General features: G+C 36.5%; 8 protein-coding genes and 2 long non-coding RNA genes across 20 annotated transcripts; 6 read left to right on the forward strand and 4 right to left on the reverse strand.

Moving 5' to 3' along the window:
* Nucleotides 1-38371: 38371 nt before the first annotated feature.
* Nucleotides 38372-40409, reverse strand: LOC130467975 (uncharacterized). The gene is made up of 3 exons (XR_008928182.1): nt 39779-40409; nt 39343-39408; nt 38372-38642 (listed from the first exon to the last, which is right to left on the reverse strand). It is a non-coding gene; the product is annotated as an uncharacterized lncRNA (long non-coding RNA).
* Nucleotides 40410-46479: 6070 nt separating this feature from the next.
* LOC130467611 (pollen-specific leucine-rich repeat extensin-like protein 1) lies at nt 46480-49164 on the forward strand. The gene is made up of 2 exons (XM_056836167.1): nt 46480-46829; nt 48669-49164. The coding sequence occupies exons 1-2, from the start codon at nt 46480-46482 to the stop codon at nt 49162-49164; spliced, it is 846 nt and encodes a 281-aa protein (XP_056692145.1).
* A 10087-nt stretch (nt 49165-59251) lies between these two features.
* LOC110778014 (short chain aldehyde dehydrogenase 1) lies at nt 59252-62623 on the reverse strand. Its single transcript, XM_021982573.2, has 2 exons — nt 62472-62623; nt 59252-60272 (listed from the first exon to the last, which is right to left on the reverse strand). The coding sequence occupies exons 1-2, from the start codon at nt 62492-62494 to the stop codon at nt 59438-59440; spliced, it is 858 nt and encodes a 285-aa protein (XP_021838265.2). The 5' UTR covers nt 62495-62623; the 3' UTR covers nt 59252-59437.
* A 2614-nt stretch (nt 62624-65237) lies between these two features.
* On the forward strand, nt 65238-66363 carry LOC110778017 ((+)-borneol dehydrogenase 1-like). Its single transcript, XM_021982576.2, has 2 exons — nt 65238-65359; nt 65464-66363. Exons 1-2 carry the CDS (start codon nt 65325-65327, stop codon nt 66224-66226), a joined length of 798 nt encoding a protein of 265 aa, XP_021838268.2. The 5' UTR covers nt 65238-65324; the 3' UTR covers nt 66227-66363.
* Nucleotides 66364-68654: 2291 nt separating this feature from the next.
* On the forward strand, nt 68655-75993 carry LOC110778013 (IAA-amino acid hydrolase ILR1-like 3). The gene is made up of 5 exons (XM_021982572.2): nt 68655-69206; nt 73228-73353; nt 73444-73737; nt 73998-74126; nt 75322-75993. Exons 1-5 carry the CDS (start codon nt 68817-68819, stop codon nt 75706-75708), a joined length of 1326 nt encoding a protein of 441 aa, XP_021838264.1. The 5' UTR covers nt 68655-68816; the 3' UTR covers nt 75709-75993.
* Nucleotides 75994-76116: 123 nt separating this feature from the next.
* On the forward strand, nt 76117-78106 carry LOC110778016 (protein PLANT CADMIUM RESISTANCE 2-like). Of its 2 annotated transcripts, none has more exons than XM_056837217.1 (4): nt 76117-76804; nt 77027-77098; nt 77194-77406; nt 77705-78106. In XM_056837217.1, exons 1-4 carry the CDS (start codon nt 76465-76467, stop codon nt 77779-77781), a joined length of 702 nt encoding a protein of 233 aa, XP_056693195.1. In that variant the 5' UTR covers nt 76117-76464; the 3' UTR covers nt 77782-78106. The 2 variants fall into 2 exon arrangements, with proteins under 2 accessions (XP_056693195.1, XP_056693196.1); XM_056837218.1 differs by having other exon boundaries at nt 77027-77089.
* A 3-nt stretch (nt 78107-78109) lies between these two features.
* On the reverse strand, nt 78110-86443 carry LOC110778010 (splicing factor U2af small subunit A). 4 transcript variants are annotated; one of them, XM_056837216.1, is made up of 4 exons: nt 85360-86443; nt 83698-83958; nt 80363-81676; nt 78110-78496 (listed from the first exon to the last, which is right to left on the reverse strand). In XM_056837216.1, the coding sequence occupies exon 1, from the start codon at nt 86242-86244 to the stop codon at nt 85432-85434; it is 813 nt and encodes a 270-aa protein (XP_056693194.1). In that variant the 5' UTR covers nt 86245-86443; the 3' UTR covers nt 78110-78496; nt 80363-81676; nt 83698-83958; nt 85360-85431. The 4 variants fall into 4 exon arrangements, with proteins under 4 accessions (XP_056693194.1, XP_021838262.1, XP_056693193.1 ...); XM_021982570.2 differs by lacking the exon at nt 80363-81676; XM_056837215.1 differs by having other exon boundaries at nt 78110-80524.
* Nucleotides 86444-86610: 167 nt separating this feature from the next.
* LOC110778011 (uncharacterized) lies at nt 86611-91895 on the forward strand. Of its 7 annotated transcripts, none has more exons than XR_002530649.2 (9): nt 86611-87114; nt 87407-87471; nt 87837-87907; nt 88518-89060; nt 89490-89553; nt 89812-89875; nt 89982-91209; nt 91309-91521; nt 91633-91895. It is a non-coding gene; the product is annotated as an uncharacterized lncRNA (long non-coding RNA). The 7 variants fall into 7 exon arrangements; XR_008928184.1 differs by having other exon boundaries at nt 88518-88686; nt 88843-89060; nt 89982-91521; XR_002530645.2 differs by having other exon boundaries at nt 87407-87478; nt 89982-91521.
* A 23826-nt stretch (nt 91896-115721) lies between these two features.
* LOC110777397 (IAA-amino acid hydrolase ILR1) lies at nt 115722-120317 on the forward strand. Its single transcript, XM_021982002.2, has 5 exons — nt 115722-116447; nt 117926-118051; nt 118136-118450; nt 119402-119530; nt 119653-120317. Exons 1-5 carry the CDS (start codon nt 116082-116084, stop codon nt 120034-120036), a joined length of 1320 nt encoding a protein of 439 aa, XP_021837694.2. The 5' UTR covers nt 115722-116081; the 3' UTR covers nt 120037-120317.
* A 5269-nt stretch (nt 120318-125586) lies between these two features.
* Nucleotides 125587-129716, reverse strand: LOC110777396 (uncharacterized protein At5g41620). The gene is made up of 3 exons (XM_021982001.2): nt 128535-129716; nt 127936-128028; nt 125587-127445 (listed from the first exon to the last, which is right to left on the reverse strand). Exons 1-3 carry the CDS (start codon nt 129027-129029, stop codon nt 126132-126134), a joined length of 1902 nt encoding a protein of 633 aa, XP_021837693.2. The 5' UTR covers nt 129030-129716; the 3' UTR covers nt 125587-126131.
* Between the last annotated feature and the right edge of the window lie 5086 nt (nt 129717-134802).

Below are 134802 nucleotides of genomic sequence, written 5' to 3' on the forward strand. Positions count from 1 at the left end.
CACGATCTAGCTAAAGGTTTCATATCTAGCTAAAATATTAATTACGTCAATTAAAAGTCGATTTTGACATATATATATTTCTAAATTTAATTTCAATTATATATATGTTTCTTAATTAATAATTATATATATATATATATATATATATATATATATATATATATATAATTGAAATTAAATTTAGAAATATATATATATATGTCAAAATTGACTTTTAATCGACGTAATTAATATTTTATTTTATTATATCATATATCATTTTCCTATTTCTAATCTATAGTGTTGAGTCTGTTAGTACTTTAGTCAAATCTTATTTAAATAGCAGTCAAAAAAATTTATACTTATATATTAAAAAACGTTTATAAGATCTGAACCCCGGACCTGAATTTAAACAATAAAGTTTTTACCACTACAACATGATATATTACATGTTATCATTGTAAAAAAAATCTAACTAAATGTGAATGTTATTAATGTAGTAACACGAGACATCGTCCGGGCCCTAAATCTAATATATATATATATATATATATATATATATATGTATATATATATATATATATATATATATATATAAAAGCGTTGACAAATAAATTTATATGCCACGTGGCACTCTGACTAATCTCTCTCTAATGTTCCACGTTATATACAAGACCCGAACACGTAAACTCTAATTTGTAAACCAAATAGTTTACCGCCAATCTAGGTCAAATAATTTGTAATCCTTACATAACAAATTAAATATGATATAATTTATTTCATAAATGATAATTAAAAAATCTTGAATTTATTTCGAATTGTTATTCATGTATTAACGCGGTACATCGCCCTCACACAAATACAAGTTATACAATTAAAATGTGTAGGTATTGTCATATTAATCATTATAATGTAGGTCATGAAATGTATGATACGGTCGGGAATTGAGGATAGTTGAAAGAGACTATAAGATCATGTGCATTCTTGACTTTCGGTCAAGTGAAAAAAAATTTCTCTCTCATCCTTCTCCTTCTTCCACCTCATATTCTACTAACTTGATATACCACTTACTTAAATCTCTCATTTTTCTTCTACAATATTGACTCAAGGTCATTAATTTCTCTTACCTACTTTTTTACTTTTACATAGACTACACTTTAAATTCATCTACAAACACAATTATTAATTTTAACAAACAAATAAATATGAAATTAAATTAATATTACATATAAATAAAAATGTAATGTATAACCTTAAACATACATATATAGCACAATGAAATAAAATTTATACATAACTGACTATTAATTTATAATTGTTATCATGCAAAATAAATAAATAAAAATAACATGAAATATTGATTCCATGCATGCATACAGTACATGGAGAAAAATACGAATGAATTAATATTTGCATACATACAACAAATATAAGCCTAAAATTCTGTATGCAAACGGCTAATATTATGTAAGTGGCAGCTTCATGCGGTCCCATATTCAATTTTAAGGAACTTGACCTTGGGTGACATATGCGACCCGGGTCAAGTTAATAAAATTTTGACCCTTGTACATTGTTAACATTGTAGTCATTTTGTCCTGTCAATAATCACTTGACCCAAGCTCCATGTCAAGGTTGTGTGTGCTCTAAAAGTCAGTCAGATAAGAGACGGATTAAAACATTATTGCTCCCTTCGTCTCGGAATATTCGCACCGCTTTCCTTATAAAATCGTCCCGGATTACTCGCACCGTTTCATAAATGGCAAACTTTATTAATATTATATTTATCCATGGACCCACCTATATCACTACTCCCTAAAAAAACATTAAAAAGTGAGTCATTTTTCACTACCTCTTTAAAAGTTGTGATATTTCTCACTATATATATCTAAAAAAAAAACTCCATTATCAATTACTGAGTGCCCATTATTGGGGTCTAAGTTTTGCAATAAATTACCAATTGGGACCTCACTTTTTTTTGGTCAATAATTGGGACCTAAGGTTAGATTTTTGGTAGTTTAACTCACCTTTAACTTAAGGTTGACTATTTAAACTAATAAAATAAATCAAAAATAAATTATAAGAGTTATGACTTAATAAGTAGTATTAGTTGCCAATTTTTTTAGGGGTTTTATTGGGTTTATTTTGTTCGTCTTTAGATTTGAGTTAATTGGTACTTGTTAATTTTGTGATTTTTTGTTCCCCTCAAAAAAAAAGTGATTTTTTGTCAGATTATTGATTGAATTGGTTAATTGTGATTTTGTATGATATTAATGCTGCTAAATTTTATTGTTTTCGTGTTGATTTAGATCGATTTGTTATTGTTTGATTTTTTTATTTTTTATATATTTTTTATGTTTACTTCGTGATGTTTATACCTTAATCACTTTAAGGAGAGCAAAATTTTTGCATACTTTATAAATTGATTGAAAGTAAAATGAGGTTCGACCATTGTTTCAAATGAAGATGCCTTTTAAAGGGGTGACATACAGTGAGAAGTATGATAGATTGATACAGACTACGAAGTATTTTTAGGATGTAACTCGTATACTCATTACGGGATGGGCTATGCTAAATAGGTCACTTGAACTGACTAAATATGACTTGTTTATGACCCGAACAGACTGATTTCATTAAGTTTGGGCCGGAGCCGCCCTTGACATGGCCCATTTTATAGCTCTATGTTAAAACATTCAAGGGAACATTTTGGTTTTGTTGGTTTCGAAGTAAAATTATGTAAATATTAGAAATTAGTTACTTAACATTTTTTTTATCAATTTATCGTTGAACTGTGAACTATAAATCTATAATGGGCGAACTTCATTAATAAAGAAAATAGAAATTAATGTGGTGTTGGTAGTTTCCGATGATGTTTGTTCAAGAGGGGGATATTGGAGGTGTAGAATAACAATTAATTAATTAAATTAGTTTTGTATTTTTGCAAAAATAAAATGTTATAATTATATTTCTTAACCCAAGGACTTAACATTTTTTAACCGCTATAGTTAACTTTGGCTAAAAAAGTAAGATGAGGTCCCAATTATTGACCAAAAAAAAAGTGAGGTCCCAAGTGGTGATTTTTTGTAAAACTTGGACCCCAATCATGGGGTTAACTCTCAACTACTTCGTACTTCATTCGTCTCTATTTATTCTTTACGTTTTTCTTTTTAGGTGTCCCAAAATGTTATTTATATTTGTCAAATTTGCCAAAAACAACCTTTTATAACCATTTTTTTGCAAAAAACAACCTTTTATAAAAAAAATTGCAAAAACAGACCTAAAACTAAAAAATAATTTGCAAAAGACAGCCTTTTCCCATTTTCAGGCGTTGACCTCAAATTTTCCGGCTTGACTCTCACGTGCAGGGCACGTGCCTTCGTTTTTCATTAAGTGCACCCTTTTCCCTCCCTTTTCTTGGCATATAAATGGGGAAGACTTAAAACTGAGACAACCTTTCAATATCTCTGTCGCCATTAATGTAGCTCCACCATCAATGAAGCTTCATTGAATGCGGTAAGTCATCCTCATTCAAACGTCACCTCACTCAACTACTTAAATCAAAAGGTCTTGTGCGCACAAGGTGTACAATAAATTTATTGTACACCAAGATAACTTTAACCCTTTTTTTTTGTAATTTTAGCCTAGTTTTGATTAACTTTTATATTAGTAAAAAGAAAATTGATGATAAATATTTTAAAGGGTTAAATTATTAGTTATTTTGAAGAAATAAGTTTTACTAAAATGAAAAAATTTATCACTGAAAAATAGATAACTTTTACATATATATGCTTAACTTTTGAGCATTTTGAGTTAAATTTTACCGATGTACAATATTTATTGTACACCCATTGTAAATAAGAATTTGTGTACTTACATTGAAGTGTATTTTTTTTCATTTTTGGGTTAAATTTTCAAGCCACGAACTTCCTTCCCAGGTTTTCATGAGTCCACGCGGTCCTCTTTGCTATAGGAAAACCACATCCACACCTAACTTGATTCAAATGAGCCATGGTCCTGCAATTCCCTCAACAAAACCGAATCAATTCAGAAATTTGGGGCAAAAAACCCTAACTTTCCTACATTGAAATTAGGCAAAATTAATGAACAAAACTTACCAAAAATTAGTGGTAGAGTCTCGAAAATCACTTAGTATAGCAGTAAACTATCAATTTCAATCAAATGATAAAGCAAGGAGAGGAAAAAATTTTGGGGGGATGATGAAGAACAGAGAGAAGGGAGGGAAAGTGTAATTTTTGGGTTTTATTTTGTAAGTGAGAAAAAGGGAGGGAAGTGGGTGCAAGAAGTAAAAACGTGAAAGTCAAGCCGGAAAATTTGAGGTCAACGCCTGAAAATGGGAAAAGGTTATCTTTTGCAAATTATTTTTAGTTTTAGGTCTGTTTTTGCAAAAAAAAATTATAAAAGGTTGTTTTTTGCAAAAAAAAATGGTTATAAAAGGTTGTTTTTGGCAAATTTTCCTTTATATTTCCTTTTATATGATCACATAAATGCTTTAATATTCTATCAAAATTTGTGTCCAATGATTAATTTAACCAATTAAATTCATTGGGTTGTTTAATTCCTCACACTTTTCCATTGGGACATTAAACTTTCTCATTTTCCCAATATCAGAATTTTGGTAAAAATGAAAACACTATAAATAAACGTAATTTGTCTTGTTTAAATTAAAAAAAAAATAGAGAAAAATCATGTACATTAATTAGTCTTAAAAACGTGTGCAAACACCAAACATACAGAACAAAAAGAGACGGAGGGAGTACCATCTAACTAAATAACAAGTCAATTACATTGCATTAATGTGTCAGTCAAACTGATTCGAGTATTTCTGGACGGAAAGAGTATTTCTTAATATGCTATAAAATCATGCGGTTAATCAGTGTTGTTATTATTGTTTAACCGATGCTTAATGTTTTTACTTTCAATAGTTCTCATATTGAGCCAATTCTGATCACACCAAAAAAAATAAAAAATATAGCCAATTCTGTCTATCATTTAGTGTCCGTAAACCAGGATAAATATTTTGTTATACATGCCGATTAGTGATTATAGTGGTAATTTCTCAACAATTATAAAGACTATTTAGTTGAAGTCAAATCGTACAAATAAAATTCAATTATTTACCTAAATTTTGGCTGTAAATTTGGTGGTTGAGACTTTTATGACATGACAGGGGAGGAAAGGGTCCTATTAACTTGTTGTGTGGTTATAACAACAGGTACATAAATAATCTGGGGTATCACTACGGTTGGTTTAAGTTTAATATAGCAAGAACTATATATGTGTATAACACTGGTGTGATACACGGTTTTTTCAAATTATAAGAATTTGATATTTTATTACATTAATTAATAATAAGAAAACTATACATTGGAAGTAGCTTCATTACTTTTATAAACGGTGGTAGGAACATAATCTAACATTATTCTTGTCATATCACCCTTTTATGGAGGAAGTCAAAATCCATAACGGTTATGTATTTGTAAAAACATAACAGCAAAAAACGTTAATGAAATGGTACATGTTTTAATCGGAATTGTACTCTGTTTTTAATGGAATGGTACTCTTTTTAACGAAATGGTACATATTTTTATCAAAATGGTACTCCGTTTAACGAAATGGTACTCTTTTTTTTTTAATGAAATGGTACTTTTTTAAAATAAATGGTACATTTTATTGACCAAATTGCCACTGTGATGTATTTTGAAACACCTCACAGAATGCCGCTACGACGCTCTCCCCTTTTATGTACTAACAAATTCTAACTCCCATAATTCATTCTACTCACTTTTAAGCCACACTAATAAACACGTATAAGAAAAACCCTACAGACTTTCTCTCCAAGCTTTCTCTCGGCGCATGTTAGGATAACGTGCACCGTAGCCATCATATCGCACGAAAATCTGGCTCAAAATCTCAGAGTAGCAAGCAAGGCAATGGCAAAGGGAAGCCTGGAGGACCATCATCGGATTCTCAAGCGCTTCGAACACGTTCTATTGATGAAGTTTTGGGAGCGGAGGCCCTGGATTTTGGGTTGGAAAATGAAGTTTTCACGCCAAACGAGGTTGCAACAGCTTCAAATACGATCTGAAATGCGCCATTCATTCAATGAATTTATGCAGGTGATTCATGGGTCGGCTACTCAGGTGAACTCTTGATCTAACATGGATATAGGTACGGTTTATGTACCCATTTAACAACAGTTTGATGAGATAGCTATGAATGATCATGATGCTGCAACTACTACTGATTTGATTTCTAAGCATGAGTCGATTAATTTGAGTCTTGTTCAGATTGAATTAGATGATATACAGGAGGAGGTAGATTTTTGGAATTTCTCTGTTGTGTGCTACATTGTTGGTGTTAATCCCCCAATCAATGTGATGGAGGGTTTTATTCGAAGAATTTGGAGGAATTTGAAGGTACGTAGATGATGTGGTTATGGTGAAAAAGGGGGTCTATCTGGTTAGGTTTTTGACAATGGATTCGAGAGATAAGGTTCTTGCTGGACAATATTTTTTCGATAGTAAGCCACTGATTCTGAAACCATGTAGTGTAGATTTGGACACGGAGAAGGAGGAGGTTAAAGTAGTGCCCGGTTGGATTCAACTGAAGTTGAATTTTAAGTATTGGGGAGAGAAATCTCTGTTTAAAATAGTGAGTCAGCTAGGGAAGCCTCTCAAGAGAGACTGCGCTACAACATGTAGAGATAAGATCCAGTTTGCTAGGGTTATGGTGGAATTTCCCATGGATCAATTGCTCCCTGAACATATCTCCTTTATGGATAAGCATGGTGAGTTGGTTTCGGTGGAGGTTCATTATGGATGGAGACCTACAATATGTGGAAAGTGTTAGATGGTAGGCCACCCGGAGGCAGAGTGCATGAAGGGTAAGCCTAAGAGGGTATGGGTTCAGAAACAATCAGTCCAGCCACTTGTTGCAACTGAACCAGTGATAGGTCATGAGGGCTTTCAGAGAACTCTTAGGCCAATTAGAGTTAGACTCTCTAATGGTCAACCAACTCATGTTGCTAATACTTTCCAGCTACTGGATGTAGTACACAGGAGCTTGGTGAGAATGGTACTGGAGTTAATCAAGATATTGCAGGGGAATACATGGGTGGATTATCTGGAAGGGGGGACCCTTCATGTAACACCCTAATAATTTCTTTCCTTTATAAAACTATTTTTCAACTTAGGCGGAGAATATTGCAGGGGAATATTTGTTGGTTGTTTTAGGCGGAGAATTCTTTTTAGGTGACTTTTGAAAGTGTTAAAGTGGCCTATCAGTTTGTGTAGACACCTACTTTTGTCCCCATTCCCGAAAGGGAAGGTTCGATGATGAGAACATAAATCTCCACTTGGCAATACATCTCCTGTAAAATAACGAATCTCAATCACCCTTTCATTTCAGCCAAAACTGCTATTTATAGAAACCTGCTAAAAATAGTAACTGCCGTAAGAAGTAGTTGTTAAAAGTGGCAAAGTCATAAAAGATAGAAATCTGTCAGAATTAGGTGTTGCACTCCAACATAAGTCCTAAAAGAGATAGAATTGGCAAAAGGAATTCTATTCCTACTATAATTCGGAAATAAGAGTTATGTATTAATTAAATTCCTAACGAACTTAGAGTTCGTAACAGGCCCAGACGCATTCCGTCATAAGTTAATACGCACTAAGAAACTCGGATAAATCTCAAAAGATCCGTGTTTAAGAGTCCAGATCTGACAAAAGGCTCGGCCCAGATCCTATTTTCAACGCCTGGGTCTGGGCGCCGAAATCTTCGGCGCCCAGCCTTGGGCGCTGAAAATACCTGGGGGCGTGTCGTCTCCGAATTCTTTTTGGATTCGTATTCTAAAAATCTATCTTTCCACAAACTCTTTCCCTATAAATACAGCCTAAAAACCGACGTGAACAACACACACAATTCCATAACCTGAGTATTGACTCTAGCCTTAAGCCTAGCCTCACGCTGCGAAATTGATCCGGCGTTCTGTCGCAATCGACCCAAAAGTTGAACAGAACGCATCCTGTCCCTTGTAGCTGATGAATTAAGCCTAAATACTGGAACACTGCTTAGAAACCCGAGATTCGTTAAATAAAAGGAGAAATAGCAAAGCCAAGTGGTTAGTTTTCTGAGAACCGTGACGCACCTCTCAAGGGTGCGTTGTAATGTGTCCCTCATATGATTTAATCGCTTTGATCACCCTTTTATAAAATTGTCAAACTATTAACTTGATTGATCTATCACGCCTAATAAGATAATACCTTGGACAATTGAATTATCATACTAGGTACCTTAAATCAACCTAAATAAGATAATCACGATCGACTTAGTATTATGTGTTGCATATTGCTAAAATCAATTCAGAATAGTTTAATAGTTTAAACGCATGTCCCTTCAATTATTTATGCTGAGCTAGTAAGGATAACCTGCCTCTAGAGTTATCGATGAGCACTCCTCTCGGTAGTTACAGTCCCCCGAACTCTCAATCTCTGCCCTGCGCGTGTACGTTGAGCGATCCCCACACCAGGGATCACAAGGGAACCTATGGCCGTCGTGGTCGAACATATTTGCACTCCCTTTATCGACTCCCATATTACTAGTCGATTGGGTGTAAACTCACAGGAAATCTAACTACACTTGATCTGACGACGTCACGCCCACGAGGGACGAGGTCATGCATTAGCCTCGTGCTTTTTCGACCCCCTCACAGTGGCGACTCCTCTGGGGAACGTTAATGAAATACTTGTGTAATACCCTGAATTTTTAAAATACGGTTTACTATGCTTAATAATTCTATTTAATTTAATGTCTATTATTAATCGTTTTAAATCTTAATTCCAGACGCTATTTTTTTTTTATAATCTTACTTAACTCGGAAATTTTAATATTTCAGTCGTAAAAATACTTCGATTTTTATAATTCAATTAGTTTTTTTTTTTTTTTTTTAAATTATAATTATTTCCGAATTATCTTTTAAAGCTTAATTAGGGAGTAAAAATTCTGAAATTTCTCTAGCAATTCACAATTTTCAAGATATCCTTATTCTCCTAAATAAGCCAAAGTTAGTTTGTCTCCTTCCTTCTTTCTTCTTCTGCTTCACGCAGCTTTTGCCATGGAAGTCAAACTTCCCTTTTACACTTGTCTCACACATTCTTACAATTGATCCACGTATCCTTGCCTAACTCCCTTAGTCACCAGAATTGCAGGTTTTTCTTCACATTTGTCATTCCAACCAATCTTAACTGAGTCAATGAACACCAATTCACACTAGAAATAGCTCTCAAAATAGGCAGAAAATGAGAAGAATCAAACTCAAAATCGTGAGTAACAATCAGTTTCAACCTCATTGAATTCCAACAAAACTAAACACAATTCAATTTCACTTCCTGCTTTTCTGTAATTTAAACCACCACCACCAACGACCACCGTCTGCCTACCACCACCGTGACCACCATCGATAACCACCTTCGACCACCACCAACACAGCAACCACCTTCGACCACCACACCTCCCTCACCCTCTCCCTTCCACCACACGCACCCCCTGCCCTCTCCCCTGCTTCCTCTTTCCCCTCCTTCGGCGCGCCACCAGCGTCGCAGCCACCACACCAGCCCACTCCCCTCGCCTGGTCAACTCATTTCCCCCACACTTCCCGGCGAGCTACACGACCACCAATCGAAACACCCTTCTCCAAAACTCCCCTGCTTCCCCTTCGTTTTCGCACTCCCTCCTCCTCTCTCACGCTGCACCACCGCCGCGAAACACCACCCACCTGCACCGGCGTGACCTTGTTGCGCCGCCCGGCCGTCCGTCGCTCCTTCTCCTCGCGGCTCTTCATCCCCTTCGTTGCTTCCCTGTTTCGGCCCCCCCTCCCCCTGTTCTTGACCCAGGAAACCGAAAGCAACAAAGCCAATCTCTAAATTTTGGAGCCTTGATTTGTTTTTCAAACCTAACTCCAAATTGGGCCACATTTCATTTGGGCCTTGGGTAAGACTAAATCTGAATTTTCAGATTTTTAATTTGTCAATACTTATGGTTTAATAATTTTTACAAAATATTTACTAATAAAAACTGTTTATTATTTTTCAGATTTTATTATCAACTTTATGAGAATAAAGATTCTAGTTTTATTTATCAAAATGGAATTTAAACATTATTTACATGAAAATTTATTTATAAAATATATATGTAATTCAATTCAAAATTCGATTAATAATAATATTTTCTTTAAATGTCGAAATTATATTTTATTAAAATTCGTTATTTATTTCATTACTTATAAAATTTATGATTTATAAAATATTAAATTTTATAATTATTTATCGATCTAGTACTAATTCAATTTTTAAAGAAATTGGACTCGGAGCTCAGGACGAACGAACCAACGAAAACCCTTAGCAAATCGCGGAAGTGAGGTAACGGCTATTGCTAGTACCCGCAATCCCCTTATAAAAGTATTATGAAATCATGACGTTATGATTGAATTTAAGAATTAAATGTTTCGATGTGTTTTATGGATTGTGGGATGAAACATGATTTGTTTGGATTGTTTATTATAATATGATTTGATTAAGTTTTCTCATAAAATTATGTTTATGAAATGCTTTGAAAGAAATGATATGTTTATTGATCCCAGGATCAAAATGATGTTTTATGAGCTAAATGAGTTATGTTATTTCGAATTGAAATACAAGCCAAGGCTTGGTAAAATTACATAAAACATGATAAAATGAAAGTGAAAGACCTGGTTTGTCTGGCGGTATATAAACTACCATCTTCCTATCTACCGGTCATGCATGCACCACGGACACCTGTCCACCCATGGATTACGAGCCCAGGCTCCCATGGTTTATGAGCCCAGGCTCAGGGCCCAGGCCCATGTTACAATGATGAGCCCAGGCTCAGAGCCCAGGCCCAGTGGAGAATTCCTTCACGGTTCGTACTTGCCGACAACTAGCATGTTAAATTGCAAAGTTTATGAATGAAGTGAATATGATATTTTATTAAATGTTTTACTTATTCTATTCTCCCTGTGTTATTAAATAAAATGAATTGAAATAAATTTACGCTGCTAGAATAGTTCGTTACTGAGTCTTTGGCTCACCGTTTTGTTTTCCGTTTTAGGTACTGCGGGGGACGATGGACACGAGTAGTGGCGAGGAGTTTCACTTTATTATCATCCACCTAGTTTATGCTTACAGTTTTAATAGTTTAATAGTTTTAATTAAAGACTCTTAGTAAATTATGTAGTTTCATTTTAATAATATTAAAGGATTATTATATATTTTGGAGTATCTAAAGGCTTATGATTGATGTTTGCCTTGTAATTTCCGAAAAGGAAGTTACGGCAGGTAATGTCCCGACCAATTAGGTTAATTCCGCTGCTAATTATGCTTTAATTATTGAATTAGAGGTCGGGGCGTTACAGTTTGGTATCAAGAGCAAAGGTTCTGGACCATAAGTGCTAAACCTTAAGGGTTTTGGCACGAATAGAATTCATTAGGCTTTAAGTGAAGAATTTTAAGGAATGAGTTAAAAAGAATGTTCTAAAATCTTGCTAAGTTAAAATGAATATGAGTGTGAGTGTAGGAACGGGATCAAAGGGTTTATTTTATTATTTCGCTTCAACCTGATAAGATATGTTATGCAGAATGTCGACCATTGATGCTATCAACGATGTTACCAACGGAGCTCGCAACGAGCATCATGTTCACGATGATAACGACATTACTCACGAGGAGTATGTCCATGTTAATGGCCATGAGGAAAGGATGGAACGATTGGAAAATGTGAGTGCAATGTTGGCCGAATTAGTCCATGATTCTCGGAAAAAGAAAGATGTTAGTGGGAACGAGAGCGCAACGATGTTCAAGAACTTTTCGTCGCTCAACCCACCATCCTATGATGGCAGGCCTGATCCAGTTGAGTTCGAGGATTGGATAAGTCGCATTGATCAGTTGTTTGAAACCCTGCAATGCCCTGAGAAATGGAGAGTTGATTTCGCAGTGTTTTACTTGACGGGTCAAGCAGGATTATGGTGGAAAGTTAACAAGGAACGAAAGAATGGGTCTGGATTTGGTTGGAACGAGCTACAAAAGTTAATGAGAGACAAGTTTTATCCACCATCCCTGAGGAAACAAAAATAAGATGAATTTCTACACTTGCAACAAGGAACAATGAGCGTGTTGGAATACGCAAATAAGTTCATGGAGTTGTCAAGGTTTGCACCAGACCTGGTGTCGACAGAGCAGTCTAGGATGAACCGTTTCGAGCGAGGTCTGCACCTTAAGTACCAGGATAGGTTGTCCACCCAGAGGTTTACTTCATACCAGGATATGGTTGATATCGCAGCTAATGTAGAGAGAGTGGTACTGCTTCGAGAAGCGAAGAATGTTGGGTATAAAAGGAGAAATGAAAACCAGAGTCAAGGAGGAGCAAAGAAGCCTAACCAACGCTATCAGGGAAACCAAAGGAGGAACGATGTTGGAAACAAAGGACAAGGTTATCGTGGAAACCAGAATAATATGGCGCAAGAATGTGCCAAATGTGGGAGAAGAGGCCACATCGAGAGTGAATGCCGTGTAGGATCGAACACTTGTTTTCGATGTGGGAGCCATGATCATTACATCAGAGATTGTCCGAAGCAGGTAACCCCAACCTCGAGAGGACCAGTTTCAACTAACAACGATCGTGGTCGGAACAACAACACAGGAGGTTCAAACCGCAACCCACCCCGACCACCGCCAGCTGGAAGAGTTTTGTGATGAGACAGGATGAGGCAGATGAGAATGATAATGTTATCACCGGTACTTTCTCTATCCATTCTTTAGCAGCCCATGTTCTTTTTGATTCTGGAGCTTCACATTCCTTTATTTCTCCATTGTTTGCAAAGTATTTAAATTTGAAACCATGTTGTGACTTTCATGCTATGTTTCCCTTCCAAGTGGAGAAATTGTGAAATGTAGGACCTTGTATAAGGATTGCCCTATCATAATAGAGAAAGTAGAGTTTCTAGCAGACTTAATAGTTTTTGACCTATCTGAATTTGATGTAATCTTGGGAATGAATTGGTTGACTAAGTACGAAGCTAACCTTAATTGTTCGAGGCAAAGTGTGACCCTTATAACGCCAGATGGAGATAGAGTTTCATTCCATAAGTTAGTAAGAAAACCAACGATTCAAATTGTCCATGCTTTGAGAGCACATAAAATGATTGAGAGTGGTTTATCTGGTTATCTGTGTAGTGTTATTGACTTAAATACCTCTGGACCTTCCATTACCGACATACCTGTTGTTTGTGAGTACCCACATGTTTTTCCAGAAGAAATACCTAGTATGCCCCCACCAAGAGAATTAGATTTCAGCATGGAATTAATTCCGGGATCCACCCCTATTTCTAAGGCACCATATAGAATGGCACCAGCTGAGTTACAAGAATTAAAGAAACAATTAGATGAGTTACTTGAAAAAGGATATATTCGACCTAGTGTTTCACCTTGGGGAGCCCCTGTCTTGTTTGTGAAGAAAAAGGACGGAACTATGAGGCTATGCATAGATTATCGAGAGTTAAACAAGATTACCATTAAGAATAAGTATCCCTTACCCCGTATTGATGATTTGTTTGACCAACTTCGAGGTGCAAAAGTGTTTTCTAAGATTGATTTGAGGTCAGGTTACCATCAACTTCGAATTAAACCCGAGGATATTCCAAAGACAGCCTTTAGAACTAGATATGGTCACTATGAGTTTGTTGTGATGCCTTTTGGATTAACCAATGCGCCAGCTGTATTTATGGATTTGATGAACCGTATTTTTTAAACCATACCTTGATAAGTTTGTAGTTGTTTTCATTGATGATATTTTGATATATTCTAAGAGTAATGAGGAACACGAAGAGCATCTGAGAAAAGTGTTAGATATGTTGATTGAAAACCAGTTATATGCTAAGTTGTCGAAATGTGAATTCTGGCTTAAGGAAATATCATTTTTAGGACATATTATCTCTGAGAAAGGTGTATCTGTTGATCCTGAGAAAATAAAAGCAATTGTAGAATGGCCTAGACCAACTAATGTACCCGAAGTACGGAGTTTTATGGGTTTAGCTGGATACTACCGAAGATTCGTTCAAGATTTTTCTAAGGTTGCCTTGCCCATAACCCGATTAGTTAGAAAGAATACCAAATTCGTGTGGAATGATGATTGTGAATGTGCATTTCAAGAACTTAAGAAACGTCTCACCACTGCCCCTATTCTTACCCTTCCATCTGGAACTGGCGGATTTGTAATCTATAGTGATGCCTCCAAGAATGGGTTAGGATGTGTCTTGATGCAAAACGGGAAAGTTATAGCTTATGCTTCACGCCAACTCAAAGTCCATGAACAAAACTACCCTACCCATGACCTTGAACTTGCAGCTGTTGTTTTCGCCCTTAAGATTTGGAGACATTATTTGTATGGAGTTTCGTGTCAAATTTTCACCGACCATAAGAGTCTTAAGTATATTTTCACCCAAAAAGAACTCAATATGAGGCAACGTAGGTGGTTAGAACTTCTTAAAGATTATGACCTTGATATTCAATACCATCCCGGAAAGGCTAACGTTGTTGCAGATGCATTAAGTCGGAAGTCTCACCTAAATTCTATCCTAACTTTTTCCCGAGTCAACCGAGATGATCTACAAAAGATGGAAATTGAGTTTATCAAAGGAAATGCTTGCTTGAATGTGTTGGTAATGAAGCCAACTTTGATTGATGAAATTAAGGAAGCGCAATATAAGGACTTGCAATTAGAAAGAATAAGGAGTGAAGTGGAAAATGGGAAGTCACCTGGTTTTGTCATTCAAGAGGATGGCACGTTAAGGTTTCAGGGAAGATTATGTGTGCCTAATGATGAGAAGTTGAAAAAGAGAATCTTAGAAGAAGCTCATAGTTCACCATACTCGATTCACCCTGGAGGAAATAAGATGTATAAGGATTTAAGGCAAATGTATTGGTGGAGCAACATGAAGCAAGAAGTGGCAGAGTATGTGGCTAAATGTTTGACATGTCAGAGAATCAAGATCGAGCATCAAAGACCAGCAGGTTTGTTGCAACCTCTGGATGTGCCAGAATGGAAATGGGATTCAGTTTCAATGGATTTTATCATAGGATTACCAAGATCAACCAAGGGAATGAATGCTATTTGGGTCATTGTTGATCGATTAACAAAGTCAGCGCATTTCTTAGCCATGAAGAACAATTCGAGTTTGGATCAACTTGCTGAACTATATGTGAACACTATTGTGCGATTTCATGGAGTGCCTAGTTCTATCGTTTCTGATCGTGATACGAGGTATCAATCAACCTATTGGAAAGAATTGCAGAAAGCTCTTGGGACGAAACTTAACTTCAGTACCGCATTTCACCCAACGACTGATGGACAAACAGAGCGTACCAATCAAATTGTCGAGGATATGTTGAGAGCATGTATTTTGGATTTTCAAGGAACCTGGGAGAAGTTTCTACCTATGGTTGAATTTTCATACAACAACAGTTATCAGGCCACTATTGGTATGGCACCTTACGAAGCACTTTATGGAAGGAAATGTCGTACACCATTATGTTGGAGTGATATCGATGAAGCACGTGTTATAGGACCAGAATTGATTCAAGAAACTACTGACAAGATTCGTTTAATCCAATCAAGAATGATGGCAGCACAAAGTAGGCAAAAGAGTTATGCCGACCAACGAAGAAGACCACTAGAGTTTGAGATTGGAGATCACGTATTCTTGAAAATTTCGCCAACAAAAGGAATAATGAGATTTGGTCAAACAGGAAAGTTGAGCCCAAGATACATCGGGCCATATGAGATATTAGAAAGAGTAGGTACAGTAGCATATCGACTAGCTTTACCAACCGACTTGGAAAAAGTGCATAATGTGTTCCACGTGTCGATGTTAAGAAAATATGTTCCTGATCCTAGCCATGTGATTACGCATGAACCCTTGTTATTGCGAAATGATTTGACTTACGAGGAGAAACCAATTGAAATCCTAGAACGAAGAGAGAAACGACTTAGAAGCAAAGTAATTCCAATGGTTAAAGTCTTGTGGGCCAATCACTTGACATCTGAAGCTACATGAGAAGTCGAAGTGCAAATGAGATCGAAATATCCCCAATTATTCGTTTAGAAACGATAAGATGTATGAATTCTAAAATATTATGATGTTATTCCTGCCAAGTTTATATAGCAAATAGGATGATTAAGTATGACATGTATAATTTCTAAGAATGGCAAGTTCAACTGAGCTCCAGTTTCGAGGACGAAACTTTTTCTAAGGGGGTGAGGATGTAATACCCTGAATTTTTAAAATACGGTTTACTATGCTTAATAATTCTATTTAATTTAATGTCTATTATTAATCGTTTTAAATCTTAATTCCAGACGCTATTTTTTTTTATAATCTTACTTAACTCGGAAATTTTAATATTTCAGTCGTAAAAATACTTCGATTTTTATAATTCAATTAGTTTTTTTTTTTTTTTTTAAATTATAATTATTTCCGAATTATCTTTTAAAGCTTAATTAGGGAGTAAAAATTCTGAAATTTCTCTAGCAATTCACAATTTTCAAGATATCCTTATTCTCCTAAATAAGCCAAAGTTAGTTTGTCTCCTTCCTTCTTTCTTCTTCTGCTTCACGCAGCTTTTGCCATGGAAGTCAAACTTCCCTTTTACACTTGTCTCACACATTCTTACAATTGATCCACGTATCCTTGCCTAACTCCCTTAGTCACCAGAATTGCAGGTTTTTCTTCACATTTGTCATTCCAACCAATCTTAACTGAGTCAATGAACACCAATTCACACTAGAAATAGCTCTCAAAATAGGCAGAAAATGAGAAGAATCAAACTCAAAATCGTGAGTAACAATCAGTTTCAACCTCATTGAATTCCAACAAAACTAAACACAATTCAATTTCACTTCCTGCTTTTCTGTAATTTAAACCACCACCACCAACGACCACCGTCTGCCTACCACCACCGTGACCACCATCGATAACCACCTTCGACCACCACCAACACAGCAACCACCTTCGACCACCACACCTCCCTCACCCTCTCCCTTCCACCACACGCACCCCCTGCCCTCTCCCCTGCTTCCTCTTTCCCCTCCTTCGGCGCGCCACCAGCGTCGCAGCCACCACACCAGCCCACTCCCCTCGCCTGGTCAACTCATTTCCCCCACACTTCCCGGCGAGCTACACGACCACCAATCGAAACACCCTTCTCCAAAACTCCCCTGCTTCCCCTTCGTTTTCGCACTCCCTCCTCCTCTCTCACGCTGCACCACCGCCGCGAAACACCACCCACCTGCACCGGCGTGACCTTGTTGCGCCGCCCGGCCGTCCGTCGCTCCTTCTCCTCGCGGCTCTTCATCCCCTTCGTTGCTTCCCTGTTTCGGCCCCCCCTCCCCCTGTTCTTGACCCAGGAAACCGAAAGCAACAAAGCCAATCTCTAAATTTTGGAGCCTTGATTTGTTTTTCAAACCTAACTCCAAATTGGGCCACATTTCATTTGGGCCTTGGGTAAGACTAAATCTGAATTTTCAGATTTTTAATTTGTCAATACTTATGGTTTAATAATTTTTACAAAATATTTACTAATAAAAACTGTTTATTATTTTTCAGATTTTATTATCAACTTTATGAGAATAAAGATTCTAGTTTTATTTATCAAAATGGAATTTAAACATTATTTACATGAAAATTTATTTATAAAATATATATGTAATTCAATTCAAAATTCGATTAATAATAATATTTTCTTTAAATGTCGAAATTATATTTTATTAAAATTCGTTATTTATTTCATTACTTATAAAATTTATGATTTATAAAATATTAAATTTTATAATTATTTATCGATCTAGTACTAATTCAATTTTTAAAGAAATTGGACTCGGAGCTCAGGACGAACGAACCAACGAAAACCCTTAGCAAATCGCGGAAGTGAGGTAACGGCTATTGCTAGTACCCGCAATCCCCTTATAAAAGTATTATGAAATCATGACGTTATGATTGAATTTAAGAATTAAATGTTTCGATGTGTTTTATGGATTGTGGGATGAAACATGATTTGTTTGGATTGTTTATTATAATATGATTTGATTAAGTTTTCTCATAAAATTATGTTTATGAAATGCTTTGAAAGAAATGATATGTTTATTGATCCCAGGATCAAAATGATGTTTTATGAGCTAAATGAGTTATGTTATTTCGAATTGAAATCCAAGCCAAGGCTTGGTAAAATTACATAAAACATGATAAAATGAAAGTGAAAGACCTGGTTTGTCTGGCGGTATATAAACTACCATCTTCCTATCTACCGGTCATGCATGCACCACGGACACCTGTCCACCCATGGATTACGAGCCCAGGCTCCCATGGTTTATGAGCCCAGGCTCAGGGCCCAGGCCCATGTTACGATGATGAGCCCAGGCTCAGGGCCCAGGCCCAGTGGAGAATTCCTTCACGGTTCGTACTTGCCGACAACTAGCATGTTAAATTGCAAAGTTTATGAATGAAGTGAATATGATATTTTATTAAATGTTTTACTTATTCTATTCTCCCTGTGTTATTAAATAAAATGAATTGAAATAAATTTACGCTGCTAGAATAGTTCGTTACTGAGTCTTTGGCTCACCGTTTTGTTTTCCGTTTTAGGTACTGCGGGGGACGATGGACACGAGTAGTGGCGAGGAGTTTCACTTTATTATCATCCACCTAGTTTATGCTTACAGTTTTAATAGTTTAATAGTTTTAATTAAAGACTCTTAGTAAATTATGTAGTTTCATTTTAATAATATTAAAGGATTATTATATATTTTGGAGTATCTAAAGGCTTATGATTGATGTTTGCCTTGTAATTTCCGAAAAGGAAGTTACGGCAGGTAATGTCCCGACCAATTAGGTTAATTCCGCTGCTAATTATGCTTTAATTATTGAATTAGAGGTCGGGGCGTTACAACTTGTGCTCGTTGGTAATCAAAATAGCCGAAGGGTGAAACGATCCTACTCCGCGTTTATTTCCTTATCAAGTTGGGACGACCTGAAAATCAGCATATTAATGTGAACGGACAGAACCGCATAACGAATCTCGGCTCCCTTGGCATGTTTCATCTCGGGAGTGGGGACTAAGGATACCCATCGCCAACCGGGGGGTGCATACGCTTCGAATGTTGTCCACTCGGCACTTTTCGCTAGTAGTACACCCGTCCCAAACCCAATCGCTCGCCCACTAAGGTCCCTCTCATTGGTGCATGCCCCCTTGGCTTACATCGTGATTGGCCTCTTGGGACGAAATTCGTCTGTTGAATGCACTACCTCGACCGGAGCATGTGTTGGATCTACGATAGAAGCGGTACCAAGCCGGCGCAAATATTACCCATAGAAGCCTATCATAAACTACGTGACATATTATTTTTGCTTCATGTTGTAATATTAGTTATGTGTAGCGAATTACGTGATTATGTTGTGATTGTGTGTGACAAATAACGCTAGAAAACCAACGACCCTAAAAATTGCCCAAACATTCATAAACACCAATTGGCCAAAGAGTTATACCTAAATACGTGTCCCACAGTCCCGGGCGATCGCCACAAAAATAAGCGACGCTCAGGACGACCTGTAACGGATCCCACGACGCTGCATAACGCGCAAAGAACGTTATTGGGCAAGCACGCAAAATTAAGTCGTATGTACGAAAAAAAATAGACGAACAGAATACGAGTACCAGTCAGGGACGCACTTTCAGCGCCTCTGGCTGGGCGCCAATTATTTCAACGCCCCTGTTGGGCGCTGAAGTTGCTGCTTGGCCTTTTGGCCAGGCACCGCAGCCTCGGTGCTCGCGCACAAAATATACGTAGCAATAAAAAATAATTCGTAACAAATTTGCTACGAGGACGTATGAAAAAGGCACTCAATTCTAAGAACGACTTATAAAATAAATAACTCCTTGTGTCGTCATTAGGCCTCCTATGACGACAATGTTCGGCACCAAAACCGAGCATGCTAATTAGAATGACCTTGAATGTCACATGGGAAAAGTATTCAAAAAATGATGTTCGAATAAAGTTTTCAAGGAAAAAATAACGTTCGAATAAAAAATAAATAAATCCGAGTCTAGACTAGGCTATGCCAAAGTACAATCTAAATCCTAAGTCTTAGTTGTCTTATACATAGAATCGGTCCTAATGTTTGGTGTCGTTCTACAAGTTAAAAGGTTAAACCATATTGAGTCTCCCTTCCTAACATTTAAATCAATAAGCACCCATATGTAATTGTCATCCCTTGCTAAGAATCTACGGCCTCAATACTCTCTCTCACCAATAAAAAGAATATATTATGTAATTCAAGTATTTGCAAAATGTAAACAGTCACATTCTGAAAATCATTCCTCCATAGTCGCACAACCCCCAAAGTGAACCTAAGGTGTCAATACCATTGGCAAAAGAAAAATTAATGGCCTCAAGGCTTATGATCACATTGGGTCACGACTATCATAGTCCTCTCGAGCCACTCGCTCCTTGAAGTACTCCTAAGTACGGACTAAAAGATTTTCCATGAATGCAACATGACGAACCATGAAAATACCCAAGTCGGCATGCCGTAAGGCTACCATTGGGGTAAAACAATACACACTAAGAGGGAAGCCGCACTAATGATTCAAGTCTTGCAAAAATGAAAATTCGATCTCCCCAACCAACTACCTTGCCAACATTAAGCAAAATGGCGCATGACAAATGAACACCCAAGGGTTAAAATCTAAAGTGTCAACCAACAAAAGTTATGGTCCAATTAGCCTAAGTCTGAGAGTCGCTTGGTCAAGTGTTATAGGCTTACGCCACGTCATTATTTTGAGTCTAGGCCACCTCCTTGTATTCATACACGGGTTATAATCAAAAAAATTAATGAAAGTTCGAGTCTAAATCACAACTTCCAATTAAATCCCGGAAACTGGAATCTGAAAAGAAGCAAAAAAATTATTTTCGATGTAATTCTTTCGTTAAATTTCAATAAAGTAAAAACAATATTTTGAATCTACGCTATTTGCACATTTTAAGAAATGACTAAATAAGCTTGCAAAGTAAGACAATTTAAAGGTCCAGCCTAGGCCTACTAAAGTTAAAGGTCCACTATAGGCCCACCAAACGAGGCTCACTCAGTCTCACCTCGTGACTCAAAGACCACAACCATCTACCTTTTAGCCCAAATAAAAAAAATTGAAGGATTTATGTTGGGGAGAAATCCCAAGCAAAAAAAAAAGAGAAAGAGAAAAGGGAGAGCGAAGAGAGCGAGCCATGAAATACTTAAAGAGAAAGAGAAAAGAGCGAGCCATAAAATACTTAGCTCGTACCCCCCAAAGTGCAAAGCTTACCCAAGTAAACGAAGGAAAAGAATTGAGTCAACCAATCCAAATCATACCACAAAAACTACATAAAGTTCTACAATCTTCTACCCTTTCCAATCCTCATGCTTGACTAATACCTATACAAATTATCCTATCTCATTCAACCCATCTTCCAAGCCGTCTTGAGTCACAAAAAAAAAAAAGACAAATGAAAAGTACATTATACGCTTAACGTAAAAAAAATGTAAATAATAAAAAAGAAACTTTGCAAAGCGCCTTTAAAGTTCGTCTAAAAAAAAGGAAGCATTTAGCGCACAAAAAAGATTCGCAAATATTTGACACAAAACGAAAAGGAGCAGCGCAAAAAGGCAGCCCAGAACACGTTTACAACGCCCAGGCCTGGGCGCCAAAAATAATAACGCCCAGCCCTGGGCGCCGTTCTTGCTTATCATTTTTCAACTCCCAATTCCTAAAAGTGTTCGTATATACATGCGGAAGAATAACGAACACTTGGGGGTAGAGGATCATATAAAATACGCAAAATACGCGCGCTCCAAAATTTTCGTACACTTATTTCACCCTATTTCAAACATTACGATTCCACTCGAACGTATTTGTTTAAAATCGGCATTCTAAGAAACCATTTTCTGGCTAAGAACTACGCAAGACCTGATTCCAAATTAAATCTATTTAAGGCGGATACGTAGGCAATCCATGATTCGGTCCAACCAATTTGCAAAAATGTTAGAGCCTACAGAACAACAAGAATAAAAATAGAGTCCCTTATTGAAATTTAATTCCTTGAAATCCAAGTCGAAAGAAAAAATTTAAGCCAAAGGAAGAATCCAAGTCAACAAGATGCCAAAATGAGCACACATCGAAAAATAATAAGGGCACGTATCCTTGCCAGAAGGAGTCCTCACACTCCTAGGCACTTAGCCAATACTCAAAAGATCGCTTTGCCTCAATGGAATGGGGGCTAGCGCGAGCGTCCATGACCTCTAAAATACTCGACTTGACCCTCCCTAAAGCAAAGTAACTCACTTAAGACCTTCTTTCACCACTAGACACAGTCATAATCGCCAACGAGTAGTAAAGGCAGTAAAGCTTGCAATAAAGAGGATTGTTCTACGGCATCGCCCCATCGTTCCTTCGAACTCAGGGCACCCGTTCATGGTAATTCAAATGCTTGCGAATCCCCTTTGAAAAAATCAGACATTGTCAATAGGACTTGGCAATTAACCAAGGCTCACCCTACTTAGACATATGACACGGGCATCTAAGATCGAAATCTGAAAGCATCATTAATGAGAAGACATAATAGCAACTGGGGGCTAAAAAATTGAAATGAAAGAGCTAGGGAAAGAACCAAGTATACCTTGACCTTTTGTGCAGACATACACCAAGTAAATACTAAGTCAATTTGAAAACGGTTTATATTCCCGTAAATCTGGAAAAGGCGGCCCTAAAAGCCCAAAGCATGTGCCACACGGGCACAAGTAATATCTTGACGCCTGCACCCTGGCCTCCAGCAAATCCTTAGACAGCATTCCGAAGATCGTAACAGTATTTTGATTCACTCATGTAATCCTGTACGAACCCTTCTATAAGTCAACTTACTTAGGACACCTCGGATTGTACACAGTAGGACTCGGATTTCAAATAATTTTCAAAGACTTCTTCGAACATAATAAAGTGTCGTTCGGTTTAAGCTAAGTATGCGTTTATCTCGATGTTGCAAGTGAGTCAAAAAGATTTCTAAATATGATTATGGGTAAAAGGCACCTAGCTTTTGGTCTAGGCACACTTCAACATGTGACTACCTTGACCATGGCAATACAATACGACATTTACAAGAGAAGTAGCAAATCACTACTCGAACGTACCTCGCACTAAACGGGTTTAAACTATTCATGATCCATGTCACATGAATGCATAAAAACGTACGCCAAGCATTATAGCACCAAGCCAATCCCGTAGCTATAATTGGGGGCTTGAGAAAAACACTCTAAAAATGCTCGAAATGACGATTTTATCACAAATTCTCGACGCTAATGCTATACACACGTCATAGGGGCACAATCCTAAGGTTTAATCGTGTAAAACGAACCTTAGAATGGCTACAACCCCTCCCAAATTCTAAGCACTACTTAGAATATATAAAGTCACCCCACTAACAAGGAAAACTGAAAATCGCGAGTCACCAAAACTCCGATCAAACTACTGCACATAACGCTCGCCCTACAAGCGCCCGTTACACAGTCTACGTCGTTCCAAAGCAAAAGCGAAAGAAAAATCAAGGATAAAAACAATAAAGAAACATCTATGAATCCTCGCATCGAACGAAGTAATAAGCCATGCACACCCACGCAGAAGGTGCTACACTTGTTCGAACACCTGAACGAGGCGCGATGAAATACTCCAATGCAAAAAAAAAATGATGATATATCCCAACACCTGGAGAAATGTTCTAAGACACGTTGTTAGGCCACACAAGCCTACGTCGCACCATAAGTTCAACCAGCCCACGGTACAAATCTAAAAAAAAGAGTAAGGCATATTGCACTAATGCAGGCACGATCAAGAGCATGTGTAAAAGAGGCAAAGATTACTCATCGCCCAAATTCAAAATGCAAGCCACACGACTTTTACATTAAGGATTAAAGGTAGCAAAACATTACCTACCACGGAAGGGATAGCTCGCACCTACACGAGCGGAACCCCAAGGCATCTTTCTCGAAAGAACCTACAAAAATCGTACGCCAAAACGAAGCATCCCAACATGCATACTTGGGGGCTCCAAGCTACGAAACGACCATAGCAAAATAAAAAAGGGGTCTCAAAGCAAATGTTTGAACGATCAAAAGGGCACGATGCTTAAGCCCATTTCATGAATGGGCCTGAACTTATAAAGCTTCTAAGAAAATTATTCAACATCAGTCATTGCTCAAAAAAAGAGTGATTCAAGCGAACTGATTAATGGACCGCACGCAACGGCCATTCTATGAACGCTCGTTCGCACATATATTCTAAGTATCGAACATTTACGAACACGTTCAAAGGAAAAATTATACGTTCAAAATAAAAACAAGAGCGATCAAAGTCTTATGCCTCAAAGTATGTTCCTCGGGCCATATGGACTCGCCCGAATATTGCAATAACTGTACGCCTTAAGAGCAATAGTTCCTTTGAATAATCACCCCAAAGCGACAAACACCGTAGTCCACCAATCGGCTACGGCTTCTTGAGAAATCATCAAGAGAGAGTCCTGCCTGGGACGCACTTTCGACGCCCAGGACCAGGCGCCAGATATTCCGACGCCCAGCCCTGGGCGCTGAAAATCAGCTCAACTCATTGTGATCTCTAAAATTTTACGTTCCAAAAATAAAGAAAAACAAAAGAGAAGAGAATACGTAGAATTTCCAAGTAAAAAAGAGGCCAATTGTGTCATCAAAAGACCAGCCCAAACAATATTTTCAACGCCCCACTTGGGCGTGAATTATTTCAACGCTCAGTCTTGGGCGCCGAAAATGAGCCCAGGCCCCAAAAAAGGCCCTGGCTTCTGTAGGGTCCTGCCGTATCCATTCGACTCGAAAATCGCCGATTTCTTTACTGAAAGTCGCACCTCACGGCTTTGTTAAGAGTAGCACACCACTACAAAGATCGCTCGCACTTACGAGCACGATCCCAAAACACGATCAAGGACATTACAAAATGTGTATCCCCAAGGAACCTCTTTGACAAGAAATGACCGTCAAGCACGAGTGCTTGGGGGCTCGAAAGAAAATATATATTTCAAAAGAGAGTATGCAAAATGAAAATAATATTCCCAGACCACGCTGTACGAAGTCCCGTGTTTGGATAATCTCAAAAGATAAAACTGGATTACGACCTCAAAACAAAGGTCGCCGTTGATACTTATACATAGTCCCCTAATCAAGGACCCGGGTAGTGGCAAAATTGAGTCGTAAAGACTAGCTCAAAACCATAAAAGATGATGACCACGAGACAATGGTCCGTCTAAGCACGTTGCCAACCCACATTCAGGTTGCAACTAAATCCGAGCATCCCTCGAAAGAAAATAAATTCTTCAAAAAACAAAAACAGGCTCGCCATCTTCAGCCGGCGGGGTCTGCGTCACTAACCGCGCAGGTCCTCAGTTTTCGAAAATGAAATCTTCAAAAACACAAAACAGGCTCGCCATCTTCACCCGACGGGGTCTACGTCACAAACCGCGTAGGTCCTTATTTTCAAAACATCAAAACAGATTCGTCCAGTTCTATGGGACGGGGCGTCCACCCTCAGCAGGACAGGCTCGCCCACCTTCAGCGGGCGGGGTCTGCGCCACTAACCGCGCAGGTCCTTAGTCGCTGCAGCGATAACTTTTCCTGGTTTATCTTTTTCCAAAAATAAAAAGATGGTTTATCTTTTTCCAAAAATCAAAGGATGGTTTATCTTTTTCCAAAAATCAAAAGATGGTTTCCCTTTTCCAAAAATCAAAGGATGGTTTTCCTTTTCCAAAAATCAAAGGACCGTTTCTCTTTTCAAAAATCAAAAATTGGTTTTCCGCTTTTCCAAAAAAGAGTGATGTGCTGGATTTTCCTTCGTTTTACGTCCTATAAAAACAAGGGGGTTTTCTCGTTTAGCTAACCCTGAAAATGAGAATCTTTAAAAACATTTTTACCTCGTGATCGGGCTTGGCCGGGCCTGGTTACACTTTATAGCTTTGATTTTGAAAACATCTGTAGATACTTCCAATGACACGTGAGGAATGTGTTAACACTCCAAGTGATGACCCTTAAGTCAAATGTTATCACTCGGGGGCTCGTGAGACCCTCGCAAAATAGGCCACATACACCATGGCTTGTATGACGCACTCCGTCTGATACTTTGACCATCGTCTTACTCCAAGACTCAGTCAAAGTGGGGGCTAACTGTAGACACCTACTTTTGTTCCCATTCCCGAAAGGGAAGGTTCGATGATGAGAACATAAATCTCCACTTGGCAACGCATCTCCTGTAAAATAACGAATCTCAATCACCCTTTCATTTCAGTCAAATCTGCTATTTACAGAAACCTGCTAAAAATAGTAACTGCCGTAAGAAGTAGTTGTTAAAAGTGGCAGAGTCATAAAAGATAGAAATCTGTCAGAATTAGGTGTTGCACTCCAACATAAGTCCTAAAAGAGATAGAATTGGCAAAAGGAACTCTATTCCTGCTATAATTCGGAAATAAGAGTTACGTATTAATTAAATTCCTAACGAACTTAGAGTTCGTAACGGGCCCAGACGCATTCCGTCATAAGTTAATACGCACTAAGAAACTCAGATAAATCTCAAAAGCTTCGTGATTAAGAGTCCAGATCTGACAAAAGGCTCGGCCCAGATCCTATTTTTAACGCCTGGGTCTGGGCGCCGAAATCTTCGGCGCCCAGCCCTGGGCGCTGAAAATACCTGGGGTCGTGTCGTCTCCGAATTCTTTTTGGATTCGTATTCTAAAAATCTATCTTTCCACAAACTCTTTCCCTATAAATACAGCCTAAAACCGACGTGAACAACACACACAATTCCATAACCTGACTATTGACTCTAGCCTTAAGCCTAGCCTCACGCTGCGAAATTGATCCGGCGTTCTATCGCAATCGACCCAAAAGTCGAACAGAACGCATCCTGTCCCTTGTAGCTGATGAATTAAGCCTAAATACTGGAACACTGCTTAGAAACCCGAGATTCGTTAAATAAAAGGAGAAATAGCAAAGCCAAGTGGTTAGTTTTCTGAGAACCCCTCAATCACGGACCCGATAGCAGCACTCTCCTTATTCTGCGCCATAGTATTGCTCCGATCGTTCCACTTCCGTGCCGGAGGAAATGGGATTACACATTCTCTCGGCCTCTGATTACAGTCGAACATTGCCCCTGGCTGGGCTCATATCAGCTCATTCAGCCGGAACTCACAGCCATTCTGGAGGAGCTGTTGATTTAGCCATTTGATCTCGAAAGATATGAAAGATCTCCCTCCAAACCGTGGCGCACCTCTCAAGGGTGCGTTGTAATGTGTCCCTCATATGATTTAATCGCTTTGATCACCCTTTTATAAAATTGTCAAACTATTAACTTGATTGATCTATCACGCCTAATAAGATAATACCTTGGACAATTGAATTATCATACTAGGTACCTTAATTCAACCTAAAATCAATTCAGAATAGTTTAATAGTTTAAACGCATGTCCCTTCAATTATTTATGCTGAGCTAGTAAGGATAGCCTGCCTCTGGAGTTATCGATGAGCACTCCTCTCGGTAGTTACAGTCCCCCGAACTCTCAATCTCTGCCCTGCGGGTGTACGTTGAGCGATCCCCACACCAGGGATCACAAGGGAACCTATGGTCGTCGTGGTCGAACATAATTGCACTCCCTTTATGTCACGATAACCGGGTTTTGTCAGTTTTTCTCATTGTCGTTAAAAACTGAATGGCGACTCCTATATTACTAGTCGATTGGGTGTAAACTCACAGGAAATCTAACTACACTTGATATGACGATGTCACGCCCACGAGGGACGAGGTCATGCATTAGCCTCGTGCTTTTTCGACCCCCTCACAGTTTGTTTACACAAGGTACGTACATACCTGTGTGCTTGGAGATGTGTGTTATTATTGAAACCATGTTGAATTTGTCGATGAACTTGGTTATGTTGGAATTTACATGTTTAATATTGTTGGATGAACATGTTGAACATATATTTCGTTATGAGAATTATAACATGTTAGTATGGATGATTGATGCAAACATGTTGGTTGGAAACACTAGATTATTATATATATATATATATATATAGAGAGAGAGAGAGAGAAAGGCTCCCGTAAGAACACTTCTTACGGTGAGAACACTTCTTACGGTAAGAACACTTTTTAAACCGTTGGATTGTTTCTAATCTGACCACCCAAAATAAATCGATTTTAACAAATCTGGACCTTTAAATATTTTAAAGGTTGGGATTAAAAACACTTTTTTTTTCTTCCAGATTTTTTTTTTCCACTCTCTCTCCCTTCAGTTCCTCTCTCTCACTTTCGAACACCATCAACATCTGATCGCCGCTGGTTGCCGCCGTTGTTCGCCGGTCGCCGGTCACCTCCCGCCGGTCGCCCATCGCCGGTCGTCGGTCACCTCCCGCCGGTCGCCCATCGCCGGTCGCCGCTCGTATCTCGCGGTTGTGGCGGCGGTTGTTCTCTCTCTCCCCTTTTCGAATACACATCCGGCCACCGCTCGTAGCCACCACCACCATCCAGCTCGACACCGCTCCGCCACTCTCTGATCTCCTCTCGCCGCCGATCTCTGATCTCCGTTCGCCGCCCGCTCTCTGATCTCCGCAATTCTAATCTCCGGTGGTGGCGTGTTTCTGGTGGCCGCGAAATCAACCAGAAATCCAGCAATTAAACTGGTTTCCGCCACCGCAACGGATTCCGCCACACTTGAACACCGGAGAATTTGTTCGAACAATCGATTTAGGTTTGATTTCTGGTTCTATTTCGAATTTGTTGGAATTTGTTCAATGGAGAAGTGTTGATTGAGGAATTGTTCGAATTTGTACAATGGAGAAGTGCTGTTCGAATTCGAATTTCTCCGCAATTTCAATCCGCCATTTCAATTGGTAATTTCAATCCAGCAATTCTCATTTCTCGATTTCTCAATTCAGAAATTATAATCGATTTCAATTGATTTCTCAATTCAAAAATTAAAATCGATTTCAATCATCTTGGAAATTATAATCGATTTCAATTCACAAGTTATGATTGATGTCTCTCAGTTTCTGCTTATACCGTATCATCTTGAAATGTTTGGGCTTTTGAGATCAGAGATGAAAACAGAGAAGTATATATATATAATCTGTGCGTACTGGTTTTCATGAATGATGGCATAAACTGTATAAACCTTGCAGATATATGTGCCTGGCGAGTTTTGTGAGACTGATCTGTATTCATAATATCTTGATGCGCTCTGGTGCTCATAGTAGTTGAATATTGAGATCCCTTTCTATTATCTTATAGTGTAGCTGCCTGGACAACAAATGATGCAAAAACTGAAAATGTACTTGTATCTTAAACTGTTAGAAAACACTAACCTCCTCCAAACTACCCTTGCACTTGTTGTGACCTTGAACGACCACATACATGTATCTCATGATATAATAACCTGAATCGTTACATGTATCTCATGACATAATAACCTTGAATAAATTTAGAACATATTTGAATAAGTTTAGAACATGGTTGAATAGATTTACAACATGCTTGAATAAATTTAGAACATGGTTGAATAAATTTATAACATGTTTAATAATTTTAGAACATGCTTGATTAATTTAGAACATGAGCTTGAAATTTTAGAACATGTATATATGTATATGTTTTGACTAGGTTCTCATGTTCTAAATTTAGAACGTTGTTGAATAAATTTAGAACATGCTTGAATAAATTTAGAGCATGGTTGAATAATGTTAGAACATGAGCTTAAAAATTTAGAACATGGTTGAATAAAACTAAAACATGCTTGAATAAATTTAGAAAATGGTTGAACAAATTTAGAACATGGTTGAATAAATTTAGAACATGGTTGAATAAATTTAGAACATGAGCTTGAAAGTTTAGAACATAGTTGAATAAATTTATATCATGGTTGAACAAATTTAGAACATGGTTGAATAATTTTAGAACACGCTTGAATCAATTTAGAACATGAGCTTGGAAATTTAGAACATGTATATATGTATATGTGTTGACTAGGTTCTCATGTTTTAAATTTAGATCATGTTTGAATAATTTTAGAACATGCTTGAATAATTTTAGAACATGGTTGAACAAATTTAGAACATGGTTGAATAAGTTTAGAACATGAGCTTGAAAATTTAGAACATGTATATATGTATATTTGTTGCCTAGGTTCATATGTTCTAAATTTAGAACATGGTTGAATAAATTTAGATCATGTTTGAATAAATTTAGCACATGGTTGAACAAATTTAGAACATCGTTGAATAAATTTAGAACATGTTTGAATAAATTTAGAACATGAGATTTAAAATTTAGAACATTGTTGAATGAAGTTAAAACATGCTTGAATAAATTTAGAACATGGTTGAATAAATTTAGAACATGAGCTTGAAAATTTAGAGCATGGTTGAATAAATTTAGAACATGGTTGAATAAATTTAGAACATGAGCTTGAAAATTTAGAACATGGTTGAACAAATTTAGATCATAGTTGAACAAATTTAGAACATGGAGAGTATAAAAGTGTTCTTACCGTAAGAAGTGTTCTTACATAAGGAGGTGTTCTTACCTGATCCCTCCCCTATATATATAACCTTGTTTAGTAAGTTGAAACCTTATACCCATATAGAGGGGTTGATCATTATTAAAGGAAATGTTGAATTAATTGGAATGAGTCTTGATTGATACCTTTGTGATCACTTACTTAATTCCAAGATAAAAACAGTGGTGACTAATTGTTGATTGTATGACTTATGTAATTGTTGAGTCATAACAGAGTTTAATCTGTAAATCATGTAAAGTGAAACTGAGTAGCAATAGCTTTAGACTGCGCACGTCTGAAGTGACGGACAATCAGGAGTTGGGGTCATGGGTCGCCTATGGCTTTTTATGGGGACGGATTGATCACCGGTTCTATTTTATTCAAAAGTTCCTCGATATCGCAGGTCATTGGGGTTACGGAGTCGCGCCCGTACCTCGTCTTCTTAATGAAGACTTCTAGTAGCAACTCGGTCCATTGACTATTTCAATTAAAATAATATTAATGATACAAAGGTCTAGATCGGTCAAATATAGTCTTCAAGTTAATATGTTTTTGTTATCCTTACTTATGTTTTGTTAGTATCATGTTAGGGTTGTTCGTTTAATAGAATCATGTTAGGATTATTATTGCTTTAGTATGTAGTTGTAATACCCCGAAATTTTAAACTCGATTAATTAAAATTAAAAATATTTATTAACTTGATTTCGTTTTAATTAAATTACGAATAATCGAATTTCGTTATTTTAATCGTTTTTACGATTTATTTTAAACGACGAATTTATAAACTGAAATTATTTATTTTTCGTTAACGATAATTTATTTATTTTTAAGGAATTACTTTAATTAAACATTTTTATTTCTGAAAATTAATTACAAATTCTGAATTTTTGCCAAATATTGTGAATTTATTAAATATAAAAAAAAATAAAGGGAGAAAATTTATTTTGCTTGCTCTCCACGTATAAACCAGGAAGTCAATACTTCCTTCCTTCCCTCAAATTCTGTCCAAGTTCACTCCTTGGAGCCCAAGGAATGCACCTTGTTCTTCACTCTTCTTGATTTTATAATCAGACAACAATTCCATTTTGTTTCTCAACCAAAATCAATTCACAAAACTGAGAAGCAATTCCCCCTTGTTCCTCCAATTGCTCGAACCACCACCAATAACAACAACCGCCACCAACCACCGTCTTCCACCCCTGTCCACCACCATTTTCACCACCATCCAACACCACCTAACCACCAAACACCACCACCTCACCGTATCCCCTCCCCTGCTCTCTCCTCCTTTCGCGACACCCCTGCCCCCTCCCTTGTTCCTGCTCCTTTCTCCAACTCGCCGCACCACCCCCATCGCACTCCACCACCGCCCACCATCACCAACCCACACACAAATCTCCGCCACCCCACAAACCCCGGTGCTCCGCCCAAAATCGCCCAGAACTCTCCCTCACAACCCCTCCCCTGCTTCCCCTTCATTTTCGCACTCCCTCCTCCTCTCGCCTGGACCACCGCCGTACAAACCACCACCACCGTCGCCTTCACCGGCGCATCATCTCTTCACTGAGCCGCCCAGCCAGCCGCCACCCTCTTCCTCCTTCTCTCCTCCCCTCGTGCTTCCCCTGTTTCTCTCGTCTCCCCTTCCCTTGTTTCTCTCGCCTCCCCTTCCCCAGTCGTGCCTCAACCCAAAACCACAACAAAATAAAATCAGATTCTTTGGCCTTGTTTTATTCTCCTCAAACCCATATTAAATTGGGCCAACTAACCATTTGGGCCTTTGGTAAGACTAATCTGAATTTTCAGATTTTAAATTTAGCAATATTTATGTTTTAATAGTTTTTATGATATAATTATTTACTAATAAATCGATTTTATTTTCAGGTTTAATTATCAAATATCGATTTTACTAAAATAAATTACTTAGCCTGAATTAACAAAAACGGAATTTTTAATATTATTTACATGAAAATCAATTATAAAATATATATGTATTTCGATTGAAAATTCGATTAATAATAACATTTTCGTTAAATTTCGAAAGTATAATTTTATTAAAAATTCGTTATTTATATTAAAACTCGTTATTTATAAAATTCATTACTTATAAAATTTATGATTTTATAAAATATTGATTTTAAATTATATTATCGATTTAACTAAAATAAGTTACTAAATGGATTTATCAAGGATAAAATTTAAATAAGATTTTCGTGTAAATTAATTAAGGAAAATATATATATTTCGATTGACATTTCAATTAATTATATTCTCCATTAAAATTGGCATTTAATTATATTTTCATTAAAACTATGCAATTATATATTTTTTTTAACATTATTATTAGAAAATTTGTTAATTATAAAGTTTCGAAATTATTAAGTTAAATTATTTATCAATTTGGTACTAATTCAATTATTTAATATTTTTAAAGAAATTGGACTCGGAGCTCAGGACGAACAAACCAACGAAAATCCTTAGCAAAGTCGTGGAAGTGAGGTAACGGCTATTGCTAGTACCCGCAATCCCCTTGTAAATGTATTATGAAATTATGACGTTATGATTGAATTTATGAATTAAATGTTTTGATGTGTTTTATGGATTGTGGGATGAAATATGATTTGATTAAATTGTTTCCTATAATATGATTTGATTGAGTTTTCTCATAAAATGATGTTTATGCAATGCTATGAAAGAATTGATGTTTTATGAATCCCAGGATCTAAATGATATTTCATGATCTAAAAAGAGTTATGTTATTTCAACTGAAATCCAAGCCAAGGCTTGGTAAAATTACAAACAACATGATAAATGAAAGTGAAAGACCTGGTTTGTCTGGCGGTATATAAACTACCATCTTCCTATCTACCGGTCATGCATGCACCACGGACACTTGTCCACCCATGGATCACGAGCCCAGGCTCCCATGGTTTATGAGCCCAGGCTCAGGGCCCAGGCCCATGTTACGATGATGAGCCCAGGCTCTTATGGGCCCAGGCCCAGTGGAGGATTCCTTCACGGTTCGTACTTGCCGACAACTAGCATGTTAAATTGCAAAGTTTATGAATGAATTAAATACGATGTTTTATTAAATGTTTTACCTATTCTATTCTCCCTGTGTTATTAAATAAAATGAATTGAAATGAATTTACGCTGCTAGAATAGTTCGTTACTGAGTCTTCGGCTCACCGTTTTTGTTTTCTGTTTTAGGTACTGATGGGGACGATGGACACGAGTAGTGGCGAGGAATTTCACTTTAATATCATCCACCTAGTTTATGCTTACAGTTTTAATAGTTTAATAGTTTAAGTAAAGACTCTTAGTAAGTTATGTACTTTCATTTTAATAATATTAAGGATTATATATATATATATATATATATATATATATATATATATATATATATATATATATATATATATATATATATTTTGGAGTATTTAATAGAATATGATTGATGGTTGCCTTGTAATTTCCAAAAAGGAAGTTACGGCAGGTAATGTCCCGACCAATTAGGTTAATTCCACTGCTAATTATGATTTAATAATTGAATTAGAGGTCGGGGCGTTACAGTTTGGTATCAAGAGAAAAGGTTCTGGACCATAAGTGCTAAACCTTACGGGTTTTCGCACGAATAGAATTCATTAGGCTTTAAGTAAAGAATTTTAAGGAATGAGTTAAAAAGAATTTTCTAAAATCCTGCTAAGTTAAAATGAATATGAGTGTGAGTGTAGGAACGGGATCAAAGGGTTTATTTTATATTATTATTTTGCTTCAATCTGATAGGATATGTTATGCAGAATGTTGACCATTGATGCTATCAACGATGTTACCAACGAAGCTCGCAACGAGCATCATGTTCACGACGATAACGACATTACTCACGAGGAGTATGTCAATGTTAATGGCCACGAGGAAAGGATGGAACGATTGGAAAATGTGAGTGCAATGTTGGCCGAATTAGTCCATGATTCTCGGAAAAAGAAAGATGTTAGTGGGAACGAGAGAGCAACGATGTTCAAGAACTTTTCGTCGCTCAACCCACCATCCCATGATGGCAAGCCCGATCCAGTTGAGTTCGAAGATTGGATAAGTCGCATTGATCAGTTGTTTGAAACCCTGCAATGCCCTGAGAAATGGAGAGTTGATTTCGCAGTGTTTTACATGACGGGTCAAGCAGGATTATGGTGGAAGGTTAACAAGGAACGAAAGAATGGGCCTGGATTTGGTTGGAACGAACTACAGAAGTTAATGAGAAACAAGTTTTATCCACCATCCTTGAGGAAACAAAAAGAAGATGAATTTCTACACTTGCAACAAGGAACAATGAGCGTGTTGGAATACGAAAATAATTTATGAAGTTGTCAAGGTTTGCACCAGACTTGATGTCGACAGAGCAGTCCAGGATGAACCGTTTCGAGTGAGGTCTGCACCTTAAGTACCAGGATAGGTTGTCCACTCAGAGGTTTACTTAATACCAGGATATGGTGGATATTGCAGCTAATGTAGAGCGAGTGGTACTGCTTTGAGAAGCGAAGAATATTGGGTATAAAAGGAGAAATGAAAACCAAAGTCAAGGAGGAGCAAAGAAGCCTAACCAAGGCTATCAGGGAAACCAAAGGAGGAACGATGTTGGAAACAAAGGACAAGGTTATCGTGGAAACCAGAATAATAGGGCACAAGAATGTGCCAAGTGTGGGAGAAGAGGCCACATCGAGAGTGAATGACGTGTAGGATCGAACACTTGTTTTCGATGTGGGAGCCATGATCATTACATCAGAGATTGTCCGAAGCAGGTAACTCCAACCACGAGAGGACCAGTTTCAACTAACAACGATCGTGGTCGGAACAACAACAACACAGGAGGTTCAAACCGCAACCCACCCCGACCACCGCCAGCTGGAAGAGTTTTTGTGATGAGACAGGATGAGGCAGATGAGAATGATAATGTTATCACCGGTACCTTCTCTATCCATTCTTTACCAGCCCATGTTCTTTTTTATTCTGGAGCTTCACATTCCTTTATTTCTCTATTGTTTGCAAAATATTTAAATTTGAAACCATGTTGTGACTTTCATGCTATGAGTGTTTCCCTTCCTAGTGGAAAAATTGTGAAATGTAGAACCATGTATAAGGATTGCCCTATTGTAATAGAGAAAGTTGAGTTTCGAGCAGACCTAATAGCTTTTGACCTATCTGAATTTGATGTAATCTTGGGAATGAATTGGTTGACTAAGTATGAAGCTAACCTAAATTGTTCGAGGCAAAGTGTGACCCTTATAACGCCAGATGGAGATAGAGTTTCATTCCATAAGTTAGTAAGAAAACCAACGATTCAAATTGTCCATGCTTTGAGAGCACGTAAAATGATTGAGAGTGGTTTATCTGGTTATCTGTGTAGTGTTATTGACTTAAATACCTCTGGACCTTCCATTACCGACATACCTGTTTTTTGTGAGTACCCCCATGTTTTTCCAGAAGAAATACCTAGTATGCCCCCACCAAGAGAATTAGATTTCAGCATTGAATTAATTCCAGGATCCACCCTTATTTCTAAGGCACCATATAGAATGGCACCAGCTGAGTTACAAGAATTAAAGAAACAATTAGATGAGTTACTTGAAAAAGGATATATTCGACCTAGTGTTTCACCTTGGGGAGCTCCTGTCTTGTTTGTGAAGAAAAAGGACGGAACTATGAGGCTATGCATAGATTATCGAGAGTTAAACAAGATTACTATTAAGAATAAGTATCCCTTACCCCGTATTGATGATTTGTTTGACCAACTTCGAGGTGCAAAAGTGTTTTCTAAGATTGATTTGAGGTCAGGTTACCATCAACTTCGAATTAAACCTGAGGATATTCCAAAGACAGCCTTTAGAACCAGATATGGTCACTATGAGTTTGTTGTGATGCCTTTTGGATTAACCAATGCGCCAGCTGTATTTATGGATTTGATGAACCGTATTTTTAAACCATACCTTGATAACTTTGTAGTTGTTTTCATTGATGATATTTTGGTATATTCTAAGAGTAATGAGGAACACGAGGAGCATCTGAGAAAAGTGTTAGATATGTTGATTGAAAACCAGTTGTATGCTAAGTTGTCGAAATGTGAATTCTGGCTTAAGGGAATATCATTTTTAGGACATATTATCTCTGAGAAAGGTGTATCTGTTGATCCTGAGAAAATAAAAGCAATTGTGGAATGGTCTAGACCAACTAATGTACCCGAAGTACGAAGTTTTATGGGTTTAGCTGGATACTATCGAAGATTTGTTCAAGATTTTTCTAAGGTTGCCTTACCCATAACCCGATTAGTTAGAAAGAATACCAAATTTGTGTGGAATGATGATTGTGAATGTGCATTTCAAGAATTTAAGAAACGTCTCACCACTGCCCCTATTCTTACCCTTCCATCTGGAACTGACGGATTTGTAATCTATAGTGATGCTTCTAAGAATGGGTTAGGATGTGTCTTAATGCAAAACAGAAAAGTTATAGCTTATGCTTCACGCCAACTCAAAGTCCATGAACAAAATTACCCTACCCATGACCTCGAACTTGCAGCTGTTGTTTTCGCCCTTAAGATTTGGAGACATTATTTGTATGGAGCTTCGTGTCAAATTTTCACCGACCATAAGAGTCTTAAATACATTTTCACCCAAAAAGAACTCAACATGAGGCAACGTAGGTGGTTAGAACTTCATAAAGATTATGACCTTGATATTCAATACCATCCCGGCAAGGCTAACGTTGTTGCAAACGCATTAAGTCGGAAGTCTCACTTAAATTCTATCCTAACTTTTTCCCGAGTCAACCGAGATGATCTACAAAATATGGAAATTGAGTTTATCAAAGGAGATGCTTGCTTGAATGTGTTGGTAATGAAGTGGTAATGAAGCCAACTTTGATTGATGAGATTAAGGAAGCGCAATGTAAGGACTCACAATTAGAAAGAATAAGGAGTGAAGTGGAAAATGGGAAGTCACCTGGTTTTGTCATTCAAGAGGATGGCACGTTAAGGTTTCAGGGAAGATTATGTGTGCCTAATGATGAGAAGTTGAAAAAGAGAATTTTAGAAGAAGCTCATAGTTCACCTTACTCGATTCACCCTGGAGGAAATAAGATGTATAAGGATTTAAGGCAAGTGTATTGGTGGAGCAACATGAAGCAAGAAGTGGCAGAGTACGTGGCTAAATGTTTGACATGTCAGAGAATCAAGATCGAGCATCAAAGACCAGCAGGTTTGTTGCAACCTCTGGATGTGCCAGAATGGAAATGGGATTCAGTTTCAATGGATTTTATCATAGGTTTAGGGTTTAGTTTCAATGGAAATGGGTCATTGTTGATCGATTAAAAAAGTCAGCGCATTTCTTAGCAATGAAGAGCAATTCGAGTTTAGATCAACTTGCTGAACTATATGTGAACACTATTGTGCGATTGCATGGAGTGCCTAGTTCGATTGTTTCTGATCGTGATACGAGATATCAATCAACCTATTGGAAAGGATTGCAGAAAGCTCTTGGGACGAAACTTAACTTCAGTACTGCATTTCATCCAACGACTAATGGACAAACATAACGCACTAACCAAATTGTTGAGGATATGTTGAGAGCATGTGTTTTGGATTTTCAAGGAACGTGGGAAAAGTTTCTGTGTAACGCCCCGACCTCTAATTCAAGTATTAAAGCATACTTAGCAGCGGAATTAACCTAATTCGGTCGGGTCGTTACACGCCGTAAATCCCTCTTGGGAATTACAAGGCAACAATCAATCATATTCCATTAGAACTCCCAAAATAACATAATAGTCCTCAAAATAAAAGTACATTATTTACTAAAGGTCTTTAATTAAACTATTAAAACATTAAGCATAAACTAAGTGAACATTATTATAGTAAATTCCTCGCCACTAATCGTTTCCATCGTTCCCCGCGGTACCTAAAACAGAAAACAAAACGGTGAGCCGAAGACTCGGTAACGACTATCCTAGCAGCGTAAATTCATTTCAATTCATTTTATTTAATAACACAGGGAGAATAGAATATAGTAAAACATTTTATAAAGTCCTTTATTGAATTCATTTATAGATTGAGGGTGCACATGCTAGCCGTGGCAAGTATGACATGGTGGAACGTCTTCCACGATGGACCGCTGTCCATAAAACATGGGGCCTTGGCCCGAAAAACATGAGAGCCTTGGCTCAATGGGCGGATGCCCCATGGGTACATGCATGACCGAGAATCGTAACCTGTGAACATATACTGCCCAACGGACTAGGAATTTCACTTTCATTTATCATGTTTCGTTTAATTTTACATTTTAGCCTTTTTACTTTAATTGAAATAACATAATTCCTTGTGATCAACATAAATCATCAATTCTTTCATGGTTTCTTATAAATACTATTTTATAAGAAATTCACTCAATCATAATATCATTTTATAAGAAAATCCAATCAATTATAATATAAGGAATAAATCCATCAAATCATATTATAATAAATAATTCAATAAAATCATATTTCATTTCCCGCAATGCATAAAACATGTCAAAACATTCAATTCATAAATAAATCATAACATTGTAATTTCATAAACGTATTTATAAGGGAACTTCGGGTACTAGCAATAGCCGTTACCTTAATTCCGCGACTTTGCTAAGGGATTTTCGTTGGTTCGTTCGTCCTGAGCTCCGAGTCCAATTTCTTTCAAAATAGTAAATCATTAAATTAGTATTAAATCGGTAAATAACTTTAAAATCAATATTTTATAAAATTATAAATTTTATATATATGAAGTTTAATAAAATATAATTTCGAGTTTTTAAAGAAAATATTATAATTAATCGAATTTTTAATCAAAATACATATATATATATATATATTTCATAACTCGATTTTTCATGTAAATAATATATAAATTTCATTTTGATACTAAATTCTTATTCTCGTAAAATTGGTAATAAAACCTGAGAAATAATACACAATTTTATTAGTAAATATGCATTTATAAAATTATTAAATCATAAATATTGATAAATTAGAATCTGAAAATTGGAAATTAGGCTCAACTCACCCAATAAGCCCAAATTGTAAAATGGCCCAATTACTTTGTGGGTTTTAAGGGAAGTAAATCAAAACCAAAATAGGTTTTGGTTTACTGGGAGCAAGGCACGAACAAAATAGGGGAGGGGGAGAAGGGACGCACGAGGAGGAGGAGAGGAGAGGAGGGAGGTGGCTGCCTGGGCTCGGTGGTTTGGCGCAGCGCCGGAGCTGAGGCGGCGATGGTGGTGGTTGACTGGTGGTGGCAGAACGGCGAGGGAGGCAGAGAAAGGCGCGAGAGGGCGGATGAGCAGGGGAGTTTTGTGGGGGTTTTTCGATCGGTTTTCGGGAAGGGAGAGGGCGGTTCGCCGGAGCTTTAGAGGCGGAGTGTGGTCGGCGAGAGGATGAAGGTGGTTGGGGTGGTGGTGCGTGGTGTGTTGTTGGTGCGGTGAGGCGGGGGAAGAGGGAGAAACAGAGGAGTGTGTCGAGAGGAGGGAGAGGGAAGGAGGTGGTGCGTGCGGCAGTTCTGGGGAGCGACGGTGGTTGGGGTGGTTGTATGGGGTGGGGTGGAGGTGGCAGTAGTGGTGGACGGTGATTGCAGTGGTGTTTGCGGTGGTGGTTCGAAGTTATAGAAACAAGGGGAAGTGAGGTTTGTTTGATGTTCAATTCTGATTTTTGGCTTGAGAAATTTGGGTTTCTGGTGGTTGGGTTTGTAAAGGAAAAAAAGGAAGAGTTCAATTTGAACTTTGCAAGTGAATGTAGATGGGATTGAGGGAAAAGAAGAAGGAAGGAAGAACTCATCTTCTTCTTCCTCTGGTTCACGTGGAGAGTAGGAAAAAAAACAAGTGAAAGTGAAATTTTGTTCTTAAGGGCATTTTGGTCATTTCACAAGATTAGGCCAAATTCTGAATTTGTTGCTATTTTTGGAAACTACTAAAAATGGAAATGTTTAGTTTAAAATAATTCTTAATGAAAATATCGTTAACGAAAAATAAATAAATTTTCGTTTATAAATTTATCGTTTAAAATAAATCGTAAAAACGTTTAAATTAACGGAATTCGATAATTCGTAATTATTTAAAACGAAATCAAGCTAATAAATATTTTTAATTTTAATAAATCAAGTTTAAAAATTTCGGGGTATTACATCCTTACCCCCTTAGAAAAAGTTTCGTCCTCGAAACTGGAGCTCAGTCGAACTAGCCATCCATAGAAATCATACAATTCGCACTTAATCATTCTATTTGTTGCACAAACATGATGAAATAACATTATAAAATAATCATTTAAATAACATATTAAAAATTCATACATCTTATCGCTTCTAAACGAATAGCTGGGGGTATTTCGATCTCATTTGCACTTCGACTTCCCAGGTGGCTTCAGATGTCAAGTGATTGGCCCACAAGACTTTAACCATTGGAATTACTTTGTTTCTAAGGCGTTTCTCTCTTCGTTCAAGAATTTCGATTGGTTTCTCCTCGTAAGTCAGATCGTTTCGCAACATCAAGGGTTCGTGAACAATCACATGGCTAGGATCAGGAACATATTTCCTTAACATGGATACGTGGAACACATTATGCACCTTTTCCAAGTCGGTCGGTAAGGCAAGTCGGTATGCTACTTCCCCTATTCTTTCTAATATCTCATATGGCCCGATGTACCTTGGGCTCAACTTCCCAGCCTGACCAAACCTCATTATTCCTTTTGTGGGTGAAATTTTCAAGAACACGTGATCACCAACTTCAAATTCTAACGGTCTTCTTCGTCGGTCTGCATAACTCTTTTGCCTACTTTGCGCTGCTTTCATTCTCGATTGGATTAAAAGAATCTTGTCGGTAGTTTCTTGAATCAATTCTGGTCCTATGACACGTGCTTCATCGATCTCACTCCAACATAATGGTGTTCGACATTTTCTTCCATAAAGAGCTTCGTACGGTGCCATACAAATGGTGGCCTGATAACTGTTGTTGTACGAAAATTCAACCATAGGTAGAAACTTCTCCCAGGTTCCTTGAAAATCCAGAATACAGGCTCTCAACATATCCTCAACAATTTGATTGGTACGTTCCGTTTGTCCATCAGTCGTTGGGTGAAATGCAGTACTAAAGTTAAGTTTTGTTCCAAGAGCTTTCTGCAATTCTTTCCAATAGGTTGATTGATACCTCGTATCACGATCAGAAACAATCGAACTAGGCACTCCATGCAATCGCACAATAGTGTTCACATACAGTTCAGCAAGTTGATCCAAACTTGAATTGTTCTTCATTGCTAAGAAATGTGCTGACTTTGTTAATCGATCAACAATGACCCAAATAGCATTCATTCCCTTGGTTGACCTTGGCAACCCTACGATAAAATCCATTGAAACTGAGTCCCATTTCCACTCTGGCACATCCAGAGGTTGCAGCAAACCTGCTGGTCTTTGATGCTCTATCTTAATTCTTTGACACGTCAAACATTTAGCCACATATTCTGCCACTTCTTGCTTCATGTTGCTCCACCAATACACTTGTCTCAAATCCTTATACATCTTATTTCCTCCAGGGTGGATCAAGTATGGCGAACTGTGAGCTTCCTCTAAGATTCTCTTTTTCAACTTTTCGTCGTTTGGTACGCATAATCTCCCTTGAAATCTCAACGTGCCATCTTCTTGCACTACAAAACCAGGTGACTTCCCATTTTGCACTTCGTTCCTTATTCTTTCTAATTGCAAGTCCTGACATTGTGCTTCCTTAATCTCATCAATCAAAGTTGGCTTCATTACCAACGTATATAAACATGCACTTCCTTTCTTAATGAACTCAATTTCCATCTTTTGCAAATCATCTTGGTTGGCTCGAGAAAAAGTTAGGATTGAGCTTAGGTGCGATTTTCGACTTAATGCGTCGGCAACCACGTTAGCCTTTCCGGGATGGTATTGAATATCAAGATCATAATCTTTAAGGAGTTCTAACCACCTACGTTGTCTCATGTTGAGTTCTTTTTGGGTGAAAATATACTTAAGGCTTTTATGGTCAGTGAAAATTTGACACGAAACTCCATACAAATAATGTCTCCAAATCTTAAGGGCGAAAACAACAGCTGCAAGTTCAAGGTCATGGGTAGGGTAGTTCTGTTCATGGACTTTGAGTTGGCGTGAAGCATAAGCTATGACTTTTCCATTTTGCATTAAGACACATCCTAACCCATTCTTAGAAGCATCACTATAAATAACAAATCCCTCAGTTCCAGATGGAAGGGTAAGAACAGGGGCAGTGGTAAGTCGTTTCTTAAGTTCTTGAAATGCACATTCACAATCATCATTCCACACAAATTTGGTATTCTTCCTAACTAATCGGGTTATGGGTAAGGCAACTTTAGAAAAGTCTTGAACGAACCTTCTATAGTATCCAGCTAAACCCATAAAACTCCTTACTTCAGGGACATTAGTTGGTCTAGGCCATTCCACAATTGCTTTTATTTTCTCAGGGTCAACAGATATACCTCTCTCAGAAATAATATGACCTAAAAATGAGATTTCCTTAAGCCAGAACTCACACTTTGATAACTTGGCATACAATTGGTTTTCAATCAATGTTTCTAACACTTTTCTCAAATGAACCTCATGTTCCTCATTACTCTCGGAATATACCAAAATATCATCAATAAAAACAACCACAAACTTATCAAGGTAGGGTTTAAAAATACGGTTCATTAAATCCATAAATACAGCTGGTGCATTGGTCAACCCAAAAGGCATGACAACAAACTCATAGTGACCATATCTAGTTCTAAAGGCTGTCTTTGGAATATCCTCAGGTTTAATTCGGAGTTGATGGTATCCAGACCTCAAATCAATTTTAGAAAATACTTTTGCACCTCGAAGCTGGTCAAACAAATCATCGATACGTGGTAAGGGATACTTATTCTTAATAGTGATCTTGTTTAATTCTCTATAGTCTATGCATAACCTCATAGTTCCATCCTTTTTCTTCACAAATAAAACAGGGGCTCCCCAAGGCGAAACACTAGGTCGAATATATCCTTTTTCAAGTAACTCATCTAATTGCTTCTTTAATTCTTGTAACTCAGCTGGTGCCATTCTATATGGTGCCTTAGAGATGGGGGTGGATCCTGGAATCAACTCAATGCTAAAGTTTAATTCTCTTGGTGGGGGCATACTAGGTATTTCTTCTGGAAAAACATGTGGGTACTCACAAACAACGGGTATGTCGGTAATGGAAGATCCAGAGGTATTTAGGTCAATAATACTACACATGAACTTATTTGCGTACTCTAGAACACTCATTGTTCCTTGTTGCAAGTGCAGAAATTCATCTTCCTTTTGCTTCCTTAATGATGGTGGATAAAACTTATCTCTCATTAACTTCTGGAGTTGATTCCAACCAAATCCCGGCACATTCTTTCGTTCCTTGTTTACTTTCCACCATAATCCTGCTTGGCCCGTTAAATAAAACACGGCAAAGTCAACTCTCCATTTCTCCGGGCATTGCAGGGTTTCAAACAACTGATCGATGCGACTTATCCAATCCTCGAATTCAACGAGATCGGGCTTGCCATCGTAGGATGGTGGGTTGAGCGTTGAAAAGCTCTTGAACATCGTTGCGCTCTCGTTCCCACTAACATCTTTCTTTTTCCGGGAATCTTGGACTAATTTGGCCAACATCGCACTCACATTTTCCAATCGCTCCATTCTTTCCTCATGGCCGTCGACATGGACATATTCCTTATGAATCGTGTCGTTATCATCATGAACATGGTGCTCGTTGTGAGCTCCGTTGGTAACATCATTGTTAGCTTCGATAGTCGACATTCTGCATGACATATCTTATCAGATTGAAGCGGATAATCAATAGAAAATAAGCCCTTTAACCCGTTCCTACACTCACACTCATGTTCATTTTAGCTTAACTTAATCATGATTTTTAGAAAATTCTTTCTACTTAATTCCTTAAAACTCTTTGCTTAAAGCCTAATGATCTAATTACGTGCCATAACCCGTGAGGTTTAGCACTAATGGTCCAGAACCTTCGCTCTGATACCAAACTGTAACGCCCCGACCTCTAATTCAAGTATTAAAGCATACTTAGCAGCGGAATTAACCTAATTCGGTCGGGTCGTTACACGCCGTAAATCCCTCTTGGGAATTACAAGGCAACAATCAATCATATTCCATTAGAACTCCCAAAATAACATAATAGTCCTCAAAATAAAAGTACATTATTTACTAAAGGTCTTTAATTAAACTATTAAAACATTATGCATAAACTAAGTGAACATTATTATAGTAAATTCCTCGCCACTAATCGTTTCCATCGTTCCCCGCGGTACCTAAAACAGAAAACAAAACGGTGAGCCGAAGACTCAGTAACGACTATCCTAGCAGCGTAAATTCATTTCAATTCATTTTATTTAATAACACAGGGAGAATAGAATATAGTAAAACATTTTATAAAGTCCTTTATTGAATTCATTTATAGATTGAGGGTGCACATGCTAGCCGTGGCAAGTATGACATGGTGGAACGTCTTCCACGATGGACCAATGTCCATAAACATGGGGCCTTGGCCCGAAAAACATGAGAGCCTTGGCTCAATGGGCGGATGCCCCGTGGGTAAATGCATGACCGAGAATCGTAACCTGTGAACATATACTGCCCAACGGACTAGGAATTTCACTTTCATTTATCATGTTTCGTTTAATTTTACATTTTAGCCTTTTTACTTTAATTGAAATAACATAATTCCTTGTGATCAACATAAATCATCAATTCTTTCATGGTTTCTTATAAATACTATTTTATAAGAAATTCACTCAATCATAATATCATTTTATAAGAAAATCCAATCAATTATAATATAAGGAATAAATCCATCAAATCATATTATAATAAATAATTCAATAAAATCATATTTTATTTCCCGCAATGCATAAAACATGTCAAAACATTCAATTCATAAATAAATCATAACATTGTAATTTCATAAACGTATTTATAAGGGAACTGCGGGTACTAGCAATAGCCGTTACCTTGATTCAGCGACTTTGCTAAGGGATTTTCGTTGGTTCGTTTGTCCTGAGCTCCGAGTCCAATTTCTTTCAAAATAGTAAATCATTAAATTAGTATTAAATCGGTAAATAATTTTAAAATCAATATTTTATAAAATTATAAATTTTATATATATGAAGTTTAATAAAATATAATTTCGAGTTTTTAAAGAAAATATTATAATTAATCGAATTTTTAATCAAAATACATATATATATATATATATATATATATATATATATATATATATATATATATATATATATATATATATATATATATATCTCATAACTCGATTTTTCATGTAAATAATATATAAATTTCATTTTGATACTAAATTCTTATTCTCGTAAAATTGGTAATAAAACCTGAGAAATAATACACAATTTTATTAGTAAATATGCATTTATAAAATTATTAAATCATAAATATTGATAAATTAGAATCTGAAAATTGGAAATTAGGCTCAACTCACCCAATAAGACCAAATTGTAAAATGGCCCAATTACTTTGTGGGTTTTAAGGGAAGTAAATCAAAACCAAAATAGGTTTTGGTTTACTGGGAGCAAGGCACGAACAAAACAGGGGAGGGGGAGAAGGGACGCACGAGGAGGAGGAGAGGAGAGGAGGGAGGTGGCTGCCTGGGCTCGGTGGTTTGGCGCAGCGCCGGAGGTAAGGCGGCGATGGTGGTGGTTGACTGGTGGTGGCAGAACGGCGAGGGAGGCAGAGAAAGGCGCGAGAGGGCAGATGAGCAGGGGAGTTTTGTGGGGGGTTTTTCGATCGGTTTTCGGGAAGGGAGAGGGCGGTTCGCCGGAGTTTTAGAGGCGGAGTGTGGTCGGCGAGAGGATGAAGGTGGTTGGGGTGGTGGTGCGTGGTGTGCTGTTGGTGCGGCGAGGCGGGAGAAGAGGGAGAAACAGAGGAGTGTGTCGAGAGGAGGGAGAGGGAAGGAGGTGGTGCGTGCGGCAGTTCTGGGGAGCGACGGTTGTTGGGGTGGTTGTATGGGGTGGGGTGGAGGTGGCAGTAGTGGTGGACGGTGATTGCAGTGGTGTTTGCGGTGGTGGTTCGAAGTTACAGAAACAAGGGGAAGTGAGGTTTGTTTGATGTTCAATTCTGATTTTTGGCTTGAGAAATTTGGGTTTCTGGTGGTTGGGTTTTTAAAGGAAAAAAAGGAAGAGTTCAATTTGAACTTTGCAAGTGAATGTAGATGGGATTGAGGGAAAAGAAGAAGGAAGGAAGAACTCATCTTCTTCTTCCTCTGGTTCACGTGGAGAGCAGGAAAAAAAAACAAGTGAAAGTGAAATTTTGTTCTTAAGGGTATTTTGGTCATTTCACAAGATTAGGCCAAATTCTGAAATTTGTTGCTATTTTTGGAAACTACTAAAAATGGAAATTTTTAGTTTAAAATAATTCTTAATGAAAATATCGTTAACGAAAAATAAATAAATTTTCGTTTATAAATTTATCGTTTAAAATAAATCGTAAAAACGTTTAAATTAACGGAATTCGATAATTCGTAATTATTTAAAACGAAATCAAGCTAATAAATATTTTTAATTTTAATAAATCAAGTTTAAAATTTTCGGGGTATTACATTCTGCCTATGGTTGAATTTTCGTACAACAACAGTTATCAGGCCACTATTGGTATGGCACCGTACGAAGCACTTTATGGAAGGAAATGTCGAACACCATTATGTTGGAGTGATATCGATGAGGCACGTATTATAGGACCAGAGTTGATTCAAGAAACTACTGACAAGATTCGTTTAATCCAATCAAGAATGATGGCAGCACAAAGTAGGCAAAAGAGTTATGCGGACCAACGCAGAAGACCACTAGAGTTTGAGGTTGGAGATCACGTGTTCTTGAAAATTTCGCCAACGAAAGGAATAATGAGATTTGGTCAAACAGGGAAGTTGAGCCCAAGATACATCGGGCCATATGAGATACTAGAAAGAGTAGGTGCAGTAGCATATCGACTAGCTTTACCAACCGACTTGGAAAAGGTGCATAATGTGTTCCACGTGTCGATGTTAAGAAAATATGTTCCTGATCCTAGCCATGTGATTACGCATGAACCCTTGTTATTGCGAAACGATTTGACTTACGAGGAGAAACCAATTGAAATTCTAGAACGAAGAGAGAAACGACTTAGAAGCAAAGTAATTCCAATGGTTAAAGTCTTGTGGGCCAATCACTTGACATCTGAAGCTACATGGGAAGTCGGAGCGCAAATGAGATCGAAATATCCCCAGTTATTCGTTTAGAAACGATAAGATGTATGAATTTTAATATGTGATTTGAATGATTATGTTATAATGATATTCCGCCATGTTTGTATAGCGAATAAAACGATTAAGTATGAATTATATGATTCTATGAATGGCTAGTTCGACTGAGCTCCAGTTTCGAGGACGAAACTTTTTCAAAGGGGGTAAGGATGTAATACCCCGAAATTTTAAACTCGATTTATTAAAATTAAAAATATTTATTAACTTGATTTCGTTTTAATTAAATTTCGAATAATCGAATTTCGTTATTTTAATCGTTTTTACGATTTATTTTAAACGACGAACTTATAAACTGAAATTATTTATTTTTCGTTAACGATAATTTATTTATTTTTAAGGAATTACTTTAATTAAACATTTTTATTTCTGAAAATTAATTACAAATTCTGAATTTTTGCCAAATATTGTAAATTTATTAAATATAAAAAAAATAAAAAAAAGGGAGAAAATTTATTTTGCTTGTTCTCCACGTATAAACCAGGAAGTCAATACTTCCTTCCTTCCCTCAAATTCTGTCCAAGTTCACTCCTTGGAGCCCAAGGAATGCACCTTGTTCTTCACTCTTCTTGATTTTATAATCAGACAACAATTCCATTTTGTTTCTCAACCAAAATCAATTAACAAAACTGAGAAGCAATTCCCCCTTGTTCCTCCAATTGCTCGAACCACCACCAATAACAACAACCGCCACCAACCACCGTCTGCCACCCCTGTCCACCACCATTTTCACCACCATCCAACACCACCTAACCACCAAACACCACCACCTCACCGTATCCCCTCCCCTGCTCTCTCCTCCTTTCGCGACGCCCCTGCCCCCTCCCCTGTTCCTGCTCCTTTCTCCAACTCGCCGCACCACCCCCATCGCACTCCACCACCGCCCACCATCACCAACCCACACACCAATCTCCGCCGCCCCACAAATCCCGGTGCTCCGCCCAAAATCGCCCAAAACTCTCCCTCACAACCCCTCCCCTGCTTCCCCTTCATTTTCGCACTCCCTCCTCCTCTCGCCTGGACCACCGCCGCACAAACCACCACCACCGTCGCCTTCACCGGCGCATCATCTGTTCACTGAGCCGCCCAGCCAGACGCCACCCTCTTCCTCCCTCTCTCCTCCCCTCGTGCTTCCCCTGTTTCTCTCGTCTCCCCTTCCCTTGTTTCTCTCGCCTCCCCTTCCCCAGTCGTGCCTCAACCCAAAACCACAACAAAATAAAATCAGATTCTTTGGTCTTGTTTTATTCTCCTCAAACCCATATTAAATTGGGCCAACTAACCATTTGGGCCTTTGGTAAGACTAATCTGAATTTTCAGATTTTAAATTTAGCAATATTTATGTTTTAATAGTTTTTATGATATAATTATTTACTAATAAAACGATTTTATTTTCAGGTTTAATTATCAAATATCGATTTTACTAAAATAAATTACTTAGCCTGAATTAACAAAAACGGAATTTTTAATATTATTTACATAAAAATCAATTATGAAATATATATGTATTTCGATTGAAAATTCGATTAATAATAACATTTTCGTTAAATTTTGAAAGTATAATTTTATTAAAAATTCGTTATTTATATTAAAACTCGTTATTTATAAAATTCATTACTTATAAAATTTATGATTTTATAAAATATTGATTTTAAATTATATTATCGATTTAACTAAAATAAGTTACTAAATGGATTTATCAAGGACAAAATTTAAATAAGATTTTCGTGTAAATTAATTAAGGAAAATATATATATTTCGATTGAAATTTCAATTAATTATATTCTTCATTAAAATTGGCGTTTAATTATATTTTCATTAAAACTATGAAATTATATATTTTTTTAACATTATTATTAGAAAATTTGTTAATTATAAAGTTTCGAAATTATTAAGTTAAATTATTTATCAATTTGGTACTAATTCAATTATTTAATATTTTTAAAGAAATTGGACTCGGAGCTCAGGACAAACGAACCAACGAAAATCCTTAGCAAAGTCGTGCAAGTGAGGTAACGGCTATTGCTAGTACCCGCAATCCCCTTGTAAATGTATTATGAAATTATGACGTTATGATTGAATTTATGAATTAAATGTTTTGATGTGTTTTATGGATTGTGGGATGAAATATGATTTGATTAAATTGTTTCTTATAATATGATTTGATTGAGTTTTCTCATAAAATGATGTTTATGCAATGCTATGAAAGAATTGATGTTTTATGAATCCCAGGATCTAAATGATATTTCATGATCTAAAAAGAGTTATGTTATTTCAACTGAAATCCAAGCCAAGGCTTGGTAAAATTACAAACAACATGATAAATGAAAGTGAAAGACCTAGTTTGTCTGGCGGTATATAAACTACCATCTTCCTATCTACCGGTCATGCATGCACCACGGACACTTGTCCACCCATGGATCACGAGCCCAGGCTCCCACGGTTTATGAGCCCAGGCTCAGGGCCCAGACCCATGTTACGATGATGAGCCCAGGCTCTTATGGGCCCAGGCCCAGTGGAGAATTCCTTCACGGTTCGTACTTGTCGACAACTAGCATGTTAAATTGCAAAGTTTATGAATGAATTAAATACGATGTTTTATTAAATGTTTTACCTATTCTATTCTCCCTGTGTTATTAAATAAAATGAATTGAAATGAATTTACGCTGCTAGAATAGTTCGTTACTGAGTCTTCCGCTCACCGTTTTTGTTTTCTGTTTTAGGTACTGATGGGGACGATGGACACGAGTAGTGGCGAGGAATTTCACTTTAATATCATCCACCTAGTTTATGCTTACAGTTTTAATAGTTTAATAGTTTAATTAAAGACTCTTAGTATGTTATGTACTTTCATTTTAATAATATTAAGGATTATATATATATATATATATATATATATATATATATATATATATATATATATATATATATATATATATATATACGTTCAAAATAACTACAAGAGCGATCAAAGTCTTACGCCTCAAAGTATGTTCCTCGGGCCATATGGACTCGCCCGACTATTGCAATAACTGTACGCCTTAAGAGCAACAGTTCCTTTGAATAATCGCCCCAAAGCGACAAACACCGTAGTCCACCAATCGGCTACGGCTTCTTGAGAAATCATCAAGAGAGAGTCCTGCCTGGGACGCACTTTCGACGCCCAGGACCAGGCGCCAGATATTCCGACGCCCAGCCCTGGGCGCTGAAAATCAGCTCAACTCATTGTGATCTCTAAAATTTTACGTTCCAAAAATAAAGAAAAACAAAAGAGAAGAGAATACGTAGAATTTCCAAGTAAAAAAGAGGCCAATTGTGTCATCAAAAGACCAGCCCAAACAATATTTTCAACGCCCCACTTGGGCGTGAATTATTTCAACGCCTAGTCTTGGGCGCCGAAAATGAGCCCAGGCCCCAAAAAAGGCCCTGACTTCTGTAGGGTCCTGCCGTATCCATTCGACTCGAAAATCGCCGATTTCTTTACTGAAAGTCGCACCTCAAGGCTTTGTTAAGAGTAGCACACCACTACAAAGATCGCTCGCACTTACGAGCACGACCCCAAAACACGATCAAGGACATTACAAAATGCGTATCCCCAAGGAACCTCTTTGACAAGAAATGACCGTCAAGCACGAGTGCTTGGGGGATCGAAAGAAAATATATATTTCAAAAGAGAGTATGCAAAGTAAAAATAATATTCCCAGACCACGCTGTACGAAGTCCCGTGTTTGGATAATCTCAAAAGATAAAACCGGATTACGACCTCAAAACAAAGGTCGTCGTTGATACTTATACATAGTCCCCTAATCAAGGACCCAGGTAGTGGCAAAATTGAGTCGTAAAGACTAGCTCAAAACCATGAAAGATGATGACCACGAGACAATGGTCCGTCTAAGCACGTTGCCAACCCACATTCAGGTTGCAACTAAATCCGAGCATCCCTCGAAAGAAAATAAATTCTTCAAAAAACAAAAACAGGCTCGCCATCTTCAGCCGGCGGCGTCTGCGTTACTAACCGCGCATGTCCTCGGTTTTCGAAAATGAAATCTTCAAAAATACAAACAGGCTCGTCATCTTCAGCCGACGGGGTCTACGTCACAAACCGCGTAGGTCCTTATTTTCAAAACATCAAAACAGATTCGTCCACTTCTATCGGACGGGGCGTCCACCCTCAGCAGGACAGGCTCGCCCGCCTTCAGCGCAGGTCCTTAGTCGCTGCGGCGATAACTTTTCCTGGTTTATCTTTTTCCAAAAATAAAAAGATGGTTTATCTTTTTCCAAAAATCAAAGGATGGTTTATCTTTTTCCAAAAATCAAAAGATGGTTTCCCTTTTCCAAAAATCAAAGGATGGTTTCCCTTTTCCAAAAATCAAAGGACCGTTTCTCTTTTCAAAAATCAAAAATTGGTTTTCCGCTTTTCCAAAAAAGAGTGATATGCTGGATTTTCCTTCGTTTTACGTCTTATAAAAACAAGGGGGTTTTCTCGTTTAGCTAACCCTGAAAATGAGAATCTTTAAAAACATTTTTACCTCGTGATCGAGCTTGGACGGGCCTAGTTACACTTTATAGCTTTGATTTCGAAAACATCTGTAGATACTTCCAATGACACTTGAGGAATGTGTTAACACTCCAAGTGATGACCCTTAAGTCAAATGTTATCACTCGGGGGCTCGTGAGACCCTCGCAAAACAGGCCACATACACCATGGCTTGTATGACGCACTCCGTCTGATACTTTGACCATCGTCTTACTCCAAGACTCAGTCAAAGTGGGGGCTAACTATAGACACCTACTTTTGTCCCCATTCCCGAAAGGGAAGGTTCGATGATGAGAACATAAATCTCCACTTGGCAACGCATCTCCTGTAAAATAACGAATCTCAATCACCCTTTCATTTCAGCCAAAACTGCTATTTACAAAAACCTGATAAAAATAGTAACTGCCGTAAGAAGTAGTTGTTAAAAGTGGCAAAGTCATAAAAGATAGAAATCTGTCAGAATTAGGTGTTTCACTCCAACATAAGTCCTAAAAGAGATAGAATTGGCAAAAGGAATTCTATTCCTGCTATAATTCGGAAATAAGAGTTACGTATTAATTAAATTCCTAACGAACTTAGAGTTCGTAACGGGCCCAGACGCATTCCGTCATAAGTTAATACGCACTAAGAAACTCGGATAAATCTCAAAAGCTCCGTGTTTAAGAGTCCAGATCTGACAAAAGGCTCGGCCCAGATCCTATTTTTAACGCCTGGGTCTGGGCGCCGAAATCTTCGGCGCCCAGCCCTGGGCGCTGAAAATACCTGGGGTCGTGTCGTCTCCGAATTCTTTTTGGATTCGTATTCTAAAAATCTATCTTTCCACAAACTCTTTCCCTATAAATACAGCCTAAAAACCGACGTGAACAACACACACAATTTCATAACCTGAGTATTGACTCTAGCCTTAAGCCTAGCCTCACGCTGCGAAATTGATCCGGCGTTCTATCGCAATCGACCCAAAAGTCGAACAGAACGCATCATGTCCCTTGTAGCTGATGAATTAAGCCTAAATACTGGAACACTTCTTAGAAACCCGAGATTCGTTAAATAAAAGGAGAAATAGCAAAGCCAAGTGGTTCGTTTTCTGAGAACCGTGACGCACCTCTCAAGGGTGTGTTGTAATGTGTCCCTCATATGATTTAATCGCTTTGATCACCCTTTTATAAAATTGTCAAACTATTAACTTGATTGATCTATCACGCCTAATAAGATAATACCTTGGACAATTGAATTATCATACTAGGTACCTTAAATCAACCTAAATAAGATAATCACGATCGACTTAGTATTATGTGTTGCATATTGCTAAAATCAATTCAGAATAGTTTAATAGTTTAAACGCATGTCCCTTCAATTATTAATGCTGAGCTAGTAAGGATAACCTGCCTCTGGAGTTATCGATGAGCACTCCTCTCGGTAGTTACAGTCCCCCGAACTCTCAATCTCTGCCCTGCGGGTGTACGTTGAGCGATCCCCACACCAGGGATCACAAGGGAACCTATGGCCTTCATGGTCGAACATAATTGCACTCCCTTTATGTCACGATAACCGGGTTTTGTCAGTTTTTCTCATTGTCGTTAAAAACTGAATGGCGACTCCTATATTACTAGTCGATTGGGTGTAAACTCACAGGAAATCTAACTACACTTGATCTAACGACGTCACGCCCACGAGGGACGAGGTCATGCATTAGCCTCGTGCTTTTTCGACCCCCTCACAGTTTGTTTACACAAGGTACGTACATACCTGTGTGCTTGGAGATGTGTGTTATTATTGAAACCATGTTGAATTTGTCGATGAACTTGGTTATGTTGGAATTTACATGTTTAATATTGTTGGATGAACATGTTGAACATATATTTCGTTATGAGAATTATAACATGTTAGTATGGATGATTGATGCAAACATGTTGGTTGGGAACACTAGATTATTATTATTATTATTATTATTATTATTATTATTATTATTATTATTATTATTATTATATATATATATATATATATATATATATATATATATATATATATATATATATATATATATATATATATTGATTTAGGTCGATTGATCGTTGTCCCCTTTTAGCTTTTCACTACTTTATGAGGGTCGAGGACCTTGTTTAGTAAGTTGAAACGTTATACCCATATAGAGGGGTTGATCATTATTAAAGGAAAGGTTGAATTAATTGGAATGAGTCTTGATTGATACCTTTGTGATCACTTACTTAATTCCAAGATAAAAACAGTGGTGATTAATTGTTGATTGTATGACTTATGTAATTGTTGAGTCATAACAGAGTTTAATCTGTAAATCATGTAAAGTGAAACTGAGTAGCAATAGCTTTAGACTGTGCACGTCTGAAGTGACGGACAATCAGGAGTTGGGGTCATGGGTCGCCTATGGCTTTTTATGGGGACGGATTGATCACCGGTTCTATTTTATTCAAAAGTTCCTCGATATCGCAGGTCATTGGGGTTACGGAGTCGCTCCCGTACCTCGTCTTCTTAATGAAGACTTCTAGTAGCAACTCGGTCCATTGACTATTTCAATTAAAATAATGTTAATGATACAAAGGTCTAGATCGGTCAAATATAGTCTTCAAGTTAATATGTTTTGGTTATCCTTACTTATGTTTTGTTAGTATCATGTTAGGGTTGTTCGTTTAATAGAATCATGTTAGGATTATTATTGCTTTAGTATGTAGTACTCAGCTTTGCTGATTACGTGCGTTGTTTTCGTGTGTTGATCATGATTATGCCTTATTGATCCTGTGATGACCCATTTTGGTGAGCAGTCTCTAAGGATCAATAAGCGTTGCCCATCTACAGGTTTGAAGATGATGCATTATTGGGATCGGGATTAGAGAGCTTGTATTTATTTTGTTTTGCTAAGTGACTTGGGTTTGTTAAATTGGACTTTGAACTTGTCGTACTATTTACATTTCCTTATTTTCGTTGATTGATTTTTGGGATTAAATCTGTAATTGATTATTTATAAACCTAAAGTTAGTTTTATGTTTTCCGCTGCAAAATTCTGAATAAGCCGTTACGTTTTCACACGGGCGATAATACTTTGATAATTCTCTATAGTTATATTTATAAAAATGGTTATTTAAGAAAAATGAGAATTGTCGGGGTGTTACACCACACGACTATGTTTTCTCTTAAGTATAATAAATCAAAAAAGAAAGTCAAAGGAGCTTGTGTGAATAGTGTCAAAAACTCAATTGTGTAATGTAAATAAGAACGGAGGAAGTATTATCGTACTATATAAGAGTAATATTTTCTCTTTACTAAATTATTGATGCTTTCTTTAGTAGTTTGTTGCTACATATAACTTTGTACTTTGTAAAATTTATATCTTTTCTTTTAGTTTACACCGTACTTTTTACTAGGAAATAAATTTAAAAGTAAAATTGCTTATTTATTTAAGGAGCCCTGAATTTTTATTTCTCCTAGGACCTAATAAATGTTAGAACCGGGGTTGCCTTATTTTAATATGAGAATAATTCTTGTTTGAGAACAGGCGCCCGCCGGGCTCGGTCTCAGGGCACACCAAAAACACATCACTAGAACTTGTTGCAACATGTTTCAATTCAGCGCACATCATTTTATAAATCTCATTTATGATTTAGGCATTAATTTTTTTTATAGTTTAGGCTTAAATTCCTATATTTATTATTATGGGCTTACATGTCATTATTGTTTGTTTCTGGTTCAACTTTTTGGGTACTCATTGTTATCAATGGTTACAAAGTACCCCCTCTGTGTTTTAAAAATAGATACATTTTTCTTAAACGACTGTATTTGATACGCTTTCCTTTTTTGATATGTTTTGGTCCCAACTTCCAATTATATTAATATTTCTCTCTTTCTTGTGGTCCCCAAACTTACTCACATCATTTTTTTAACATAATAAATAATTCACCCATTACTTCACTCTCATCTTATTTTAATAAATTCAACTCACTCTCCTAAAACTATGTGCCGGTCAAAGTGTATATATCTTTTTAAAATACATACGGAATACCTATACAGCTATACTCGTTCCAAAAACTTGAGAACTGGAATCGTAAATCGTTACAACAGAACACAGGTTCCCAATTTTGTTACACAAAATTAAAACCTGAACAATAATTGGTTTGGTTTCGATCTCGCAGGTTCATCATTGATTCCAGTTCCAATTCATTGTATAATGATGTTTTGCCCACCCCTATTTGCAAGTAAAGGCATACTGACATCTTCTCACCGCAATAACTTGGTTGGCAACCACAACCATCTTGCCATGTGTGGTCACGGCCAATAGATCAGCTATATATATTGCGATTCTGAAACGCGGTTGTCTGTATCATACTTTGATAATCAATAGGCATACAACTTGTTGCTTTTTTTTTTTTTTTTTTCAAGACAACAATCAAATTTAAGGCGTTATAATATCTTCCTAGACAAATATTATTTGGTGAAAAACAATACAATAATATTTTACATTCTTTCTTGACTTCTTGTTATTTTTCCGATAGATAATGCATCAATATAATCTAAAATACCCAATATAACTAATTAACTAGCTAATTGATCCGAAATTTCTCTTGTTCTCTTTCCTGCCAGACCCGAATACTCTATTTGACAGCTAGAATAGATTAGTTTTTAATGTCCAAAAGAACATCATGTAGGATAAGCAACATATCAATCAATACCTAGTATTTAAAAAGGATAACCATATATGATTAGTTGACACGTACCACCCTACCATATATGATTAGTTAACACATGTCACCCTCATATATTTTTCATTCATAAATTTGTTTTTTTTTATAATTTTTCATTTTATTGTTTGTAATACGAAATATTTTACAGCTTCAACACCTATTTCACTTCATCTTCCTCATTAAACATCAATTCACAATTTAATTCATATATTCATTCAATTGCTTCCACTCGGTCACTCCATCTCCCTCTGTAACACTAAAATTAATTCACCATCTATTTTTTTTCCAACTTTCACCTCTATATGAATCATCTATTCCCACTCAAAACGCAAGCACTCGATAAAATTAGCACTTTAAAAGACGGCTTAACAACAACTATATAATTGTTGGTTCATTGAACGGGCTCAAAAGCTAGTTTGCCTAAAATATCTAATCTTGTTAGTAATGCACAGTAGAGACGTCTTAAATAATTTGGGGCCATCTGTCAAATATACAAAAGACAAAAAACAAACAAATGCTTCCAACAGGAATCGAACAACATCCCAAAAAGTCAATGTCCACATCCTAGGCGTTTTTCTTAACGGCTGAGACAAATTCTACTTGGTAAGATAATTTGCAGATTTTTTGGGTGATTAATTGAATTGATTGAGTAGGAATAGCGTGCAAGATATATACTTTCTAATATCTATAGATGATGAATGGTGCTTGGTATGATGGTATCTTTGTGTGACAACTTGGGATTTCATAATTATAAGTTAGAATCGGTAATTAAAAGAAAACACCAGGTAACTACATGTACGACGTTTCCCGATGACTTGAGAAGTAGAGATATGATGCAAAACCCGGCCTTGACATTCTTGCAAATGAAACAGAATGTAAGTTGCTTGCGGATGTTAAAATAAAAGTAGCATCTTCAACATCTCTGTTAAGAATCGTATAAATCATCTGATCTTGCAACTTTTTGCTTCTTAAAGGGTCTACAATCTATCCGCTTTGGTCTCTTTTGAATAAAAGGCTAATTTTACCAGAATTATCACTCCGTATAAACGCCGGCCACTTGCTTCTATTTTTGTTCTTCAACTCGGTTAAGCCTCCAGGATGTTTTGTTAAACTAAATGAGTGGTTACATTATAATTCTTATCCAAATTTTAATATTAATGCATTATCTTGGTATAGTGATTGATATATTGAATTCATCAATATTATATGCATAGCCTGCAAATGTTAGAAAATCACTATGGGATGACCGGATAAAATTATCAAGCCACGAGATATCACGCTTTTCTAATACTACTTTATCGACCCATATTGGAATAATCGGGTTCACGATAATACTATTCAGATACAATGAAGAATCAATTGATCTTATGTGTTCTTACAAAATCAATACAACAAGAATGTATTTTAACACTCAAATGTCTCACTATGAAGAAAAAATTTGCAAGAAATTTTCTCAAAAGTATGCATGTATGTTTCATATATTCGATCATCATCTACCAAATGTGTCCTAAAGACTCTATATATAGATCGAGTTCTTTATGAAGCGTTATCGTTGGATATGAGATATCCAACGGTTACATCCAAAGAAACCGTGCGTCATAATACCATCCTAAAAAGGACGTTATAGACTTCGTCCGATCGAACGCGCGTGCAAATTACCATTTGTCATGAAATTCACCCAGACAGGCGGGTTCACCCGATCGGGCATGCATAGCAGGTACACGATTATTTCAGAAAACGACCACTCACCTGATCGGGCAAGCCGCCCGATCAGGCGAGAGTGTAAAACTTATTTTAATGAGTTTTGCTTCAAAGAACGGGTGAGTGCCACAAATTAATTTGATTTCTTAATTTAATCTCCTCTCTTTTAACACATTTGCTTTGAATAAACTCTAAGTATAAACATTATACTTGGTACTAATTAATCCTCTTCAATTCTTAGAATAATACACACTTCATATTTAAGACATAAACCCGTTTATTCTAAACAATTAATGTGAAGTAAAAATATTAGCAAAAAAAAGTAATTAAGGTTTTTTGTTTTTTAAGGGAAAGTAATTAAGGTAAATTACAACTATTAGCAAAAAAAAAAAAATATATATCCTAAACAATTAATGTGAAGTACGTCCTAAAGATTCCTCGACAGCCATGGAGAAAGTTGGATTAGGAAGGGTATAGCCACCATCAAGAACAAAATTAGCACCAGTGACAAACTTAGCTTCATCACTTGCCAAAAACAAGGCTGCATTAGCCACATCTAACGCCTCAAGAGCAGCCCCTTTAAGCACAGCACATTCAGAAATCAAGCCATCCATTGTGTCCTTGTCAATCCCTAACGCTTTAATTGCTAATGGCGTCGAAACAGCACCCGGTGAAATCGCGTTAACCCTAATACCATATTGACCCATTTCAACGCACAAGTTTTTCATTAAACCAATAATTGCATGTTTGGACACAGTATATGCATGTGGTGCCTGCCCAGCGGTAATTGCAGCAATGCTAGACGTAAAGAGTATTACACCGGACTTACCCTGAATCATTGCTCTCGCTGCATACTTAGCTCCTAAGAAACTACCATACACATTTGTTTCGAACACTCTTTTAAAGTTTTCATTTGTGGTTGTTAAAATTGACGGGTTTGGGTCTCCGAATATGCCAGCATTGTTGAACATGATATCGAGTTTTCCGTGTTTAGCTATGGTGAAATCAACGAGATCTTTCACGTCATTCTCATTAGAAATATCACAATGAATGTAAGTGATTAGTTCTTCGTCATCATTGTCGTTGTTGTTGAACCAAGTAATTATTTGGTTGCACAAAGAAAGGCCTAACTCGTCTTGAACATCTGCGATTACGACTTTGGCGCCGTGTTCAACAAAGAGTTCCGCTGTGGTCTTACCGAAACCACTTGCTCCTCCTGTTATGATTGCGACCTTACCTTTTAACCTGTATGGATCCATCGGTGTAATTTGTCAACAAAATTTTCCATCAAATATTGATTGATCAAATACACTATTTTTTGTTGCTATTTTCTGGAAAGATAGATACACGCTATACGGAGAGGTGATAAATCCAAGGAAATTTTTACTTCTTCCAAGGAAATCCACATTTTTTCAAAGATGATTTCTTTGGATGAAGTGAATTATTCCTTGGATTTATCATTTCCCGCTATACGGATATACTAGTAGTAGTAAGCACTGCACATTGATTGGTCTAGTGGGGCACGATTATTATGTAGTACTACCTCCGTTTCATTAAATTTTTTACACTTTGATTAACGTGTCCAATAATCAAAACTTTGATCATAAATTCTCACTATTATATCTATCAAAAATTATCATGAGATATCTTGTAAAATTCGTGTCAAAATGTATTTTATAAATATCAAACTTTTATAATTTTTTGTCGTACAAAATTGGACATATGAACAGTCAAACATTGTACAAATAGTAAGTGTAAACATATTTTAAAAAAAGAGGTAGTATACTAGCTAGTATGTACGACAGTACTAGTGGCCTCACATATTCAATTAGCTCGTCGATAATGTATTTGAATTAATGTTGAATAACCCTGTAAATCAGCGAACTTTAATCATACAATTTTTATTTTAAAGAGACACATAATTAACTGATAATTGATTACTAGTCATATGATATATACCAAAGAGTTGAGGAAGTAAATTCCAATATCATAAATGTATTACAAAATACAAACTTTTATATAAGGCAGTCTTACACAAAAGACCGCATTGTGTCATATAAGTTAATCAATAAAATCAATTAGTTAAGCATTGAAACCAATTAGTTAAACAATGAAACTAATTAGTTAAAAAATGAAACCAATTAGTTAAACAATCAAAGTGGTTTTTTCGGTAAGACGGTCTTACACAAAAGCTACCCATTACAAAATACATATCAGCCAACAAAACGACAAAATAGAGAAAAGACAAACACTAAATGACTCTTTTTGCTGGTCACTTAAGTAATCGTATTAATTAAATGACTCTTGTCTATTGATTTGTATCAAAATTCCGTAAAAAAAAAAAAGAAAAAAGGATTTGTATCAAAATTAGTTAATACTCCGTAATATTTTACATTAATATATAAAAATTGAATAAATTATGTACATGTTACATGTTATGTACTTCCTCCGTTCCACAATAGATGCATCATTTCTCATTGCACGTATGCCAATGCGCTTATTTGAACATTAATATCTCTAAATGCGTATAAGTAAAAATTATAAAAAATTGATATTTGGAATCCTTGCATTAATACGAATTTAAAAAAATCTCACTTGACTATGTTTTTTCTTACACAACAGTGAAACAAAGGTTGTCAAAGTTGATTGATGAATAGTGCACAAATGAGAAATGATGCATCTATTGTGAAATGGAAAAATTGACATAAATAATCCCAACTTTCACACATCTTCTAAAAATAATCCCAACTTTGGATTATTTTTGAATAATTCAAACTTTAGGGGTTACCTTCTCAAAATAATCCGAAGTCTTTTTTTCTTGTCATTACTAATCCATTTTGGGTCTATTATACATAGGCAAATTGATAGTTTGGATTATTTTGAGAAGGTAACCCCCAAAGTTTGGATTATTCTAAAATAATCCAAAGTTGGGATTATTTTGAGAAGATGAGTGAAAGGTGGGATTATTTATGTCAATTTTTCCTTGTGAAATTGAGGAAGTATGTGCTTTTTCGATTTTTTTTACTTGAACCATTTGCAATTTTACAATATTTACTCAATCTCTTTTATCGCTTTACATATTAAGTTATATAGTCATATTGAATCTTGTTAAATTTGTCTCAATATATATTTTCAAATATTAACCTTTTATAGTGATAGGTAATGTATAATTAGAGATACTAATGGCTAAATATTTTGTATTGACAAGCGTGACACATCAAATGATGCAAGTAAATGAAGATGGAGGAAGTATAAATTAATCACAGGATGTTATCTATGGAAACTAACTACATAATGAGAAAAAACTACTCCGTATATGAATTTTTTTTGACAACGTACTTATTGAAAAAAAAAGGTGATTGGAATACGAGTAGATCAAATCAAAGTAAAGTGTTTATGTAATGACAACAATGAGCAAGTAAGATATATAGAAGTAATTCGCACCTTTGGGCCGTAGGAGGAGCCATTGATGGATGAAATGCCGTGTAGCAATTAGTCAATTACACTAATCTGGTAGCACAACACTTCTTATCCCCTCCTTTGTGCGGATACGAACCTCCAACATTATTAGATCATCAAATATTTATCCATCTTGTCCTTTTCCAATCATTCATTACCTTCGGTTTTTTTTTTTTTGGTTGCGACGTTGCGAATTTGGGTTAAAATAAATCACAAAGTTTTATTTACAAGCAGTGTACAATAAATATTATACTCCGACATAAAAGTTAATTTAAAATGCTTAAAAATTACTCTATATATAAAAGTTATTTATTTTTTAACAATAATCATTTCTTCAAAATTATTAATAATATAAATAACATGTGCTCTCCCCCTCCTCTACCTCTCTCAAACCCCATTATCGAATTTCGAAGGGGCTTTCATTGATTTTATCGGATGAAAAGCCCTAATCTTTTCTTTTTTTGGTGTTTTTCTTTAATTTTGTTTGTTTTTTTAGGGTTCTAATAATACTTCCTCCTTGTGCGAGGAACTTTCTCCCTCAAAATATATGGTTTTTCTTTTCCTTCTAGGGATAATTTTTTTTAGGTTTTTAGGTTAGAGGATCCTAGATTTCTGATGTACGAGGGAAAAATATTATTTAATTTCGCAGGAGAAATTGATTCGGCGATGAGGATATGTGTGGTGTCGCAGCAGATGTCAGTTCTACCTCTACAATCAATTAAATTTGATTTAATTCAATATCAAAACTACAATAGATCAAATGACCCCCCTTGTTGAATATTGTATTAAACATCGATGTGTTAGAGGGTATACTAGATGTTCGACGTGCAATGATCGTAGTTGTGCAGAAAAATAATTTTATTTGATTCGATTTGTTATGTATTTGATAGATTCATATCTGATCTTTTATAGATGTCGCATGACTTTTTATCAATGATTCAATTTTAATGTAAAAAAAAACATTAATAAGGCAATTCTTTTTGCCTCACTTTGTGAACTAGTACCTTATGTTTTCAGTTTTGTCAAATATATAGTACATTGAATGAAAAAGTTGGATTAAAAATGGTACCTTATAGCAACATTCCGGCCAAATTATCAATTTTCCGGCTATTGATTCCGTTTGTTGGCACAATTACCTAGTCGGCTAGCTCTCCTTGGTCAATCAAAGTTCACGGGAATTTCTAATTCTCATGTTGTCAACCAAACAACTTAGAGAAATTCACATGAATTTTACAAGGGAACTAATTTTCCTTGAATTACAACTTTCTATGGGAATTAAATTCCCATGTCAATCAAACAAGCCCTTATATTACCTGAACTTAACTAGACTTGTATGAACTTAACTGAACATATCTGAACTTACTTTTTCTGAAATAAGTCAAAATAAGTCGAACAGAACAAAGCCTTAGGGGTCGTTTGGTTCGCACGGGGTAAACGGAATGGAATCAAGAATGGGATAGAAGGGGAATGGAAATCATTCCCTTTGATTTAAAAAGTTGTTTGGAATGCTTTTATTCTTTTTTTCCATTCATCCTCTCACCACTCCGACCGCCGCCAGCCACCGCCCGCCTCCACCTCTGTCGCCGCCCCCTCCTCCCCCCTCTCCCCTCTGTCGCCGGCACTCCCCCTCCCTCTTCCCTATGTCGGCGGCACTCCCCCTCCCTCTTCCCTATGTCGCCGCCACTCCCCCTCCCTCTGTCGACGTCGCCGCCACTCCCCCTCCCCTCTATCGACGTCCCCGCCACTCCCCTCCCCTCTGTAGCCGCCACTCCTTCTCCCTCTCCCCTGTCGTCGTTCTCCCTCCCTCGATTTGTCGGTGTGGATGTGTCGGCGGGGATGGTCGGTGACGGAGGTCGGTGACCCAGAAGGTGGCCGGAAGTTGGTGGTCGCGTGGTTGGAGGTTAGATCTAGAGTTAGAGGTGAGAGAGAGGAGGTGGGGGAAGTGAAGATGGGAAAGGGAATGGAAAAGTCTTGGGGGGGTGGGGAATGAAGGTAGAGGGTTTTGGGGTAAACTAAATAATAAAAAAGGGTAAAGAGAATGATGAAAGAGGCCTAACAAACAATAACAAAGGGAATGATTGCAGCCCATTCTCTTTCCCTTTGATTATTACCCCCAACCAAACGCCCCCTTAGTATCAAACGGAGTGGTCCTGGGTTAGCATTTAGCCTTCCCTAGTTCCCTGCACGTTCTAAAATTTCGTCTGCGTGTACATTTTTGTTGTTAAAGGATCATACAAGATGGAATTATGGGTAACTGAAATACCCAAAAGATAATTCAACAGGCCTTAGATCGAAAGCAAGGAGGCCTTAGGAGTTTGTTTAGTCTCAAGATTTTCTAATATTAATGAGTTTTCTAATTGTGTAATGTAATACTTTCATAGTTGATAAAGGTAACGTATTATTTGATTCCAAGGAGCCTTTGAGTTATATTTTGGAGTTGTAATGAAGTTTAAGAGTTGATTAAGTTAAGATTAACCATCCTTACAATTATATATTATCATCTAATTAACTGTATCTGTATATTTAAAAGCCAATTCCTTTTAGTACACGGTTGAAAAACTAATATTCGTTCTGATGTCATGAAAATTTTCATACTTAATTACATTATTATTGTTATAGTTGGTCAAATGAAATCTTGGGATAGACTATCTCATGTGACGTTCCTCTATAATCTTCGTTGATACACAAATCTTTGTCATGATTTTTGTGTATTTGTTTAATCAACTGATAACCTGTATATAATAAGAACATCATATATTCAAGCAATTATGTATTACATTGATAATCTCTCTGAAGTTGTATAGCATTTATCCCGGTACGTTACTTGGTATTGGTAAGATGAGTATTTTAGCCACATCAACCACAAACAAAAGGTAAGCAACCTTGATTAATTGCATTACTTGGAATGTCAAATTTTATTAATCTTATTTCTTTTCTAATTTAAGTTGATTAATTTTGTTAAATAAATTGTTTTAAGATTGGAAGGGAAGGTCGCAATAGTGACAGGTGGAGCGAGTGGAATTGGTGCAAGTACGGTAAAACTGTTTTGGGAAAACGGCGCTAAAGTTGTAATAGCAGACATTGAAGATGAGCTAGGCGAAAAACTGGCAAAAACTCTCAACAACAGCAATAACGATAACATCATGTACTTTCATTGCAACATCTGTATAGAAGAAGAAGTCCGCGACCTTGTAGACTACACAGTCTCCAAGTATGGTAAGCTAGACATAATGTATAACAATGCAGGCATAAGAGACAAGCCTAGATCAGGTTCGATTTTGGACTCAACTCAAGAAGATATGGATCGGGTCCTTAAAGTAAACCTATATGGTTCATTCTATGGAGCTAAGCACGCAGCTCGAGTCATGGTACCACAAAAGGAGGGTTGTATATTGTTCACTTGTAGTGTTTGTACTTTAATAGGAGGAATATCAACTCACCCTTATACTATGTCTAAGCATGCCATTTTGGGATTGGCAAAGAATTTGAGTGTTGAACTTAAGCAACATGGTCGCATAAGGGTCAATTGTATCTCCCCATCGGGAGTATTTACTGGCATGGCACCACGCCTTAGTGGGGCTAAAGGACTACTCACGACCGAGGATGTTGCTAAAGCGGCTCTCTATCTAGCTAGTGATCACGGTAATTTTGTGAATGGACATAATCTTGTTTTAGATGGTGGGTTAAGTGCTATGACTTCTTTAATTGGATTGGCTTTCGGTTCAACTTTCACTAACTAATAAGCCCTTATTTCTTATCATTACCGCTTTTTTGTTTTATTATCTTCTTATACTTCGTATTAAAAAGCCGAAGGATTGAAAAAATAAAAATTGCGTAATTTTTGTTTCAATTTCACCCCTTCACCCCTTTGTTTATTACAAGCTCTTTTAGCTAATTTAATTATTTTTATTTTTATTTTTATTTGCATGATTGTCAAGCATTGATTAAGAATAAGGTTAAGTAATTTCCTCTGTTTCTTAAACATTGTATCATGGTTGACTTTACGCTCTTCATCACATGACTTTGACTCTTTATGTCTCGAATTAAGTGTAAGAAATTTTTAAAAGTTGATGTTTAGAAAATACATATTGATACTAAGCTAATAAGATCGCACATGACTACAATTTTTCATACGTACTATCAAAAAAATGACCAAGTGTATATTATGAATAATGTAAAAATCCAAATGGTGCAAAATTAGGAAACTGGGGAAGCAGATAAATTGGTAGTAGTTTACTCCGTTTTAGATAAGAGTTCATCCAGGAAAGTTCGTGATGTTGTAATTAACTAACTATCAATGTAATGTAGGAAGTTCTTATGTTAGTTTTGAGGTATTATTTCTAGCCAGGCCCGGTCCTGACAATTTGGAGGCCCAGGGCGAAACATAAGTAAAGAGCCCCTTATGTACAGTAAACTTTTAATGTATAAAGATTTTTTATACTTTAAAAAATAGATTGTATAACATTTGGGTGGTTGGACCTTGAATATATTATTTTTCCTTTCTAAATAATACGCAAAAAATCATTAAAAGAAAGAGGAAGTGGTTAACAAAGAGAAACACAGACAACCAAACTAAAACAATACTCCATAATTATTTTTTCTAGGTTGTTTGTATCCGGAATATAAAATACTGTTACAAAAATTCAATAAAACATAGAATTATAGAAATAAGGCATGTAAATTAATTGAAAAACATGCTAAAAACAGGTTAAAATTTCAATCGGCAAGATTCAAACCTGGATTCCCCCCACTTCATCCACGCTACAATCTTCACCCACTTAACCAACTGAGCCACTGCTACTTTTAATTACTATTGCAATTTTTATTGTAATTATATTAACACAAACTGGTAATTTTGGGGGCCCTCCCCAACAGGGGGCCCAGGGCGGCCGCCCCTCGTTTCACCCCTCAGGGCCGGGGCTGTTTCTAGCATGTTGCAACGATTCAGATGAAACCGATAGGGCCATTAATGGGTTCCAGATCCATTCTATTCGGGTTGAAACCATATAGATTGTTGCGAAACTGTTTGTTATCGGGTTTCAGATCTTAATCGGGTTAATATTTTCGAGTCGATTCGAATTCAGATTGAATATAATTGGATCGGGCTTCGTGTTCCATCTTGCAAGTTATTAACAGCATCGATTCTAAACGATTCGAATTATCCAAACGTATTCAACGGCTCGAGTTGAGAATTGACAACCATAAACACCCCCTCAAACATAAAGTTAAACTCGGTCCAAATTGACACTATCAGAGCCTACCATGCACCCAAAAGAGTAAATGGCACAATTTCTTTCATTTGTAATTTATTAGTCTTATATGCACGCAATGCTAAAATATACTCCTTCCGTTCCAAAATGTTTGTTACATATTCCTTTTAGGTTGTTTCAAAATGTTTGTTACATGGGGGAATCTTTCCTTTTATAAACTTAATATAATATTATTTTTTGTGCCAACTTTTAATTTTAATTGGTCCAATTTTTTCAACATTAAATTTCTTTACAATTTCCCAAGTATGTTAAGTTAGCAATCTTTGTGCTTTTCCATTATTGGTTCATTTTGATAAATAAAACAATCTTATTGGTTGTTGTAATTATTAGTGGATTGAGGTTTTACTTGGTTTATTTTTTTAATAAAAAACCAAAAGAATCTTTATTATACGTTAATAAACGTGCAAAAGTCCAAACGTAACAAATATTTTGGAACGGAGGGAGTATTAAAAAATACGGAGTAAATTATGTTATGTAATTTATTAGGAAATTTTGTGAAACACTACCTTTAAGTTCGGTGGTTTTGTAAATTGCTACCTTATAAAAACTTTTTTTAATTTAACTACCTTATAAGTTTGGTTTGTTTGACTAACACTACCATTTGACGTTTTTCGTTAATGTTTTCCGTCGTGTATTTCTTCTATTCTTTTAAATATCTCTGTTCATTTGTCATTTTGTGCATTTACCATATTAAATAACCGTTGTAGTGGAGTCCAAAGACGTAAAACATTAACAAAAAACGGAAAATGGTAGTGTTAGTCAAACAAACCAAACTTATAAGGTAGTAAAATATAATTTCCTTTTTAAAAGGTAGCAATTCACAAAACCACCAAACTTAAAGGTAGTGTTTCACCAAATTTCCAATTTATTATTGTTGTTGGGGCTCATTTACCAAAAATAAATAAATTCACGGGAGGTTTACAACACCGAATCGGCGCGGAGTAACCGGCTCTTCAGCACTACAATTTCATATGTTGGGACTTGGGGTTTCTTGATCAATTTCGATCTTGTTCTTCATTTTCTCTTCCCTCTAATCCACAATTTACTACGCGATGAAACTATGAACGTGGGTTCTTACAATACCATCTGCAATTGGGTCCATACCGTACTAATTTTGTGGGTATGGTCTCAATCTCAATGGGTAAAAATCAACTGTGTATCTGGGGCCGAGTCAGAATTCGACCCGAGTTCTCTGGGTCCAGAATTACTAGAAACAGCAAGAAATCCCGAGTTCTTCGATTGGATGAAGAGGGTAAGGAGGAGAATCCATGAATACCCAGAACTTGCATTCGAAGAGTACAAGACGAGTGAACTCATCAGATCAGAGCTTGACTCGCTGGGGATTGAGTATACTTGGCCTGTTGCTAAGACTGGACTTGTCGGGTCAATCGGGTCCGGGTCACAACCTTGGTTTGCTCTTCGGGCCGACATGGATGCCCTCCCAATTCAGGTCCATCCTCCTCCCCTTTCTTTTAATCTTTATTGATCATTATATAGAAGTAATTTTTAATTATATGCTTAATAATGTTAATGTTTGGCTTTTATAGTCAACGGTTGAAGCAACAAATATGATGGTTGAAAACAACAATGTTTGAAGTTGTTATTTATGTAAAATTAGCATGTAATTTAGTGAGGATAGTTGGTTGAATTTGTAGTTTGAGTTAAATTTATATCCATGAAGTGTGTAGGTAAATTCTTGTAAATATTGTGGCATTTGACAGTTAACAAATTAATTAAGTTCATTTGAATAATGTATGTAGTATCGTAACCGTGCTTTTAACTTTGATTGTAGAACTATGGACATGGATTAATGTAGTTGTATAAGATGATTAGATTATCTGTATCAAAGTAAGGTTGTACATACATGAAAATGTTTTAAAATGGTGGTAAAAGAAGGAAAAGTTATTAAAGTAATACGTAAAATTGTAGAAGAAGATTTATTAGACAAAAAAAAAACAACACTTATGAAATTGAGTTCTAAATATTTACAAGAATTTACCTACACGTATCAAAGTAAGATTTATTAGACCAGAGACGGCAAAGAGAGTATTTGGGAACATAGGGAGTAAGTTCTAAAGTAGATTATCCGAAAGTATAATGTGTTTCTATGAAGAGAGAGGAGTAATCAAGATGACTATGGGGGGCAACTAAATTGCAAACTTCTCTTGTAATTTGACTCATTTTTCGTGAGTCGGAGCAATGGCTTATTTGCTGAAACTGTTCCATGACTTCCAACAATCTGATCTACTCTGGACTTGTTGTTTGGTTAGTAGCTCAGTGGCTTTTGAATTAAGTTCTGGAATTGTAAATTTGTAATGCACATCATTTCTGATGATATACAATTTCTGGACATAGGATCCTGAATGTAACCCTATTCTACTGAGACTGTCAACCTATGTTCACTATAATGTACAGAAGGCTCGGGAAAGGGAAGAGACAAGTTCCAAACTTCCAATCCTTGAACTACATGCTTATACACCGTATTTATACAAAAACAAAAAACCAACTCTAAGAGCTTCAAGCCACTCTACTCTAAATCATGATGACTAACTTCTGTCTTCATCCCATGCCTTGAATTTAAAGGAACCTTTTACTAAAATTGAGAAATTTACACCACGAGTTGTGAAAAGGAACCTTTTACTAAAATTTAGAAATTTACACCACATGTTGTGAAAAGGAACCTTTTACTAAAATTGAGAAATTTACACCACGAGTTGTGAAAAATACCCGATGCTCAAACTTCCAATCCTTAAATTACATACTTGTACCTTCTCGTTGGGGATTTTAATTTTTTATACTCCATATAAATTACAACTTTATTTTTCTTTACGAGAATAATAATCAATTTTATTCAAGAAGAAAAGCCTAGTCGGCAATGACAAGGAGTGAAACATCCACGGTGATCTTCCATCCAAACCTTTACCTCACACAACCTTATTCAGTGACTCAATAGTTGTCAATTAAAAGTCACAAGTTTTAAATTCCAACATAATTCATACAGAGATATGTACATACTTCACCATTTTGACTTTCATGTTAACCAATACACAACTTTTACCATTAATAGCTTTATTTATCTAGTAAAATATTTTTTTTCTTTAGATTTTTAAAAAAATTAAATTTGAGAGTAATCCGACAACCTTTTATATAATAACATTTATTTATCAGTTTTTTCACTAGATACCATCGAGGTTTTCGAAAATGGATACCCTCGTGCTTTCAATAATTCACCATATGCCTTTGAGGTTTTAAGAAATACCATGACTTGACCCTGCCGTTAATTTTCCGTTAAGTTTTTGCTACAAACTTAATTCACTAGATACCCATCTTGATTTCTCTCCTCCAACGCTTATTTTGTAGAAAAAAGTCCATGTGTCGCTTTCTTATTGGCTTTAAAATATTTTTTAAAAAATAAAATAAAATGAAGCTTCTCCTCTTTTTTATCTTCCCCGCTAATCACAACATTATGAAGCATTAATTGAAGCGAACACCGTAAATGGCGTCAACCATAGGAGAAATATTGATCATGAATCTTCTCCTCTCCATGACTCTCTCTCCTCCCAAAAACATAAACCATTTTTACTGCTTCATTAATCGGTATCTTCTTGGAACCTTCTTCAACCCCACGATGTCGCCATCATGTTCCTCCAACTTCATCTTGAGTTTTCCTCCCTTTCTCCATGTCTTTATTTCCTCTTTCCTCCTCCAAAACCAAAATATTCCCAGCTACATCACATGATCCTCCATCACTATATCTACCAAAATCAATACAGAAACACACCCATAATATTGTTACAGTTCTACTGTAATCTAAAGTCACCTTAAAAGGGGATATAGGAAATTGAAACTAAAATTAAATAAATAAGCAATTCAACTAAAAACACAACAAATTTCTAGAAACACGAAATTAATTGAGCAAATTTCAAGTACGTTGTTGCCACTTTATCACTTTTCCAAAAAAATTCGAGATGAAATGCATCCTCAACTCTGGGAATTTATGCTTAACTACCGAAGGATGAGAATAGTAATTCCCATCAATTTTCTCCAACGATTTGTTCAAAGATCAAATAACTGGTTTTTCACATCACGTCATTCCTTAGTCGTAACCCAATCAACAGTGAATTAGAATGTTTCATATGTGCGAATGTTTCATTAGAATACATTGCAAAAATATTGCATAATTACATGAATCGTACATCTATATCAAACGAAAACATTTAACCCCACATATTCTTTTTTCTATGTTAAGTGAGTTTATTTATATCCATTCAAAAGCAATGAATGTGTTTAAATGAACCTTAGGTTAGTATTACAGAATTGGTGACACTAGGCATGGTCGCACGGATGTAACAACCTTATATGTGTGGGGATATTAGGATAACAACAACAACAACAACAACAAAGCCTTAGTCCCGAAATGATTTGGGGTCGACTAACATGAATCGTCGTAGGAGATCGTCATTGTCACCAATCAAACCAGAAAGGAGCAAGAAGTAAAACTAAAAAAGCAAGGAAGAGAAGGTGGAATTAATGAAAGTAAGATAGAGAAAAATGTATATATATTATAGAAGAAATATTGTAAGAGATAATAAAAAATAAGTAACGTTTAAAATAAATGAATAAGTAAAATAAGTACAATTCAAAATAGCATGTAAAAATATTAAAAAAATTCAAAAGAATTTTAAAAATAAAATAAAAATAAGAATAAAAAATAAATTAAAAAATAGAAAGAAACAAAAACATGAAAGTTGTATAAGTCAAATGAAGTCAGCAATATATATATTCTCTCCCTCCACTCTATCCTATCCAACGCCATATTTTCCTCAATCCCAAGAAAGCTCATATCGTGCTCAATCACCTTCCTCCAAGTTTTCTTAGGTCTTCCCCTACCCCTTGCAATTCTATGATAGGAGGTATAGGGCTAGTTTCCTTGGGGATGCTCCTGATGCTACCCAAAATAATCTGTTCCTAAAGAATCGCTAACTTTAGAGAAAGCACCTTTGCCCCCTTTTGTTTCCCCGATTAGAGCTTAATTACTTTTTTACAATTTTTGGTTGCATGGAATAAATGATGAGAGACAAAATTGGTGGTACCAGACGAACTGAATGTGAGAGTAAAGTGGTGGTCCTTCTTAGTAATTTGTAGTATCGGACAATCTTTTGGGGTCATCACAAAAAGTAAAATGGGGCAAACAAAAAGAAACAGGGAGAGTTAAAAAGAACTTGAGCCATATTTGTATGTAGTTAATGACATAATTCGTATGTGTTTTCTTTTCTCCAATATTTCTTTGACACATAAAATAGTTTAGCAAGCCTGTCTTCTGAACTTTGTTCCTAAATTAGTGCATCTCCTGCTCATGTTAGTGAGTTTACGATGAACAAAAAGGCATATTTCCACTTTCCAATGGCATTTTTGGCGTCAAGGGTTACAAATGAAATAAATGTTTCTTTTTGGCCTTTTTCATGTGTTAGGAAATGGTAGAATGGGAAAACAAGAGCAAGGTGGATGGTAAAATGCACGCATGTGGGCATGACGTACATGTCACAATGCTTTTAGGGGCTGCAAAGTTGTTGCAGCAGAAGAGGAAGGTCTTGAAGGTATTTATATTAGAAGCATGTAGATGTAAGTTTACATCCTTACAATCTGCTGTACTTTAACTGTTGATGTTTAAAGTTTAACAATTATAGGGAACTGTTAAGCTAATTTTCCAACCAGCGGAAGAAGGTCGTGCTGGTGCATATTCTATGATACAAGAAGGGGCTATTGATAATGTGCAAGCAATTTTTGGACTTCATGTTTTGCCTTTTACACCTATAGGAGCAATTGGATCTAGACCTGGACCTTTTCTTGCTGGTTCAGGCAGATTTCTTGCAACAATTCACGGGAAGGGTGAAATGAGAGACCCGGTTGTCGCAGCATCCACCACAATTTTGGCGCTGCAACAACTTATTTCTCGAGAGACAGACCCTCTTGAATCCAGAGTAAGTTCCAATATGTACTCACAATCATATGATTTTTGGAAATTGAGCCGTCAATGCTAGCTATAAGAATGGAGAATGCAAGAATAGACAAGGGGTTATATGACCATTTGAGCATCCAGTATTGGTGGATTATTCTCATATTCATGTTGATTTCTTTTATGTTATAATTTTGCTCAGCTCTGCTCTGTTCTTGTTGTCTGACTGCGATTCTCGTGAAAATGAATGCACGCTAATCATGATTGATTCTTATATTGACATAGGTAGTAACAGTGACCATGATACAAGGCAGCCAGCAGAGAGACGTGATCCCCAACATTGTTAAGTTTGGGGGGACTTTTAGGAGCAAAACATCAGAGGGGTTGTCCGATCTTCAGAGAAGGATTAGAGAGGTAAGTCAAAATATCCATGAACACAACTCTTCCCTCCAATTTCCAGTACAATCTGATGCTTTTTTTTCGTCACGTATTTATGTACATAGTATATGTTTTAGTATTGTCTCAAGAAGTTTCAAGGTATACTACGTTGGGTTTTGGGGGAGGGATGTTTAAGTGGGATCTTCTTATCTATTACTATGTACTAAAAGAGACACCAGGAATGACACGTGTCAATTCCTGGTGCAATTTTTTCCCGCCAAAAACCAATTTCCCAAAAAAACGTGTATCTATTTTATTTTATTTTGTTTCTCTACCTTTTTTTATAAACTATTTATGTATGGAAATAAAATTTAGTTTATAAATTATAGCAATAATAGATACGACGTAATAATAATTATTCTAAATTGGTAATATTTTAGTCAAATCGCTATATTAATAATGGAAAATATATCACTCAATGTTTTGGTCAAATTACCATATTAGCATTTTAAATATGCATATTAGATGAATAAATTTAAACAAGTATGTTAAAAATGTAATAACTATGCAGTAGTTTGGTAGATATTCAGTTAAATATTTTGTGAAAAAAATGATCAAAATCCGTGCGTGCACAGGATCTAATCTAGTACTATAATAGGTGTTAGATAGTTAGTTGAATGATGTGTGAACAGAGACAAGTGCATGTGTCAAGAATGAGACTTCAGCATTGTTCCTATATGATCTCTGGAGAATACAAAAGACTAAGGATCATGCATTTGCTGGTTACAAGTTTGATCTCCTTATTTCTTCATGTCATGGCCTTTTAAGTGCTCTTATTCAGTTCTTTGCTCAGGCTTAAAAGCCAAATTTCCTTTTCTGAAGGCATTTGGACATAATCAAGGATATGGTTGAAGAGAGTCCTCTGATTTCTTCTTTAGAATCATATCCGCTAAAATTAATCCGTTGGATATTTTACCTCTTATTTTACTTTCATTACTTTCACTTTCCCCCTCTTCCTTGTTTATTATTTTAACTTCCCAACATGTCTTGTTTAATTGGTCACATTAACGATCTCCTATGTCGATTCATGTTACCCCAAATCATTTTGGGATTAAGGCTTTATTGTTGTTGTTGTTGTTGTTGGATATGTTAGTCAACGTGAGTGCTTGGTTAGCATGATATAATTGATAAGATGATGACAATAAGCAAATAAACTTTGCACCATATACAGGTCATAGTGCTGCAAGCATCTGTGCATCGGTGCAATGCTACTGTGGACTTCATGGAAGAAACAGGAAGGCATTATCCTCCAACTGTCAATGACGAAAAATTGTATGACCATGTGAAGGGAATAGGAAGTATGTTACTCGGTGAATCAAATGTGCATATTTCCCCATTTGCAATGGCAGCAGAGGACTTTGGCTTCTATTCACAGAGAATTCCGGGTGCATTTTACAACATTGGGATAATGAACAAAACACTAAACTCGAACAAGCCATTACACTCTCCATACTTTTTTGTAGACGAGGATGTTCTCCCGATTGGAGCTGCACTTCACGCTGCTGTTGCAATGTCCTACTTAAATGACAATGCAATTGCACCATTTCAAAGTCAATAATTAAGGAGCTTTATGGAATTGGCTTATGTTGCAATACAGTACAGGAAATGTTATTAAATTCAGGTAAAACTAGTCAATTTGGCTCATTTTGTTTTGTATTCTATGCATTGTGTTCAGATATAGATAGTTCTTAGTTTCTTACTACCTCCGTCCAATTTTAATTGTCACATTTACTAGTTCAAATTACTTTGTCAAAGTGATAATTAATTCCAAGCGGAGGGATGTTTTTCTGTAAATATATATCTTTGAGAGGTTTTCGATGTTTAATTTGACATTCAGTTACAATTGTATCTTTTTTTTTTTTTTTTTTTTTTCTTTTTATCCCGATAACACCATTATGAGTCGACTTGTGTACATCTAATTTTTAAGCTTCAGTGTTTATTCGTCTAATGATGGGAAATTAGTTGGTTTCCTTGGGAACATGTACTCGATTATTCGTACATTTGTCCCATATATAATGATTAATTAGGGAATGACACCATCTTTTGCTATTGTGCTCAAATAATGAGTTGTTGAATGTTAAATTTTGATTCTGTATGTAGAAATGTAACAGTTAAATTTTGGCATGAATCACATTTAGATCCATAATACCCGATTATATAGGGCTATATAAAGCAAAATTAGTCTTAAATTTTGGAAAAGTCACAAAATCCAAACTCTGGCCTCTGAAACGTTATTGACAATTTGACACCCTTTCCTTGTCTGTCATTTCGTATTGTAGCAGCATCTACACCTTTGTTTGTTCGAGTATCCACAATGCAGCCTCCAGAATTGCAACTACAACAACCAACACCAACACCACCACCACCACCACCACCACCACCACCACCACCCGTTCAAACGTCACAAGCACCAGCATCGTCTCCACGTCCTAATGTTCACGTACCGCAAGAATGTCCACGTAATAGTACACAAATGCTAGAAATGCCGTCACCATCAGCACCACCACCATCTCCATATCCTAATGGAAGAGCGAGATCGCCAGTGCATATTCCTGTGAGATACCCACCACCTTTAAACTTAAACGTAAACCAAGTAACAACTACGGCTGAATGGTCTACCGGACTTTGTGCATGCCACTTTGACGTCGCAAATTGTAAGTTCTACTTGACAACTATATGACATAACATATCAACTCCTGGCAAAAACGTGCTTAGTACCTTTGATTTCAAACTAAACGTCTCAAATAGTTCTATATCAATATACATTATTATCTAGGAAAGTGTTTTCCGTCAAAACAAACATATCCTAATCCTAAGTTATGTTTTTGTTTTTGACATATAGAAATAGGGGAATTAATGTTATTGATTATTGGCAGGTTGTATCTCATTGTTTTGTCCATGCATCACGTTTGGGCAGATTTCAGAGATAATTGATAAAGGCACGTCATGTAAGCTCCTCTAGAAAATGCAGACAAATTCCGTAAATTAGTCATGCAAATAAAGAAATTTCAATTTATATTAATTTCCCCTTGGTTGTATGCAGCCTGTGCGATCAATGGAGCAATATACGCATTGCTTGCTATAGTACTTGGATGTGCGTGTTTTTACTCTGCTATTTATCGACGAAGGATGAGGTATCAATTCAATTTGAAAGGCAGCAATCTCGAGGATTGTTGCATTCATTCATGCTGTGAGATTTGTGCTCTTTCCCAAGAATACCGCGAGCTTCAATTGCTAGGTTTCGACTTGGGTTTAGGTAATAATGATCGATCGATCGATCGAACCTGGTAACCTGTTTTCTTTCATGGACTCCAAGATAAATTACCAGAATTACTTTTGTTTACAATTTTAATTTAACTTGTAAAATTGAAAAACCATCCCGCTTTTTGCCAATACAATTTTGTAAACCTCAATAGAATCTGGGTACAACCATGTCAGTAAAGATTTATGGCTTTCCCTCTCTTCGTGCGGTTTAAACTTATACAAATGCCAACACTTGAACTGTTTCTTTTTTTTGTTTTGGTATTTTTCATGATTTTGTTAAATGTATTTAGGATGGCATGCCAATATTGATAGACAAAACCAAGGAGCAACCACGGTACCACCTCCACACGAGAGCATGCGGAGATAAAAAAAAAAATGTAGCATAAGATGAACACAACTCAACTTCATCACCAGTCAAAATAACTGTGACAATGCAAATGAGACTCAAAGCTATTATTCAAAAACCCGAAGTTGATGATGGGAAAATGGCAATTTGGGGTGGTCCAATCATGCAAATGGTGATGATAGGTTAGGTCAAAGTGTTGCACTCTTCCCTGCCCAAACCCAGCTGCAATACAAAAGGCAGAGTATTGTCAATTTCTGCTTTATACAACAAATTATAGGGGGAAAAGAATTGTGACATTCTATCCCACACGCCACATTTACAAACCAATTTGATATTCTGGCTTCCATCATCATACGAAGTATATCTTAAACTATTTATACGAATGTACATTACACGCAAAGCACACTAACTCTAACCAACATTCAGGTATATGATATCTGATACTGCTCCTTTTATACAAAATTGGTGCCAAAAGTTAACTGTATATACTAGTGTGGCAAATCCCTAGCTTTACAATCAATAGGAGGGAACAGCATGTTAGTCACCTTACATGGCTTTACCATTTACAAGTTGCAGCATCAGCAAGTAGCCATAAATAAATACTTTTACATTGCATCCGAGAGGGATCTGCATGAAAATTCTGTCTAATACATCAGGATTGTTTCACTTGCTGATGCATGCCAAAAATAAGAATACCACTCCAAAACTCAGTTGCTTCTCAGTCCGGTAATGTATTCTGGAAAAAAAACAGATACCACAGAGGAAACAGAAAATTTCAGGTTACCAAAGACATCAAACAAGAACTACAAATACGAGAAATGTTGTATCCGCCTGAGTTTCAGAGTCAGAAGCGAACATCAGATAAGCCTCGCGGTTGCATCCTGTAGAAGTTTGTCCAAAACAGCAAATATAGGATATGAAAAAAAAACCATTCAAAGGAGAGGAAAGGTGATCACTACATTAGTAACGTCTCTGTTTCTGGAACAAGATGTAACAAATGCTTTTTTAAGGAGAGCATGAAATCTCACATGCTAGGCAACACAACAAAGATCTATTGAGGTAAAGGTGGTGAAAACAATCAAAAATAAGTACTTATACATCTCAATATAAGAAAATCACCAAAGGCAGAGAAAAATATTCCTACTTTTTTTCCAAATACGCAAATTGCAAAGGAGCAATGACAAAGAAAACTTTATTAACTAGGGTCTAGGGGGTGGAGGAATATACTGTATCATTTTCAGAACCTAAATAGAAAGATAAGATACCCTACAACTACTTAACAAGTTGCTTCTTGGTAAACAGCATAAGAAGCAACCCAAACTAAGATTTGGCTTTTAGCTTTCAATCATTCTAGACAGATGCTATTTAAACACAATTGGACATCCGAAAAGGTCAGGAAGCCTGTTCTTTTGGACTTTTTTGCAGTTCCATTCAGTTCAGTTCAGTTCAGCTCCATTAAGTTCAGTTCCATTCAGTTCAGTTCAGTTCAGCTCAGTTCAGTTCAGCTCCATTAAGTTCAAAAGAACGGATTCATCTTTCTTTGTAATTATTTTTATTCTTGATATTGCAATTAAAATTGACATTTATTACTTATATATATAATTATTATTTTTATCGTTATTATTACTTAAATATTACTATTATTATATTAATATTATATGTAATTATTGTTATTAATAAATAATTATGATTATTGTAGTTAGTATTTATTATTTAGAGTATTGTTATAAATATTAACGTTATATTTATTATTTATTATTTATTATTAATTATTTTATAATTTTATAATTTATTATTTTATAATTTTATTATTCATTATTCATTATTTATTTTTTACTATTTATTATTTACTATTTACTATTTACTATTCATTCAGTTCCATTCAGTTCAGTTCAGTTCAATTCGGTTCAGCTCCATTCAGTTCAGTTTAGTTCAGCTCCATTCCGTTCAGTTCAGCTCCATTAAGTTCAGTTCAGTTCAGCCAAATAAAGTTCGGAAGAACAGGCCATACACAATGAAACAGCAGTTCCTAATACAAACCTATTTAAAGGTCTGGAGTAACTGGACTGCAATGTTTTAACTTTTGTAACTAATACAAACCTATTTAAATCCCAAAGAAAAGGCATGCATAAGTTGAATCTAAGTTAAAAAAATAAAGGATGAAACGGATATTCACCAGATGACTGACGATGGGCACACAAACTGTGATCATAATCTACATTCTGGGAGTATCAGTTAAGGGGAAAAGGCTTCAAGAGGCCTCCACAGGACCACAAGGAATGTTAACAGCATGGATAGGCACGAAACGTTTTTGCTCAAATGAGCAAATCAGAACTTCAGAAGTCAAGAAGGCAATAAGGTCTAAAACCCCTGAACCCATAGGATGAGTTATTATAGTAACTTGAACCACCTTAAAGAGACAATAAACAATATGCTCCCAGCATATACAGCAATTGTAGGCTCAAACCTCAAATACCAAATACAAGAGCAGCATCAAGGGTTGTTCTTAACTATCTAAAATTAACTTTCCTCAAAATTAAGAAGAAGAAAAAACTACATAGAATGATAGAATTAATGAGCTACTTTATGACTTCAGACGTACCCAGAGGATTAAACTGTGAATTGTTTATTCATGCTCAACAGCATCATCCAATCTCTGTGAGGCGTCTTTCAATTAGGATCACGGGCCCCAAGGATCAAAGAATGGGGGTGCGCAATCTTGACGAGGGCTTGATAGAGCTCAACAGAAAGATTTGAAGAGTTACTGTAAAAATAGAAAAAACCGAAAGGGGCAAAAATTACAGCTATCCTAAACGATAAAGACATTATTCAGTCTATTCCGTATCAAATAAATAGAATGCATGAAGTCCAAACTTTGGGTAGGATGAGATGAGATATAGAACAAATTAACATTGGATAAGAACTCTCCAAGACCTAATTGAATAGCTGTTAAAAGTATTGATTTAGATGGCGTTGCTATAGGAACTTCTAATGCTTAAATGATAGTAAGCTCATTAAGAAAAGAAATTAGGAACCATTTTTTAATGAAGTGTGGTCCAAGTGGTAATGACAGCCTGGCAGGTTCACGATTTTCAACAAAAGAAGATCGTTCTGTAGGACCAAACCCTAGAAGAAGTTCCCCATAGAAACTGAACCTTCATCCTCTCAATATCCCCATCATAACTTCAAACGGCGCTCTTCCCAGAAAGTAGATGACACCTCTATAATCTTATCTAAAGCATGGGAGAGAATAATCTGCTAGGATATCGCAACTAGACTTGTTCAAGATTTTGAAGCTGACACCCTGACCTTGAATTTTTACTGTTGTCCAAGATTTTGAAGCTTGTGCGATCAATCTCTGACCAACTGAAAAATTGCTTCATCATCCATGGAATCTAAGTCAAGGGGCTAGTGTTTCTCCTTCAAACCTTAAAAAGCGTAACCATAAACTACTTAATGTTGTTTGCCAGTCCTTCCCAAATACTTCGCAGATTCCAATATTCCAATTATTGAACTACAAAATGCCTGAGGTGTATCAAAAATCATTATTTTCACGTACATAATAAAACAGAGCGAAAGGGTCCACTCAGAAACCAAGAGGGTACAAACTAACAACTGCGTCCTCTACGAACCGCAGGAGGTAGTTTCCCATCATACTGCTCACCAACTTCACCTGCCTCTATGGGAGGCTCGCTCCAAGCAGGCTCGGATACACCGTGTAAAGCAATTCATGCAACCGATAATGGCATGGCTCCTAAAACTTAGACATATTCACTAAATTTCCATTACTTTTTGTAACAACTTAAATGACAAAACTGTCCTCAACCTGCGCCCGTTTTGGCAAGATGAATAATCAACATTGAACCAGCAGGTGATGTCGCATGCATAGTTCAACATTTTGGATGTAACATCTAGCCTAAAAAACAAAAACAAAATAATAAAAAAATGACACTAACAAAGCAGCTGGATAGTAGGAAACATAAGGCCCAAGTCAAATTCATATGCTTATTAATAAGAAGCAAATAGCTCTACAATTAACACAATCTACGGTCCACATTCTTTCTTACTCAGTTAACAAAACATTGTGACACAAAACTACAAATTTCTGTAACCAATAGATACAGAGCCAGCAGATAGATAACAACAATAATTAAAGCAAGAGCGAAATCTAATTTCATTAGATGTCATGATGAAACAACTTTGACTTGTGCAGTCTGCCAACACTTTCATAGTATACTCAACGGAAAGAACTAGAACTCTACATAACAAGAGTTAGCAATAAGTAACCAGCACGCAGAGTTCCATGTTCTACATTTTGACAAGAAGTGATTTTCAAACCATGGATAATAACTAATCTACGCAGTACAAATTAAGGGACAAAGCATACTTGACAGCAGTAGCCAGAAAAGGCACAACACTATAAAGAGAAGTATGCAGCAGACCAAAAAGAATTTTTAATTCAAGAATCCTTCTACAACAACTTCTAGAGATGAATGGTGCAGTATGAAAAAGGTCAAACCACAGCCACAGGTCCTGCACAGGTCTTGCCACATGCAAGATCCTACGAAATATAAAGAATAACCCTCATGTGTCACTCACCTAGCCTCGTGTCAAATGAAGTCAAAATTTTCCAATATAGACACTAACTTGTGCCTGCAGACCCCAAAACTTTAACCCAAAGGTTATCACCAGGGTGGCTACTAGAATGTGCCCATATATGTGGAACATGGGATTATGAGAAATAAAATGGCATAAAAATTGATAATACATGAGGTGTAACTTCTCAGGTACTTAAAAGAAGTCACCACATGACAAGCTACTCCTACACATTTCCTAAAATACTCAAGATAATGAATACACGTTACACAACTACTTACTGGCATACTATCTTTTAAAGCATATGGTATACTTTAAGGTTGCTTATCCTCCATAAGAGCTTTAAGGTTACTTAAAAGAAGACACCACATGACAAGCTACTCCCAGACATTTCCTAAAATACTCAAGATAATGAATACACGTTACACGACTACTCACTGGCATACTATCTTTGAAAGCATATTGTATACTTTAAGGTTGCTTATCCTCCTCCATAAGAGCTGTTAAAGTTCCAAATGGCATGACTCTCAAGTTTCAAGGAAAGACTAATTGTTCCAAATTGGCACAAATTGGTATCAATAAATACATATACTTTTCCATCAATGCAAATTGATACAACAACCATAATATGTGATTTCATTGCATAAAATATTTTCATTAAGGCTTTGTCCGGTAAAGGAAAGGAAGAGAAGGGAAGGGAATGGGAGGAGATTTTATTTTCCAACGTTCAGCTGAATGGAAGGAAATGTAAGTGACAGCTTTTAATTTTCTCTTTCCTCTCAATTCCTCCAATTTCGGGAGGAAATGAAAGTGAAAATTTTGTAACGGAGCTTCCCTCCCATTTACCTTCCTTTCCTATCAAATCCCTTGTCATTTATCAAACCCCATGCCAACATAATAAAAACCATTTCCTTTCCTTCCAAATCCCCTCAACCAAACAATGCGTAAGAAAACATTGATGATTATCCTTGTGACAAGGTCTATACACTTTAAATTCAAGTCCATTTTTCTGCTTCTCGTGCAGAACCAGTATCCTCCTTCAAGAAACGACTTAAATTCAGATATTCCTCTATTTTCTTAAGTGAAAGAATTTCTTTCTAAATTTTCATTGCATGTGATATAATGTTTCTCATTACAATCAACCCCTTCATTTTTTTTCTCTAACCCTTTCCTCTATGTTGTAATTATTCATCATTTGCTTCGGACATCCATTTGCTCGCCAAAAGTTAAGTAGTATTGAAGAAGCATACATGAAAATGATGCATACCGAAGTATATGTTAAAATAAAGGAAATCAAAGAAAGGCTATAACAAAGATGAAAGAAAGAAAGAAGGATCTTACCCAATCAATGATGCAGATTTATATTGTTTAAGCCTCACTTTTAAACCATTACACCAATACTGCCTCTCTGTTTCAAAATGTGTAAACTTGACAATTCAGTATAATAGAAGATCCTTTATCCTCTCAAGATGATTGCAATAATAAGCTCCACCAAGAAGGGAATAATATGATGCTCCATGCCAAGCGGTCCAGTAGCCAATGGTTTAGTTGTCAGACGACAGCAGCTGAATGACCTCATGTCCAACTGAACGATATCTAACACTGAAAGACAAAACCCACCCTGCTAAGAATGATTAAAATGACGAGGAATAGTTGTTTCAATGCAACCCTAATAAATTGCAATAAAGACTGAGATGCGTAAAATTTGCATCAGTGGTTGCATCACCACATCCATCCTTGTTGTGCAAAGCCACTATTTTGGCAACCAAATTGTACAAGTAAAATAACAGACAGGGCATGGACAGAAAATTACCATAATTCATACTTCGTATAACAAATTTCCTTCTTAATCAATAAAATACCACACGACATTATGTTGCACTATCAGTTCTTTTAAAGGATAGATTTACCTTGACAAAATCCAGCTCATGCAAAAAATATGCACATGAAATTGCTTTCCTACAGTTATCTTGGCCACTAGAATAAGAACTTAATCATATTGCACTATGTTACAGGGGAAGAGAACCTGCCTTATCCCATTCTTCCAGATTTTCATGCTTCACTTACTATCACATCACCAAGAAGAAATCCTCTTACTAAATGTCAAGTGTGCTCACATGTATCGGATTATCCTTGGAGATGAATAAATTTGCAAACAAAGAAGGAAAACAATACCAAACAGGAATAAGGTAACCCCCGGGAAACAAGCGTATAGAAAACAATCAGCATAACTATAGATCATCTGCGCATGCATCATGCGATATTAACACCAAAACCCCACAATTTAACGGCTACGGATATATTCCTGAAAAGAAACTAATAATATATTTAAGTTCCACATGCTCTCTTAATGGCATTCATATTTCCACAGGATAAGCTTGGTTCCAACCTTTGCCACAAGCCACCTACATTACTCCAACTCTTAATTTCACCTAGTATATCCATGTCGAATCATCACCATTTCTAACATTGTATAAACACTTGAAACTTCATTTTGGATCAACAAAATTTAACTTTTTTCTTAAAATAGAGGACTCTGACAAATGGACACTTACCCAATCTAGCTATCCATGTTTGACGAGAAAATCCAAGTCTACTTACATAGTTAGCTCCTATTCTCATTCTGAATAGTTCGTTCAATTTGACAAGTGAAGCTAGAAGCAAAGTATATTACTTTCTCCGTAATTACTGGTGTAAATCCATACTTAAAAATAATAATAATTTCATACTGCTACTACTAACCACGGTAACAAGTCATAACATTAAAAATAATAAGATTATAACTGCAGTACCACAAAGTATAGGAAGACTAATAAGCAAGTAAATAAGAAACTAGAATGTTACTGCATTACTTTAACATGAAATTCAACAACAAAATAAATTTACTCCTTCCTTTTTTCTAATTTTGCAAAACAATAACCCACAAATTTAAAAACCACTGGAGGGACAACATGATCACAATTCAAATCCTGGACATAAACCCTAGAATAATCACCAGCATACCTACACTAATTTCTTCAAAATCAACTTAATTTTCATAATCAATCAAGCAAAATGAGCAAAATAAACCAATAATCACATCTTCCCCTCGCGCTCACGATTCCATTGCTCAATTCTCGCCCTCCTCTCCTCACTACCTTCTCTTGCGGACGGAGGGCTCCTGCTCCTCCTCCTCCCACCTCTCCCTCCTCCATCCTCATGCCTCCTATCACGACCCCGCGGCTCATAATCCCTTTCCCTTTCCCTTTCCCTTTCTCTCCTCAGCGGCCTTGGACTTCTACTTCTGCTCCGGCTCTTACTCCTCATTGGACGCCTAGAGTTATGAAACCTCCCAAACAACTTCCTCCTCAGCTCCCTCCCTATCATCTTAACATGCATAAAATTACAATAACCACCTCGATTACAGCTCTCCTCCTCAAATTGCCGGCAAGTTGCCTCCCGAAAATCAGTCACCGGAGAAAAATCAGCGATAATCGGCCTCCCAGAGTAAAACCTCCCTTGTAAAGCTCCCAACGCAGCAGCTGCCTGATCCTCTTCACGGAATTGGACATAGACATTCCCAATCATGTGGTCAGCGAGGTTATCACATACATTTAGGGTTTCGATTTCGCCGAATTTGCCGAGCTCTTCAAAAATGTCTTCAAAGAAATCCTCAAAGTGAGATTGCAGAGTTTCGGCGGAAATTGGCTGACCTTGCGCGTCTACTCCAGGAGTAATCATGTCGGGGCGCTGGTACATGTTCGAGAGAAGGAGAGTAGGAGAGATAGTGGGGCGGTTATGGAGTCGAGAGCAGCGATCTCCATGGCGGCAGGCGCCGATCTTGAAGTAAAAAGGGCAGTTCACACGGTCTTTCTCTGTGCCGAAAATCGATGCCAAGTGCTCCGCCATTGTTGCCGGTGGTTTATTCTTCAAATTATCGCCGGTATATTCAGAGATTTTTCACGAAAATTAGGGTTAAAAGAAATTCAGAGGAAAAAAAAGGAAGAGAAAATCCCTAATTACGAAGCGCGGAATGCTGGGGAAGAGAGAAACGAAAGAGGTGTCGCGGAAGGAGAAATTCCCCGTTAATCTAACCGATTAACCAAGAGCGTTAATCCAGGGGCAGCGCTGTTATTCTAGGCAAAAATAAGGGTGAAAATGTCACATTCATTGGATGTCAAAATATAAGCGTTAACGGAACGTTAACTGTCCAAAGTTAACGGAACATTACGCTACAGTGTATGAAAAGTTGCCCAAAAAATATGGGCGGTTAACATAAAATTTTCAGAACTCCAAAATCACTATCCTAGTCTTCTCTCTCCTCTCTCCTCTCTCCTCTCGAATTCTCTTTCCTCCATAGCTCCGCCCAGATGCTGTATCTATGTCTTTGTCTGTGTCTGTGTCTGTGTCTGTGTCTAATTCATCTTTCTCATGTTTCTTACCTGATTTTTGTTGGGTGAACAAATTATTCCGATTTTGATTGATTTATCTGTTATTAATTTCTGGAATCAACTCAAGTATAATCAATTTGATGGAAAAGAAAAAGGATGCGCCGGTTTTTGTGAATTTATGGGTGTTTTCGTGTTCGTCGGAACAAACCCCGATCTACCACCGCCGCCTAAGCCCGTTCCTGCTTCCTACTTCTCCCCTCATTCCTCGTTGCTCACTGCCTCACCAACCGGAATCGACGCCCGGAGGCTACCAACGATCTTTGATTGCCATTGTTATACAGAAGTATACAGAAAGGAAAAAGCAAAACCGGAATAGCTGATAGGAAGGGTATCTTTAATTGCAATTGTTATCAATTTTCTGTAATTATACATAATAATTGGGTTCATTATGCATTGTTTTTCTCAGAATTCAATTTATATTCCATGTGAAATTTGTTTTTGATTCTTGAGTTTCAGTTGTCCATCGCATAACAATATAGCATACTGTTTGTTAAAATGTCAACCAGGCTGCAATCTGAGTATTTTGTTCTAATGGGTCGATTCTTATTTCTTAGTTTAAACTTTTGTGACTGGACCAGATTCATGAAGGTGATCTAAATTAATCCGCTATGTTGTTGCAGGCTCTCCTGAAATGCAAGTATACTCGGTTATACCATTAGAGGGTTTCTCACCCAATGAACTTCAGGTTGGCGGTAATGTCCTTCATGTTTAGAAGATGTAGTTTCCTATAGATTTTCTATTAGCCTGTGATAGTTGAGTAACCTGTGAATTGAATTATGAAAGTAGAACAACTGTGCTATTTCCTTTTTGTTTTGTGCATTATGAGTTCCTTAATCCTAAATTCCCTAAATTCCATGGTCATTGCTAAAGGGGAATCAAAGGGTTTGGTGGATATTACTGTTCTAAGCTCGAGTTCTAGAAAGGTCCATAATGACGCATGCTTGACTTGTAGTATATTGACTGGTTATCATTTTTTACTTATATTATAGAGATGTACTGAATAAGGTTCTGTTATTTTGCACGTTTAAAACCATGATGAATCCTTTTCAGAAAACATAAAATATGTCAACTCAGTGAAGGCCGGTTTGGAACAAAATATGTCAACTCAAAAGAAACTCAAGGTATTCTTTCACATTGGCGTTGTTTGAATAATTTGTGTTAATAGAAATGAAGTATGTGGATGCACCAGGCTGCAATGTATGAACAAGTCACTGCAATGTCTTTTGTTAATTCTTTAGTGGCAATAACTGAATAAAATACTGAAAACAACTGTCATTTGTTTGTTTCAGCCCTCCATAGCTGTTGTACTAGGCTTCATTGGGCTGGGATGATCCTTGATTACTTTGGTGGGTAACATAATCAATAGTGTTGGCTGAAATGGACTCTTAGTAATATCTTAGGTTTAGAATGAGGATAGTGTTCCTAGACTTTTCAAAAATATGAATGACATATTGTGGATGACTTTATTGGTTAGTTTCCTCTTTTTTCAAACTTGTGTGAGGGTAGAAATTTCTCCCAGCTGCGTTAGTATGTGTTTTAGCGTGCTTTGGGTATTGTCGTCAGAAACTTCAGTGCAGTTGGGTATTTTTTTTTTTCTGTGCAAATTAGTCACGACAACCTTACTGCTTATTTTAAGTTGGTAGTTTCCTTTCATCAATCATTGTTCTTTTGTAGGGAATTCATGATTAATATTACCCTTTAAATAAGCTTTTTCCTATTAAAACGTTTCAGATAGTGCTCATGTGGAAGAATGCCATTAATATACCGGGATGATATTGTAAACTTTGCTTGGGAATTGGTCAATGATTATCTATTACTATGACTATTTTTTGGTCATGGGGTGCCTTGATCGCGTGTTTGCTGGAATGGTGAGTGGTACCTCTCAATTGTTCCACGACTGGTATGTCTCTATCAACAAGCTCAAATAGGTTTACTTTTGTATGACTGTACGTCAGTACACACCTGAAATGATTATTAATGTTACTTACTTTGTACTACATGTCATTGTTTGTATGTCGTAGCTTGATGGTTTCTGCTTGTCGTTGTATGCACTCAGGGAACTGGAGTTCTGCGCAGACATTTTCAAATGCCTGTAGAGTTCTTTTGCATGATAGATTGCATTTTCTAGATCGTATGCTATAGTATCGACAAAAGTATTATAGTTAGAAAAGTTGATGGTCGTGTTATGTTCCATGAGGATTTAGCACCTTAGTAATGGAAACTCAGCGAGAAGCAACCGCAATGACCACCACTACTTGCGGATGGTCACAAGGGGTCAGTTTCTCAGTCGCTTGCTTCTTAAAATTTTGTTTTTTCTATGTTTTTCTTTTGGGTTTCTCCTTAAATTTATTTTGCTTAATTTCCCGGCTGCGTAAATGCTATAAACATATATTGCTTCATTGAAGTTAGAACAGGAAGTTTAGATTTTGAATACGGAGTACTTTCAAAGAGGTTTACAGTCCTAAATAATATCAAATCAAAATATTAATTTGTATTCTTACTTATGTTTCAAAGAAATTCGCATGACATCATTCCAGGAATAGTGTCTTTTGTCTCCTTTAATCCAACTCCTTGTAGATACTTGTTTTAATGCATAACACAAAAGAAATTGCTATAATTTCTCTGTAAGTGCTTACTCTAATGTTGATTGCAGTAGCTCACTAATTCATGCATAAACTCTAACAGAGTTTCTGTTACTTTCAGCCATGGTGTCTCCGACTTGCATCAAAGCCGAAACTTTTTGCCATTTTGGCGCAAAAAGAACAAGGTCTGGAATTCAATTCTTTCCTGACTCAATTTATCCTCACTTTCCTAACGCATTTACACTATTGATTGGGTGTTTTCCCCCCTGAATTGGAGGCACAAATGCTAGATAGAGTCCATTGTTTAATATAACTCAAACCCCTCTCTGATCTCTCCTATATAACTCAAAACCCAAGTCACTGTCACAATTCTCATTATTATTTGATGGGCATGCACGTCATACACAAGGGAACTGTCCTAAGTAAAGATTTCATGTTTTCAGGTACATTTTGATGATGTTCAACAAGCTCGGTATCTGCAGCACCCGAGGAAAACTAAAGAGCCTGGTGCGTTCTCTTCCATATTCATGTCTTGTATTGTCTTCAAGCTTTTATTTATCACTGAAGGCCATGTAACTGACATGCCTGTTTTTTTATTTTACCTCCTGTGCAGGATGATAATACGAGCAGGAAAGGCCTTGCTGAAATTTACGATGTCATATCACTTTCAGGAATGCATTGTTTAAGCTTGAGACAGTAAGGAAACTGGTTAAGCATATGATGCAATCGAAAAGTCTCATACTTTCAAAGAATTTAATGAGAGCAGGCAGGAGCTCTTGTGCTCTTCCAGAAGATGCACAAGCTTGAGATAAAGCCGAATGTGGGGACCTTTTTGGCTATTTTAAATGCTTGCAGGTATCTCCCTCTCTTTCACTGAATTTATCTTTATTTTTTAAAGTACAAGCATGAAACTTTGAGGTGAATGACTGAAGGGTGAGTTGCTTATCAAAAGTTTAACTGACAAGACAACATTATGTAGTATCTCTGCGTTGCTTGACAAGGGTAATGAATTAGGACCCTATCACTGTATAGTTGGGAGTTGGAGCTGCAAGACTTGCCATTCAAAAATCCCAACAGGGGAAAAAATATCCCGCATATAACTGGAGTGATTGTGAAAAGGAAAATAAACTGCAGTGGTTTCTTGTTGATTTGATTTGATGATTATGAATTTGAATCTTCTGCAATTGATTAATTATATTGCTTACTGACTTTTTTATTTTTTAATGCAGTGGTATAAATGGCTCCTAAAAAATCAAAGTGTCCACTTTAGTAGTGGAGTTTGCTTGTTGAACCAGATTTGTCATCATATTGGTCGTTGGGGATTGATTAATGCCCTTGTTGTTGAATGATGCTACGGTCTTTGATGTTGTTTGAATTATTTGTGCCGATATTTTGACAGAGTTTTTGTGGCTGATAGATATATATATATGTCTATTTTTTTGGATTTTTTGCCGTATCCTTGCCGTATCCTTGCCGTACCCGTTTATTGAAATTTTAATTTTGCCGTTTCTGGTCCCCGTACCCGTCCAGGTATTTGACCCCGTAGTCCCGTACCCGTTTCTGTGTTACATAGGTCATATATATGGTCAAATGGCTTTCTTATAAGGTTATGATACCAAGATAGATTAAGAGTGTATCGATTTCACTATGGCTCGTAGAATGTTACATCTTGTTTTTCAGCAGGGATATTTTTAAGATTATGCCTTATTCTTAATAAGCAATAAGTTCCCTTTGTTCATACCCCCGTATTGTTTAATCTTTTTGCTTCATTTCAGGTATAAGGTATTTCTTTACTCTTGTGCGCTTATCTTCAATAACTCTCTAATTACACTGACTCAGAGGTAATCTGTGAAAAATTCCTCCTTTACTCTTGGTGTTTTACGGTGGTTGGGACTGTTGTAGTTTTCATGGGTATATGCTGATGCTGGTATTCTTTTCAGGTGCTTGAGAGTGTTTGTATTAGGGTGTTGTGAGGCTGTGCCGTGGGTGCATTCTGTCTGTATTGGCTCTTGAGTCTTTAGTATTTTTAATTTTCTCTTTTCTACGTCTCTCTCTGCTTTTCCTCTGTTTTGTTTTCCACTCTGCAGGGTGAGGCAGCAAGTTTGACGCAGTCAAAATAGCAAAGTAAGGGCATCCTGTATATTTTACAAGAGGTATGTTTCTTTGAAATTGGATTTGAATAATGTATTGTTTCATGCTCAGGTTTTAGGCACCAATTAGGTGGGCATCCTGTCCATTCCACTAACTAAGTAATTTTTATTCAGGTTAACTGAACGAATTAGGCAGCATGGGCACTTGAACTCGAAGATTCCCCACGCGACTCTAGAACGAGAAATGCTCAACTTAAGTATTGCAATTGAGTTTATGTAAAGGTGGAAGTACATATTTTTGAACAACTTGTAGCAATATCTTTTGTAATAAGTCCATGTTGATAGGAAGAACCGAAGAAGCCATTACTTGCTTGTCTTTTGTGAACTAAGTGTACAATAACATTAGATTTTTATATATTTTATATTTTATAGTACAATCGTAGACATGTACATTCTAGTCTAAAAATTATATTCGATTTTATTTATTTACAATCGTGGGCATATACAGTACAATCTAACAATCATATTCGATTTTAAATAACATCTATTTTACGATACAATCGTATATAGTACAGTCTAACAATGATATATAACTTCCATTTTTTCTTTTTAACAATTTTAATGAATATAAGTAGTGCTTCTAAATCATAATTTATAAAGTATTTAAAAATTTCAATAAAAATGGAAATTATATATAAGTGTTAGATAGTATTGTATATATCTAAGATTGTACCGTAAAATAGATATTATATAAAATCAACTGTAATTGTTAGACTGTACTGTATAGGTTTGCGATTGTACTTTGAAATAGAAAATATATAAAAGTATTGTACTTTGAAATAGAAAATATATAAAAGTATTCCTAATCTCCCTTGTGCAAAATGTGCAATGAGATGCAACATGCAAGTATAATCTCCCTTGTTTATCGAGCAGTCGCTCGTCGCGCTTTCAATTCGTTTTCCGATTCCGGAATTTGTTTCCGATTCGAACAATATTTACGTTTCCGATAATATTTCTGATTCCGATAATATTATTCGATTTTGACAATATTTTCAATTCCGATAATATTTCCATTTTCGGCAATATTTCGATTCCGGCAATATTTCTATTTCCGATAATATTTTTCGATATGAATCATATTTCCGTTTCCAACAATATCTTCGACTGGGATAATATTTATATTTTCGTTATGAACCATATTTCCGTTTCCGACAATTCTTCATTTCCGGAATATTCTTTTCTTTGTTTTTTGACGATTTCAGCTCCCACTGGAACCTAGATCCATTATCTCCGAATGACCATAAATAGAGTACTATAATGAATATTATATTCACCAAGTGTGTCTTGGCCTAGTGAAAAGGATTCCACCTTCCAACCAAAAGGTTGGGGGTTCAATCCCCACTAGGGGCACTTTGAGGGAGGATTCCCCTTATCACTCCCCCCACTCTCAAAGTGTCTAGCCTGCTAACCCGGGCGGGTTAACCCGTGCGACCCGGTAGGGCTATTCATCTTACCTTGCAAAAAAAAAATGAATATTATATTCACTTAAATACTTGATCCGTTCACGCACTATTTGTAAGCTGTGGATTAATATTTTTAATTCCACTTGAACTGAAGCGGCTTCTAGCTAGGCATTCAGATCACTTGATCTTACTGAATTATTAACTTGTTAATTAATAGTGAACCGCATTTATTAGACTTAGCATTAAACGCAATAAATGCAAACCTGGACCAAGGGCATTATATCCTTCAGAAAATGCTCCTAGCACATTAATTATTCTGTATGTTATTGGGGAAAAAATCTCTTCAGTGACGTTTCATTTCGTGGAAGATATTATACACTTTCGGGAATAATCTTGGCGGAAACTTGAACAACTGACACTCACCATTGACATGTCTATAAAGACCTACAACAAAACAAAAGCAATAAACCTATGACAACAATTGGTGAGGAGTAGAATTTCATTTATTCATTCATACCCCTCATAGAGGTTTATTTTGAATTCGGTATAAACTACCAGTGAACACTTGATTGACGGTACCACAATGCACAACATGATCCCCGAAGCGATCTATGATTTTGGATGGACATCAAGGACAAGTATGGGTCGCTTGGATCAGATTCGGATCGGGTCATTTTGGATCACTTTCACTTCGGATTGGTTTAGGATATTCGGTTCGAATCAGTTGCGGGTTGATTCAAATTTCACAATTATTCGGTTCGAATTACTTCGATTCCAAATGAAGATTGGTTCAGATTAATTTCATTCAGGCCTATTTAGATATTGGGACATTTTTTCATTTGTTTATATTGTAGATTATATAAACTATATAATAGATAGTATTGTTAGGTTATGATACATATGACATTACATAGATCATGCGGAAACAACCATTAACCCAGGACAACATATTATTTACACATAATCATATAGCATAATTTAGATGCATACTCTTTGTTGCGTGCCCTCCCTAGCTGCGCCCGAACCGAACAAGAACAAGTCTTTAGGACTCCAAGTGTCGTCCCTCCGTAGATAGTCCACAGCACGTCCGGATCCGCCTTAAGATTGACCAACTAGAATCGCCCTTAAGGTACTAGAAAATTTCGGCACTTTATGAGCAAGATGTGTGTTTTAATTTTCTCTCAAAAAAACTCACTTTTGAATACTTTGAAACTTGTGTATAAATTATGACCCCTAGGCCTTTATTTATAGAGTTATGGAAAAGGAATCGTAATCCTAGTAGGATACGAATTAATTGAAATTAGAATCCTACATGAATTCTATTTAATTAATTTATCCAATTAGGAATAGAAATTTAATCATACACTGACTCTTGTAGATTCAGGAATCACGCATGAGCACAAACTCACACACACACGGCAGCCACAAGGGCTGCCCATGCGCGTGCGAGCAGCAGCCCACGCAGCGCGGCCCACGCATCCGTGGCCCTTGGCGCGCGCTGGGCCTGCCTTGCGGTAGGCCTGGGCGCTGCCTTGGCTGGGCTTGTGGCGCGCATGCTTGCTGGGCGATGGCCCCGGCTTCGTGCTGGGCCTTCGTCCGGCAAGCCTCGTCCGATGCTAATTCGTACGATACGCTTCCGATTAAATTTCCAGTTCCGGAATTTATTTCCGATACGAACAATATTTAATATTTCCGATTCCGGAATTAATTTCCGTTTCGAACAAATATTTAATATTTCTGTTTCCGGAATTATTTTCCGATTCCGGTAATATTTCCGATTCTGACAATATTTCCGTTTCCGGCAATATTTCCGATTCTGGTAATATTTCCATTTCCAATAATATTTTCCGATACGTACCATGTTTCCGTTTCCGGCAACATCTACGACTTGGATAATATTCATATTTCCGATACGATCCATATTTCCGTTTCCGGCAATATCATCGTTTCCGGAGTATTCATTTCTTGCCTGTGACGATCTTAGCTCCCACTGAAACCAAGATCCGTCGGTTCCGAATATTCATAGATGGAGTATTTAATGCCATTAAATACTTGATCCGTTTACGTACTATTTGTGTGACCCTACGGGTTCAGTCAAGAGTAAGCTGTGGATTAATATCATTAATTCCACTTGAACTGAAGCGGCCTCTAGCTAGGCATTCAGCTCACTTGATCTCACTGAATTATTAACTTGTTAATTAATACTGAACCGCATTTATTAGACTTAACATAGAATGCATACTTGGACCAAGGGCATTATTTCCTTCAGTCTCCCACTTGTCCTTAGGGACAAGTGTGCATTTCCTAATTCCTTTGTCGCTCGATGCTTGCTCTTGAACATAAGGTAAGAGTTGTCATCCTTATTATGTCCAGAGGTGTTCCTCGGTTTCAGAGTTCAACTGATCAAATAAACAGATAATCATAGCCTATGATTCATCCGAGCACGGCCATGCATTTCACAGTTTCTAGCTCTCCGAGTGGCCTTGTACAACTTTTAAGCATCTCATCCCGATTTATGGGAGGACAATCCCAATCTTGCGATCTTGAGATTAGACTTCGTTTGATAGGTGATTACCTGAGCGTTGCCTTTATAGCCTCCTTTTACGGTGCGACGGTTGGTCAACGTCAAAGCAACCAGTTCTCAAACAAGTAATCTCAAATCACTCAGGTATTGAGGATTTAGTGTCTAATAATTTAATGAAATTTACTCATGACAGATTTTCATCTCTTACAGTAAAGTTTCATAGGTCTTGTCCGATACTAGTCTTCCCAAAGTAAGTATCTATGCAAATGATTATGACATTGCCATGTCCACATAGTTCAAGAAACAGAACTACTAGTCATCTTGCATTCTAATCGTCTAACGTTTTCTATGCGTCCAATTTTACAGAAAACTCCGACTAGGGACCATTTTCAACCTTTGACATTCAAGTTCACTTGATAGACATTTCTTAGTCACAGGACTGGTCCTGACAGTCTATCTTGAATATATCGTCAAATTGAAGGGACTCATCATTTAATACTAAACCAAGATTAAATGGAATATGAAAATACATTTCATATATGATAAATGTTCAACCCAAATGTTTTATAACCATGGGCCTCAAACCCATCTTCTAAAACAATTCATGGAATTCAAAGCTATGCTTGATTTCCAGTGCTACAATGTGAGTGTTGCTTCTCACTTGTTGCATAGGTTTAGTTATCATGCCTTGCCAATCTTAATATCCTTTTCATCGAATGTTCTTCGAGATATGATGATAAGATCTTTTCGAGTTTGTGATCCAGTCTTTCTCGCTACAATGGTGATTCGACGCATTTCTCAATGAAGAACCATCAAGTTAGCAGACCTTTTTCTTGCTTCAAGAGTGGTTCTACGCATTTTTCAATGAAGAACTATCAAGCCAGCAGATAGGTGATCTTCCCAAGTTCAGTGAAGAACTCTTTAACATAAACAACCCTGTTTTATTGCTTCTTAGGCAATAAGTATTTTTACTTCAACTGTTTAGGTTGCTAGTGATGCTTTGTTTGGATTTGCTTATCCAAGCAGTTCACAGATATGTGGAAGACTTTCCAGCTGTATCTTAGAACATAGAAATTAATATTTTAATTTCCCACGCAACAACTCATGGTCTCCAATCCATGTTGAAACACGATGCTCTTTAGCTTGTCCTTGTCAATGGTTAACTCCAAAGGGTCTTGCTTGATCCTTTGCCAGTGTTTATGCGTGTAGCATCAATATTTAGCATATCTTTATTTCCTTGAATCAAGAACTATTCCTATGTACCTTTTCAAGTACCATAAGTGTTCTTGATCTCATTCTAGTTGATCTTCACTTAGATCAATAGAGATTGGTATATGTTCGTCATGCCTAAAGTCATACGATACGTTTTTGGCGATCCTCATATTATATCATACATGATAAATTCTTTTGCAGAATAATTCCCAATTGAATTCTATTCATGTAACTTTAGCTTATCTAGTTTCAGTAGATACTAAATTCAGCTAAATTCTTTGACATATAATATAGGTTAAGAATCTCATTTAGACTCTTTGATGTTTAACTTAGTAAATGCTTATACATAGTTCAAACATCCTTTACTTAGATTTATTCATATGGGTCGAATATCTCCAATGGAGTCTTTCGTGTTTGATTTAGTAAATGCCATTACTTAATCCAAAACAATATTATAAGATCTTTGTAAACAGATCTTAATACCCAGTATGTACTAAGTTTCGCCATGGTCCATTATTGATGAATAATTTCAAATCTAAGTCATTAGCATTTGAATGTTATTTCACAATAGAGAGATATGTGTGTGATACACATAGGACCAATTAAGTTATTATGTACTCCCACTAAACTTCTTATATATCTATAAGAATCATGTACATTTTATGAAACTAAAATACTTATTAGCTTCACTAAAATACAGTTCTAATTCCCAATTGCTTGCTTAAATCTGGACTTAGATTTCATAAGCTAGCTTTCCTTTTCAAGCATTTATTTGGATCCACAAATCCTATGACATACCATGTGCATAGTTTATTCCAACATTTGAGTGAGGAATACGTTTTGTCATCCAATTGCTATATGTACCAATATGCAATCTTTGCTTGAATTATAGACTTGAGCATTACGATTATGCATGAGGTTTCAACACAATCCACATCGTGAATTTGCTTGTAACTTTTAGCAACTAATCTAGCTTTGTGTGTGAACACAATTTTATGTTTGATGGTTTTTATCCTTAAAACAATCTTTGCAACCAATAGGTGTGAAACTATTCTTGCAAATCAACAAAATCTCAATTTTGTCATCAAAACATTGAGTATGTTTTATGGCCTCTAACCATTTAAAACATTTGAGTCTATATATGGCCTCTAACCATTTTAGGGAATCTGGGTTTCGTCATAGCTTTCTAACAGGTCACAAACTCATTAATCTACATGATAATAGTTTGACTGTAAGTTGTAGGTTTCTTCACTATCTAATAGAAGAATTGCATAGTTTCAGTGAACTGAACTCCATGTTTCTTCACTATAGAAGAATCTCATAGTTTCAGTGATTTGAACTCTATGCCTACTTGGGTATAGAACATCAAACAACAGAATATCAATAGCCACTTAAAAGTCCTTTGAATATTCTGTTCTCCTTGAAGCACTTGTAAAGTCTTCTAAGAGAAGTCTATTCTTTAAAGCCACTTCTAAAGTCCTTAAAGAATAAGTTCGGGTTTTCTGAAGCACTTCGAAAAGCCTCCGGAATGTCCGTTTATGTTTGTTGTTCGCCTCGAAGACTTTCGAGGTCTATTTTCTCCCACTTGTCATTTTGGAAACGAATCTCCAAAAGGACATCATTTCGAGCAAACAAACATTATGTTCTCAAAAATTCGTGGTAGAAACAATACCCTTGTGTCTCATTTGAATAAATCACAATGAAAACATATATCTATACTTGGGCTTTAGTTTGTTGAATAACAAACACTAAGCTCCCACTGAGTTTAGGAACTCTTTAGATATATTATGAAAAGATATTCTGAAATTACTTTTCAATAGCTTTGACGAATTTGGTTTAGTTTGGTGGTAGTTGAGCACTTTGTTTTAGAAATTATAGGAAAAGTCTTTATGATTCATCATTTGATCGAATCAAGTACTAATTGACTCCGATCATTCCAACGTAGATATGCCATATCTTATGGAGCTAGATTGTGAAATTACAACACACAATCATTGATGATCATATTTGGTCTCAAGTAATCATCAACATGATCTAACCTAGATCTTTATGATTTCTTGCCAAGTGGATTTTATACTTCTGAATCTTTGAACTAGCCAAACAGATTCAACTTATATCACATTTGAGTAAATAAACCTATATTCACTCAAATCCATGTGAAATAATAAAGTCATAAAACCTTTCTTTAGCTTTGAACTCTATCGTCTAGGCGTTCTAACAATAGTTCATATTCTTTGTTACTTTCAACAAGTAAGACTTGCTTGTCTTAAGTTGATCTAGAAATCAACCAACTTTCAAAAAGTCCATCAAAATAGAGTTTGTGAATGTTAACTTGTTGATATGGTCTAAGCAACAATGCCAAAGATGAATGGAACTCAAATCAAGGGTTTGATTTGAACCTAGTAAAGTTCTTTAAAGAGTTGTTTGTTTTAATCAAGCATATTAACTCAACCTGTAATTGACCATTTCATTCAAATAAACAAACAAACAAGCATTGTTTTTGTTCTTCTGAATGTGAGTCTTTCTGTGTTTGAAGCAGAAATTTAGGTATGCTGATTATGGAACAAAATAGCCATTAAGTTCCAGCCTTTGAAAGGACTTAAAACAAACTAGATGACCCTACAACTAATGTAGCATTGCCATGCTTCATTTCCCACTTGTAGGTCATTAGTGTATCCTAGCTTCCATTTATTTGAGTTTTTACCGAAGTAAGAACCTCAAGCGGTATATGATACCAAGGAAGTTTGATTGCTAGGTCACTTCTCTTTAAACATAAATTTATAGGTAGAAACGGAATCGTAAATTCCTTTCATTTGTTCCTCGTTTTCCTATTTCTTGTACCCTTTCTTATAGTCTTAAGAATTGAATTCTTTAGTGTTGACTTTTATACTTTGTTAGACATGTCCAATGTCACCAACAAGGTTCTTTACCATTTTAATTTATGTTGAATATTTTGTTTCAACTAGATGATCTTACCAGAAGCTTCTAAAGTTCTCTAAGTATCGATCTATTCGAATGTCTAGGGACTAGACTCATTCGAGAATTAAATGGACAAAGATATTAGGTTGTTAACCATTGGTAAAGCTGAGCGTTTAAGCTCAATGCTTTATGATCTCAAAACTACAGTGTATTTTGAATTCACAAGCACCAATTGGTTTGCCATTCGATTTTGATATTCGAAAACAACCATAAAAGTCGATATAAGAAACGTACATTTTAAATTGCTCACTTTCTCTCTTTTCCGTGAATCGTTCTTGGATTCACTACCAATCGAGGAAATTTACTGTTACCTTTCTAAAAGGATTTATTGCAGTGCAAGATATTTAATTATAAACAATAATTAAAACATACATTGAAGCATGCAAAGTCTAAACATTTATCATGAATAATAACTTGAAATTAAAGCAACCATGCAATTCAAACAAGTTATTAGCATTTTATTCGATTTTATTGTTCCGGCAGGTGTGAATAAAATGATTCCAAGACCCTAAAACCATTGAAGAATTAAGCACAGTTTGTCGACTCAATTCTAAAACATTTTAGGTAAGCAAAAGCCTTTTGCTAATAGTCTAAAAACTACTCTTGGTTGATAGGTACGTCTAAGAACTTGTTAGGTAAACCTATCGATTTTGCCACGACATAAAAGGACTCCTTACTTATATCGTTGAGTTTCACCAAAACTAACATGTACTCACAATTATCTGTGTACCTTGCCCCTTTAGGACCAACAAGTAACACCTCGCTGAGCGAAAACTATTACTAGATTGATGTAAAGGATATCCAAGCAAGTGTATATTTTGGCATGGCACCTTTTAACTCAATTTTTAAGTTTGGAACTTAAGGCTCTTACTATGTTGGTTAGATTTTAAGTGAACTAAAATCCTTAATCATGCAACATAATCAAGCTTTTGATCTCATGCATTTTAAGACATATTTAAAGCAATAAATAACTTAAAACATGCATAAGATATTTGTGATCTAGTATGGCCCGACTTCATCTTGAAGCTTTGACTTCAAAGTCCGTCTTGAAAATCTCCGTGGGAGGCACCATTTTCTTCAAATAGGATAAGCTATAACTAATTACAACTATTTGATGGTTCGCAGACCATATTTGAATTGAAAAATAACTTTGGTACTTTAGACCAATTACATTCAAATTAATGGTACGCAGACCATATTTTCTATCCTATTTGGGCCATACTAGTCACTTCATAACCTGCAAAACAGTACATATACAATATATACCATTCACCCATTCATTATCATGAATGGCCCACATAGCTGGTTAGTAAAACACATTATGCATCACGTAAATATTTGTAGCAATTAATCAAGGGCACCAATAATCTACCAATTATTCAGTCCTTATTAATTCTAATCAAGTTGTTTTAACCTTAAGGATTTGTAGACCTAATCAAGAGTTTATGACTAAAAAGCGCTCCCACTTAAACCAATAAATTCATATGCTTTACCAATTTTAAACATAAAAATGTATTTCTAGTCCAACCGGAAACATACAAATTTAATTAAAATTTAAAGCTCATATCAATTTATAATTGAATCCAAAAATTTAATTTAATTTCAGTCGTATTTAAATTAATTCATGATTTTAATTTTAGTAAAATAATTAGAATAAATAACATTTATTATAATTATAATATTCAAAATTAAAATCCAAGAAAATAATTCAAATTATTAATTTTAAAATTAATTAAAATTACGTGAACTGAAATTTTCAAATTAAACATTCAAAACGATCTAATCGTAACGCAAACACCCTACGCGTTGCACGCCCATGGACCGTACGCACACAGCCATTGCTGGCCATGTGCGCGCAGCCCATGCGCTCGTCGCATAGCTGCTGCTTCCCTATCGCAAGCCTCCGCACACATCGTGCTCGCTGCGCGCGCCAGCGCTCATCGCACGCGAGCTATCGCTCGCAGTGCGCGCGCGCGACATCGCTCGCTGGGCGCGCGACATCGCTTGCTGGGCGCGCGAGCCATCGCTCGCTGGGCGCGCGACATCGCTCGCTGGGCGCGCGACATCGCTCGCTGTGCGCGCGAGCCATCGCTCGCTGGCGCGAGCCATCGCTCGCTGGCGCGCGACATCGCTCGCTGGGCGCGCGACATCGCGCGCTGTGCGCGCGAGTGATGCTGGGCGCAGCGCTCGTGGCACGCGAGCTTGCGCTCGCTGCGCGCGAGGCTGCGCGCTCTTGTGCGAGGCAGCGCGCGCTGTGGCGCAGCTCGCTTGCTGCCCACACGCGACTGCCTTGGCTCGCCCTTCGCCCATGCCCATTCGTTCATTGCTCGTGGCACACGACACAAGGCAGGGTTGCTGCCTTGTGCTCGTGCACTACGCCCTTGCTCATTGCATTCGTGCCGCACGGGCGACGAGCTCCCTTGCTCGTCGTCGCATGCCCGCATTATACAACACCCCTTAAGGGTAACACGAAGCGTCCATTGCTTCGTGCGTGCAAGTTATATGAACGAATCGCATAAAAATTTAAAATTTATATTTAAAATTAATGACAAATTAATAAATATTATTAATTTCATAATTTTAGGGCGAAAAATCGAAAATTTATTATCCAATTGATTTCCGATTGTTATGGATTCAAGTCTAGGTCATAAAAATTTAAAATTTATCGTAAATTTACAATTTTTATGGTGGTTTTTAATCATAGGTTTCTAATTAAATTACAATTAATTATGAAAATCATATTAATTCTAAATTATTCTAATTTTCAACAAATTAATCATAATTACAAATTAGATTGCATAATTAACAAGACTAGGCATTCAAACTTGTTAAACATATGCAGTAGGTCAATCAAAAATTCAAGATTTATCAACAAGAATCGCAAATATTTAATTTAACATCTTAAATTTACGAAATTTTGCATTCGAAAAACTAAAACCTTCGAAAAGTCATAGTTAGGCTTCGAATTTGAGAATTCTGGGTTCGGCAGAAAAATATTATTTTTGTCAAAATTTTAGAATGCCTTTTACATGCGGAATTGACACAAAAATCACTCAATTCGGATGAGTAACGAAGAAACTGCCGAAAAACTGCGTACGTATAATTAAATAAACGCAATTTGCAATTAATTAACAATTACGAAAATTAATCACCCCTTTTAATTCTTGCAAATTTGTAATATTTAACCATGTTCATGCAATTTAGATTATGAAAATAATAAGGGGCTCTGATACCACTGTTAGGTTATGATACATATGACATTACATAGATCATGCGGAAACAACCATTAACCCAGGACAACATATTATTTACACATAATCATATAGCATAATTTAGATGCATACTCTTTGTTGCGTGCCCTCCCTAGCTGCGCCCGAACCGAACAAGAACAAGTCTTTAGGACTCCAAGTGTCGTCCCTCCGTAGATAGTCCACAGCACGTCCGGATCCGCCTTAAGATTGACCAACTAGAATCGCCCTTAAGGTACTAGAAAATTTCGGCACTTTATGAGCAAGATGTGTGTTTTAATTTTCTCTCAAAAAAACTCACTTTTGAATACTTTGAAACTTGTGTATAAATTATGACCCCTAGGCCTTTATTTATAGAGTTATGGAAAAGGAATCGTAATCCTAGTAGGATACGAATTAATTGAAATTAGAATCCTACATGAATTCTATTTAATTAATTTATCCAATTAGGAATAGAAATTTAATCATACACTGACTCTTGTAGATTCAGGAATCACGCATGAGCACAAACTCACACACACACGGCAGCCACAAGGGCTGCCCATGCGCGTGCGAGCAGCAGCCCACGCAGCGCGGCCCACGCATCCGTGGCCCTTGGCGCGCGCTGGGCCTGCCTTGCGGTAGGCCTGGGCGCTGCCTTGGCTGGGCTTGTGGCGCGCATGCTTGCTGGGCGATGGCCCCGGCTTCGTGCTGGGCCTTCGTCCGGCAAGCCTCGTCCGATGTTAATTCGTACGATACGCTTCCGATTAAATTTCCAGTTCCGGAATTTATTTCCGATACGAACAATATTTAATATTTCCGATTCCGGAATTAATTTCCGTTTCGAAAAAATATTTAATATTTCCGTTTCCGGAATTATTTTCCGATTCCGGTAATATTTCCGATTCTGACAATATTTCCGTTTCCGGCAATATTTCCGATTCTGGTAATATTTCCATTTCCAATAATATTTTCCGATACGTACCATGTTTCCGTTTCCGGCAACATCTACGACTTGGATAATATTCATATTTCCGATACGATCCATATTTCCGTTTCCGGCAATATCATCGTTTCCGGAGTATTCATTTCTTGCCTGTGACGATCTTAGCTCCCACTGAAACCAAGATCCGTCGGTTCCGAATATTCATAGATGGAGTATTTAATGCCATTAAATACTTGATCCGTTTACGTACTATTTGTGTGACCCTACGGGTTCAGTCAAGAGTAAGCTGTGGATTAATATCATTAATTCCACTTGAACTGAAGCGGCCTCTAGCTAGGCATTCAGCTCACTTGATCTCACTGAATTATTAACTTGTTAATTAATACTGAACCGCATTTATTAGACTTAACATAGAATGCATACTTGGACCAAGGGCATTATTTCCTTCAAGTATACCATAAATAATAAACTATATAAAACACTATATAGATAGTACTCCGTATACCATAAACCATAAATAATAGGTAGAATACCATAAATAATAAACTACGGATTATATAATAAACTATATAGATAGTATACCATGAACTATAACATAGATATACCATAAACAATAAACTATAAGAGATGATATTGGGTCATTTGTTTATATTGTGGATTATATAAACTAATAGATATTACCATAAGTAAAATACACATTTATCCTTCAGTTTGTCTTGATTTTTCCCTGCCCACTGCTAACAGAAGGATTCATCACTTGGGACCAGAGAACTCAGAGGAAACGGTTCCTTTGGGGCATTCTTCAGGTAAAGAAGCAACAGCTTCATATCAGCAGCAGCAGCAGGCTTCATTAGATCCCTCAGTAGTATCAACTTGACTTTTAACAGGCTGCTCCTTTGTATTCTTTTCACCCTTTGACTCAACCTCACTGCCGGAATCATCAGATTCAGAATCTGACAACTGAGCACAGCTCGGGCTGTGGTGCTGCTGTTTTCTCTTCTGCTGTTAATTCAATCACCACAGCTCCATCATTCAACTCCTTTTTTGTGGCACCAGCTCTTCGAGTTAAGATAAGATAATGTGCTACGGATTTAAATCGTGATTCAATAACCTACACAAGGAACAATAGTCCTCAGGGTCTGAACCTCAAATAAGAAGAAAAAATGAAATGTACTTCCAATATTTTCTGAATTTCTTCCTACAACATATATAACCATGACAATTAATATTTCAGTCAATAAAAGCTTTATTCCAAAATCATGTTTGCGTTAAAAGTAAAGCTCTGATGAGACATATGGAGTACCACCACCAAAAGAAACTCAAACAAACAAGAGGATATCAGATTGTGCATTCCGAAATTTGACAGCATGCTGAGGTCCCTGTCGATACTGAAATCCTCAAAATGATTTGAGGATTTCATTTTGGAGTAGCAACACAGGCATTTTGGAATGTACAGTCTGCACGAATATGATTTCAAAATAGCCAAAGACTAAATAATGACATCAATTTCAAACGAATAAGCTCATGAATTTCAGTACACCAATTTCTCAAATGAAGACTTATATAGCGACAACAATCCCATTGAGTGCAGCAACAAAGCCTCGCACATCAGGCACCTCTCCTATACACAATACTACCTCAACTTAATGCCCGTATTATTGTCGCTTTAGGAAGCTACAACACCTATCGAGTTATAGATGTTCAACAGGGTGCTAATTATGCCTAACGCCTTCAATTACTTCCCATCAGCATACGACCAAGAAACAACCTAGTAGCACGGTAGAACCAAACAAAACTACCAGCCTAGACCATATCACACATGTGCTAGAACCTACCTGCACTAGCATCATTGTCGAGAAAAAGCATAGCCATTGTTGTTGCTACATTATACGCCTAACCCCTTCATTTCGACACAAGAGCTAACAAACTCACAACATACCCCATAACTCCACTCTTGCTAGTATAGAATGACTAGCAGATCACTACATCGTGCAAATTTTTGATAAAGCGTCAACATTACTATCATTCAACTAAATCTTACAAGAGACCCTGTAATATTAACATCAAAGTAAATCACAAAAGAGGAAATTAAAGTACTTTTGAGATAGTAAAAGACTAAGAGTTCTGACCTGAAGCAAACCAGAAGGCACACAAGAGAAGCAACTGAAAACAAAACAACAAAAATCGAAAGCCAAGCCTTCAATAATACGCAACACCAAATTCAAAAGCCAAGCCTCCCAGACTAGAGGCGTACCATATAGTCTAAATTATTACCGTCACGGCAATCTGTGTTTTAGCATTGAGGCGAGTATAAGACGACGCGATATGGTGAGAAGGAAGACCCTCCTTGCAGTTGTGAAGCACTCAATAAACCGTAATCTCTATCTTTCTTTTGCCCACCAAGAATCTCAAGGAACAAATCATCGTTGTATTCATCCTACATTAAGATAAATATGTGTTAGTAATTGATGCAAAATAATCCAAATTCGGCCATCTCACTGCCATATTTGTCTTTAAAGAATGAGCTTTTGGTTGTTCTATAACTCGAAAATACGAGGAACAATACTTGAAGAACATGGAGTCATTCGATATCTTTATAAACCATAACATTTCCTTAATATTGTTGCAATCTCATGTCCCACACTTTCCAAACTTCACAAACATTGTCCATCTCATTATGTCTTACCCCTATTCGGTTGCAGTTATGGTCATAGCACATAGTACTATGTTTGCATCTAAAATTTAGATGTTGAGTACTTTGAGGCTCTAAACCACGCAGAAGGCAACTATCATCATCACAAACTCCTGCATTATATCCTAAAGCCTTACTTTAGCCTTAAGCCTATCAAAGGCAATCAGACAACCGATAAAGGAGTGCGTAGGCAAACTATGACTATTCCAAACTCATATGTGCTACTGAACTCTCTGGGGATTTCCTTTCAGCCATATACAAGCTGCAATAGTTATGTAACTATATTGTTTTCCATGAACAGTCATTAGCACCAAGATACTCTTCTTCTGCACATAGTGAGACTGATTTAGTTACGGAGATAAGCTATACGTAGTTGTAGTAACATACGGAGTAATAGAAGTAACGCATCCAATAGAGGAGGAGCAAACCTAGAAGGAGCTACGGTATCAGAATAAAACCCACTGGTAGGATAAATGGGCATGTCAGCAGGAATAATGATGCTTGGTGCAACCTCTGGCACACTTGTGTCAAAAGGTATTTCTTATTCAGGAGCAAACTTAATAGAACATACAAAGAAATGAGGTGAGAAATAAGAAAATGTACTATGTGACTTTTAAGATCCAGCAGAAAGTTTCTTGCATCTATATTCTATTCCGTATTAGACAACAACTCAACAAGCAACATCGTAGTTTTCATTTCTACCAGGGGAAGTTTCGGAAGTGTTACATTGAGGCAAAAGATAGACAATTAAACAAAATTAGCTTCTTATGGCATACCTTGGCCTGCATAGATGCATTGCGGATCTTTATCTCAGTACAGAATAATGAAGGCATGAAGCTCATGTGTCCCATAGCAAACATTTGCAATGCTGGAATCACAGCTGATCATGTGGCTGAAGCATCAGCACAGGCTTGCCCTAGCGTTCCTTCTCGTCCTTGGAGTTCCCTGCATAGGGGATTCGGTGCTTGATGCTGCTGCAATCCAACAAATCCAGAGCATAGAAATATCGATAGAAAAAATGCAAGTGTCGTTTATCATGGTGTCCTTCATCATTCGTATCATCTGTATCTCCAATCAATGTAATCTTCTATAGGGGATAAGAAACTACGAAAACACACCTGAAAAAATTCACGAATAATGAGAAAAGCCAGTTGAAGCTATTGGATTTTGCCCGAAATTTTCTTAAAACTACAATTTTTCGTCATGATAAATTGGTTCGCAATCCATCTAAATTATCAAATTTATAAAAATTTCATGGTACAAATGCGTCATAATAATGTTATGCAAATTACTTTGAAGTTTGAACTACTAAGCATACCTTTTTCATAAACTAATTATTGTCACTTTACACATCATGGTGATATTAAATAAACACATTGCGTTATTAGAATTTTCCAAGAAATTTTCCTTTATACTGTTCATTGTCTTCTACAATGGGACAACATATGAAACTTACAAGAAACCAACACAATTCATCAACCACACTACTCTATTCAAAATATAATTAATACAGTAAAAATCATAAAAAAAACAACATCAAAATCATCATCAACTATTCCAAAAGACTTAATTTTGGAGAATATAATCAATACAGTAAAAATCATAAAAAAAAAAACAAAATCAAAATCATCATCAACTATTCCAAAACACTTAATTTTGGAGAATATAATGGAATAAAACACTATATTTACCTCAAAAATCGCGGATTTTCGTCTATTACTCATTCTGCGCGACCGATGTCTTTGTTACTGTAGAAGTTGAAATTGAGTTGAACAATGGTAGCTGCAGATTTTCACTTCCCCCAAAATTTTAGGTTTGAAATTTAGGTTTTTGCTCCCCAATTTTCTTTGAAGCGCGCAAATAATTTTCAGACTGAAGGATGAGAAAGGATTTGGGGAGAATTCATTCAATTTCAAAACTTCACGCCATTGAACGTCCGTTAACGTGCTTCATTTCCGTCTTTTGACAGCCGTTTCTATTTATTTTGCTTTCCTCTTTTTATTTTTGCCATTTTATCGCATTTCTTCCAAGCTTACCCCCCGATTAACGCCCCTTGTTAATCGGGCCGATTAACTGGGGGGGCCTCGGAAGGAAGAGGGTGGAACTGAATCGCCAATGGCGTTGGTGACTTACCGACTTGGTGTGGCTTATGGAGAAATTCCGAGTTAATCCAAGGGATTGGAAAAAATTTCCAATTAAATGGCATTTTCGTAAATATTTTGCCCAAAAACTGTATATGGTATAATGTTAAGGGTTGACTGTATATTTGTAGTTATTGACTGCATATTAATCGGTGTTGATTGTACACTTGTCGTTGACTGTATATTTTATGATTGCTGATAAATTACTAAAATGCAATATTGTTTATTGGTAAGTGATTGACTGTATATTTATAATTGTAGATCGTTTATTAATAGAAGCTTATGAAGGAAATAATGCCCTTGGTCCAAGTATGCATTCAAGGTTAAGTCTAATAAATGCGGTTCAGTATTAATTAACAAGTTAATAATTCAGTGAGATCAAGTGAGCTGAATGCCTAGCTAGAGGCCGCTTCAGTTCAAGTGGAATTAATGATATTAATCCACAGCTTACTCTTGACTGAACCCGTAGGGTCACACAAATAGTACGTAAACGGATCAAGTATTTAATGGCATTAAATACTCCATCTATGGATATTCGGAATCGACGGATCTTGGTTTCAGTGGGAGCTGAGATCGTCACAGGCAAGAAATGAATACTCCGGAAACGATGATATTGCCGGAAACGGAAATATGGATCGTATCGGAAATATAAATATTATCCAAGTCGTAGATGTTGCCGGAAACGAAAACATGGTACGTATCGGAAAATATTATCGGAAATGGAAATATTGCCGGAATCGGAAATATTGCCGGAAACGGAAATATTGTCAAAATCGGAAATATTATCGAAATCGGAAAATAATTATGGAAACGGAAATATTAAATATTTGTTCGAAACGGAAATTGATTCCGGAATCGGAAATATTGAATATTGTTCGTATCGGAAATGAATTCCGGAATCGGGAAATTAATCGGAAGCGTATCGTACGAATTAGCATCGGACGAGGCCTGCCAGACGAAGGCCCAGCACGAAGCCGGGCCATTGCCCAGCAAGCCAGCGCGCCACAAACGCACCAGCCAAGGCTGCGCCAGGCCCACCGCAAGGCAGGCCCAGCGCGCGCCAAGGCTACGGCAGCGTGTGGGCTTGCGGCAGTGGGCTGCGAGCTCGCGGGCTGCGCGCGCGCGCGCATGGCGCCCCTCGTGGGCTGCTGTGCGTGCGTGTGTGTTTGTGTGCTACTCGAATCCTAAAGCTACCGGGATTTGTCATATGATTAAATCTAATCCTAAAAGATTTAGTTTATTTAATTAGAGTCCTAGTAGGATTATAATTAAATAAATTAATATCCTAATAGGATTCCAAATCCTTTTCCATAACTCTATAAATAGGTGCCTAGGGTCACATATTTATATCGAGCATTCAAGTATTCAAAGTGAGTTTTTGAGAGCAAAATTCAGTCATACAATTGCCTATAAAGTGCCGAAAATAAGTAGTACCTTAAGGGCAATTCTAGTTGGTCAATCTTAAGGCGGATCCGGACGTGCTGTGGACTATCTACGGAGGGACGACACTTGGAGTCCTAAAGACTTGTTCTTGTTCGGTTCGGGCGCAGCTAGGGAAGGCACGCAACAAAGAGTATGCATCTAAACTATGCTAAATGATTATGTGTAAATAATATGTTTTCCTGGCTTTATGGTTTTTCCGCATGATTTATGAATTGTCATATGTATCATAACCTAACAGCTTATTGTATATTTTGAGTTGTTGACTGTATATTATATAGTTGTTGATGTGTTATGAAAATACAATAATGACTGTACATGTGGTCCACATTTGATGACATGTCCTGTACTTTAACCCACATTTAATGGCATTTTCGTAATAAAATCATCAACTTTTTTACGAAAATGCCATTTGATTGGAATGTTTTTCCAATCAATGAGATTAACTCGGAAAGGCTCTGGATTATGCAACTATGCAATAAATAGTTGGTTTTAACTTTTTATATTTTTTTTGGGAAACGAAAAGCAAATTGTGATCGTCTAATTCACCTAATTTTAGAAACTTATTTATTTTTTTGTGTGGAAAGGAAAAGCTAGCTAGTTCATTCATCAATCGTCAAAGATTCTATGAGTAACATACGGGGATATCTCCTCGGGGAAATGGTGCTCTCAAATTTGTTCAATCCCAAACGAAACTAGCCTAGCAAGGTGATGGGCTACATCATTACCATCCCTTTTTACATGAGACCATCTAACTGCCTTAAAACAATTGCTTAAGAATAAATTATCATCTAGTACTAGATCAAATTCAGAGAAATAGGTAGCACCTTTTGACAGTCAACTTATCAAGAATTGGCAGTCTGACTCAATGATCACCTCTTCAAAACCATATCGTCTTCCCAGTGTAACTGCATTTGCGATGGCCTTTGCCTCTACTTCTTCGACTGGCCAGTGAGTCTTGGTTATCCTTGTTGCAGCAAAAATCACCACACCCCGTGCATCCTTCGCCACCGCCCCAATACCAACCTGGCCCTCGACCACTAAGGACGCATCCGTGTTTATTTTAATCACCCCTTGTGGTGGGGCCATCCATCGAGCTCGGCTGCTTCCCTGTTTCTGAGAAGGCCTCGCATAAATGCGAGCAGTATAGGCCTCTTGTTCTTAGACTAGTCTCATAACTCGAGCGACCAGAACCGGGTTCGGTGTGCATTTATTATCGAACACCTTCAGGTTTCTCTATGTCCATATGCTGCACCATGCGAGGGTTGCTCCTCTCTGCTGCACCTTCTTGTCGAGGTGGTTCCAGTCTGCCACCATGTTACACGATGACTCAAAACCACGCCAGTTTGTCATCTCCGTACAACCACAGTCCTCCCACAGTTCTTGCACTCGGATGCACTCAAATAGAGCATGCCCCTCATCCTCCTCCTCCAACTGGCACCACCGACACCTAGCATCGTCAATTAAGTGATGCTTCTTCAGCAAGCTACGGACTAGGAGCGTATTCCTGCATAGCCTCCATAGAAAATGTCAGACTTTTGGTGAGACTTCCATCCCCCAAATCATTGCCGACGCCGTGTGAATTGCCTCAAAATCGAGGCCCTTACCGAGCATATATGCGGTCTTTACCGAGTACTCCCTGTCCTTCGAATAAGCCCAAGTGAGCTCATCATTCTTGGTACGACAACTCAACGGAACGGATAGACTGTTGCGTTGTTCCTTGTCACAAAACAAATCAGAAATAATATCCTCCCTCCATTCTGACGCTTGGTGATCAATAAGACTACTCATTGTGGTGAACTACTCTCTTGCCTCACTTACAAAAAAACCCCCCATTTTCACTAGTCAACCAAGGGTCACTCCAAGTGTTAATATTCACTCCATTTTCCACCCTCCAAATCATTCCCTCTTTAATTACAGATTTAGAGCTCCAAAAACTCTTCAACTACAATAGTAGTCCAAAGTCGATTCAAGGAAGCCACAATTGGGATAATATTTAGCCTTCATGACATTGCCAAGCAAGGACCCATCTCCATGTACTAAGCGCCAAGCTTGTCTACCCAACAAAGCATCGTTAAAGACTAAGAGGTCCTTAAACCCCATTCCACCCACGCATTTGGATGTGCACATACCTTCCCAATTTTTCTAATGGGTCTTCCTCTTCGTACCATCACTGCCCCAAAAGAATCTGGCCATTGCCGAATTAATGTCGCTTTTTACGGAGGACGGAAGTTTGTAAACCCCCATCAAATAAGTTGGAAGTGCTTGGATGACTGCCTTCAGTAGTACTTCCTTACCCGCCCTTGAGAGAAGCTTTTCCTCCCACCCTTGAATCTTCTTGCAAACTCTATCAAGTAATGCACCAAAAACTTCCTTCTTTGACATTCCCACAACTGTCGCTATACCAAGATATTTCGCATGCATATCCACCCATGTTTAGGACCCCCATCAACTCCTCCTTACGCTCCATACTGACTCCTCTACTAAAAGAGACTTCCGACTTCTCGTAGTTAATTTTATGCCCGGATGCTATTTCGTACTGGTTGAGTATATCAACTATCAAAGAGCACTCTTGTCTGTTCGCCCTAGTGAAGAGTAGGCTAGTCTGCAAAAAGAAGGTGTGAGATTGCTGGTCCGTTACGGCTTGCTTTCACTCCATGTAAACGTCCCTCCCGCACTTTATTTAGAAGTAAGCAAGAAAAAAGCATCTACAACAAGAATGAATAAGTAAGGAGACAAAGGGTCCCCTTGCCTTAACCCCCCGGGAGGGGGTTATCAAACCATAAATTTCCCCATTTATAATGAAAGAATAAGAGACTGTCGACACACAATTCATCACTAAATTAACCCACCTTCCATCGAACCCCATAGCCAGAAACAACTTTCTTAAGAATCCCCATTCAACTTTATCATAAGTATTACTCATGTCAAGTTTAGTGCAATGTGGCCCTTTCGACCCTTACTCCTCCTTTTCATCGAGTGAAAACATTCTAGGGAAATTAGGACATTATCAGTGATCAGCCGACCCAGAACAAAGGCACTTTGATTTTTTGAAACAACACCTGGAAGCACATGTTTCAATCTCAAGACTAAGGATTTCGACACCAGCTTGTAAAGATCGTTACATAAACTAATTGGTCGAAATTTCGACATGTTTTTAGGGGATTTAACATTTGGGATCAAAACAATATTAGTCTTATTTACATGGCTAGGAGATAAAATTCCATGTAAAATATCCCTAACATAACTAAAAACATCATCCCCAATTATATGCAAAAATCGTTGATAAAAGATAGCATGCATACCATCTGGCCCCGGAGCTTTGCACGGTTGCATATGTTGGAGTGCCATATGAATTTCCTCCTTCAAGAAAGGCTTAAGTAAACCTTCATTCATTGTTGGCTCTTAATTTTTTCAACGAGGTGTTAGAGGTTAGTTGTCGAAATTAAATAGTTGTTGATACCGGCGTCCAAAATAACCACTACTTTAATATTGACTATCCTGATGCTACTCCCAATGGCTCGCAGCGCTACTATAGTCCCTCTACATCAGAGGTTAGACCTTTTGTGGAGTTTTATAAAGTCACATTTGAATTCCAACATTTTATTATTCGATCTTAACTAGTCGCAAACATGTAGTTATTCTGAACATTTGATTCAAGAATTTTGCGTTGTTTGTTTTTTCTTATACATGTATATGGTTATACTCTTATTTTTAGACAGTGTTGCTTTTTTTTTTACTCAGATTTTGATATTATATTTCCCTTGTATGCACATTACTTTGGTTGAACTCCCTAATAGTCCTATCAAATGTAGTTAGACTTGAGTTGTTCTTCTTCTTCTTCTTTGTCTTCGTAGTGTTTTAATTTTAAAATTAAAATTTCTTGTTTTTTCGGCGTACATCCGTGTAAAGATTATTATGTACCTAGTATTATTAAGTACCTAGTATTTTTTTCGACGCGGTTTGAAACCTAGTATTATTAAGTACTAGTTGAGACAAATCAAACAATACCGCACATAAATATTCAAATTTAATAATATTAAAATTAAATTAGAACATTATTGGAATGGAGGGGAAATTGGTGTACGTGAGGAGTGCAATACGATCATAAAATAGATGGATTGGGTTCTAACTTCATTCCAACTCATTCCAAATGGCCCTACCAAACGTCTAATATAGAATAATTACCTTTTTCAACAACCAACGATTGATATTGTGCAAGCATAATCCCTGAAATGAGGTTGGCATGAGTGGTTAAGGGTCTCTTGCTCCTTAACCAAGGTCTCTGGTTCGAGCCTTTGTTATGGAAAAAATCTCAACTGGGAGGGATGCTGCCCATCGAGGTACCCATGTAAACTCTCGCGAGAGATTAGTCAACTTGCCGAAGGCGGTGGGAATTCCTCGTAGTAGAACCAAAAAACAATCCCCGAAATAACGAACTTTTGTACATTTGACCATAATGAAATCAAAAGCAAGCACACATATAGGCAACAAAGCTATAGTTTTTGCATCAATTTTTCGAGACTAATTATACCATATTCAAATTTGTATCAGATGAAAACCATTCACGTGATGGCCAAAACAACAATTCAATCAAGACATATTACAGATGACGAAATTAAAGAAAACCATAATTAAAAATTGACCTGCTTCAACGTGAATTAACCCACGGGAGAAAATACGACGGTCACCGATGATAGTCACCGAATAGTAATGGTCACCTAATAGTAGGTCGTCGGTAATAGTGGTCGGCTGCACCCTTCTCTCTCTTCTCTCTTTTGTGAGTTAGGGTTAGAAACTTGGGTGGAATGGATTTTGAATATTTAGGAAAGAGGTGGGTGTGGGATTCCAGGGGTATGGGAGGGAGATAGACCCACTTGGTATGAGAATCCATTCTAAAAAAGTCCAACCAAACAATAAAATAGATGAAGTGGGTTCTATGTCCATTCTAATCCATTCCAAATGACCCAACCAGATTGATGCATCGTTAAAGATATATTTATCATATTTTGAGGGCAAATTTGTCAAATACAATCTAGTAAAGTTCTCTATTTGTCAATTACAACTTCAAACTTCTAATTTTGCCAATTACAACCTTAAACTTGTACATTATTTTAAATTACAAACCGAAATCATTTTCCGGCAAAAACTCACCGGAAGATGATGTCATACTGTTATTAAAAAAATTACGAAGTACATAATATCTATAAAAAAAGTTTTTTGTTTGTTTTAATTCTTATTTTTCGATTTAATTTAATTTTTTTTTATAGAAATTTTGTAATTTTTTTAATAACATTATAACATCATTTTCCGGTGATTTTTGTCGGAAAATAATTTCGGGTTGTAATTGACAAAATTAGAAGTTTGAGGTTGTGATTGGCAAATATGGAACTTTATTAGGTTGTATTTGCCAAATTCTTGTATGTTGGTATAGTCACAATATTTTGGTATTTGATGATGAGGTAAACATTAAAATTTACGTTTAATTTTTTTATTGTGGATAATTATTTGTGTGGAATCGTAGTTTCCAAATTTGATGATGATATATTAATAGTTATTAGTCATTTTTTAAGTATATATAAAAAATTATACTCAATATATATTATAAAAAAAAAAAAAAAAATTGACTATGAGATCCATTCCAAGAATGAACCAAACAATATACATGAGAGATAAAATTTATTCCAGGATCAAACATAATAATCGAATCCATACCTCCTGATATGGGACTCTGTACTAATTTATTCAGGTTTAACGAATCAAAATACACCAGTATTTTCTGATTTATCGATTTTTGACAGGTGTACGTGAGGAGTGCAATACAAGCATACAACCACTGCCGAAGCGGCGAAGCCGTAACCCGTTCTCCTTCCCAAAAACGGAATAAAAGTTAAAATGTACAACTGGGTTTGTAAACTTTTTCGTTCCTTTTCCTGTAGTATAAAAATGGTCGGTCGTAACATTTTATCATTTGCACAAAGTTTTAAAATCAAATTAAAATGTCACTCAAATTTCAAAGAATCACAAAGTATTTGGTGCTGTCAGCTATACTGGTAATGTCGATCCACAGCAAATGGGCAAAGTCGGCAGACCCAGAGCTGGAATCGTTGAGTCGGGAGCTGTTAGAAGCGGCGAGACAACCCGAGTTGTTCGGGTGGATGAAACGGGTTCGGAGAACGATTCATCAGAACCCGGAATTGGGGTTTGAAGAGTACAAGACGAGTGAACTCATTCGGTCGGAGCTTGAGTCACTGGGAATTCAGTACGCATGGCCTGTAGCGAAAACTGGGGTTGTGGCTTCAATCGGGTCGGGTAGTAAGCCAGTGTTTGCTATTCGGGCTGACATGGATGCTCTAGCTTTGGAGGTTCCTCTCTCAGTCTCTCTTATCTCTTTCATCAAAATTTTCGGAGTCTATTGTTACTCCTCCGTCTCTTTTTGTTTTTTACGTTTTGTATTTTTCACGCGTTTTAACGAATAATTAATTTGCATCGAGATTCCTCACTTTTTTTATTTAAACAAGATAAATTACGTTTATTTATAATATTTTCAATTTTATCAAAATTCTGATATTGGGGAATGAGAAAAATCTATTGTCCCAATGAAAAAGTGTGAGAGATTAAATGACCCAATAAATTTAATTGGTTAAAATAATAATTAGACACAAATTTTGATAGAATATAAGTTATTTATGTGATAATATAAAAAGAATGTAAAGAACATTTTGAAATACCCAAAAAGGAAAACGTAAAAAACAAAAAGAGACGGAGGAATAGTAATTATATTTATGATACATGACGATCTTTTGGACAACACCCAGGAAAGAATAATTCACTACAATCAGACCAACTAGACAAAACATAACCCTACTACTATCTCAGTTTCACAAAGTTCTTTACGGTTTGAAAAAATGTGCCTAAAAATCAAACTTTCACCATAAATTCTCACTATTATATCTATAACAAATTATAGTGAGATATCTTGTTAGATTTGTCTCAAAATGTATTTTATAAATGTCAAATTTTTATAATTTTTTATCATACAGAATTGGATACATTAATGGTCAAATATTGCACCGGAGTCCGTGTAAATCGCAAGTGTAAAGATTTTTTTGAAACGGAGTTAGTAAGTACTAGGCTCCGTTTGGTAAGGCGTAAAATGTTTTCATTGTAAAATGATTTTTCATGGAAAATATTTTTCAAGGGAAACACAATTTTAAACTAGTTTTCCTTTGTTTGGTACCTTAAAGGAAAATGGGAGGAGGTAAGGAGAAAAGAACAAAAAGTGATTTCCCTCACTTTCAAATGGAAAAGGATTTTCCACCTTGGAGGAAGTCATGGAAAATTGTTTTTCATCCCTTACAGAGGTGGAGATAGGGGGGGCGGCCGACCCCCAACAATTTTAAAAAAGACTAATACATAGTAATAAATACTAAAATGTATCACTAAATCCTACTTGCCTCAATGGTTATTTCTGGTTTAAAAACACATTTATATTTGTTGATCTAGGGTTCGAATCCTTATACAATACCCGCCCCCCCAATATTGAATTCCTGGCTCCGCCACCAATCCCTTACCCAACCAAACAACATAAAATGATTGAAAAGGTAAAAATCGTTTTTCATGAAAACGTTTTACGCCCTACCAAACGGAGCCTAAGAGTGAAAAACCTAATGCAATACAACGAGGTTATTGAAGACTCAAATTCAACTACGTAGTTCAAGTGTACAACCTAAGCATAATGCGGGGTCTTGCAGTTGAATAGTTGATAGGCTTTTGTTTTTAAAATCAAATTGATAATTGATAATTGATAATTGATAATTCAAATTCAAAATGGAAAATGTAGGAACTGGTTGATTGGAAATATAAAAGCAAAAATGATGGGAAAATGCATGCGTGTGGTCATGATACTCATGTGGCAATGCTACTCGGGGCAGCCAAGCTACTCCAAGCCAGGAAAGATCAGCTAAAGGTAAACCTGATACGTCCATTGTAAATATTTAGCTCTTTTGATGCCATAGTAGTCTGATTTCTTTTCGTGGTATATACAAAAAAGGGTACAGTCAAGTTGGTTTTCCAACCCGGAGAAGAAGGTTATGCTGGTGCTTACCACATGCTGAAAGAAGGTGCTCTAGATGACGTGGATGCGATTATTAGTCTACATGTCCTGCCAACAGTGCCCACAGGTAGTATTGCTTCAAGAGCTGGCCCTGTTCTAGCTGGTACTGGGATCTTTACTGCAACAATTACAGGAGTAGGTGCACATGCAGCACAGCCCCATCTCAGTAGAGACCCCATCCTTGCAGCTTCGTCTGCCATTGTTTCTCTCCAGCATATTATTTCCCGAGAAACAGATCCTATGGAGTCAGAGGTAAGTTCCATCTTTTACTTGATTCGGTACACAATTTAAGCCATTGTTCTGTCCCTGGTTTATCACTCAGTTATGCTACTTTATTAGATACCATTACTTACGAGCTTTAGTAACAGTGAGCTCCTCAATTAGACTTCCAATAGCCATAACTCAGGGTTGTCATGGTTTTCTTATAACAAATGGAACCTCCAAATCTACAATAATATTAATAGAATTAATCTTAACTTGAGAAAATATACAGTCTAATTACCATAACCTTATCATAAACTGCAACCTGCATATGGTTGTTGACTTTCTCCGTCCCGAAAGGCCACATTTCTATTTTTTAGACTGTCCCAAATAATATACCAGAATGTAATAGACCAGATTTTTTAGGATGTAAGTTAAGAAAAAAAGATAGAAATTCTCATTAACAAACTAGATGACGGTTGTTTATTCTCGATCTTGATGCAATTAAATCTCAACACCAAGGTCTCACTGATCTCTTCTGTGTGTAGAGGAACTGATTCTCTTTTTCTCAGTCTCTCCTCTGACTGACTCACTTGCTTACTCTTCTTTAAGCTAATCCTAACAAACTGATAGCATTACCAATGTCACCCCTTCTCTATACCCAAAGTATTACACGGTTTAATTTAGTAAGTCAAAATTAAAATTCTCAGTATTACTTTAATTATACTCTTGACTAAAAATTCAAAATAAAGAGTACATTTGTACAGTAGTGATGCAAATATGTTAGAAGTAGGATAGTTGTGATATCCCAACTCAGATTTGAAATCTTTAAAGATGACAATGTCACATGCAGGGTATCATTTATGCTACATTCGTTTTAATTAAATGTTTATGATTCTAGTTGTATTCTCCAGTAATCAAAATTTTGTGATCTTTGCTTCTTTTATTTGGCAGATATGTGCTGGAATTTTCCTGATATTGTGTGTGTCATGTATCATACAGGTGGTGACTGTTGGGTACTTGAAAGGAGGTCAAGCAAGAAATGTGATCCCTGAGAAAGTGGAATTTGGAGGAACCTTTAGAAGCTTGTCCTCTGAAGGTCTCACCTACTTGAGAAATAGGATTAAGGAGGTAACACTGTTAATTAGCATCTAGTCACATCCACTCTTTTAATCCTAATATTTTCACTATAAATGAGAAATTAATAAGTAAAAATATGAACACACATATATACATATACTTGGTAATTGCAGATTGTGGAGATGCAATCTTCTGTTCATCAATGCCATGGTGTGGTGGACTTCATGGAAGATACACCGATGCCTTGGCCTGTGATGATTAACAATAAGGCACTTCATGAGCATGGGACACGGGTTGTAGAGGCGCTGCTGGGCAGGTCCAAGTTGGAAGTCTTTCATTTAACTATGGGATCAGAGGATTTCAGCTTCTTTTCCCAGAAAATGCCAGCTGCAATATTTGTTCTTGGAATAAAGAACGAAACCCTTAAATCGGATATGCCATTGCACTCCCCTTACTTCTTTGTTGACGAGGAAGCTTTTCCTGTTGGAGCTGCTTTCCATGCTGCAATTGCACTTTCTTACTTGGAGAACCATGGCGGCACTATCAAGTGTGTCTAAAAGGAGCTCGACGGGGGCTTAATGGTAATTAAGTAATGTGATTGGTTTGTATGATTTATGTTCTTAGAGAATGTATCCGCAACCGCAAGTCTATGATGTGCAGCCAGTACAGGAGTTTGATACGTAAATAACTACCCTGTCGCCTTCAGGCCCTTCCTTTGAAGGATTAGAACCAAATGAGTGGTGATAAGCTTTTTAGCAACAATAAGTTCACTTCAGCGAAAGAGAATATAATCTAGCTAAGTGATAAAAGTTGCAACTTAAGACTATTATTTGTGTCATATGCATGATGTGTTAGGTGACGTATCATGTAAAAAGTAGGAAACTAAGAACATCTCCAATGGTTTTAGCTAGGGACTAGCTTGAAATTTATAAAAGTTTCAAGCTAATAGCTAGACCATTGGAGTGAAGATAATAAATTAGCTTGGCCAAGCAAATTAGCTTAAACAAGCTAATTTGCTTGACAACTAGCTCTCAAATTTGCCAAATAAATAATTGACAAGTGGAACAAGTATGACCAATTTAAATAATAAGCTATTTGCTAGCCATTGGAGCATAAATTAGCTAGACAATAAAATAGCTTGAAATCTTATGTGGCATAACAAGCTAATTGTCAAACTAGCTTACTATTAGAGATGCTCTAAGTACTCCGTCTTCTAACATAAATAGAATATTATTAGAACTAGAAAAAATAGAAAATATTTAATGTTTTCTCCGTTTCTCAAATATTGGATTATGGTTGACTTTACGCATCCTAACGTATATTTTGACTCTTAATATCTCGAGTTATGTATAAGTATAATTTATAAAAAATTTGTCAGGGCCTCTCTGTGGGACCCACTTTTATAGAATATTACCAAAATACCCCTACTAAAGGAAATTACTCAAATGTCCCCGAACACAAACCCTCTAATGGGCTCATATCAGAATCTCGGGGCCAAATCTCAGTCTCTAGCAGGTCCATGATTTCATACCCCTACAGTTGCTCATATTTACTAATATGCTCTCTGGTATCACTATAAATATGATCCACCTAATCATTTCCCAGGTATGAAATTATTCCTAAACTTACTCTCACTACTTTTTCTCTCTACAAGAACTGACTTGAGCGTCAGAGAGAATTTTCTCGGGAACCCCCCGAGCCAGTTTACGTTTGTCTTTTGTAGTGAAAAACAACAGCCAAATACTAAAGAAACAACAACGTGATTAAAGGAAACAACATCCTGGTTGGCGAAACTTCCCCTTTTTCATACTTAGCATTTATGTGGGGAAGCCAACTACAAGACATGGTTAATAATCAATGAACCAGGCAACACTCCTCCTCTCATCGATCGGAGTCTCATCCCAACTACGTGTTAAATGCCTACTCCTTGCAACGGAGATGATCACGATCGTGATCAAGAGCACGAGAATCACCAGCCCCGTGTTGAAGGTCACCTCGAAATCTGGTCACCCGAAAGGACCTGGACCACATGGCCACTCAGTTCAATGAGGATATTCGCAATCTCCAGGGAGCTGGGGAGGGGCCTTCGAAGAACCAGCCAGTTCGCCCTATCAGCTCACGAGTAAGTACGACATCCCACACCATCCAAAGGGCACAACCCCGAGATGTAAGAGAAAGGTTGGGTGACAGGGGCGGACCGATCTAGAGTCAGCCAAGATGCACGGTGGATGATTGAAGAGCGACAGGTAATACCCAAACTACTATATTTTGTCAACTAATATCATATGTCATATACTCCCTCCGTGTTTTATGGTTACACTTGTTTTCACAGTCTCCAATGCACACGTTTTACCTATTAACTAGTATTTGGTCCGGACAATGTCCCGGATTATTATGTGAATAACAATTAATTATTATATTCTTTGATGAAATTATGTTTGAATTTTTTGCACACGATAATTATTATATATTAGTTTTATATTAATTTTGCAAAGATAACATGTAAAAGTTTATAGCTCAATTGGATAATGCTCTAGTGTTGAAACTGGAGGTCATAGGTTCATAACATGGACTTATGGATTGAGGGAGAGCGCCACTGTAGACATTTGTATAAACGTCTTTTAATATATAGATATATCCAATTACATATGATTTTTTTTTATTAAATATAATATTTTGAAATGCACATTGATATAAATCCAACAATATCTCAAACATATTATTTTGATATTTGTAATAGTGGAAATTTACTGTAAAAGTTTATAAAGTTAAGTATAAATACAAAAAGAAAACAAAGGGAGTAGTTACATTTACTAAAAAAATATATTAATATCACCTAGAACACAAACAGAAAAATATTATTACAAAATTATGAAAAAAACCCAAGATGTCACTTTATAAAATATTTTTATTAATATTATTGCTAATACAATTAATTTTAATGCTCGTGATAAATTTATGTCAATATATGCTAAAGTTAGTTGAAAGCCAAGATGATTTACCGAATTTAGGGATGTCAGATTGAATTTGGGGTGATTTTTGGGAGATACTCCTACACATCCGCCCCTTTTCAGGGATGGAGGAAAGTTTGGTGGGTGATGGGGTTAAAAAATGTATTCATTGCGTGTGACGTGGGGATGATGAATTTTAGATTGGACTTGTCCGCTTCGTTTATCCTCCATCTAATTGATTATGAATATATCAATATTTTTTACTACTACCTACATATTAAAACGGTTTAGTTATTTACTCAATTATTGTAATCAGACAACCAACTATAATAGAGTTTTAAAATTAATATAAAATTCACCAGAAAAAAAATACTGAGTTTAGGGGTGGGTTTGAGGCGGGCTTAGAGACACGGGTAGGTGATGGAGGGGGGATGATTTTTTGTTTTTTACACCCCGAGACATGGATCGGGAGCGGTGGGTACCGTTCCAGTTTGGAATGGCAATGGATTGTACTCGGCTCGGATGTAGTAAACTCTGAATTCGATCCATTTAAAATCCGGACTACAAAATTGCATCCATATCCAAATGCATTTAAAATTCGAGGTCAATTTCATCCATATCCAAATCCGAATCCATATCCATATCCATTTACTTACATATCCATATGCGAATCCATATCCAAATCCAAATTGCATCCATATCCATAATCATGTGTTAAATTTACTTACGTAGAACTTGTATTTTTTTTAATTCTAAAATAAATAAGAAATCCTATTTCTCATTTACCAAAATCTAATGAGTTTCTAATAAATTACAAATATAAGCGCTTTAATTAAATATATTAGATTAAACTGGAAACTTCCTTTTAAAAAAAAGTTATGTAGGGAAAATAATACACTTTGAAATAATTTCGGATTCGATTTGGACTCAGATTCGGACTCAGGTTGGATTCGGATTCGGGTCGGAGTCTCTGCAGACTCCATATCCATTCGGATTCAGATGTTTTTAATCGGATTCAGATGTTTTTAATCGGATTCAGATTTTTTTTTCTTCTAGGATTCAGATCGGATTTTTTCCTTCTAATTTCGGTCGGACTTGGTTTGGATTCGAATGTAATTTCCATCCCTTGTTCCAGTCGTGGGTGGTAGGAATGATGATGAGAATTTTTGGCGGGTATGGGTGTGGAGGCTCAGCCAGTCTTAAAGCATTTCTAGCTTAATAAAGTAAACGGTGCGAGTAGGTGTTAAGTGATGGGGGGTAATGAGTTAGATGTGGCGATCATTAAGAGGGTATGAATATCTAGTGAAGGTTTAATAAGAATAACTTTATTCTTGATACATGTGATGAATGGTAATGAAAATAATTATAGTTATCTGACCATATTGTTTTAACTTTTTTAATATATAAGACACGAAATGAAGGAATTAACAAAAATAGGAAAATATCTATAACCTGTATTTTAGTGATAATTATCTATCACTATATTTTAAATTTCATATAAATTATAATTAGATTATAAACCGTGCATCGCACTGAAGTAAAATAAATTTTGACGAGTTCAATTAATTTCAGATAAAATAAGTTTAAACAAAATAAGTGAAAAACAAATGAATATGACACTATTGAGTATTGACTATCCTAACTCTAACATGTGATTTGTGAGTAGTATTCGTGAGTAGTAAATTACTCCCTCCGTCCCAAAATTATAGTCCTGTTTTCTAAATCAAACGTCCTAAATTTATAGTCCTGTTTCTAATTTTGGCTACTAAGGTCCCCACTTTCTCATGTACTATATTAATTAAAAATGTATTGAAAACCCCACCCATGTACTATATTCCACTTTCCTATGTACTATATTCTCTTTTACGTGTATTTTATTTCACTTTTCCATACAACTCAATCATCATTTGTACTTTATTCCACTTTGTCAAGTACTCCCTCCGTCCCGGAATACTCGACCCGGTTTGACCGGCACAGAATTTAAGGGACTTGAATTGACTTATTTAATTTAATAGGTAGTAGTTGATAGTGGGGTATTATTTTAATGTAGTTAGTGGGAGGTGTGTTAAGAGGTGGGGTTGGGGAGAGTAGGGGTTGAATTTTTAATTATTTTTTGTATGGAGTAGGGTGTAGGTGGGTTAATAGGGGTGGAGTGAGAATAATATAATATTGTTTGAATATTTCTATTTTTAGAAACAGGTCAAGTATTAAGGGACAGTCCGATAAGAAAAACAGGTCAAGTATTCCGGGACGGAGGGAGTACTATATTTTATTTTCTTAAAACCCGTATTTTTAGTTAAACGGGACTATAATTATGGGACGGAGGGAGTAGTAATTAGTACTCCGTTTAACCCACAAGAGCCACAAGCTCACAACCCACCCTATATATTCAGTTGGGCCATGACCCGACTTGACCGTAGTAGTAGACAATAAAAGGATGCAAAACAACTCTGAGCGGTTCACATTTCAAAAGCAAGGTTAAAATAAAACTACAGTGAGAGAGGCAGAATAAAAGCAAGGTCAGATGTTGTGGGCGTATCCTCCGACTAGGCGGCAGATGGCGGCGACAGCGGTGGGGGTGGGCTTCGGACTAACATTGATAGCAGTTGGAGCGTACTTCTCATTCGCCAACATCGACCGGCAGCAAGCCCGCACTAAAGCCCGTAGCGACTACGTCAAACAGCGTCTTCGGAAATTCTTAGACGATTGATCAACAGTGTCGTTTTTCAAGCTTTAGAATTTATTTTTAGCTGAGCTGTGTAATAAATCGATAGTATAATTTCTGAAATTGGTTTTATGATGATAAAATTAAGCACGTTATTTTGTTAGTGTTGTATTTACTATTGTTAGAAGTTAAAGAAATTCTCAATCGCTCAAACTCATTCCGTAATCTAATGCTCATAATTATTTTAGGTTTAGCAATATTCCCATCCTCCTAATTATATGGGGAGCAATATGAATGGGTTTATTTGGAACTTTTTATGGTCTCAGACTGTCAATGTTTTATGGTCTCAAACTGTCAATTTTTTATGGTCTCAGACCAGGATATGTCTCACATTTGATAACTAAGGAACCACAATTAGCTTCCGCAACTAACAGTCTGATCTTTCAAATGTTGTTAAAGCGGTGAGCATTTGGTGTAGAAAAATGATCATGTAAACGCGAATTGATCAGTTTTGTAACAGTGTACGTATTGCATTTTACAGATGAAATGGAGGATGATCAAACTATCTCTCTCAAGCAAGTTACACACTTACACAAGATAGGAAATTACACAAAGCTGCAAACTAGCAGAAAACAGCATTTGTAGCTGCTGTGGTGCTGTCGCCTGGAGGAAGTCTTTGTGTATGTCGGTGAGACTTCTATGCAAAGTAAGGCTGAACAGTGAACACAGATCAACCTCAATAGGGAAAACCATCTTCTCTAAAATATACTCTGTACATTGGTAAATTTGACGATTTCAGCAAATTTTCAAACAACTCTTGCACTAATCAAGTCTTCCACTGGAAACAGAGAAGAGATGCTTTAAGGAGAAAGAATTAAACATAGTTCCTACTTTACAAAAACCCACATTGTCGCAAGGGGTCAAGGGAGTAAAGAGCCAAAGTGCGGAAGTAACATTGGCAACCACAACGAAAATTAAATAAAGGTTTACCACCACAGGAAACAAGACATTACCCTCAAAAAACCAAATATTAAAATCATCTTCTTGATCTCCTCGAGTTATGCCCTTCATCAAGCCTTACCCTAGTTCCATTCCCTTCCATCGTCAAAGGTCTCTGCAGTGCTACATTGCATGGCTCCCGTGAAGGCCATGGAGGGCCACGTTGGCTAGACGGACTTGCACATTCTCTCTCCAATCCAAACCTAGAACTAGGCAAACCATGATCTCGTGGACCTTTCCCTGATTTATGCCTCTGTATCTCATCCCCACAACTTTTTCTAGGAATTTGTTTATCAATTTCATGACTCGAGCCATTGCCCCATTCAACAATATTAGATACACTTCTAAGTAAAGAAGTGCTTCTTCTAGCTACTTGATTGAATATTGATTTCCTCCCTTTGAGTTGCTCATCAACTGAGTGTCTTTTCGGATTCTTAGGTGTCATGGATGAATTAGTCAACTTGTAGTTGCTCTTGTAAGGATCATCAATATTCAAATCTATGGAATGAAGATCACTTTCACCATCATCGTCAGTTGTATTTTCTACTTCTCCCTCATCACTCTCCTTAGCTTCACTTCGACAAAAGGCCAAATCTACATCCCTTCTCTGATACACCCCATTTTCTTTACTATTATTACTTCTAAGGAACGATTCAAGCTCATTTCTCAGCTTATCAACTGCTGCATTTTTCTCCTCAAACTGAAGCTTGGCATCTGAGAGTTTCATTTGAGCTCTCTCCTCACGCAATGCCTCGGCTATTTGAAGCATTTCTCTTTCCTTTTGAAACTCTTCTTGCATTCTTAATGATTCTCTCTTAAACTCTGCTACTTCAGCTTTGTCTTCACCGATATTTCCAGCTAGCTCATCACAAACTTGTTCAATAATTCCTCTTGCTCTCTTCTCACTCTGAAGTTCCTTAGACACCTTTACAAATGACAACTTTGCCTCTGAAAGTTCTTTACCAAGTTTTTTGTTCAAGCTCTCAAGTCGTCTCCTAAGCTTCCTTTCAGCCTCGAGCTCTCCTGCTATGGACTCAACTGCTTGTTGTTCTTTGTTCTTCCATGCTTCCTTTTCTTCTGCAAAACGTTTCAGAAGGTAATTGATCTCTTTGTTGTCAGATTGGTCTTCCTGGATCAACTGATTGATCTGTAAGCGCGCCCTCTCAAGCTCAGCATGTAAAGCAGATATGAGAGACATGCTCGATGAAGGTTGACCATCATGACCACGCATGCGACTTATGATTTTCAGCAGCTCCTTAGAAGTGGTCAAAGCATTACTCACATCCTTCAAACGGCTTCTCCCACCAGCGGCTGATCCAGAAGGGGTCTGGCATCGAGATCTAGTCTCTATCTACATTGTAAAAGGGGGATGGACAAAAAAAGATGAATTATTTCAGAAAACTTTCCACCTTGTGTGTCTCAGTCTTCTGTAGAATTTTGATTAATATTTCATCACTGAAGCATCATCATATACAAATACATTATAAAACCAAATTTCATTGCCCATCAACAATCTTGAACAGACAAACTTTTATACAGTAAAATAATGGCAGGATTGAGCTGCATCATGTATGAGAGAATACAATGTATACAATCTGTTATTGTGAATTGTGATCACTACTTGTTCCTTGTGGTAGATATACAGATGTCCACTTTCTTCATGCTGTTAAAAATATATTTGGATAACTAATTTAACACACATGAGAGGCAGTAATGCTAAGATAATAGATATAGTACTCCGTAAGTGTTATGTAAGATTTGAGATTTCTTTGATCAAACTACTACCTACTTGGTATATCTTATCCACATTTGTGAAAATGGAAAGAAATTCAGACTTATACCTCCATAAAACTCGCATTACTAACGGAATCAAACTGCTCGATCTTTAGCCTCCTACTTATGGTTGATTCTCTTCTTCCAGATCGTTCCGTTCTCTATAAGATCAATACAGAAGCGATAGACAAAATATCAGTAACCTTTAATGTTCAACACAAAATGGACTAATACACATCATGCCAATAAATATGGATTGACAAGGTACTAAATCTACAGGAAATACGACTCGTGTGGTCTTACCAAATCAAACAAACAGTATTTATCAATTGAAACTGCAAATAAAACACATACTTGTATTAAAAAACAACTTTGGCAAGCCGACAACATACTAACTGAGATTCAAACAAGCAATACTACACAAGTGCCAAATAGTAGTACTTCGGAGAGTTCTTCTAGATTAAATATTATACAGTATACTAAACCAAACTCTATAGTAAACCCAAACTCGAACCGAGCTTTGACCAAGCCCAGCTGAGTACAAGCAATGTATGTTATGATGACAAATTTTCACAGTTCAAGCTATAAACAATGCAACTTCATGTCAAATTATGTAAAATATATATGAAATACAAAATCAAATCACAAAAAAAGAAAGAAAACCCACCTCAGAAACAGGACTATGAGAAGGATCAGACAAATGGGGAGGAAGAGAACCTGAATTATTCCAAGACCTCCTTATTTTGTCTCTCCTCCCAACTCTCTTTTCCTTCAAATACCCCTCCTCCTCCTCCCTCATTCTAGGCGATGGCATCTCATTCATCTCCCACAATGTAGCCGCCAATTTCCGTGCAGAAACAGGTGGTTGCCCGTTCCCCTGCCCCTGCCCAGACCTTGACCTTCCTGAGAGGCTCGGCGGATACCGCGGCGAAGCGACTGCTACCCGTAAAACAACCGACGGTGACCTAGACCCCACCATTCGCCAAGTGGGTACTGGAGTAGTGGATCCACCCCCTCCTCCTCCTCCCCCGCCCCCACATCCTTTTTTTCTTGCCAAAATTGCCCTTTTATATTTGTAGTGCTGGATCACAGATGATGTTGATGAAGATGGTGAACAACCCCTTTTCCTGATGTTTGTTGCATCACCTATTAACCTTTCCATCTTTTTGGAAATTACACGGAAAATCGTGAGCCCTGAAATTGCTCAAGTTAAGCCATTTCTGAACTCAAATTGACAAATATTTAACCAATTGGAAATAGAAGAACTGGGTTATCATGGGAACGAGAATTGAAGTTCAAAAATCTGAAATGTTGAATCAAAATTTGACCTTATTTTGTATCAAAAAGAAGAATTAAGCTAATTTAACTCAAATTGAGTACAAAAGATGGCAACTTTAGTAAGTTTTAGAAGATTTGAGCAACTGGGTATTCTTGAAAATCAGAAATTAAGGTAAAGAAAACAAGAGTCATTAGATCAAAATCTGAGGAAGGTTGAAAAAAATGAGGAAGGTTGAAAAAAATGATGAATTGATGAGAAAAAAGGAAAGTTGGTATGACAAAATTCACACACAATTGAGAGAAAAAAACGTGATCAGAGCTGGCGTTTTAGAGGGCGTAAAGGTGAAGGAAAAGGAAAGAGAAAGAAAGAAAGGAAATGATGGTGGTGGGAGGATGAGTGTGTAATGTCATGTGAGAAGATGACATGTAAAATTGTGAATGGCCAGCATGAAATGTCAAAATTCCCTTTTTTGGACATACGACTTGCCTCATCTTTGGTTTTTGAATTATTTTGGCAGAAGATTCCTTGTGTAGCTGCTTTTGAATGAATGAATGTTTGAATGAATAGGAGGCATGGCTGCTACTAAAGTAGATTTGTAGTTGTGGTTGTCTCTTATAACCCCATCCGTTGGTTGGACTTGTTGTGGACTAATTCAAGACCCACCTAAACCAAGGCCCTCTAGTATGTTGACTTAAGTCCAAGTTCTTAATAGGCCCATTAGGGATGGTATTTGTTAGACATCGTGACTAACTGTGTTCAAAATTACCTCACCCGTACACCCATTTTTAAAAAATTGGGTACCTTTTCATCTTTTTTCAAGAATAAGTGGGTCGGGTACCTGACCTGGTAAAAGGTCATGCTAACGGGACAGGTCATGGGTTGGATGTTTATCTTTATCGGGTACCCGCAAATCTGAGAACTTGAACAATTATCTTACCTACCGTTTGGTAGTCGGTAATAATGGTGAGAATGGAAATAAATATACGCAGTGAGTGTTATTTAGTAAGAAAGTAACATCATGATGTCTGTTAGATAATGCCTTGAATCAGTCAAGCCCCTTACTGCAACGCCCCAGCACGGTATCTGTTATTCTGGACTAGGGTTATCTGTTTTGGGTCTATTTTATGGGCTTTTCCGCATATGACTAGAGAGTACTACTCCAATATAAACTCTCTAGGTCATAACCTATTCGTATTCTGTAATTTGTACTTCTCAAGATCAATAAAACTTTCCTCCCCTCTGCCTGTGGACGTAGCTAACACATTGTTAGTGAACCACGTTAAATTCTCTGTGTTCTTTATTACGTTATTTATTCTTTCTTTGCATTCGTTATAACAATGTCCATAGTAATGAAATTTTGTCTCAAACATGATGTTTTTCTTCAAAAATTTGCATTGCTAACTAATATCATTCCCCAAATGATAATGGATAGTAATATAAATTTATAGAGAAGAATAGATAATTTTGAGTGAACTAACATTACAATGGGAATGTATGTTAATTATCCTAATAAGTTTACATACAAATTCATTCCTATTTATACTATTTATAGTCGGCTACCTAACGGATCGTAGGGGTACCTGAGATCTTTGTACCCTGCAATTAAATTGTGCCAATTAAGCAAGGAAAATTTTGGTGTAGGGGGATAACTGAAGTATGGGCCGGGGAAATATTTTCAGTAATTGCGCCATAATGCCTGTTTGAGCTGGAATATCAGTGCCTAAAATCGTACTCAAAGTTAAGCGCCCAAACTTTCAGTTGGGAAGTGATTAATCCAAGTAAAATTTTGCTTTTTTTAAGAAAATTCACATTTTTTAAAAGTTGATTTTCTTGAAATAAGTGAAATTCTTCCTTGGATTTATCATTTATCCTTTCAGCTTTTTTTTTAAAAATGAAATACTTCAGGTGATTTCATAACTGTCGTTGTAACTGTATCAACATCATCGATTAAATATTACCGAACTAAACTGAAATAAGGTGACTTTCTTATAATTATAGTTCACTTAAGTTTTATTGCTGAATCGAATTCAGAAATTAGTATGATTCATTGTCGTGTTATATATATATACACATATTTTTCTCTTATCTTACTTTCATTAATTCCACTTTTTTCTCCTTCTTTTTTCTTTTTTTTACTTCTGCTCCTTTCTGGTTTGATTGGTGACAATAACGATCTCCTACGACGATTCATGTTAGCCGACCCCAAATCATTTTGGGACTAAGGCTTTGTTGTTGTTGTTGTTGTTGTTGTTATGAATAAATAACTATTGGAGATGATTTCGAATTATTCTACATCTTTAATTTGTCCATTTTTCATATATAATAGAACAATAAGTTTATTTTATTCATTAGTTTTTGAACATATATGGATCATAACACACAAGTCATTAACTAGATATGATTTTACAAATACTAAAAACCCAGAAAGGATAATAAACACTTCTTAGGCTCTGTTCTGTTCGACTTATTTTGACTTATTTCAGACAAAATAAGTTCAGATAATATAAGTTCAGAAAAATAAGTTTTTCTCAAACATTTTTACACACAAATAATTTTATTTCAGACAAAATAGGTTTTTTCAGATAAAACATGTTCAGATAAATTTAGTTAAGTCCAAATAAGTTAAGATAAGTTCAGCTAAGTTCAGATAAGTTTAGATAATATAGTTCAATCGAAATAAGTCGAATAGAACGGAACCTTAGTCTTACAAAAAAGGATACACTACACCATCAAAATAAAACAAATTGGATAATTAGTACCTAGTAGTCTTTAAAAAAGAAAACCAACTCCAATTTAAGGACACGTAAGCAACGTTGTTTTGAAGACATATGGCGGATACATAATCATCATGCATTTTACTTTGCCACGTGTCATTACCTTATTCCAATCCTTTTTACTAAGCCACGTGCATGTACAATCACCACATTGTTCAATGCTTCCACCTTTTCATCTTCCTTCAATATTGAATGCACAACTTCAATGTTACATAAATATGAAAAGAAATAAACTTCAATGTTACAACTTTAATGATTCCACCTTTTCATCTTTCTTCAATATGAATTGAAACGGCAACATGTTTTAAAAAACAATCAATGAGCCATTTAATACATTATTGAAACGACATCATGTTTTAATGGATTTTGTAGTTAAGTGCTCGGTATTTATCAGACCACATTCAATCTTCCATTTTCTTTTCAATTACGTTCTCTATTCTATGATCTTCATCCTCTTTTAATTTTGTACTTTAAGACGATTTAAATAGTTATATATTCATTTTGGTTTGCTTATAATTATCCCATCTACATCACATGTAAGCATAACTCCGATCTGTAAATTTTTGGTTGTTTTGGCCTCAGGTATTATCCAATCATTCGTGTATACTCAAGATGGTTAGAATTACTCTGTAATTTTTTTCGGTTCTTGAACTCATTATAACCAAGATATTTCCCTAATTCGTTCACTATAACTTTTTTTCATTTGGTCATTTAAATGGTTCAATCTTCAATCATTTGATTATTGCATCCATTTTCCTAAAAATCGGGCAAAATTGCCAGTTATTCTTCAAAAAATTTCTTCTTACTGCGTTACACCCTTTAAAATTTGGTAATTTATGTTCTATTTGTTGTGTAATTTTTACAAGGTAATAAGTTCAGCTTTAACAGAGTAATCACTTTTTTCCCATTCAAGGATGGTATATATTTTTACTGTTTTCCCTGATTATGTCATACTTTGTATTGTTTTATGTTTTTACCATGTTAGAAATTTCTTATGAGCACATTTTTGTGTAAATTTATGGGAATTAATAATAATTTCAATATTGTGGAAATTATATATGTAGTACGACTTATTTAAAAGTTTTACTTTTCTTATGAGAATTTAGATTCACGATAATTTAGCTTGCTGAAAATATTATACAGTATTCGCTCTTTAAAGTTTCTTGTGATAAAAACAAGTCAGTGGCATACATTGAATTCAAATACCATAATTTAATAGTTAAAATAAACATATCATTTTACTAAAGTTCTAAACATCTTTCATAATTCAGTCTATATTCGGAATATAATGACACATTTTTCAAAAAAATATTAACTACTACAGGGGAAAGAAAGTATTACAAAAGGAAAAATAATCAACAAAGACAAATACAATTTTAAGCAAAAATTCCTATGGCATTACCTTTTACCAGGTTAAAAATCAATTGTCCTTACAAGTATCTCCGACCTCATCTTAGAGCATGTACATTGGTTGGCTCTTTAAAAGAGCTCTTGGAGGACTCTCCCCTCTCTCTCTACCACCATCTCTCTACAAGACACACTCAAGAATTCATTCTTAAAAACACCCAACATTGGCTGGTTACTCAAATGAGCTCTCCATTATCATTTTTACCATTTGGTGGTCCACAATTAATTGTGTTTTTAACCAAAGTTACTATCCAATTATCAAAGTTACTCCCCACTTTTCAACAAGAATCAATTCTTGATAGGCTCTTGGGCTAGAGCTACCTTGAAATAGCTCTCCATGAAGAGCTACTCAAGAGCCCCTCAAGAACCACTCAAGAGCCCCAATGTTGGCCAAGAGATAGTTCTTGTTGGAGAGCTACTTGGAGAGCTACTTGGAGAGCCACTCCAAGAGCCCCAATGTACATTCTCTTACAAGTATCTTCGACCTCACCTTCATCTAGGCAGGAGTACTCATACAAAGAACAAAGGTAATAATTCTGTAGTCTGCAAGATTACATGGCTATATGCAATATGATCAAAAGCTCAAATCCCGTAACCAAATGTACCAAAAGCAGCAAGGAATATGAGATCGAATGAGCCTTTGAAAACTGAGTCTAAAAAATATTGTTATGGAATGACACACACTATTAATACCTACTTCTACAGTTCTATTGAATAAACAACACAAGTTGATGGATAACTCACCTTGTGACTTGGAGGTCACATGTTAAGCCCCTTAATTGTTTTTGAGGGAACTTTTGTTATACTTCATCCACAGGATTTGCCTATTATTAGGCGTTTGTTCGACTGATTTAGTGGGTGGCTAATAAAAAACTATGTTTTGTTTTTTTAACATTCTTGCACAAAGTATTGTCTAATAAATATTACATACATTTTTTTGGAACATTACATCCACTCATACAAAAGAAAATTTATAAAAATAATAGTTATGTTTTATGTTGTACACTGCTTACCCCAAGTGAAACTCGTGCTTTGTACGTGTCAAAGGACTAGTTATTTTAAGAAAAGATCAAACCAATCCAGTATGTGTAAACAATATATAAAAAGGCACTTAATGCAATATTTAACATCGTAAGCTAGAAGACCTCAAGTTTGGAGAATAACTCTCGTTACCATCTTAACCAACCACTAATTGTTGTTTATCCATGCACTTTAATTTATAAATACATGTTACATTAAGTATAAAACAACTAAATTTTTATGTTACTTTTATTTCTTATGTAATATATTGGAATAAAAATAACAATGAAAACATTGTGGAAATCATGAATTAAACACGATATCATAAGTCCTTATCAGCATCAACTATAGAAATGTCATGCATATAACTAATTTGATGTTTATTAATTTGATATATGTAGTTCCATTAGAAAATAAATTAAACGAAATTATTTGGCATGATGTAGTGTACATGT

This window comes from Spinacia oleracea, chromosome 2, assembly GCF_020520425.1.
Source record: "Spinacia oleracea cultivar Varoflay chromosome 2, BTI_SOV_V1, whole genome shotgun sequence".
Classification (NCBI taxonomy): domain Eukaryota; kingdom Viridiplantae; phylum Streptophyta; class Magnoliopsida; order Caryophyllales; family Amaranthaceae; genus Spinacia; species Spinacia oleracea.

What these genes read in the sequence shown, in the direction of transcription:
- LOC130467611 (XM_056836167.1), top strand. Translation starts at nt 46,480, where the DNA reads ATGGTGGTGGTTGACTGGTGGTGGCAGAACGGCGAGGGAGGCAGAGAA. An exon ending in GGTGGCAGTAGTGGTGGACG is followed by an intron (nt 46,830 to 48,668) that starts GTGATTGCAGTG and finishes TTTTATAATCAG; the next exon opens with ACAACAATTCCATTTTGTTT.
- LOC110778014 (XM_021982573.2), bottom strand. Translation starts at nt 62,494, where the DNA reads ATGGCTCCTCCTACGGCCCAAAG. An exon ending in GCTCCTCCTACGGCCCAAAG is followed by an intron (nt 60,273 to 62,471) that starts GTGCGAATTACT and finishes GGATCCATACAG; the next exon opens with GTTAAAAGGTAAGGTCGCAA.
- LOC110778017 (XM_021982576.2), top strand. Translation starts at nt 65,325, where the DNA reads ATGAGTATTTTAGCCACATCAACCACAAACAAAAG. An exon ending in ACATCAACCACAAACAAAAG is followed by an intron (nt 65,360 to 65,463) that starts GTAAGCAACCTT and finishes AATTGTTTTAAG; the next exon opens with ATTGGAAGGGAAGGTCGCAA.
- LOC110778013 (XM_021982572.2), top strand. Translation starts at nt 68,817, where the DNA reads ATGAACGTGGGTTCTTACAATACCATCTGCAATTGGGTCCATACCGTA. An exon ending in TGGATGCCCTCCCAATTCAG is followed by an intron (nt 69,207 to 73,227) that starts GTCCATCCTCCT and finishes TTCATGTGTTAG; the next exon opens with GAAATGGTAGAATGGGAAAA. An exon ending in TTCAGAGAAGGATTAGAGAG is followed by an intron (nt 74,127 to 75,321) that starts GTAAGTCAAAAT and finishes CACCATATACAG; the next exon opens with GTCATAGTGCTGCAAGCATC.
- LOC110778016 (XM_056837217.1), top strand. Translation starts at nt 76,465, where the DNA reads ATGCAGCCTCCAGAATTGCAACTACAACAACCAACACCAACACCACCA. An exon ending in AATTGATAAAGGCACGTCAT is followed by an intron (nt 77,099 to 77,193) that starts GTAAGCTCCTCT and finishes GGTTGTATGCAG; the next exon opens with CCTGTGCGATCAATGGAGCA. An exon ending in AGGTTTCGACTTGGGTTTAG is followed by an intron (nt 77,407 to 77,704) that starts GTAATAATGATC and finishes AAATGTATTTAG; the next exon opens with GATGGCATGCCAATATTGAT.
- LOC110778010 (XM_021982570.2), bottom strand. Translation starts at nt 86,244, where the DNA reads ATGGCGGAGCACTTGGCATCGATTTTCGGCACAGAGAAAGACCGTGTG.
- LOC110777397 (XM_021982002.2), top strand. Translation starts at nt 116,082, where the DNA reads ATGTCACTCAAATTTCAAAGAATCACAAAGTATTTGGTGCTGTCAGCT. An exon ending in TGGATGCTCTAGCTTTGGAG is followed by an intron (nt 116,448 to 117,925) that starts GTTCCTCTCTCA and finishes TGGAAAATGTAG; the next exon opens with GAACTGGTTGATTGGAAATA. An exon ending in CAGATCCTATGGAGTCAGAG is followed by an intron (nt 118,451 to 119,401) that starts GTAAGTTCCATC and finishes TGTATCATACAG; the next exon opens with GTGGTGACTGTTGGGTACTT.
- LOC110777396 (XM_021982001.2), bottom strand. Translation starts at nt 129,029, where the DNA reads ATGGAAAGGTTAATAGGTGATGCAACAAACATCAGGAAAAGGGGTTGT. An exon ending in CTCATAGTCCTGTTTCTGAG is followed by an intron (nt 128,029 to 128,534) that starts GTGGGTTTTCTT and finishes TTGATCTTATAG; the next exon opens with AGAACGGAACGATCTGGAAG. An exon ending in GTAATGCGAGTTTTATGGAG is followed by an intron (nt 127,446 to 127,935) that starts GTATAAGTCTGA and finishes TTTACAATGTAG; the next exon opens with ATAGAGACTAGATCTCGATG.